Consider the following 144,179-nt stretch of genomic DNA (forward strand, 5'->3'; position numbering starts at 1 on the left):
AACCGATGTTCGTAACGTTTTAAAACCGAAAAAAACCGACGCTTCTCGCGTTTTAAAACCGACTAAAATAAACGCTTCTTACGTTTTAAAACCGACGAAAAACCGGCGCTCCTTACGTTTTAAAACCGACGAAAACCAACGCTTCTTACGATTTAAAAACGACAAAAACCGACGTTCCTTACGTTTTAAAACCGACGAAAACCGACGTTTGTCACGTTTTAAAACCGACGAAAATCAACGCTTCTTACGTTTTAAAACCGACGAAAACCGACGCTTCTTACGTTTTAAAGCCGACTAAAATCAAAGCTTCTTACGTTTAAAAACCCACGAAAAACCGATACTCCTTACGTCTTAAAACCGAAGAAAACCAACGCTTCTCAAATTTGAAAACTAACGCAAACCGACCCTTCTTACGTTTTGAAACCCACGAAAACCGACGCTTTTTACGTTTTCAAAGCGACGAAAACCGACAAAAGGCGATGCTTCATATGTTTTAGAAACGACAAAAACCGACGCTCCTTACGTTTTAAAACTGACAAAAACCAACTCTTCTTACGTTTTAAAGCAACGGAAACCGACGCTTCTTACGATTTAAAAACAACGAAAACCCTCGCTCCTTACGTTTTAAAACCAACGAAAACCGATGCTCCTTAAGTTTTAAAACGGACGAAAACCGACGTTTGTAACGTTTTAAAACCGACGAAAACCGACGTTCGTCAGATTTTAAAAACCGACGAAAATCAACGCTTTCAGCGTTTTAAAACCGACAAAAACCGACGCTTCTTACTATGTAAAACCGACTAAAATCAAAGTTTCTTACGTTTTAAAACCGACGAAAAACATACACTCCTTACGTTTAAAAACCGACAAAAACCAACGCTTCTTAGGATTTAAAAACGACAAAAACCGACGCTCCTTTCGTTTTAAAACTGCGAAAACCGACGTTTGTCACGTTTTAAAACCGACGAAAATCAACGCTTCATGCGTTTTAAAACCGAAGAGAACCGACGCTTCTTACGTTTCAAAACCGACTATAATCAACGCTTCTTACTTTTAAAAACCCACGAAAAATGGACACTCCTTACTTTTTAAAACCGACGAAAACCAACGCTTCTCAGATTTGATAACTGACGAAAACCGACCCTTCTTACGTTTTAAAGCGACGGAAACCGATGCTTCTTACGATTTAAAAACAACGAAAACCGTCGCTCCTTACGTTTCAAAACCGACGAAAACCGACGTTCGTAACGTTTTAAAACCGACGAATACCGACGCTTCTTACGATTTAAAACCGACGGAAACCGACGCTTCGTACGTTTTGAGACCCACGAACACCGACGCTTTTTACGTTTTCAAAGCGACAAACCCGACGAAAGGCGATGCTTCTCATGTTTTAAAACCGACAAAAACCGACGCTCCTTACATCTTAAAACCGACGAAAACCGACGTTCCTCACGTTTTAAAACCGACGAAAACCAACTCTTCTTACGTTTTAAAGCGAGGAAAACCGACGCTTCTCACGATTGAAAACTGTCGAAAACCGACCCTTCTTACGTTATGAAACCCACGAAAACCGACGCTTTTTACGTTTTCAAAGCGAAGAAAACCAACAAAAGGCGATGCTTCGTATGTTTTAAAACTGACAAAAACCGACGTTCCTCACGTTTTAAAACCGACGAAAACCAACTCTTCTTACGTTTTCAAGCGACGGAAACCGATGCTTCTTACGATTTAAATACAACGAAAACCGTCGCACCTTACGTTTTAAAACCAACGAAAACCGATGCTCCTTACGTTTTAAAACCGACCAAAACCGACGTTCGTCACGTTTCAAAACGGACTAAAACCGATGTTCGTAACGTTTTAAAACCGAAAAAAACCGACGTTTCTCGCGTTTTAAAACCGACTAAAATAAACGCTCCTTACGTTTTAAAACCGACGAAAACCAACGCTTCTTACGATTTAAAAACGACAAAAACCGACGTTCCTTACGTTTTAAAACCGACGAAAACCGACGTTTGTCACGTTTTAAAACCGACGAAAATCAACGCTTCTTACGTTTTAAAACCGACGAAAACCGACGCTTCTTACGTTTTAAAGCCGACTAAAATCAAAGCTTCTTACGTTTAAAAACCCACGAAAAACCGATACTCCTTACGTCTTAAAACCGAAGAAAACCAACGCTTCTCAAATTTGAAAACTAACGCAAACCGACCCTTCTTACGTTTTGAAACCCACGAAAACCGACGCTTTTTACGTTTTCAAAGCGACGAAAACCGACAAAAGGCGATGCTTCATATGTTTTAGAAACGACAAAAACCGACGCTCCTTACGTTTTAAAACTGACAAAAACCAACTCTTCTTACGTTTTAAAGCAACGGAAACCGACGCTTCTTACGATTTAAAAACAACGAAAACCCTCGCTCCTTACGTTTTAAAACCAACGAAAACCGATGCTCCTTAAGTTTTAAAACGGACGAAAACCGACGTTTGTAACGTTTTAAAACCGACGAAAACCGACGTTCGTCAGATTTTAAAAACCGACGAAAATCAACGCTTTCAGCGTTTTAAAACCGACAAAAACCGACGCTTCTTACTATGTAAAACCGACTAAAATCAACGTTTCTTACGTTTTAAAACCGACGAAAAACCGACGCTCCTTACGTTTTAAAACCGACAAAAACCAACGCTTCTTACGATTTAAAAACGACGAAAACTACGCTCCTTACGTTTTCAAACCGACGAAAACCGACGTTTGTCACGTTTTAAAACCGACGAAAATCAACGCTTCTTACGTTTTAAAACCGACGAAAACCGAAGTTTCTAACGTTTTAAAACGGACTAAAAATGGCGCTTCTTACATTTTGAGACCCACGAAAAACCGACAATCCTTATGTTTTAAAACTGACGAAAGCCAATGCTTCTCACGTTTGAAAACTGACAAAACCGACCCTTATTACGTTTTGAAACCCACGCAAACCGACGCTTTTTACGTTTTCAAAGCGACAAAAACCGACACAAGGCGATGCTTCTTATGTTTTAAAACCCACAAAAACCGACGCTCCTTACGATTTAAAACCGACGAAAACCGACGTTCCTCACGTTTCAAAACCGACGAAAACCGACGTTCGTCACATTTTAAAACCGACGAAAATCAACGCTTTCTACGTTTTAAAACCGACAAAAACCGACGCTTCATACTATGTAAAACCGACTAAAATCAACGTTTCTTACGTTTTAAAACCGACGAAAAACCGACGCTCCTTACGTTTTAAAACCGACAAAAACCAACGCTTCTTACGATTTAAAAAAAATGAAAACTACGCTCCTTACGTTTTAAAACCGACGAAAACCGACGTTTGTCACGTTTTAAAACCGACGAAAATCAACGCTTCTTATGATTTGAAACCGACGAAAACCGAAGTTTCTAACGTTTTAAGACGGACTAAAATTGACGCTTCTTACATTTTAAGACCCACGAAAAACCGACAATCCTTATGTTTTAAAACTGACGAAAGCCAATGCTTCTCATGTTTGAAAACTGACAAAAACCGACCCTTATTACGTTTTGAAACCCACGAAAACCGACGCTTTTTACGTTTTCAAAGCGACGAAAACCGACACAAGGCGATGCTTCTTATGTTTTAAAACCCACAAAAACTGACGCTCCTTACGATTTAAAACCGACGAAAACCGACGTTCCTCACGTTTTAAAACCGACGAAAACCGACGTTCGTCACATTTTAAAACTGACGAAAATCAACGCTCTCTACGTTTTAAAACCGACAAAAACCAACGATTCTTACTATGTAAAACCGACAAAAATCAACGTTTCTTACGTTTTAAAACCGACGAAAAACCGACGCTCCTTACGTTTTAAAACCGACAAAAACCAACGCTTCTTACGATTTAAAAACGACGAAAACTACGCTCCTTACGTTTTAAAACCGACAAAAACCGACGTTTGTCACGTTTTAAAACCGACGAAAATCAACGCTTCTTACGTTTTAAAACCGACGAAAAACGACGTTTCTAACGTTTTAAGACGGACTAAAATTGACGCTTCTTACATTTTAAGACCTTAGAAAAACCGACAATCCTTATGTTTTAAAACTTACGAAAGCCAATGCTTCTCACGTTTGAAAACTGACAAAAACCGACCCTTATTACGTTTTGAAACCCACGGAAACCGACGCTTTTTACGTTTTCGAAGCGACGAAAACCGACACAAGGCGATGCTTCTTATGTTTTAAAACCCACAAAAACCGACGCTCCTTACGATTTAAAACCGACGAAAACCGACGTTCCTCACGTTCTAAATCCGACGAAAACCATTGCTTCTTACTTTTTAAAACGACGGAAACCGACGCTTCTCACGTTTGAAAACTGTCCAAAGCCAACGTTCCTTACGTTTTCAAACCGACGAAAACCAACGCTTCTTACATTTTAAAACTGACGGAAACCGACGCTTCGTACGTTTTGAAACCCTCGAAAACCGACGCTTTTTACGTTTTCAAGGCGACAAAAACCGACGAAAGGCGATGCTTCTCATGTTTTAAAACCGACAAAAACCGATGCTCCTGAGGATTTAGAACCGACAAAAACCGGCGTTCCTCACATTTTAAAACCGACGAAAACCAACACTTCTTACGTTTCAAAGCGACAGAAACCGACTCTTCTCACGTTTGAAAACTGTCGAAAACCCACGTTCCTTGCGTTTTAAAACCGACGAAAATCAGCGCTTCTTAAATTTTAAAGCTGGTGGAAACCGACGCTTCTCACTGTTGAAAATCGAGATTTTTTACGCTTTAAAACCGACGAAAACCGAAGATTCTTCGATTTAAAAACGACGAAAAACGTCGCTCCTTACGTTTTAAAATCGACGAAAACCGACGCTTTTGACGTTTTAAAACCGACGGAAACCGACGCTTCTCACGTTTTAAAACCGACGAAAACCGACGCTTTTTACTTTTCAAACCGACGAAAACTGACGAAAGGCGATGCTTCTTATGTTCTAAAGCCAGCAAAAACCGACGCTTCTCACGTTTTAAAACTGTCGAAAACCAACGTTCCTTACGTCTCAAAACAGATGAAAATCAACGCTTCTTACATTTTGAAGCCGACGGAACCCGACGCTTCTCACGTTTGCAAATTGACGAAAACCGAATCTTCTTACGATTTAAAAACGAAGAAAACCGTCACTCCTTACGTTTTAAAACCGACGATATCCGAAGCTCCTTACGTTTTAAAACCGATGAAAACCGACGTTCGTCACGTTTTAAAACCGACGAAAACCAACGCTTTTTACGTTTTAAAACGACGAAAACCGACGCTTCTCACGTTTGAAAACTGTCCAAAGCCAACGCTCCTTACGTTTTCAAAACGGACGAAAACCAACGCTTCCTACGTTTTAAAACCGACGGAAACCGACGCTTTTTACGTTTTCAAAGCGACAAAAACCGACGAAAAGCGATGCTTCTTATGTTTTAAAAACGACGAAAACCGTCGCTCCTTACGTTTTAAAACCGACTATATCCGAAGCTCCTTACGTTTTAAAACCGATGAAAACCGACGTTCGTCACGTTTTAAAACCGACGAAAACCAACGCTTCTTACGTTTTAAAACGACGAAAACCGACGCTTCTCACGTTTGAAAACTGTCCAAAGCCAACGCTCCTTACGTTTTGAAACCGACGAAAACCAACGCTTCTTACGTTTTAAAACCGACGGAAACCGACGCTTTTTACGTTTTCAAAGCGACAAAAACCGACGAAAGGCGATGCTTCTTATGTTTTAAAATCGACAAAAACCGACGCTCCTCACGTTTTAAAACCGACGAAAACCAACTCTTCTACCGTTTTAAAACCAACGGAAACCAACGCTTCTCACGTTTGCAAATTGACGAAAACCGAGGTTTCTTACGTTTTAAAAGTGACGAAAACCGACTCTTCTTACGATTTAAAAACGACGAAAACCGTCGCTCCATACGTTTTAAAACCGACGATATCCGAAGCTCCTTACGTTTTAAAACCGACGAAAACCAAAGCATCTTACGTTTTAAAACGACCAAAACGGACGCTTCTCATGTTTGAAAACTGTCCAAAGCCAACGCTCCTTACGTTTTGAAACCGATGAAAAACAACGCTTCTTACATTTTAAAGCCGACGGAAACCGACGCGTCTCACGTTTGCAAATTGACGAAAACCGAGGTTTCTTACGTTTTAAAACCGACGAAAACCAACTCTTCTTAAGTTTTAAAACCGACGGAAACCGACGCTTCTCACGTTTGCAAATTGACAAAAACCGAGGTTTCTTACGTTTTAAAAACGGCGAAAACCGTCGCTCCATACGTTTTAAAACCGACGATATCCTAAGCTACTTACGTTTTAAAACCGACGAAAACCAAAGCTTCTTACGTTTTAAAACCGACGATATCCGAAGCTCCTTACGTTTTAAAAAAGATGAAAACCGACATTCGTCACGCTTTAAAACCGACGAAAACCAACGCTTCTTACGTTTTAAAACGGTGAAAACCGACGCTTCTCACGTTTGAAAACTGTCCAAAGCCACCGCTCCTTACGTTTTGAAACCGACGAAAACCAACGCTTCTTAAGTTTTAAAACCGACGGAACAGACACTACTCACGTTTTAAAACCGACGAAAACCAACTCTTCTTACGTTTTAAAACTTACGGAAACCGACGCTTCTCACGTTTGCAAACTGACGAAAGTGGAGGTTTCATACGTTTTAAAACCGACGAAAACCAACTCTTCTTACGTTTTAAAACCGACGGAAACCGACGCTTCTCACGTTTGCAATTTTACGAAAACCGAGGTTTCTTACATTTTAAAACCGACGATATCCGAAGCTCCTTACGCTTTAAAACCGATGAAAACCGACGTTCGTCACGTTATAAAACCGACGAAAGCCAACGCTTCTTACGTTTTAAAACGACGAAAACCGACGCTTCTCACGTTTGAAAACTGTCCAAAGCCAACGCCCCTTACGTTTCGAAAACGACGAAAACCAACGCTTCTTACGTTTTAAAACCGACGGAAACCGACGCTTTTTACGTTTTCAAAGCGACAAAAACCGATGAAAGGCGATGCTTCTTATGTTTTAAAATCGCAAAAACCGACGTTCCTCACGTTTTAAAGCCGACGAAAACCAACTCTTCTTACGTTTTAAAACCGACGGAAACCGACGCTTCTCACGTTTGCAAATTGACGAGAACCGAGGTTTCTTACGTTTTAAAACCGACGAAAACCGACTCTTCTTACGATTTAGAACGACGAAAACTGTCGCTCCATACGTTTTAAAACCGACGATATCCGAAGCTCCTTATGTTTTAAAACCGACGAAAACCAAAGCTTCTTACGTTTTAAAACCGACGATATCCGAAGCTCCTTACGTTTCAAAACCGATGAAAACCGACGTTTGTCACGCTTTAAAACCGACGAAAACCAACGCTTCTTACGTTTTAAAACGATGAAAACCGACGCTTCTCACGTTTGAAATCTGTCCAAAGCCAACGCTCCTTACGTTTTGAAACCGACGAAAACCAACGCTTCTTACGTTTTAAAACCGACGGAAACCGACGCTTTTTACGTTTTAAAATCGACGAAAACCGACGTTCGTCACGATTTAAAACAGACGAAAACCAACGCTTCTTACGTTTTAAAAGCGACGAAAACCAACGCTTCTGACGTTTTAAGACCGACGGAAACCGACGCTTCTCACGTTTTAAAACCGACGAAAACCGACCCTTTTTACTTTTCAAACCGACGAAAACCGACGAAAGGCGATGCTTCTTATTTTCTAAAGCCAACAAAATCCGACGCTTCTCACGTTAGAAAACTGTCGAACACCAACGTTCCTTACGTTTCAAAACCGACGAAAATCAACGCTTCTTACATTTTAAAGCCTAACAGAAACCGACGCTTCTCACGTTTGCAAATTGACGAAAACCGAGGTTTCTTACGTTTTAAAACCGACGAAAACCGACTCTTCTTACGATTTAAAAAGGACGAAAACCGTCGCTCCTTACGTTTTAAAACCGACGATATCCGAAGCTCCTCACGTTTTAAAACCGATGAAAACCGACGTTCGTCACGCTTTAAAACCGACGAAAACCAACGCTTCTTACGTTTTAAAACGATGAAAACCGACGCTTTTCACGTTTGAAAACTGTCCAAAGCCAACGATCCTTACGTTTTGAAACCGACGAAAACCAACTCCTCTTACGTTTTAAAACCGACGGAAACCGACGCTTCTCACGTTTGCAAATTGACGAAAACGGAGGTTTCTTACGTTTTAAAACCGACGAAAACCATCTATTCTTACGTTTTGAAACCGACGGAAACCGACGCTTCTCACGTTTGCAAATTGACGAAAACCGAGGTTTCTTACGTTTTAAAAGCGACGAAAACCGACTCTTCTTACGATTTAAAAACGACGAAAACCGTCGCTCCATACGTTTTAAAACCGACGATATCCGAAGCTCCTTATGTTTTAAAACCGACGAAAACCAAAGCTTCTTACGTTTTAAAACCGACGATATCCGAAGCTCCTTACGTTTTAAAACCGATGAAAACAGACGTTTGTCACGCTTTAAAACCGACGAAAACCAACGCTTCTTACGTTTTAAAACGATGAAAACCGACGCTTCTCACGTTTGAAAACTGTCCAAAGCCAGCGCTCCTTACGTTTTGAAACCGACGAAAACCAACGCTTCTTACGTTTTAAAACCGACGGAACCGACACTCCTCACGTTTTAAAACCGACGAAAACCAACTCTTCTTACATTTTAAAACCGACGGAAACCGACGCTTCTCACGTTTGCAAATTGACGAAAACGGAGCTTTCTTACGTTTTAAAACCGACGAAAACCAACTCTTCTTACGTTTTAAAACCGACGGAAACCGACGCTTCTCACGTTTGCAATTTGACGAAAACCGAGGTTTCGTACATTTTAAAACCAACGATATCCGAAGCTCCTTACGCTTTAAAACCGATGAAAACCGACGTTCGTCACGTTATAAAACCGACGAAAACCAACGATTCCTACGTTTTAAAACGACGAAAACCGACGCTTCTCACGTTTGAAAACTGTCCAAAGCCAACGCTTCTTACGTTTCGAAAACGACGAAAACCAACGCTTCTTACGTTTTAAAACCAACGGAAACCGACGCTTTTTACGTTTTCAAAGCGACAAAAACCGAGGTTTCTTACGTTTTAAAACCGACGAAAACCGACTCTTCTTACGATTTAAAAACGACGAAAACCGTCGCTCCTTACGTTTTAATACAGACGATATCCGAAGCTCCTTACGTTTTAAAACCGATGAAAACCGACGTTCGTCACGTTTTAAAACCGACGAAAACCAACTCTTCTTACGTTTTAAAACCGACGGAAACCGACGCTTCTCACCTTTGCAAATTGACGAAAACCGAGATTTCTTACGTTTTAAAACCGACGGAAACCGTCGCTCCTTACGTTTTAAAACAGACGATATCCGAAGCTCCTTACGTTTTAAAACCGATGAAAACCGACGTTCGTCACGTTTTAAAACCGACGAAAACCAACGCTTCTTACGTTTTAAAACGACGAAAACCGACGCTTCTCACGTTTTAAGACCGACGGAAACCGACGCTTCTCACGTTTTAAAACCGACGAAAACCGACGCTTTTTATTTTTCAAACCGACGAAAATCGACCAAAGGCGATGCTTCTTATGTTCTAAAGCCAACAAAATCCGACGCTTCTCACTTTAGAAAACTTTCGAACACCAACGTTCCTTACGTTTCAAAACCGACGAAAATCAACGCTTCTTACATTTTAAAGCCTAACGGAAACCGACGCTTCTCACGTTTGAAAATTGACGAAAATCGAGGTTTCTTACGTTTTAAAACCGACGAAAACCGAATATTCTTACGATTTAAAAAGGACAAAAACCGTCGCTCCTTACGTTTTAAAACCGACGATATCCGAAGTTCTTTACGTTTTAAAACCGATGAAAACCGACGTTCGACACGTTTTAAAACCGACGAAAACCAACGCTTCTTACGTTTTAAAACGACGAAAACCGACGCTTCTCACGTTTGAAAACTGTCCAAAGCCAACGCTCGTTACGTTTTCAAACCGACGAAAACCAACGCTTCTTACGTTTTCAAACGACGAAAACCGACGCTTCTCACGTTTGTAAACTGCCCAAAGCCAACGCTCCTTACGTTTTGAAACCGACGAAAAGCAACGCTTCTTAAGTTTTAAAACCGACGGAAACCGACGCTTTTTACGTTTTCAAAGCGACAAAAACCGACGAAAGGCGATGCTTCTTATGTTTTAAAATCGACAAAAACCGACGTTCGTCACGTTTTAAAACCGACGAAAACCAACTCTTCTTACGTTTTAAAACCGACGGAAACCGACGCTTCTCACCTTTGCAAATTGACGAAAATCGAGATTTCTTACGTTTTAAAACCGACGGAAACCGTCGCTCCTTACGTTTTAAAACAGACGATATCCGAAGCTCCTTACGTTTTAAAACCGATGAAAACCGACGTTCGTCACGTTTTAAAACCGACGAAAACCAACGCTTCTTACGTTTTAAAACGACGAAAACCGACGCTTCTCACGTTTTAAGACCGACGGAAACCGACGCTTCTCACGTTTTAAAACCGACGAAAACCGACGCTTTTTATTTTTCAAACCGACGAAAATCGACCAAAGGCGATGCTTCTTATGTTCTAAAGCCAACAAAATCCGACGCTTCTCACTTTAGAAAACTTTCGAACACCAACGTTCCTTACGTTTCAAAACCGACGAAAATCAACGCTTCTTACATTTTAAAGCCTAACGGAAACCGACGCTTCTCACGTTTGAAAATTGACGAAAATCGAGGTTTATTACGTTTTAAAACCGACGAAAACCGAATATTCTTACGATTTAAAAAGGACAAAAACCGTCGCTCCTTACGTTTTAAAACCGACGATATCCGAAGTTCTTTACGTTTTAAAACCGATGAAAACCGACGTTCGACACGTTTTAAAACCGACGAAAACCAACGCTTCTTACGTTTTAAAACGACGAAAACCGACGCTTCTCACGTTTGAAAACTGTCCAAAGCCAACGCTCCTTACGTTTTCAAACCGACGAAAACCAACGCTTCTTACGTTTTAAAACGACGAAAACCGACGCTTCTCACGTTTGTAAACTGCCCAAAGCCAACGCTCCTTACGTTTTGAAACCGACGAAAAGCAACGCTTCTTAAGTTTTAAAACCGACGCTTTTTACGTTTTCAAAGCGACAAAAACCGACGAAAGGCGATTCTTCTTATGTTTTAAAATCGACAAAAAACCGACGCTCCTCACGTTTTAAAACCGACGAAAACCAACTCTGCTTATGTTTCAAAGCGACGGAAACCGACGCTTTTCTTGTTTGAAAACTGCCCAAAACCAACGTTCCTTACGTTTTAAAACCGATGAAAGTCAACGCTTCTCAAATTTTAAAGCTGGTAGAAACCGACGCTTCTCACGGTTGACAACTGTCGAAAACCAACGTTCCTTAAGTTTTAAAACCGAAGAAAATCAACGCTTGTTGCATTTAAAAATCGACGAAAACCAACTCTTCTTATGTTTTAAAGCGACAGAAACCGACGCTTCTCACATTTGAAAACTGTCGAAAACCAACGTTCCTTACGCTCAAAACCGACGAAAATCAACGCTTCTTACCTTTTACAGCCGACGGAAACCGACGCTTCTCACGTTTGAAAACTGACAAAAACCGAGTTTTCCTACGTTTTAAAACCGACGAAAATCGACTCTTCTTCCCATTTAAAAACGACGAAAACCATCGCTCCTTAGGTTTTAAAACCGACGAAATCCGACGCTCTTTACGTTTGAAAACCGATGAAAACTGACGTTCGTCACGTTTTAAAACCGACGAAAACCAACGCATCTTATTTTTTAAAACGACGGAAAGCGACGCTTCTCACGTTTGAGAACTGTCCAAAGCCAGAGCTCCTTACAATTTCAAATCGACGAAAACCAACGCTTCTTACGTTTTAAAACCGACGGAAACCGACGCTTCGTACGTTTTGAAACCCACGAAAACCGACGCTTTTTACGTTTTCAAAGCGACAAAAAACGACGAAAAGCGATGTTTCTGATGTTTTAAAACCGACAAAAATCGACGTTCTTCACGTTTTACAACCGACGAAAACCAACTCTTCTAATGTTTCAAAGCGACGGGAACCGACGCTTCTCACGTTTGAAAACCGTCGAAAACCAACGTTCCTTGCGTTTTAAAACCGACGAAAATCAACGCTTCTTAAATTTTGAAAGCTGGAGGAAACCGAAGCTTCTCACGGTTGAAAACTGATGAAACTCGAGATTTCTTACGTTTTAAAACCGACGAAAACCGAAGATTCTTACGAATTAAAAACGACGAAAACCTTCGCTCCTTACGTTATAAAACCGACGAAAACCGACGCTGCTTACGTTTCAAAACCGACGAAAACAGACGTTAGTCACTATTTAAAACAGACGAAAACCAACGCTTCTTACGTTTTAAAACGACGGAAACCGACGCTTCTTACGTTTTAAAGCCGATGGAAACCGACGCTCCTTACGTTTTAAAAGCGACAAAAACCGACGTTCGTCACGTTTTACTACCGACGAAAACCAACGCTTCTTACGTTTTAAAACGACGGAAACCGACACTTCTCACGTTTGAGAACTGTCCAAAGCCAGAGCTCCTTACAATTTCAAATCGACGAAAACCAACGCTTCTTACGTTTTAAAACCGACGGAAACCGACGCTTCGTACGTTTTGAAACCCACGAAAACCGACGCTTTTTACGTTTTCAAAGCGACAAAAAACGACGAAAAGCGATGTTTCTGATGTTTTAAAACCGACAAAAATCGACGTTCTTCACGTTTTACAACCGACGAAAACCAACTCTTCTAATGTTTCAAAGCGACGGGAACCGACGCTTCTCACGTTTGAAAACCGTCGAAAACCAACGTTCCTTGCGTTTTAAAACCGACGAAAATCAACGCTTCTTAAATTTTGAAAGCTGGAGGAAACCGAAGCTTCTCACGGTTGAAAACTGATGAAACTCGAGATTTCTTACGTATTAAAACCGACGAAAACCGAAGATTCTTACGAATTAAAAACGACGAAAACCTTCGCTCCTTACGTTATAAAACCGACGAAAACCGACGCTGCTTACGTTTCAAAACCGACGAAAACAGACGTTAGTCACTATTTAAAACAGACGAAAACCAACGCTTCTTACGTTTTAAAACGACGGAAACCGACGCTTCTTACGTTTTAAAGCCGATGGAAACCGACGCTCCTTACGTTTTAAAAGCGACAAAAACCGACGTTCGTCACGTTTTACTACCGACGAAAACCAACGCTTCTTACGTTTTAAAACGACGGAAACCGACACTTCTCACGTTTGAAAACTGTCGAAAGCCAACGCTCCATACGTTTTAAAACCGACGAAAACCAACCTTTTTTAAGTTTAAAAACGTCGGAAACCGACGCTTCTCACGTTTCAAAACTGTCGAAAACCAACGTTCCTTACGTTTTAAAACCGAAGAAAATCAACGCTTCTTTTATTTTAAAACCAACGAAAACCGACGCTGCTCACGTTTGAAAGCCGACGAAAATCGGTGATCTTATGTTTGAAATCATTGACAACCGATCAAAGCGACCAAAAAAAACATAAGGGATTTGATCGCTTTTGCTAAGCTGAACCGACAAAAAGCGACGATTTCTTACGTTTGAATTCGACGAAGCTCTCAACACGGGAAAATGAATCTTCTCCGTTTGTGCGCCACCCTACCTTGTGAATCCCGGTTGGATAATGCATGTCTTTACTTTGTGTTTCATTTTAAGGTCAAGCAGAGATACAAGAAAGTGTTAATAGCTCAATAGCTAACACTTTATTCCTCAAAAAAAGGCCAATGTGTTCGATGAACATCATTAATGATTAACGAACAATTGATTTTTAACAAAAAACTTGCATAGTAAATCAAAAGAAAAAAACTACGGACCCAGGGAATTTGGCAAATGTAATGTAAGCGGTCATTAGTCTTGAAAAATTTGAAATTGCCCTGCAAAGTTTGCACTGAAAGCGTTGAAAAAGACAAATTCAACGAACTCTCAGCGAAATTAGATAAAATTGATGGGGGAATTTTTCTGAGTTTCGACAGTTGGATACATCTGATCTTGAACAACAATGGAATTTCTAAGCGTTCATGCAACATGGTTTTGGCGATTCTAAGCATGAATGTTCCAGTAAGTAATTGTTTTCGAGATAGGATTTAGAACAAATTTTGAGTTACGAAGATTAGATCTTACGTTAAACATGCATATTTTTAGTGTAGATTTGCATAGTTTTATTGTTTCACTGCGCTTTTATTGTATAGTCTCAACACTTAGATCTGTCTGAGAGGCTTGAACTGCCGACGACCTCGTTTATTGTCGCCTATTCGACCACAGCTTAAAAATACCTTTGTTTTCTAAATAGGGTTTCCCCTCTAAAATGACATCTTACGTAATGGAGAATGCGCTGAGAATGCGACTCTATTGAAATGCTTTGATTTTTTGACAAAAAACTGGTTGAGATATATTTGTTCCATTTCAGTCCACAAAGCCATCACGCCGCCAATTTCACCATGATTAAAGCCACCGTTTTTCCTAAGAATATTTGTTGGCATACAAGTAGCATATTCTTATGAGACACTATGTCAAAGAAAACTGAGTAATTCAAAAATCAAAGCAAAAATTAACGTTAGATATATAAGAAGAAGGCCAGGAAACGCATAAGAATGCAGTATCATTGCGAAGTCAAAACAAACAAATTGAAATCTACAAGAAGGTTTAAGATAAATGTTGAAAACAGTCTTTCAGTATAGAACCCGAGCTCAAACAGCCTTTATGTCAGTTTCAGCTGTTCAAAAAATGAAATTTTCATTTTATACGAGAATGTGGCCAGTTCTTTTACTTCTGTCAACAAAACCTCATATGTGAAAATACAGTGCTCAAAAAACACGGAAAACATTCACATTTTTGGTGTCCAATAACATCAGCAAAATAATTTTCTATCAAGAACTTAGACCGACTCATTAAAATCTGCAATTGCAGTCGAATTTAACTAAAATTTTTAACTTACGCGGAATTTATGTAAAACAGTGCAAAGCCTATCGCAAATTTCCTCGAAAATCAATAAGTATTTGCCCCACCCCCCAATTGAAATGGAAAACTTTTGAAAAAATTGTTTGCTTTTTGTTGGACAAAATCAGCAGATGAGCAATTTTTTAACAACGAAACTAAAACAATATCGTTTGCTGGATGATATAAATAATAAACTAGCAGAAGTTTACGCCCTTTTCTCTTGGCTTTTAACAGTTCTCAGAAATCAAAGAAAAATACTTAAAATTTGTAATCTGCGTAGTAGCCAAGACATCAATGAAACAAGTTTTAAAAATCTATATTTTTCCATAGACAAACTAGTCCATAAAATAGTCTATGCTTGCTTTATGCGCATTGAGGAACATTTAGTTAGAACTCTCTGGCCTCCATAAAAAATTTACGGTCCGTTACATAAAACATGGTCGTGCAAAGTATAGGTTAAACTGTACTACAAAAACAAAAGCAGAAAACCAATTCCTTTCAGACGTTTTAAGCATTCAAAATCCAATTGTTTCGAATCTTTTTCCAATGTTCTGGTAAAATTTGGCATCTTGCTCATAACTCATAACGTGGCGCACATTTTTGTCAAAAAAAACCTCAAATTTGTGAAATGTTCTGTAAAAAACAGCAGGTTTTTCCTGAACAAAACAAGCTTAGGGATAAGAGACTGCAACTGATTTTGTGACCCAAAAATTGAAGATCAACAAACTGAAGACAAAAAAAAATTCAGCAACAGATTAAACGCAAAATTATGCGAGACAAACGTTAAAAGTTAAGAAATTCATTATTGTAAGAGCTTCAAAAATTTAAACAATAAAAAACATAAAACTAAATCTAAAAACTAAGCGTTGAAATTATAGGAGATTGTAACTCAAAAAGTCACAAATTTCTATGATGTAATACTATGAAAGCCAGAAATATGTAAAATGAACACTCAGACACAAAAAGTTTTTGTGAGATCTCTGCGTTAAAACACAGAATTAAGATTAAATCTACGCTTAGAAAATTTTTTTTTTAATTCTATCTCTGGAGCCGAAAAAATTTGCCAGATCTACTCTTTTAAACGCTAATTTTTGTTAGATCACCAATCAAAAACGATAATATTTTGCTATCAAAGTATTTAACGCAGATCCTCACAACAATAAAGTTCACCTTAAAACTTATCACTCTTACAAACTACTCGGCTACGGATTAGCTGAGTAAAAGGAACGTAAACGATCTGGCAAAATACAAAAAACTGACCTCCAGTTGGAATTGTCTCATTACCAGGAATGATAAAGGAAATGATTTAGGAGATATTTATTAGGAGAGATGTTGCAGGAATTGTGTTGACCATCGCAAAAAATATATTTTTTTCAGCGTATTTAGCGCCTAAAACTAAACTTTCAACAAATTCAATATTCGTTATCTTTTTTTTTCAGCACATTCAGCGCATTTCTTACTAAATTTTCCGCTGAATCTTGTTCACATCTCGACTGGGGTACCGAGACGTGATGTACTGGGTAAACTAACCGGCTATATCATAACGCTTCCGGGTGGTTAGTAGCCCTTCAGCAGCTAAATTTGACGACATTTGGTTCCCCTCGGAGGGAAAACAGAATTGCGTTATAACCTCGAATGCTCCGTAAGAGAATTGAGCTGTTTCGGTACGATTAGTGAAACGCAAACTAAGATCATAAACCTCTGCGCCGTACAATAGTTCTTCACTGTTTCCTTTTTTCCCATCTTCTCAGTGATCAATAGGATCGTTTGCGGCTGATTTTTTTTTCTGAGATTTTCGTTCCACCTCTGTTTTGGTTTACTGTGGAAAACTCCAATTCTTTTCTTTTCAACAATCCTTTTTTGGGAATTTTTGAATTCTACTTTGAATTTTTGAATATTTGAAGTTTTGAATTCTACCTGGTGTTTTACGGGCTCACCACACGTGATGAAGACTGACACTATTGGAACTACTCAACAATGATGCGCAGATATGTTCAAGTTTTACATACCAGTCTTCGGCTGTTACTGTATATGGGAATTGAACAGTTGTTGGACAGATTGAGTTCAATTTTGGATATTTTATGCATATCAGAATTTTTATAGACCTGTGTTTTGTTGCTGCTCAGTGTCTGTCTACTTCGTAGTCAGTTAGTATAATTTTTGATGGATGTACTGGTTTTTGTTTTGTTGTCGATGTGTTCCAAATCATGTCCTTTTTTGTTATGTATCTTCTCCTCATTATTGACCCCGCTTGTCAGATTTTTTTAGCCAACCCCATTGCTAATTGGTTCTCTTTTCTTGCGATTGATTTCAAATATGCAGAACCTTGCAGGTTCCTCGTCCCCACCTGCATTTCGTCGGACCAAGGGTTAGTGCTCATCTTTTTTAATTGCATCAAGTCATAAAAAGTTTCAAAAATTCATTGATAAGAGATTTTTTGGTGCAAAATTTTGAAACATTTCTATCTGCTCTACCTTTCGTGCCTGGGTTGCGGTAGAGTCAAAGTTAATTCATCGGTGTCCATCAGTTTCTGAGGTTCATTGAACTTTTTTGCCGGGAATGTGATTATCCATAAAAAATAAATATTTTCTTAAGATTTTTGTTTCGAAAGATGGCATTTTGACAATTTTGTTAACTTTGTTGAGTTTGCCGAGTTGCTCGATCGTTTCTCGGCAGTTGTATTTTACCCGATTGTTGTTTATGTAGACGTAAATAATGCTTTAAAGGCTAATAATGCCCATAACTTTCGAAGTAATTCAATACTGAAATTTAGAAACATCCTAGTACGGTTTCAGAGTCTGTTTATGTCCCATTTTGTACTTGTATTCTCTGATTCAGGCTCTGATTGGGACTCTGAATCATAGTCTGAAATGTACTCTGCTATTTTTTCCGAATCAGACTCTTAAACAGAGTGTGGTTCTCGTCTGAGTAAGCTTAGAGTCATAACTATAAACGTGAGCCAAGCTAGGGTTTACTATAAACGTCATAACTATAAACGTGAGCACTTGTTTCCGCTCTCAAGTCTTTTATAATTACAATGTCATACAATACCAAAAAGAGTAAGCTAGAGTTTTTCTGGGTGTAATCTGATTCCAAAATTTTTTCCTAGCCATGACAAACCTTCATGAAGAGGGCAGGGTGTAGTTTCCCTTCTTGCATTTAATTTTGTGTCGGTTTGTGTCTTTAGAAAGAAAACGATATCAACGCAATTTTGATGAAGTCACAAAACAAAGAAAAACGTTAAGTAACTTCTCACGACTAATATAGATAGCTCAAGGGAGATCAATCGAAGAAAGCAGTATCAATCTGTTTCACTTCAGCAAAAATTATAATAAAAATATGATTCCATTCCTTGTTTTTGTCTAGAGTCATAGGTATTTTGCTCCAATATCTAATCAAAACTGTTAAATAACCGTTGGAAAATTTTCCTTTGTACTTTTCTGCAGTTTTGAGAAAGGTTTCTGATTTTTTGTTTTCAGAGCGAAATCAGAAGAGCATCTTGAATTTTCCTCTGATTCAGATATATTCAGAGAATAATGATTCTGATTTTTGCTCTGGCTCAGAAAAGTTTCAGTATTGATCCACAATGGGCTTGCTATCCACAATGGGCTTTCGATCCAGAGAGCAGTCAATTCAAATTAGCCGGAGAGGGCCACTACAGCATATTCAAAACCCGATAGTTCCCCGCAGAATATGACATATATCTGAAATTTAACCATCAAAAAGATTAAGATTAGCCCATTGTGGATTAGCTACAAATTTGGGACCTATTGACCAGCAAAAATCTCAGATTCGAGTGTTCAAAACCGAATGAAAACCGATGAGTTCTCAGGGCCAAAGTAAAATAATACCTATTTTGATCAATTCGCTCTTCCCAACAACTCAGTCAAAATAAATTTTGGCAAGGCTTCCTCACAGTTGATGCCGGACTAGTCTAAGGAAAGCATTCTCAAGAGCTTTGGCTCTTTATTTTTCTGGCCCATCAAAAACTTCGAAGTTGATGTGATGTGATCAACTTTATTCATAACAGCTATAGCCCGTACCATAAAATAGTGGTCACTAGAGACACCAAGATGGGTCATGTTTAACTGATTTGTGCGCGTGAAGTTAATACGCAATTTCAATACTTTAGTTCTTTGTAAGACACTGTGTTCTCTGAATTGGCTTGGATTGAATCATTTTGAGGGATTAAGTCAGTCTTTTCCAAAAACGCGTTTTGGGGAAAACACTGACGGATTGGTCTAAGCGTTTTTCAAACACAAATTTATGAAACTTTGACAATTTGATTAATTAGATCTCGTGATCTGAGTGAGCGAAATCCCCGAAATGCGTAATTAGATTCCATTACCTGTGTAGCTGGATTCCAAAATTTGCATCGTTAACTTCGACATTTTACATAGTTAGATTCCAAAGATACAACTTGCGCTTGATGTGTTTTTCAACATGCCCAGCTGTCAGGATAAAGGGAGATTAAAGGAAGGTCAGTGGATCTAGCTATAACAAATGACAGAAACAACAAAACTACAAAAAAGATGAAATTGTCATGAATAGCTATGGATTAGTCTGCAGGCTCAATTTTCGATACATGATTTGCTTTCAAATTGATACAACTAACAAAATCGGGAACTGATACATCAAAATGACTTGTGCTTTTGTGGATAGAATACTTTTAGATTTAATGTAAAGAATAATTAAATTTTTTGTCTTGCTTTTTTTCGCAAAAAAACCCTTAAACATACTCTCTAGATTATAACAAATAACAAGGTGTTTGTACATTCAAAACTAGGTGCTTACTTTTTCACAAATATGTCTTCTAGGCATCCCTGCTGGAATTTAACATAGGGAGACTACTTGATATAATTTGTTTTTTGCCCCAAAATCCCCTCTTTGTACAAAAAGCCTATACAGAAACTACCTAATAAAGTTAGTTTCTGTTTTGCAGAAGAATCCCCTCATTGTGTGGCGGGTACCGAACATTAAGTTCATAACAGCATTTTTATACCACGCTTTCGTCAACAACTTTGAATCTCTGGAAGAAAAGTGGTGGGCATCTCAAACCCTCACTCTGGAGACCTGGGTTTGGTTCACCGGCAGAGCACAATTTTTGAAAGTAAAATGTCAGAATGCGCCCCAGAGTGACCATTAAGAAAATGTGATGATCGCATGTCTGACAATTCAAAAAGTGGCATGAATCAGTCTATGATTCAGTTTTGACAAGGATTTCCATTTAATATAGTCCCTTGAAACTGGGAATACCCTTGAAACTGAAACGCACTCAAAATATAGGTGGCCAAAATTTGCTTCTAATCCATAAAGCGCTATGTTTGGGCCATATCAATTAGGATTTTGAAATATTTTTTTTCGAAATCGCAATCAATCGCCCTTGACTACATAAATTAACCTCAATTATGGGAGATGGGATGTTTGTGCATTTAACCATCAAACATTGGTTAAAACCTGAACGTGTATTACACACAATTTTGATCACAAAAGCACTTAGGAATAAAGAAGGTAGAATCTCTTTTTCATGCTCTGTTAAACAATATCTGTCAATTTAGGCCATTTTTTCAAATCGTGAGTCTGGTCCAAGAAACCCTTTTAAAAGTGCTCTGTGGACAACGGTGACGGAATAGTGCAAGTGTAACTCAAGTTCCGTTAGTTATTTCCAGAGGCCTAAAATAAGGGAGAATTTGAACTAAATTAAGGGTTTGTTTTGATCAGTGATGTAAAATTTATAGCGAAACCCTGAACTTTGAACTTGATAAACTTGAAGACCTTCAAGAATCTTTTTTTCCTTTTTTTATTTTAGACTTGCTAAACGTCGTTTTTTTATGATAGCATTCCAATTTTATGGTGTGTTATCTAGCTAGTAATAGACAAGATTATTTTAACAGCTAAGGCAAGTACCATATTTTTTTAGCGTTTCCATAAACTTGAAATTTATATGGCTTAAGGGTATCTAAGAATCCCTGTATTATTAAAGGAGTTCCGAATTATCCTTAAGTTTTTTAATTCGGAGTTTATGATACCACTGCAAAGATTGCGATAACTGATCTAGCCGGCAATAATAATCTAGTCGACAGCCATGTGAATCACCCGATCTAGAATAGTCCTGGCGTCATCTTGGATGAATCTCGGCTAGAACTTGTTTTTATATTGGTTTACTTATTAATTTTGACTCATTTGTTTACTTATTAATCAATAAGTGATGTGGGTTTGAATCAAGAAATTGGGTAAGTTGGAACAAAACAGCCAGACTCACTGGTTCAGCTCTAGCTGTTATTGATACAGGTCAGCGAACTCAAACCTTGATACACGAGGGAGCATCATTTTGGAGTTCCGTACTTTCAAATTCAGAATTGCAATTTTAGCCGCTATGCAAAGCTTCACACGAACCTTAATTGTCTTTACTCAGTCACCGATTGCTGTATCGGCCTACAGAGTATAGCTGACAACACCACAAACAGAATTAAAGGAGAATTTACTGCATATAAGAAACTAGACTCAGACATGCCAACGAGCTTTGATTGGTCAATATCTCCTTTTTTTCTTTGTCTTATCCCACCTTCTTGACCACTCTCTTATCGTGTGTCTTAACACATCCTCTTTGTCCAATCCTAATTTAGACATTCAGCAGTCAAAGTTTCCAGTTATTTTCGAATCTCAGCTTAATCTTAATACATAAGAATAATTTAACAAAAACAAATAAGTTAGAATTTACGGTAGCTGTACGCACTCGGGTGAAATATAAAAGTAAAGAGTCTATATTTTGCAAAATTGATGATTTGAAAATGATTTATGGCGTCGCTTTGTGCCTGAGTTTAAACTAATAGCTTCCTAACTTTTCTTCTGATTCAGTGGTACTGATAATATACCGCGAGATCCTGCAAGATTCCTGCCACATCTGAGGATTCCTACAAGATTCCTGCGCATTCTGCTAGAGAATTGTTCACATTGATTGAGTTCTCCAATATAAGCAACCATTGTCGGTAGATCATGTAAATCTGTTGTAGGGTTATCGTCGGAGCTCCAAAAAACGATGCACGTAGAAGCTGATACGAGAATTATCGTCTTTTATTTCAGATATTGGCGTATTTCACATTGTTTCCGATTGCAAGCTTTGATTTAATCTTACTTATCAATTAGTTCCCGGACTTCACTTAATCATTTTTTATCGCTGAATCTTGATAACTTTTTTTCTGAATTCTGGACTGCCAAGTATCATGATCATGTCAAAAATTACGATGATCAGAGTAAAAATTCAAGACGACATAGTTTTTCTGAAATTGTTCTGAACTATATGGCAAAATCGGAGTGTGGCATTACTGCACAGAAGAAAAAATCAGCCTGAAAAAAACCTCAGAAGAAACTCAGCCTGTAAATACTCTAAATTTACTCTGAGATTAATAAAGAACAGTAAAAAAAATATTCACTTCAATAAAAAATGTTCAGTCCAATTGCAGTTCTCACCTCTGGTAGTGGCATTGGTGAAAGATTATCCTGTTGAGGGTCACACTGGTGCCACGGGCCCAAAAATGTTTGTGCTCAATTTGGTTAATTAGCTATTGGAAACTACAGGTAACATCTAAATTTGACGTTTGAACAACATTTCAGCGAAAAAAAATCAAAAAAACAGTAAATTTCAAGATTTTTTGTTTGGGCCCGTTTTTTGGTGCCATACCGAAAAACGGGCCCATGGTAAAAATAAGTGTTATAGGAGTTGCGATATTGCTAAAATATTTTTTTCGAACGAGGATATTCTTTTTATGACGAATTGCACCAAAAAAATCAGCAAAATCACTATTTTCGAAGTTTTTGGTCTTGGGCCCGTTTTTTCGTCCAATACCAAAAAACGGGCCCAAAAAAGACAACCGACTTTTATTTCTCATTCCAGAGTAGTACAACGTCAGAATTATATTTTTTGAGCTTGGATAAAAACAACCTTGGACCAAAAAAAAACAACAATATCTTTTTTTCGAGGTTTTTTGTTCTTGGGCCCGTTTTTTCATCTAACAACAAAAAACGGGCCCAAAAAATACAACATGCTTTTATTTTTCTTTCGAAAGTTTTTAATCGTAATAATTATGTTTTTTGGCGTCGGATATTGTTTTTAGGTTGAACTGGATCAAAAAATTAGGAATTATCACAGGATTTAAGGTTTTCTGCTTTGGGCCCGTTTTTTGAGCCAACTTCAAAAAACGGGCCCAAAAATTGACAAATGCTTTAATGAGTTTCCTTTTTGTTTTAAACTGCCAAAAATACTTTGTGTTAGCCAGAATAGGCTCCTCAGACTATATTAAAACCAGCAATAGCGGTTTATAACTCTTTATTCAGTTTTTTAATTTTTGGGCCCGTTTTTAGCAGCCCACTTTAAAAAACGGGCCCAAAAATTGACAAATGCTTTAATGAGTGTCCTTATTGTTTTAAACTGCCAAAAATACTTTCTGTTAGCCAAAATAGGCTCCTCAGACCAAATTAAAACCAGGAATAGCGGTTTATAACTCTTCATTCAGTTTTTCGAATCTTGGGCCCGTTTTTTGAGCCCACTTTAAAAAACGGGCCCAAAAATTGGTAACTGGTTTTGAAGAAAGTTTTATTAATTGTTTTTGCTGTTCTGAACTCTTTTTAGCAGCATAACAATGTTTTTAATAACAATTAACACCAGAAAACAATAAAATTGAAAAATACAGCCAATTCGGTTAGTGGGCCCAAAAACGGGCCCAAGAAAATTAAAGATGTTACCAAAACTTGCACAAAGCATTAAATTTCGTATTTATTTTTTTTCTTGACAAAGATCATCACTAATTAGGCAGAGGAATGATAAAAAAGCAAAAATTATAAAGTTATGCTGCGATCCCAACTTCTTCACTTCTAAATAAAAAACATTTCCCCAATAGAGGTGGGTTATCCGCGAGTATCTTTTTATTCAATTAAGAAGTGTTTTTGTTGTTTTGAACTTTTTTAGCAGCATAACAATGTTTTTAATAACAATTAACACAAGAAAACAGTAAAATTGAAGAAATACAGCCAATTCGGTTAGTGGGCCCAAAAATGGGCCCAAGAAAATTAAAGATGTTACCGAAACTTGCACAAAGCATTAAATTTCGTATTTACAATGTTTCTAGACAAAGATCATCACTAATTAGGCAGAGGAATGATAAAAAGTCAAAAATTATAAAGTTATGCTGCGATCCCAACTTCTTCACTTGTACATAAAAACCGTTTCCCCAATGGAGGTGGGTTATTCGCGAGTATCCATTAATTGAATTAAGAATTGTTTTTGTTGTTCTGAACTCTTTTTAGCAGCATAGCAAGGTTTTTAATAAAAATTAACACAAGAAAACTTTAAAATTGAAGAAATACAGCCAATTCGGTTAGTGGGCCCAAAAACGGGCCCAAGAAGATTAAAGATGTTACCAAAAGTTGCACAAAGCATTAAATTTCGTATTTATATTTTTTCTGGACAACGTTGATCACTAATTAGGCAGAGGAATGATAAAAAAAACAAAAATTACAAAGTTATAATGCGATCCCAACTTCTTCACTTGTACATAAAAACCGTTTCCCCAATAGAGGTGGGTTATCCGCGAGTATCCTTTTATTCAATTAAGAAGTGTTTTTATTGCTCTGAACTTTTTTTAGCAGCACAAAAATGTTTTTAATAACAATTAACACAAGAAAACAATAAAATTGAAGAAATACAGCCAATTCGGTTAGTGGGCCCAAAAACGGGCCCAAGAAAATTAAAGATGTTACCAAAACTTGCACAAAGCATTAAATTTCGTATTTACAATTTTTCTGGACAAAGATCATCACTAATTAGGCAGAGGAATGATAAAAAAACAAAAATTATAAAGTTATAATGCGATCCCAACTTCTTCACTTGTACATAAAAACCATTTCCCCAATAGAGGTGAGTTATCCGCGAGTATTTTTTATTCAATTAAGAAGTGTTTTTGTTGTTTTGAACTTTTTTTAGCAGCATAACAATGTTTTTAATAACAATTAACACAAGAAAACAATAAAATTGAAGAAATACAGCCAATTCGGTTAGTGGGCCCAAAAACGGGCCCAAGAAAATTAAAGATGTTACCGAAACTTGCACAAAGCATTAAATTTCGTATTTACAATGTTTCTAGACAAAGATCATCACTAATTAGGCAGAGGAATGATAAAAAGTCAAAAATTATAAAGTTATGCTGCGATCCCAACTTCTTCACTTGTACATAAAAACCGTTTCCCCAATGGAGGTGGGTTATTCGCGAGTATCCATTAATTGAATTAAGAATTGTTTTTGTTGTTCTGAACTCTTTTTAGCAGCATAGCAAGGTTTTTAATAAAAATTAACACAAGAAAACTTTAAAATTGAAGAAATACAGCCAATTCGGTTAGTGGGCCCAAAAACGGGCCCAAGAAGATTAAAGATGTTACCAAAAGTTGCACAAAGCATTAAATTTCGTATTTATATTTTTTCTGGACAACGTTGATCACTAATTAGGCAGAGGAATGATAAAAAAAAACAAAAATTACAAAGTTATAATGCGATCCCAACTTCTTCACTTCTACATAAAAACCATTTCCCCAATAGAGGTGGGTTATCCGCGAGTATCCTTTTATTCAATTAAGAAGTGTTTTTGATGTTTTGAACTTTTTTTAGCAGCATAACAATGTTTTTAATAACAATTAACACAAGAAAACAATAAAATTGAAGAAATACAGCCAGTTCGGTTAGTGGGCCCAAAAACGGGCCCAAGAAAATTAAAGATGTTACCAAAACTTGCACAAAGCATTAAATTTCGTATTTACAATTTTTCTGGACAAAGTTCATCACTATTGAGGCAGAGGAATGATAAAAAACAAAAATTATAAAGTTATGCTGCGATCCCAACTTCTTCACTTGTACATAAAAACCATTTCCCAAATAGTGCTGGGTTATCCGCGAAAATACTTTTATTCAATTAAGAATTGTTTTTTGTTGTTCTGAACTCTTTTTAGCAGCATAACAATGTTTTTAATAACAATTAACACAAGAAAACAATAAAATTGAAGAAGTACAGCCAATTCGGTGAGTGGGCCCAAAAACGGGCCCAAAAACGGGCCCAAGAAAATCAAAGATGTTACCAAAACTTGCACAAAGCATTAAATTTCGTATTTACAATTTTTCTGGACAAAGATCATCACTAATTAGGCAGAGGAATGATAAAAAACAAAAATTATAAAGTTATGCTGCAATCCCAACTTCTTCACTTCTACATGAAAACCATTTCCCCAATAGAGGTGGGTTATCCGCGAGTACCCTTTTATTCAATTAAGAAGTGTTTTTGATGTTTTGAACTTTTTTTTAGCAGCATAACAATGTTTTTAATAACAATTAACACAAGAAAACAATAAAATTGAAGAAGTACAGCCAATTCGGTGAGTGGGCCCAAAAACGGGCCCAAAAACGGGCCCAAGAAAATTAAATATGTTACCAAAACTTGCACAAAGCATTAAATTTTGTATTTACAATTTTTCTGGACGAAGATCATCACTAATTAGGCAGAGGAATGATAAAAAAACAAAAATTATAAAGTTATGCTGCGATCCCAACTTCTTCACTTCTACATGAAAACCATTTCCCCAATAGAGGTGGGTTATCCGCGAGTATCCTTTTATTCAATTAAGAAGTGTTTTTGATGTTTTGAACTTTTTTTAGCAGCATAACAATGTTTTCAATAACATTTAACACAAGAAAACAATAAAATTGAAGAAATACAGCCAGTTCGGTTAGTGGGGCCAAAAACGGGCCCAAGAAAAATAAAGATGAAACCAAAACTTGCACAAAGCATTAAATTTCGTATTTACAATTTTTCTGGACAAAGTTCATCACAAATGAGGCAGAGGAATGATAAAAAAACAAAAATAATAAAGTTATGCTGCGATCCCAACTTCTTCACTTCTACATAAAAACCATTTCCCCAATAGAGGTGGGTTATCCGCGAGTATCCTTTTATTCAATTAAGAAGTGTTTCTGATGTTTTGAACTTTTTTTAGCAGCATAACAATGTTTTTAATAACAATTAACACAAGAAAACAATAAAATTGAAGAAATACAGCCAGTTCGGTTAGTGGGCCCAAAAACGGGCCCAAGAAAATTAAAGATGTTACCAAAACTTGCACAAAGCATTAAATTTCGTATTTATAATTTTTCTGGACAAAGTTCATCACTAATTAGGCAGACGAATGATAAAAAAAAACAAAAATTATAAAGTTATGCTGCGATCCCAACTTCTTCACTTGTACATAAAAACCATTTCCCCAATAGAGGTGGGTTATCCGCGAGTATCCTTTTATTCAATTCAGAAGTGTTTTTGTTGTTTTGAACTTTTTTTAGCAGCATAACAATGTTTTTAATAACAATTAACACAAGAAAACAATAAAATTGAAGAAATACAGCCAATTCGGTTAGTGGGCCCGAAAACGGGCCCAAGAAAATTAAAGATGTTACCAGAACTTGGACAAAGCATTAAATTTCGTATTTACAATTTTTCTGGACAAAGATCATCACTAATTAGGCAGAGGAATGATAAAAAAAACAAAAATTATAAAGTTATGCTGCGATACCAACTTTTTCACTTCTACATAAAAACCATTTCCCCAATAGAGGTGGGTTATCCGCGAGTATCCTTTTATTCAATTCAGAAGTGTTTTTGTTGTTTTGAACTTTTTTTGGCAGCATAACAATGTTTTTAATAACAATTAACACAAGAAAACAATAAAATTGAAGAAATACAGCCAATTCGGTGAGTGGGCCCAAAAACGGGCCCAAGAAAATTAAAGATGTTACCAAAACTTGCACAAAGCATTAAATTTCGTATTTATAATTTTTCTGGACAAAGTTCATCACTAATTAGGCAGAGGAATGATAAAAAACAAAAATTATAAAGTTATGCAGCGATCCCAACTTCTTCACTTGTACATAAAAAACGTTTCCCCAATAGAGGTGGGTTATCCGCGAGTATCCTTTTATTCAATTAAGAATTGTTTTTGTTGTTCTGAACTCTTTTTAGCAGCATAACAATGTTTTTAATAACAATTAACACAAGAAAACAATAAAATTGAAGAAGTACAGCCAATTCGGTGAGTGGGCCCAAAAACGGGCCCAAGAAAATTAAAGATGTTACCAAAACTTGCACAAAGCATTAAATTTCGTATTTATAGTTTTTCTGGACAAAGTTCTTCACTAATTAGGCAGAGGAATGATAAAAAAACAAAAATTATAAAGTTATGCTGCGATACCAACTTCTTCACTTCTACATAAAAACCATGTCCCCAATAGAAGTGGGTTAACCGCGAGTATCCTTTTATTCAATTAAGAAGTGTTTTTGATGTTTTGAACTTTTTTAACAGCATAACAATGTTTTTAATAACAATTAACACAAGAAAACAATAAAATTGAAGAAATACAGCCAGTTCGGTTAGTGGGCCCAAAAACGGGCCCAAGAAAATTAAAGATGTTACCAAAACTTGCACAAAGCATTAAATTTTGTATTTATAATTTTTCTGGACAAAGTTCATCACTAATTAGGCAGAGGAATGATAAAAAAACAAAAATTATAAAGTTATGCTGCGATCCCAACTTCTTCACTTGTACATAAAAACCATTTCCCCAATAGAGGTGGGTTATCCGCGGGTATCCTTTTATTCAATTAAGAATTGTTTTTGTTGTTTTGAACTTTTTTTAGCAGCATAACAATGTTTTTAATAACAATTAACACAAGAAAACAATAAAATTGAAGAAATACAGCCAATTCGGTTAGTGGGCCCAAAAACGAGCCCAAGAAAATTAAAGATGTTACCAGAACTTGGACAAAGCATTAAATTTCGTATTTACAATTTTTCTGGACAAAGATCATCACTAATTAGGCAGAGGAATGATAAAAAAACAAAAATTATAAAGTTATGCTGCGATACCAACTTCTTCACTTCTACATAAAAACCATTTCCCCAATAGAGGTTGGTTATCCGCGAGTATCCTTTTATTCAATTAAGAAGTGTTTTTGATGTTTTGAACTTTTTTTAGCAGCATAACAATGTTTTTAATAACAATTAACACAAGAAAACAATAAAATTGAAGAAATACAGCCAGTTCGGTTAGTGGGCCCAAAAACGGGCCCAAGAAAATTAAAGATGTTACCAAAACTTGCACAAAGCATTAAATTTCGTATTTATAATTTTTCTGGACAAAGTTCATCACTAATTAGGCAGAGTAATGATAAAAAACAAAAATTATAAAGTTATGCTGCGATCCCAACTTCTTCACTTGTACATAAAAACCATTTCCCCAATAGAGGTGGGTTATCCGCGAGTATCCTTTTATTCAATTAAGAATTGTTTTTGTTGTTCTGAACTCTTTTTAGCAGCATAACAATGTTTTTAATAACAATTAACACAAGAAAACAATAAAATTGAAGAAATACAGCCAATTCGGTTAGTGGGCCCAAAAACGAGCCCAAGAAAATTAAAGATGTTACCAGAACTTGGACAAAGCATTAAATTTCGTATTTACAATTTTTCTGGACAAAGATCATCACTAATTAGGCAGAGGAATGATAAAAAAACAAAAATTATAAAGTTATGCTGCGATAACAACTTCTTCACTTCTACATAAAAACCATTTCCCCAATAGAGGTTGGTTATCCGCGAGTATCCTTTTATTCAATTAAGAAGTGTTTTTGATGTTTTGAACTTTATTTAGCAGCATAACAATGTTTTTAATAACAATTAACACAAGAAAACAATAAAATTGAAGAAATACAGCCAGTTCGGTTAGTGGGCCCAAAAACGGGCCCAAGAAAATTAAAGATGTTACCAAAACTTGCACAAAGCATTAAATTTTGTATTTATAATTTTTCTGGACAAAGTTCATCACTAATTAGGCAGAGTAATGATAAAAAACAAAAATTATAAAGTTATGCTGCGATCCCAACTTCTTCACTTGTACATAAAAACCATTTCCCCAATAGAGGTGGGTTATCCGCGAGTTTCCTTTTATTCAATTAAGAATTGTTTTTGTTGTTCTGAACTCTTTTTAGCAGCATAACAATGTTTTTAATAACAATTAACACAAGAAAACAATAAAATTGAAGAAGTACAGCCAATTCGGTGAGTGGGCCCAAAAACGAGCCCAAGAAAATTAAAGATGTTACCAAAACTTGCACAAAGCATTAAATTTCGTATTTATAGTTTTTCTGGACAAAGTTCATCACTAATTAGGCAGAGTAATGATAAAAAACAAAAATTATAAAGTTATGCTGCGATCCCAACTTCTTCACTTGTACATAAAAACCATTTCCCCAATAGAGGTGGGTTATCCGCGAGTATCCTTTTATTCAATTAAGAAGTGTTTTTGATGTTTTGAACTTTTTTTAGCAGCATAACAATGTTTTTAATAACAATTAACACAAGAAAACAATAAAATTGAAGAAATACAGCCAGTTCGGTTAGTGGGCCCAAAAACGGGCCCAAGAAAACTAAAGATGTTACCAAAACTTGCACAAAGCATTAAATTTCGTATTTATAATTTTTCTGGACAAAGTTCATCACTAATTAGGCAGAGGAATGATAAAAAAACAAAAATTATAAAGTTATGCTGCGATCCCAACTTCTTCACTTATACATAAAAACCATTTCCCCAATAGAGGTGGGTTATCCGCGGGTATCCTTTTCTTCAATTAAGAATTGTTTTTTTCTGTTCTGAACTTTTTTTAGCAGCATAACAATGTTATTAATAACAATTAACACAAGAAAACAATAAAATTGAAGAAGTACAGCCAATTCCGTGAGTGGGCCCAAAAACGGGTCCAAGAAAATTAAAGATGTTACCAAAACTTGCACAAAGCATTAAATTTCGTATTTACAATTTTTCTGGACAAAGATCATCACTAATTAGGCACAGGAATGATAAAGAAACAAGGATAATAAAGTTATGCTGCGATCCCAACTTCTTCACTTGTACATAAAAACCATTTCCCCAATAGAGGTGGGTTATCCGCGAGTATCCTTTTATTCAATTAAGAAGTTTTTTTGTTGTTTTGAACATTTTTTAGCTGCATAACAATGTTTTTAATAACAATTAACACAAGAAAACAATGAAACTGAAGAAATACAGCCAATTCGGTTAGTGGGCCCAAAAACGGGCCCAAGAAAATTAAAGATGTTACCAAAACTTGCGCAAAGCATTAAATTTCGTATTTACAATTTTTCTGGACAAAGATCATCACTAATTAGGCAGAGGAATGATAAAAAAACAAAAATTACAAAGTTATGCTGCGATCCCAACTTCTTCACTTCTACATAAAAACCATTTCCCCAAAAGAGGTGGGTTATCCGCGAGTATCCTTTTATTCAATTAAGAAGTGTTTTTGATGTTTTGAACTTTTTTTAGCAGCATAACAAGGTTTTTAATAACAATTAACACAAGAAAACAGTAAAATTGAAGAAATACAGCCAGTTCGGTTAGTGGGCCCAAAAACGGGCCCAAGAAAATTAAAGATGTTACCAAAACTTGCACAAAGCATTAAATTTCGTATTTACAATTTTTCTGGACAAAGTTCATCTCTAATGAGGCAGAGGAATGATAAAAAAAAACAAATAAAATAAAGTTATGCTGCGATCCCAACTTCTTCACTTGTACAAAAAAACCATTTCCCCAATAGTGGTGGGTTATCCGCGAGTATACTTTTTTTCAATTAAGAATTGTTTTTGTTGTTCTGAACTCTTTTCAGCAGCATAACAATGTTTTTAATAACAATTAACACAAGAAAACAATAAAATTGAAGAAGTACAGCCAATTCGGTGAGTGGGCCCAAAAACGGGCCCAAGAAAGTTAAAGATGTTACCAAAACTTGCACAAAGCATTAACTTTCGTATTAACAATTTTTCTGGACAAAGATCATCACTAATTAGGCAGAGGAATGATAAAAAAACAAAAATTATAAAGTTATGCTGCGATCCCAACTTCTTCACTTGTACATAAAAACCATTTCCACAATAGTGGTGGGTTATCCGCGAGTATAATTTTATTCAATTAAGAATTGTTTTTGTTGTTTTAAACTCTTTTTAGCAGCATAACAATGTTTTTAATAACAAATAAAACAAGAAAACAATAAAATTGAAGAAATACAGCCAGTTCGGTTAGTGGGCCCAAAAACGGGCCCAAGAAAATTAAAGATGGTACCAAAATTTGCAAAAAGCATTAAATTTCGTATTTATAATTTTTCTGGACAAAGTTCATCACTAATGAGGCAGAGGAATGATAAAAAATCAAAAATTGTAAAGTTATGCTGCGATCCCAACTTCTTCAATTGTACATAAAAACCATTTCCCCAATAGTGGTGGGTTATCCGCGAGTATACTTTTGTTCAATTAAGAATTGTTTTTGTTTTTCTGAACTCTTTTTAGCAGCATAACAATGTTTTTAATAACAGTTAACACAAAAAAACAATAAAATTGAAGAAGTACAGCCAATTCGGTGAGTTGGCCCAAAAACGGGCCCAAGAAAATTAAAGATGTTACCAAAACTTGCACAAAGCATTAAATTTCGTATTTACAAATTTTCTGGACAAAGATCATCACTAATTAGGCAGAGGAATGATAAAAAAACAAAAATTATAAAGTTATGCTGCGATCCCAACTTCTTCAATTGTACATAAAAACCATTTCCCCAATAGTGGTGGGTTATCCGCGAGTATACTTTTATTCAATTAAGAATTGTTTTTGTTTTTCTGAACTCTTTTTAGCAGCATAACAATGTTTTTAATAACAATTAACACAAGAAAACAATAAAATTGAAGAAGTACAGCCAATTCGGTGAGTGGGCCCAAAAACGGGCCCAAGAAAATTAAAGATGTTACCAAAACTTGCACAAAGCATTAAATTTCGTATTTACAAATTTTCTGGACAAAGATCATCACTAATTAGGCAGAGGAATGATAAAAAAAACAAAAATTATAAAGTCATGCTGCGATCTCTACTTCTTCACTTCTACATAAAAACCATTTCCCCAATAGAGGTGGGTTATCCGCGAGTATCCTTTTTATTCAATTAAGAAGTGTTTTTGATGTTTTGAACTTTTTTTTAGCAGCATAACAATGTTTTTAATAACAATTAACACAAGAAAACAATAAAATTGAAGAAATACAGCCAGTTTGGTTAGTGGGCCCAAAAACGGGCCCAAGAAAATTAAAGATGTTACCAAAACTTGCACAAAGCATTAAATTTCGTATTTATAATTTTTCTGGACAAAGTTCATCACTATCTAGGCTGAGGAACAATAAAAAAGTCAAAAATTATAAAGTAATGCTGCGATCCCAACCACTTCACTTGCGCATAAAAACCATTTCCCCAATGGGGGTGGGTTATCCGTGAGTATCCATTAATTCAATTAGGAAGTGTTTTTGTTGTTCTGACCTATTTTTGGCTGTATAAAAACGTTTTTAAAAACAGTTAACAGAAGAAAACAGTAAAATAGAAGAAAAACTGCCACTTTCGTGGGTGGGCCCAAAAACGGGCCCAAGAAATTTGCAGATGTTACCAAAACTTGCTCAAAGTGTTCATTTTTGTATTTATGATTTTTCTGGGCAAAGTCCATCACTGTCTAGGCTGAGGAACAATAAAAAGTCAAAAAATATAAAGTTATGCTGCGATCGCAACTTCTTCACTTGTGCAAAAAAACCATTTCCCCAAAAGAGGTGGGTTATCCGTGAGTATCCATTGATTCAATTCTGAAGTGTTTTTGTTGTTCTGATCTGTTTTTGGCTGCATATCAATGTTTTTAAAAACATTTAACAAAAAAAAACAGTAAAATAGAAGAAATACGGCCATTTTGGTAGGTGGGCCCAAAAACGGGCCCAAGAAAACTACGGATGTTACAAAAACTTGCTCAAAGTGTTAATTTTCGTATTTATGATATTTCTGGGCAAATTCCATCACTATCTAGGCTGAGGAACAATAAAAAGTCAAAAATTATAAAGTTATGCTGCGATCGCAACTTCTTCACTTGTGCAAAAAAACCATTTCCCCAATAGAGGTGGGTTATCCGTGAGTATCCATTAATTCAATTCAGAAGTGTTTTTGTTGTTCTGAACTGTTTTTGTCTGCATAACAATGATTTTAAAAACATTTAACAGAAGAAAACAGTAAAATAGAAGAAATACGGCCACTTTGGTAGCTGGGCCCAAAAACGGGCCCAAGAAAATTACGGATGTTACAAAAACTTGCTCAAAGTGTTAGTTTTCGTATTTATGATATTTCTGGACAAAGTCCATCACTATCTAGGCTGAGGAACAATAAAAAGTCAAAAGTTATAAAGTTATGCTGCGATCGCAACTTCTTCACTTGTGCAAAAAAAACCATTTCCCCAATAGAGGTGGGTTATCCGTGAGTATCCATTAAATCAATTCGGAAGTGTTTTTGTTGTTCTGAACTGTTTTTGGCTGCATAACAATGTTTTTAAAAACATTTAACAGAAGAAAACAGTAAAATAGAAGAAATACGACCACTTTGGTAGGTGGGCCCAAAAACGGGCCCAAGAAAATTACGGATGTTACAAAAACTTGCTCAAAGTGTTAATTTTTGTATTTATGATAAATCTGGGCAAAGTCCATCACTATCTAGGCTGAGGCAAAATAAAAGGTCAAAAATTATAAAGTTATGCTGCGATCGCAACTTCTTCACTTGTACAAAAAACCATTTCCCCAAAAGTGGTGGGGTATCCGTGAGTATCCATTAATTCAATTGAGAAGTGTTTTTTGTTGTTCTGAAGTATTTTTGGCAGCATTACAATGTTCTTAAAAACAATTAACAGAAGAAAACGCTAAAATGGAAGAAATACGGCTACTTTGGTAGGTGGGCCCAAAAACGGGCCCAAGAAAATTAAAGATGGTACCAAAATTTGCAAAAAGCATTAAATTTCGTATTTATAATTTTTCTGGACAAAGTTCATCACTAATGAGGCAGAGGAATGATAAAAAATCAAAAATTGTAAAGTTATGCTGCGATCCCAACTTCTTCAATTGTACATAAAAACCATTTCCCCAATAGTGGTGGGTTATCCGCGAGTATACTTTTGTTCAATTAAGAATTGTTTTTGTTTTTCTGAACTCTTTTTAGCAGCATAACAATGTTTTTAATAACAGTTAACACAAAAAAACAATAAAATTGAAGAAGTACAGCCAATTCGGTGAGTTGGCCCAAAAACGGGCCCAAGAAAATTAAAGATGTTACCAAAACTTGCACAAAGCATTAAATTTCGTATTTACAAATTTTCTGGACAAAGATCATCACTAATTAGGCAGAGGAATGATAAAAAAACAAAAATTATAAAGTTATGCTGCGATCCCAACTTCTTCAATTGTACATAAAAACCATTTCCCCAATAGTGGTGGGTTATCCGCGAGTATACTTTTATTCAATTAAGAATTGTTTTTGTTTTTCTGAACTCTTTTTAGCAGCATAACAATGTTTTTAATAACAATTAACACAAGAAAACAATAAAATTGAAGAAGTACAGCCAATTCGGTGAGTGGGCCCAAAAACGGGCCCAAGAAAATTAAAGATGTTACCAAAACTTGCACAAAGCATTAAATTTCGTATTTACAAATTTTCTGGACAAAGATCATCACTAATTAGGCAGAGGAATGATAAAAAAAACAAAAATTATAAAGTCATGCTGCGATCTCTACTTCTTCACTTCTACATAAAAACCATTTCCCCAATAGAGGTGGGTTATCCGCGAGTATCCTTTTTATTCAATTAAGAAGTGTTTTTGATGTTTTGAACTTTTTTTTAGCAGCATAACAATGTTTTTAATAACAATTAACACAAGAAAACAATAAAATTGAAGAAATACAGCCAGTTTGGTTAGTGGGCCCAAAAACGGGCCCAAGAAAATTAAAGATGTTACCAAAACTTGCACAAAGCATTAAATTTCGTATTTATAATTTTTCTGGACAAAGTTCATCACTATCTAGGCTGAGGAACAATAAAAAAGTCAAAAATTATAAAGTAATGCTGCGATCCCAACCACTTCACTTGCGCATAAAAACCATTTCCCCAATGGGGGTGGGTTATCCGTGAGTATCCATTAATTCAATTAGGAAGTGTTTTTGTTGTTCTGACCTATTTTTGGCTGTATAAAAACGTTTTTAAAAACAGTTAACAGAAGAAAACAGTAAAATAGAAGAAAAACTGCCACTTTCGTGGGTGGGCCCAAAAACGGGCCCAAGAAATTTGCAGATGTTACCAAAACTTGCTCAAAGTGTTCATTTTTGTATTTATGATTTTTCTGGGCAAAGTCCATCACTGTCTAGGCTGAGGAACAATAAAAAGTCAAAAAATATAAAGTTATGCTGCGATCGCAACTTCTTCACTTGTGCAAAAAAACCATTTCCCCAAAAGAGGTGGGTTATCCGTGAGTATCCATTGATTCAATTCTGAAGTGTTTTTGTTGTTCTGATCTGTTTTTGGCTGCATATCAATGTTTTTAAAAACATTTAACAAAAAAAAACAGTAAAATAGAAGAAATACGGCCATTTTGGTAGGTGGGCCCAAAAACGGGCCCAAGAAAACTACGGATGTTACAAAAACTTGCTCAAAGTGTTAATTTTCGTATTTATGATATTTCTGGGCAAATTCCATCACTATCTAGGCTGAGGAACAATAAAAAGTCAAAAATTATAAAGTTATGCTGCGATCGCAACTTCTTCACTTGTGCAAAAAAACCATTTCCCCAATAGAGGTGGGTTATCCGTGAGTATCCATTAATTCAATTCAGAAGTGTTTTTGTTGTTCTGAACTGTTTTTGTCTGCATAACAATGATTTTAAAAACATTTAACAGAAGAAAACAGTAAAATAGAAGAAATACGGCCACTTTGGTAGCTGGGCCCAAAAACGGGCCCAAGAAAATTACGGATGTTACAAAAACTTGCTCAAAGTGTTAGTTTTCGTATTTATGATATTTCTGGACAAAGTCCATCACTATCTAGGCTGAGGAACAATAAAAAGTCAAAAGTTATAAAGTTATGCTGCGATCGCAACTTCTTCACTTGTGCAAAAAAAACCATTTCCCCAATAGAGGTGGGTTATCCGTGAGTATCCATTAAATCAATTCGGAAGTGTTTTTGTTGTTCTGAACTGTTTTTGGCTGCATAACAATGTTTTTAAAAACATTTAACAGAAGAAAACAGTAAAATAGAAGAAATACGACCACTTTGGTAGGTGGGCCCAAAAACGGGCCCAAGAAAATTACGGATGTTACAAAAACTTGCTCAAAGTGTTAATTTTTGTATTTATGATAAATCTGGGCAAAGTCCATCACTATCTAGGCTGAGGCAAAATAAAAGGTCAAAAATTATAAAGTTATGCTGCGATCGCAACTTCTTCACTTGTACAAAAAACCATTTCCCCAAAAGTGGTGGGGTATCCGTGAGTATCCATTAATTCAATTGAGAAGTGTTTTTTGTTGTTCTGAAGTATTTTTGGCAGCATTACAATGTTCTTAAAAACAATTAACAGAAGAAAACGCTAAAATGGAAGAAATACGGCTACTTTGGTAGGTGGGCCCAAAAACGGGCCCAAGAAATTTACAGATGGTACCATAATTTGCTCAAAGTGTTAATTTTTGTATTTATAATTTTTCTGGGCGAAGTCCATCACTATCTAGGCTGAGGAACAATAAAAAGTCAAAAATTATAAAGTTATGCTGCGATCGCAACTTCTTCACTTGTACAAAAAAACCATTTCCCCAATAGAGGTGGATCATCCGTGAGTATCCATTAATTCAATTAAGAAGTTTTCTTGTTGTTCTGAAATATTTTTGGGAGCACAAAAATGTTCCTAAAAACAATTAACAGAAGAAAACAATAAAATAGTAGAAAAAAAGGCCATTTTGGTAGGTGGGCCAAAAACGGGCCCAAGAAATTTACAGATGGTACCATAATTTGCTCAAAGTGTTAATTTTTGTATTTATGATTTTTCTGGGCAAAGTCCATCGCTATCTAGGCCGAGGAACAATAAAAAGGCAAAAATTATGAAGTTAGGCTGCGATCGCAACTTCTTCACTTGTGCAAAAAACCATTTCCCCAATAGAGGTGGGTTATCCGTGAGTATTCATTAATTCAATTAGGAAGTGTTTTTGTTGTTCTGAACTGTTTTTGGCTGCATAACAATATTTTTAAGAACATTTAACAGAAGAAAACTGTAAAATAGAACAAATACGGCCACTTTGGTAGGTGGGCTCAAAAACGGGCCCAAGAAAATTACGGATGTTACAAAAACTTGCTCAAAGTGTTAATTTTTGTGTTTATGTTTTTTCTGGGCAAAGTCCATCACTATCTAGGCTGAGGAACAATAAAGAGTCAAAAAAAAAGTTATGCTGCGATCGCAACTTCTTCACTTGTGCAAAAAAACCATTTCCCTAATAGAGGTGGGTTATCCGTGAGTATCCATTAATTCAATTAGGAAGTGTTTTTGTTGTTCGGAACTGTTTTTGGCTACATAACAATGTTTTTAAGAACATTTAACAGAAGAAAACAGTAAAATAGAAGAAATACGGCAACTTTGGTAGGTGGGCCCAAAAACGGGCCCACGAAAATTACAGATGTTACCAAAACTTGTTCAAAGTGTTAATTTTTGTTTTTATGATTTTTCTGGGCAAAGTCCATCGCTATCTAGGCTGAGGAACAATAAAAAGTCTAAAATTATGAAGTTATGCTGCGATCGCAACTTCTTCACTTGTACAAAAAAACCATTCCCCAATAGAGGTGGGTTATCCGTGAGTATCCATTAATTCAATTAGGAAGTGTTTTTGTTGTTCTGAACTGTTTTTGGCTCTATAACAATGTTTTTAAGAACATTTAACAGAAGAAAACAGTAAAATAGAACAAATACGGCCACTTTGGTATGCGGGCCCAAAAACGGGCCCAAAAACGGGCCCAAGGAAATTACAGATGTTACCAAAACTTGTTCAAAGTGTTAATTTTTGTTTTTATGATTTTTCTGGGCAAAGTCCATCGCTATCTAGGCTGAGGAACAATAAAAAGTCTAAAATTATGAAGTTATGCTGCGATCGCAACTTCTTCACTTGTACAAAAAAACAATTTCCCCAATAGAGGTGGGCATCCGTGAGTATCCATTAATTCAAGTAAGAAGTGTTTTCGTTTTTCTGAAAAATTTTTGGCAGCATAGCAAAGTTCTTAAAAACAATTAACAGAAGAAAACACTAAATTAGAAGAAATACGGCCACTTTGGTAGGTGGGCCCAAAAACGGGCCCAAGAAAATTACAGATGTTACCAAAACTTGCTCAAAGTGTTAATTTTGGAATTTATGATTTTTCTGGGCAAAGTCCATCACTATCTAGGCTGAGGAACAATAAAAAGTCAAAAATTAGAAAGTTATGCTGCGCTCGCAACTTCTTCACTTGTGCAAAAAACCATTTCCCCAATAGAGGTGGGTTATCCGTGAGTATCCCTTAATTCAATTAAGAAGTGTTTTTGTTGTTCTGAAATATTTTTGGCAGCATAACAATGTTCCTAAAAACAACTAACAGAAGAAAATACTAAAGTAGAAGAAAAACGGCCACTTTGTAGGAGGGCCCAAAGCCGGGCCCATGAAAATTACAGATGTTACCAAAACTTACTCAAAGTGTTAATTTTGCTATTTATGATTTTTCTGGGCGAAGTCCATCACTATCTAGGCTGAGGAACAATAAAAAGTCAAAAATTATCAAGTTATGCTGCGATCGCAACTTCGTCACTTGTGCAAAAAAACCATTTCGCCAACAGAGGTGGGTTATCCGCGAGTATCCATTAATTCAATTAGGAAGTGTTTTTGTTGTTCTGAAATATTTTTGGCAGCATAACAAAGTTCTTAAAAACAATTAACAGAAAAAAACACTAAATTAGAAGAAATACGGCCACTTTGGTAGGTGGGCCCAACACGGGCCCAAGAAAATTACAGATGTTACCAAAACTTGCTCAAAGTGTAAATTTTTGTATTTATGATTTTTCTGATCAAAGTCCATCACTATCTAGGCTGAGGAACAAAAAAAGTCAAAAATTATACAGCTATGCTGCGATCGCAACTTCTTCAATTGTGCAAAAAAACCATTTCCCCAATAGAGGTGGGTTATCCGTGACTATCCATTCATGCAATTAAGAAGTGTTTTTCTTGTTCTGATCTTTTTATGGCAGCATAAATAAGTTTTTAAGAACATTTATCATGAGAAAACCACTAAAACCAACTAAGTACAGCCAATTTGGCAAGTGGGCCCGAAAACGGGCCAAACAATTATGTTACCGAAATGCACACAAAATGTTACCTATAATTGTATAATTTTTCTGGGCAAAATTCATCAGAAATCAGGCCCAAAGTTATGCTGCAATCCCAGAACAAAACAGTTTTCATATTTTTAAAAAAAAAAAAATTTGCAGAATTTGCTGGCTTGAAAAACCCCTCCTCCTTTCTCGTTCTGGACTGGGGACCAGACAATGGCGGAGTTAATTTTTTTTTGTTTTTTTTTTTAATTGAGAACAACAGCGCAAACAGAGTAAGCAGGACGGCTGAAACGAAGGAAGATCTGCGTACGGTAAACCGATACGCTATCGCTCCCAATAGTGATCTCGCCTAAACGTTTGCAATGTTCGCTTCACTGAGAGAACACAAATAAGAAAAGAGCACAAAACACTGATAGGACATAAAATGTTTGATTAATTTTGCCTCAATTTTCAGGAAGACACCTAAAGTTTTTCCAATCCATTTGGGCAACTTTTTTTGTTTTTTTTTTAAGAAATTTTTTTATTTTTTTTTTGGTTTTTTGTGACAAAAACAACGCAAACGTAGTTGGCGGGACGGTTGAAAGGATAGAAGATCTGCGTACGGTAAACCGATACGCCTTCGCTCCCAACAGTGTCTCACCTAAACATTTGCAATGTTTACTTCACTGACAGAACACAAATAAGAATAGAGCACAAGACACTGATAGGACATAAAGTGTTTGATTAATTTTGCCTCAAATTTTATGAAGACACCCTAAAGTTTTTCCAATCCATTTGAGCGACTTTTTTTGTATTTTCAGGAAGTTTTTATATTTCTTTTTGTTTTTTAGTGAGAAAAACAACGCAAGCATATTTGTCAGGACGGCTGAAATGATGGAAGATCTGCGTACGGTAAACCGATACGCCTTCGCTCCCAACCGTGATCTCGTCTTAACATTTGCAATGTTTACTTCACTGAGAGAACAGAAGTAAGAAAAGAGCACAAGACACTGATAGGACATAAAGTGTTTAATTAATTTTGCCTCAATTTTCAGGAAAACAACCTAAACTTTTTCCAATCCATTTGAGCAACTTTTTTGTATTTTCAGGAAATTTTTATATTTTTTTTTGTTTTTTAGTGAGAAAAGCAACGCAAACATAGTTGGCGGGACGGCTGAAAGGATAGAAGATCTGCGTAGTGTAGACCGACACGCCTTCGCTCCCAACAGTGATCTCGTCTAAACATTTGCAATGTTTACTTCACTGACAGAACACAAATAAGAATAGAGCACAAGACACTGATAGGACATAAAGTGTTTGATTAATTTTGCCTCAAATTTCAGGAAAACACCCTAAACTTTTTCCAATCCATTTGAGCAACTTTTTTTCGTATTTTCAGTAAATTTTATTTTTTTTTGTTTTTTAGTGAGAAAAACAACGCAAACATAGTTGGCGGGACGGCTGAAAGGATAGAAGATCTGCGTACGGTAAACCGATACGCCTTCGCTCCCAACAGTGATCTCGTCTAAACATTTGCAATGTTTACTACACTGAGAGGAAATAATTAAGAAAAGAGCACATGAAATTGACAAGAGAAGTTTTACTTCTGGCTGGCCTAGTGCTGCCTCAAATTGAAGGAAGACACCCTAAAGTTTTTCCAATTCATTTGAGCAACTTTTTTCGCTCCAAGAAAAAACGATTTAGAAAAGAAAGCATGACGTTAACTTTACACAAAGCAATAAACGAAAAAGCAAAAAACGTGTAGGCGGATGAGATCAAATAAGCGAATCAGAAGGGACCAAGACATTAATGTGACACGACATTTTTTGCATATCTTTGCGCCAAATTGCATTAATTCATTTGAGAGGAACCTTAAAGAGGAACCTAAAAGTGCAACAAGTCATTATAGGCAAAGAGTAACTCTTCGCCCTTCTCAATTTTTCGAACAGCATAAAAAACGGCAATTTCTATGTACCAACCCTCATATTCTACCCAGAATGGCTTCACGTTGAGATTAGGAGCAGGTTTGTTAGATTTTTGTTTTTCTGATGCATGATTTATATATCTACCCTTAATGGTTTTGCACTGTGGCAGCTGGCATCCACCTTTGGCATCAATTGCAAACAAGCGATTTTCAATTTTTTTGCTTCCTGATACTAATTTTTTTCCGGTCTTTAACATCGATGCTTAAGGCACAACCTGGGGAGTGCTCCGTAAAAGAATTGAGCTGTTTTGGTACGATTAGTGAAACGCAAACTAAGATCAGTAGCCTCTGCTTCGTACAATAGTTTTTCGCTGTTTTCATTGTTCCCATCTTCTCAGTGGTCAATAGGAATGCTTGTGGCTGAAATTTTTTTTCTGAGATTTTTGTTCCACCTTTTGGTTATTGATTTACTTGATCCTGTTTTCAGTATTTCTTGCCATAGTTCATTTTTGCTTCTAAAGGATTGATAGTACCTGTCTATAATTATTATTTAAACTGAATGATGTTGGTTTTGGTTTACTGTGGAAAACTCCAATTCTTTTCTTTTCAACAATCCTTTTTTGGGAATTTTTGAATTCTACTTTGAATTTTTGAATTTTGAATATTTGAATTTTTGAATATTAGAATTTTTGAAATCTACCTGGTGTTTTACGGGCTCACCACACGTGATGAAGACTGACATTATTGGTAACTACTGAACAATGATGCGCAGATATGTTCAATTTTTCCATAGCAGTCTTCGGCTGTTACTGTATATGGGAATTGAACAGTTATTGGACAGTTTGAGTTCGATGTTCGATATGTTAAGCATATCAGAATTTTTACAGACCTGTGTTTTGTTGCTGCTCAGTGTCTGTCTTCTTCGTAGTCATTTAGTATATCTTTTGATGGATGTACTGGTTTTTGTTTTGTTTTCGATGTGTTCCAAATCATGTCCTTTTTTGTTATGTATCTTCTCCTCAGTATTGACCCCGCTTGTCAGATTTTTTTAGCCAATCCCATTGCTAATTGGTGCTCCTTTCTTGCGACTGATTGCAAATGTGCAGAACCTTGCAGGTTCCTCGTCCCCACCTGCAATTCTTCGGACCAAGGGTTAGTGCTCATCGTTTTTAAATGCATCAAGTCATGAAAAATTTCCAAAATTCATCGATAGGAGATTTTTTGGAGCAAAATTTTGAAACACTTCTATCTGCTCTACATTTCGTGCCTGAGTTGCGGTAGAGTCAAAGTTAATTCATTGGTGTCCATCAGTTTCTGACGTTTGTTGGACTTTTTTGCCGGGAATGTGATTATCCTTAAAAAGCGAATATTTTCTTAAGGTTTTTGTTTAGAAATTTGGCATTTTGAAAATTTTGTTAACTTTGTTGAGTTTGCCGAGTTGCTCGATCGTTTCTCGGCAGTTGTAGTTTACCCGATTGTTGTTTATGTAGACGTAAATAATGCTTTACATGCTGCTAATGCCCATAACTTTCGAAGTAATTCAATACTGGTATTCAAAGTTTTTTAGAAACATCTTAGTACGGATTCAGAGTCTCTAAATGACCTTGTATTCTGTGATTCAGGCTCTGATTGAGACTCTGAAACAGAGTCTGAAACGGACTCTGACATTTTTTTCCGATTCAGACTCTGAAACAGACTGTGGTTTTCGTTTGAGTACGCTTAGATTCATAATTCTAAACTTGAGCCAAGCTAGGGTTTAATTTGTTTCCGCTCTCAAGTCTCTTATAATTACAATGTCATACAATACCAAAAAGAGTAAGCTAGAGTGTTTCTGGATGTAATTTGATTCCACAATTGTTTCCTAACCATGACACACCTTCATGAAGAGGGCAGGGTGTAGTTTCCCTTCTTGCCATTAACTTGGTGTCGGTTTTTGTGTTTAGAAAGAAAACGATATCAATCCAATTTTGATGAAGTCGCAAAACAAATAAAAACGTTAAGTAACTTCTCACGACTAGCAGGGATAGCTCAAAAGAGATTAATCGAAGAAAGCAGTATTAATATGTTTCACTTAAGCAAAGCATATAATGAAAAATATGATTCAGTTCCTATTTTTTGTCTAGAGTCATAGGTATTTTGCTCCAATATCTAATCAAAACGGTTAAATAACCGTTGGAAAATTTTCCTTTGTAACTTCTCTGCAGTTATGAGAAAGGTTTCTGATTTTTCGTTTTCAGAGCGAAATCAGAAGAGCATCTTGAATTTTCCTCTGATTCAGAGATATTCAGAGAATAATGATTCTGAATTTCGCTCTGGCTCAGAAAGGTTTCAGTATCGATCCACAACGGACTTGCTATCCACAAGGGACTTTCGATTTAGAGAGCAGTCAAATCAAATTAGACGGAGAGGGCACTACAGCATTTTCAAAACCCGATAGTTCCCCGCAGAATAAGACTTATATCTGACATTCACCCATAAAAAAGATTAAGATCAGCCCATTGTGGATTAGCTACAAATCTGGGACCTATTGAAAAGCAAAAACCTCAGATCCGAGTGTTCAAAACCGATGAAAACCCGATGAGTTCTCAGGGCCAAAGTAAACTAATACCTATAGTGATCAGTTCCCTCTTCCCAACAACTCAGTCAAAATAAATTTTGGCTAGGCTTCCTCACAGTTGATGCCGGACTAGTCTAAGGAAAGCATTCTCAAGAGCTTTGGCACTTTCTTTTTCTGGCCCACCAGAAACTTCGAAGTTGATGTGATGTGATCAACTTTATTTATAACAGCTAGAGCCCGTACCATAGAATAGTGGTCAGTGGAGACACCCAGATGGGGCATGTTTAACTGATTTGTAAGAGTGAAGTTCACACGCAATTTTATCACTTAATTCTGTGTAAGACACTGTGTTCTCTGAATTGGCTTGGATTGAATCATTTTGAGGGACTGAGTCAGTCTTCTCGAACAACGCGTTTTGGGGAAAACACTGACTGGTTAGTCTAAGTGTTTTTCAAAGACAAATTAATGAAAATTTGACAATTTGAGTAATAAGATCTCGTGATCTGAGTAAGCGAAATCCCCGAATTGTGCTTCTAGATTCCATAAACTGTGCAATTAGATTCCACAATTTGCATAAGTAGGCTCGACATTTTACATAGTCAGATTCCAAAGATACAACTTGCGCTTGATTTGTGTTTCAGCATGCCCAGCTGTGACGATTAAAGGAGATTAAAGGGAGGTCAGAGGATCTAGCTACAACAAATGACAAACACAACAAAACTACAAAAAAAGATGAAATTGTCATGGAAAGCTATGGATTAGTCCGCCGGCTCGGTTTTCGATACATGATTTGCTTTCAAATTGATACAACCAACAAAATCGGGAACTGATGCAACAAAAAGACTTGTGCTTTTGTGGATAGAATACTTTCAGATTTAATTTATAGACTAATTTAATTTTTTGTCTTGCTTTTTTCACAAATAACCCCTTAAACATCCTCTCTAGATTATAACATATAACAAGGCGTTTGTACATTCAAAAGTAGGTGTTTACTTTTTCACAAATATATTTCACTTCTAGGCATCCCTTCTAGATTTTAACATACGGAGGCTACCTGATATAAATTGTTTATTGCCCAAAAATCCCCTCTTCGTACAAAAAGCCTATACAGAAACTACTTAATCAAATTAGTTTCTGTTTTGCAGAGAAATCCCCCCATTGTGTGGCGGGTACCAAAAATTAAGTTTATAACAGCATTTTTTACCACACTTTCGTCAACAACTTTGAATCTCTGGAAGAAAAGTGGTGAGCATCTCAGACCCTCAATCTGGAGACCTGGGTTTAGTTCACCGAAAGAGCGCAATTTTTGACAGTAAAATGTCAGAATGCGCCCCAGAGTGACCATTAAGAAATTGTGAGGGTTGCATGTCTGACAATTCAAAAAGTGGCATGAATCAGTCTATGATTCAGTTTTGACAAGGACTTGCATTTAATATAGTTCAGTATTGGAATGCCTTTGAAACTGAAACGCACTCAAGATATAGGTGGCCAAAATTTGCTTCTAATCCAAAAAGTGCTATATTTGGGTCCATATCAATTAAGATTTTTAACTATTTTTTTTCGAAGTCGCAATTAATTGCCTTTGACTACATAACTTAACCTCAATTATGGGAGAGGAGATGTTTGTGCATTTAACCATCAAACATTGGTTTAAACCTGAAAGTGTATTACACACTATTTTGCTCACAAAAGCACTCTGAAATAAAGAAGGTAGAATCCCTTTTTCATGCTCTGTTAAACTCACTGACAATATCCGTCAGTTTAAGGCATTTTTTTGAATTGTGGTCTAGTCCAAGAAACCCTTCAAAAGCGCTTTGTGGACAGCAGTGACGGAATAGTGTAAGTGTAACTCAAGTTCCGTTAGTTATTTCCCCAGGCCTAAAATAAGGGAGAAATTGAACTGAAGTAAGGGTCTGTTTTGGCCAGTAATAAAAAACATATAGCAAAACCCTGAATTTTGAACTTGATAAACTTAAAGACGTTCAAGAATCTTTTTTTTCCGTTTTATATTTTAGACTTCCTAAACGTCGTTTTTTATGATACCGTTGCAATTTTTATGATGTGTAATCTAGCTAGTAATAATAGACAAGATAATTTTAACATCTAAGGCAAGTACCATATTTTGTTCAGGGTTTTCATAAACTTGAAATTTATATGGCTTAAGGGTATCTAAGAACCCCTGTAATATTAAAGGAGTTCCGAATTATCCTTAAGTTTTTAAATTTGGAGTTTATGATACCACTGCAAAGATTGCGATAACTGATCTAGCCGGCTATAATAACCTCTGACCATATTGAATCATCATTGAGTGTGCTCGACAGCCATGTGAATCATCCAATCTAGATTAGTCCTGGCGTCATCTGGGATGAATTGGGGCCAGAATTCGGTTTTGAATTGGTTTACTTATTAATTTTGACTTATTAGTTCACTTATTAATCAATAAGTGATGTGGAATTAAATCAGGAAATTGGTTAATTTGGAACAAAACAGCCAGACTTACTGGTTCAGCTCTAGCTGTTATTGATATAGGTCTGCGAACACAAACCATGATACAGGAGGGAGCATCATTTTGGAGTTCTGTACTTTCAAATTCAGAATTGCAATTTCAGCCGCTATGCAAAGCTTCACACAGACCTTAATTGTCTTTACTCAGTCACCGGTTGCTGATTTGGCCGACACCCGGGTCGAGGAATTCGTCAAAATTTATGTAAGAAATGCGCTGACAACCGCTGAAAAAAAAATATTTTTCAGCGGATAAATCTTACATATTAATCCGCTTAATCTGCTAAATTTTCAGCACCTTTCTTACATCATTTCAGCACTTTTCAGCGCATTGAGCGAATAATTATGTGAGATTTAACTGCTGAAAAAAATAAATTTTCAGCGGCTGTCAGCGCATTTCTTACAAAGCTTTCATTACTTATCTTACACAATATCAGCACTTATTGTATCCATTTTCAACGGTTTCCTTGCACAAGTTGAAACTTTTTGAGTTCTTTTGGATTCTGATATGATGAAAGTGTGACGCTTTTCAGTTGGTATGTTTTTCAAAACAAAGGAATTTTCATTTAAAGAAAAGCCACGCAGATCTTTTATTGATTCGTGGCTCATCAGAAGTGCAAAAGGTGAAGGATCCTACATGCTGACTACGTTATAAGCAATAGTGAGCAAAAAATTGCACGTAAAACTATGCAAGAAAAACGCTGAATCTGCTGAATTTTAAATTTCCACAAGTGCTAAAAATATGTAAGCAAAGTGCTGAGAAGCCGCTGAAATTTTGTAAGAAGAGTGTTGAAATTATGTAGGAAAGGTGCTGAATCCGCTTGATTTGGAAATTTCACAAATATTGAAAATATGTAAGAAAGGCGCTTAATCATATGCCGATTTTATGTAAGAAATGCGCTGAAAGTTGCTGAAATATTTTTTTTCAGCGGATTTACTACCATTTTGCTGCTGACCCCTCTACCTGGGCAGCGTTTAGCCGACAACGCTACAAAGAGAGTAAATCATAATTTACTTATAATAAGAAATTAGACGCAGTCATGCCAACATGAGCTGTGATTGGCCAATATCTCCTTTTTTTCTTTGTCCTATCCCACCTTCTTGACCACTCCCTTGTCGTAGGTCTTAACACATCCTCTTTGACCGGTACTAAATTAGACTTTCAGCAATCAAATTTTCCAGTTATTTTCGAATCTTAGCTTAATCCTAATACGTAAGAATAACTTTACGGTAGCTGTTCGCAATGGGGTGAAATATAGTAAAAATTGAATATCTTAAAACGAATCATGGCGTCGCTTTGGGCCTGAGTTTAAACTAATAGCTTCCTAACTTTTCTTCTGATTCAGTGCTACTGATAATATACCGCGAGATCCTGCAAGACTCCTACACATCTGAAGATTCCTACAAGATTCCTGCACATTCTGCTAAAGAATTGTTCACATTGATTGAGTTCTCCAATATATGCACTCATTGTCGGAAGATCTTGTAAATTTCTGGGAAGGTTATCGTCGGAGCTTCAAAAATGGTTGCACTTAGAAGCTGATACGAGAATTGTCATCTTTTATTTCAGATGTTGGCATATTTCACATTGTTTCCAATTGTAAGATTTGACTTAATTTCACTTATCAATTAGTTCCCGGACTGACCTAATTATTTTTTATCGCTGAATCTTGATAACTTCTTTTCTGAATTTTGGACTGCCAAGTATGATGATCATGTCAAAAATTACGATGATCAGAGTAAAAATTCAAGACAACCTAGTTTCTCTGAATTTGTTCTAAACTATATGACAAAATCGGAGTGTGGCTTTACTGCACAGAAGAAAAAATCAGCCTGAAAAAAAACCTGAGAAAAAACTCAGCATTTAAATACTCTAAGTTTACTCTGAGAATAAAAAAATATTCACTTCAATAAAAAATATTCAGTCCAATTGCAGTTCTCATCTCTGGTACTGGCATTGGTAAAAGAATATCGTGTTGAGGGTCACTCTGGTGCCACGGGCCCAAAAAAGTATAGGCGCAATTTGGTTAATTAGCTATTGGAAATTACAGGTAACATCTAAATTAGACGTTTGAACAACATTTCAGCAAAAAAGTAGAAAAAAAAACACTAAATTAAAAGATTTTTTGGTTGTGCCCGTTTTTTGGTCAAAAAAACAGTGTTATAGGAGTTGCAATACTTCTAATTTATTTTGTTTGAGTGAGGATATTCTTTTTATGACAAGTTGGACAAAAAATCAACAAAAATCACAATTTTCGAAGTTTTTGGTCTTGGGCCCGTTTTTTCGTCCAATACAAAAAACGGCCCAAAAATGACAACCGACTTTTTTTCCTCATTCCAGAGTTGTACAACGTCGGAATTAATATGTTTGAGCTGCGATATTGTTTTTAGGGTGAACTGGCACAAAAAAATTAACAAGATTTCTTTTTTTGAGGTTTTTGGTCTTGGGCCCTTTTTTTCATCCAATACCAAAAAACGGGCCCAAAAAATACAACATGCTTTTAATTGTCTTTCGAAAGTTTTTAATCGTCAGAATTATCTTTTTTGGAGTCGGATATTCTTTTAGGTTGAACCGGACCAAAAAATTAGGAATTTTCACAGGATTTAAGGTTTTCTGTTTTGGGCCCGTTTTTTGAGAACATTTTTTAAAAAACGGGCCCAAAAAATGAAAAAAGCTTCAAAGAGTGTCCTTATTGTTTCACATTGCCAAAAACACCTTCTGTTAGCCAGAATAGGCTCTCCAGACTATATTAAAACCAGGAATAGCGGTTTATAACTCTTTATTCAGTTTTTTTTGGGCCCGTTTTTTGAGCCCACTTTAAAAGACGGGCCCTAAAATTGGTAATTGATTTAAAGACAGTATTATTAATGGTAAATTCCCAGAAATAGTTTATACGTGCCCGAATGGTCTCTATAGACAAGTTTACAACGAAATAAAACAGAACTGCAGATACTTTGGCAATTGGTCCCGAAAACGGGCCCAAGAAAATTACCGATGTTATGAAAACGTGCACAAAGGTTTGAATTTTTCTTTATGAAATTTCTGTTCAAAGTTCATCACTAACTATGAACAGGAAAGATAAGAAGCTAGATTTTTTAACTTTATGTTGCGATCCCAATTTCTACACTTTTAAACCATTTCCGCAATAGGGGTGGGTTATCCGTGACTATCCATTATTTCAATTAGGAAGTGGTTTTAATGTTCTGAACTAATTTTCGCAGCATAACAATGTTTTTGAAAACATTTAACATAAGAAAACACTAATATAAAAAAACTACGGCCACTTTGGTAGGCGGGCCCAAAAAAGGGCCCAAGAAAGTTGCAGATGTTACCAAAACTTGAACAAAGATTTAATTTTCGTATTTATGATTTTTCTGGGCAAAATCTATCACTAACTAGGCATAGAAATGATAAAAAGTCAAATATATGAAGTCATGTTGCAATTGCAACTTCCTTATCTGTGCATAAAAACCATCTCCCCAATAGATGTGGGTTAGCGTTAGTATCCATTATTTCAATTAAGAAGTGTTTTTGTTGTTCTGAATTTTTTTTGGAAGCATAACAATGTTTTTAATAACAATTAACACAAGAAAGCAGATAATTTATCGAAGAACAGCCAATTTGGTACGTGGGCCCAAAAACGGGCCCAAGAAAATTACAGATGTTACCAATACTTGCACAAAGTTTTAATTTTAGTATTTCTGATTTTTCTGGCCAAAATCTATCACTAACTAGGCGTAGTAAAGATAAAAAGTCAAATATATGAAGTCATTCTGCAATAGCAACTTCCCTACTTGTGCATAAAAACCATCTCCCCAATAGATGTGGGTTACCGTGAGTATCCATTAATTCAATTAAGAAGTTTTTTTGTTGTTCAGAATTTTTTTTGGAAGCATAACAATGTTTTTAAAAACATTTAACATAAGAAAACACTAAAATAAAAAAAACTACAGCCACTGTGTTAGGCGGGCCCAAAAACGGGCCATAAACGGGCCCAAGAAAGTTACAGATGTTACCAAAACTTGCACAAAGTTTTAACTTTCGTATTTAAGATTTTTCTGGGCAAAATCTATCACTAACTAGGCATAAGAATGATAAAAAGTCAAATATATAAAGTCATGCTGCCATCGCAACTTCCTTACTTGTGCATAAAAACCATCTCCCCAATAGATGTGGGTTACCGTGAGTATCCATTCTTTCAATTAAGAAGTGTTTTTGTTGTTTTGAATTTTTTTTGCAAGCATAACAATTTTTTTAATAACATTTAACACAAGAAAACACTTAATTTAACGAAATACAGCCACTTTGGTAAGTGGACCCAGAATTGGGACCAGAAAAGTTAAATATTTTATCAAAACGTGCACAAAGGTTTGAATTTCTTCTTTATGAAATTTCTGTTCAAAGTTCATCACTAACTAGGAACAGGAATGATAAGAAGTCAGAGTTTTTAACTTTATGTTGCGATCCCAATTTCTAAACTTGTAAATAAAAACTATTTCCACAATAGGGGTGGGTTATCCGTGACTATCCAATATTTCAATTAGGAAGTGGTTTTATTGTTCTGAACTAATCTTGGCAGCATAACAATGTTTTTGAAAACATTTAACATAAAAAACACCAAAGAAAAATTAGGGCCACTTTGGTAGGCGGGCCCAAAAACGGGCCCAAGAAAGCTACAGATGTTACCAAATTTTGCACAAAGTTTTAATTTTTTGTATTTATGATTTTTCTGGGCAAAATCTATCATTAACTAGGCATTGGAATGATAAGAAGTCAAATATATAAAGTCATGGTGCAATCGAAACTTCCTTAATTGTGCATAAAAACCATCTCCACATTATATGTGGGCTACCGTGAGTATCCATTAATTCAATTAAGAAGTGTTTTTGTTGGTCTGAATTTTTTTGGAAGCATAACAGTGTTTTTAATAACATTTAACACAAGAAAACACTTAATTTATAGAAATACAGCCACTTTGGTAAGTGGGCCCAAAAACGGGCGCAAGAAAGTTACAGATGTTACCAAAACTTGTACCAAGTGTTAATTTTCGTATTTATGATTTTTCTGGGTAAAATCTATCACTAATTAGGCATAGGAATGATAAAACGTCAAATATATAAAGTCATGCGGCAATCGCATCTTCCTTATTTGTAAATAAAAACCATCTCCCCAATAGATGTGGGTTACCATGAGTATCCAATAATTCAATTAAGAAGTGTTTTTGTTGTTCTGATTTTTTTTGGAAGCATTACAATGTTTTTAATAACATTTAACACAAGAAAACACTTAATTTAAAGAAATGGAGCCACTTTGGTAAGTGAACCCAAAAAAGGGCCCAGGAAAATTACAGACGTTATGAAAACGTGCACATATTTTTGAATTTCTTCTTTATGAATTTTTGTTCAAAGTTCATCACTAACTAGGCACAGGAATGATAAGAAGTCAGAGTTTCTATCTTTATGTTGCGATCCCAATTTCTACAATTGTAAATAAAAACTATTTCCCCACCCAATTGGTGTGGGTTATCCGTGACTATCCATGAATTCAATTAGAAAGTGGTTTTTTTGCTCTGAACTATTTTTGGCAGCATAACAATGTTTTTGAAAACATTTAACATAAGAAAACACTAATATAAAAAAAACTACGGCCACTTTGGTAGGCGGGCCCAAAAACGGGCCAAGAAAGTTTCAGATGTTACCAAAACTTGCACAAAGTTTTAATTTCGTATTTATGAATTTTCGGGGCAAAATCTATCACTAATTAGGCATAGGAATGATAAAACTTCAAATATATAAAGTCATGCGGCAATCGCATCTTCCTTACTTGTAAATAAAAACCATCTCCCCAATATATGTGGGTTACCGTGAGTATCCAGTAATTCAATTAAGAAGTGTTTTTGTTGTTCTGAATTATTTTTGAAAGCATAGCAATGTTTTTAATAACATTTAACACAAGAAAACAATTAATTTAATGAAATCGAGCCACTTTGGTAAGTGAACCTAAAAAAGGGCCCAGGAAATTTACAGATGTTATTGAAACGTGCACAAAGATTTGAATTTCTTCTTTATGAATATTTGTTCAAAGTTCATCACTAACTAGGCACAGGATTGATAGGAAGTCAGAGTTTTTAAATTTATGTTGCGATCCCAATTTCTACAATTGTAAATAAAAATTTTTTCCCCACCCAATAGGTGTGGGTTATCCGTGACTATCCATGAATTCAATTAGGAAGTGGTTTTATTGTTCTGAACTAATTTTGGCAGCATAACATTGTTTTTGAAAACGTTTAACATAAGAAAACACTAATATAAAAAAAACTACGGCCACTTTGGTAGACGGGCCCAAAAACGGGGCCCAGAAAGTTTCAGATGTTACCAAAACTTGCACAAAGTTTTATTTTCGTATTTATGATTTTTCTGGGCAAAACCTATCCTTAACTAGGCATAGGAATGAGAAAAATGCAAATATATAAAGTCATACTGCAATCGCAACTTCCTTACTTGTACATAAAAAACCATCTCCCCATTAGATGTGGGTTACCGTGAGTATCCATTAATTCAATTAAGAAGTGTTTCTCTTGTTCTGATTTTTTTGGGAAGCATAACAATGTTTTTAATAACATTTAATACAAGAAAACAATTAATTCATAGAAATACAGCCACTTTGGTAAGTGGGCCCAAAAACGGGCCCAAGAAAATTACAGATATTACCAAAATTTGTACAAAGTGTTAATTTTCGTATTTATGGTTTTTCTGGGCAAAATCTATCACTAACCAGGCATAGGAATGATAAAACGTCAAATATATAAAGTAATGTTGCAATCGCAACTTACTTACTTGTACATAAAAACCATCTCCCCATCAGATGTGGGTTACCGTGAGTATCCATTAATTCAATTAGGAAGTGTTTTTGTTGTTCTGAATTATATTGGAAGCATAACAGTGTTTTTATTAACATTCAACACGAGAAAAAAAATTTAATTTAAAGAAATACAGCCACTTTGGTAACTGGACCCGAAAACGGGCCCAGAAAAATTACAGATGTTACCAAAAACTTGCACAAAGTGTTAACTTTCTTTTTTATGATTTTTCTGGGCAAAGTGTATGACTAACTAGGCAGAGGAAGGATAAAAACTCAAATATATGAAGTCATGCTGCAATTGCAACTTCCTTACCTGTGCATAAAAACCATCTCCCCAATAGATGTGGGTTAGCGTGAGTATCCATTATTTCAATTAGGAAGTGTTTTTGTTGTTCTGAATTTTTTTGGAAGCATAACAATAACATTTAACACAAGAAAGCAGATAATTTATCGAAAAACAGCCAATTTGGTACGTGGGCCCAAAAACGGGCCCAAGAAAATTACAGATGTTACCAATACTTGCACAAAGATTTAATTTTTGTATTTATTATTTTTCTGGGCAAAATCTATCACTAACTAGGCAGAGGAATGATAAAACGTCAAAAATATAAAGTTATGCTGCAATCGCAACTTCTTCACTTGTACATAAAAACCATCTCCCCAATATAGGTGGGATATTCGTGAGTAGCCATAATTTCAATTACGAAGTGTTTTTGATGTTCTGAACATTTCTTTAGCAGCATAGCAATATTTTTAAGAACATTTAACACAAGAAAACACTTAATTTAAAGAATTTTAGCCACTTTGGTGAGTGGGCCCAAAAACGGGCCCAAGAAAATTACAGATGTTACAAATTTGCAAACAGTGCTAATTGTTGTATTTATTTTTTTTCTGGGCAAAGTCTATCACTAACTAGGCAGACGAATGATAAAAAGTCAAAAACATAAAGTTTTGCTGCGATCTCAACTTCCTTACTTGTACTAAAAAAACGTTTCCCCCAATAAATGTTGGTTATTCGTGAGTATCCATTAATTCAATTAAAAAGTGTTTTTGTTGTTCCGATTTATTCTTGGCAGCATAACAATGTTTTTAATAACTTTTAACACAAGAAAACATTTAATTTAAAGAACTACAGCCACTTTGGTAAGTGGGCCCAAAAACGGGCCCAAGAAAATTACAGTTGTTACCAAAACTTGCACAAAGTGCTATTTTTTGTATTTATTATTTTTCTGGGCAAAGTCTGTCAATAACTAGGCAGAGGAATGATAAAAATCAAAAACATAAAGTTATGCTGCGATCTCAACTTCCTTACTTGTACAAAAAAACATTTCCCCCAATAGATGTGGGTTATTCGTGAGTATCCATTAATTCAATTAAGAAGTGTTTTTGTTGTTCCGAATTATTTTTGGCAGCATAGCAATGTTTTTAATAACATTTAACACAAGAAAACAATTAATTTAATGAAATGGAGCCACTTTGGTAAGTGAACCTAAAAAAGGGCCCAGGAAATTTACAGATGTTATTGAAACGTGCACAAAGATTTGAATTTCTTCTTTATGAATATTTGTTCAAAGTTCATCACTAACTAGGCACAGGATTGATAGGAAGTCAGAGTTTTTAAATTTATGTTGCGATCCCAATTTCTACAATTGTAAATAAAAATTTTTTCCCCACCCAATAGGTGTGGGTTATCCGTGACTATCCATGAATTCAATTAGGAAGTGGTTTTATTGTTCTGAACTAATTTTGGCAGCATAACATTGTTTTTGAAAACATTTAACATAAGAAAACACTAATATAAAAAAAACTACGGCCACTTTGGTAGACGGGCCCAAAAACGGGCCCCAGAAAGTTTCAGATGTTACCAAAACTTGCACAAAGTTTTATTTTCGTATTTATGATTTTTCTGGGCAAAACCTATCCTTAACTAGGCATAGGAATGAGAAAAATGCAAATATATAAAGTCATACTGCAATCGCAACTTCCTTACTTGTACATAAAAAACCATCTCCCCATTAGATGTGGGTTACCGTGAGTATCCATTAATTCAATTAAGAAGTGTTTCTCTTGTTCTGAATTTTTTGGGAAGCATAACAATGTTTTTAATAACATTTAATACAAGAAAACAATTAATTCATAGAAATACAGCCACTTTGGTAAGTGGGCCCAAAAACGGGCCCAAGAAAATTACAGATATTACCAAAATTTGTACAAAGTGTTAATTTTCGTATTTATGGTTTTTCTGGGCAAAATCTATCACTAACCAGGCATAGGAATGATAAAACGTCAAATATATAAAGTAATGATTTTTCTGGGCAAAGTGTATGACTAACTAGGCAGAGGAAGGATAAAAACTCAAATATATGAAGTCATGCTGCAATTGCAACTTCCTTACCTGTGCATAAAAACCATCTCCCCAATAGATGTGGGTTAGCGTGAGTATCCATTATTTCAATTAGGAAGTGTTTTTGTTGTTCTGAATTTTTTTTGGAAGCATAACAATAACATTTAACACAAGAAAGCAGATAATTTATCGAAAAACAGCCAATTTGGTACGTGGGCCCAAAAACGGGCCCAAGAAAATTACAGATGTTACCAATACTTGCACAAAGTTTTAATTTTTGTATTTATTATTTTTCTGGGCAAAATCTATCACTAACTAGGCAGAGGAATGATAAAACGTCAAAAATATAAAGTTATGCTGCAATCGCAACTTCTTCACTTGTACATAAAAACCATCTCCCCAATATAGGTGGGATATTCGTGAGTAGCCATAATTTCAATTACGAAGTGTTTTTGATGTTCTGAACATTTCTTTAGCAGCATAGCAATATTTTTAAGAACATTTAACACAAGAAAACACTTAATTTAAAGAATTTTAGCCACTTTGGTGAGTGGGCCCAAAAACGGGCCCAAGAAAATTACAGATGTTACAAATTTGCAAACAGTGCTAATTGTTGTATTTATTTTTTTTCTGGGCAAAGTCTATCACTAACTAGGCAGACGAATGATAAAAAGTCAAAAACATAAAGTTTTGCTGCGATCTCAACTTCCTTACTTGTACTAAAAAAACGTTTCCCCCAATAAATGTTGGTTATTCGTGAGTATCCATTAATTCAATTAAAAAGTGTTTTTGTTGTTCCGATTTATTCTTGGCAGCATGACAATGTTTTTAATAACTTTTAACACAAGAAAACATTTAATTTAAAGAACTACAGCCACTTTGGTAAGTGGGCCCAAAAACGGGCCCAAGAAAATTACAGTTGTTACCAAAACTTGCACAAAGTGCTATTTTTTGTATTTATTATTTTTCTGGGCAAAGTCTATCACTAACTAGGCAGAGGAATGATAAAAATCAAAAACATAAAGTTATGCTGCGATCTCAACTTCCTTACTTGTACAAAAAAACATTTCCCCCAATAGATGTGGGTTATTCGTGAGTATCCATTAATTCAATTAAGAAGTGTTTTTGTTGTTCCGAATTATTTTTGGCAGCATAACAATGTTTTTAATAACTTTTAACACAAAAAAACACTTAATTTAAAGAACTACAGCCACTTTGGTAAGTAGGCCCAAAAACGGGCCCAAGAATATTAGAGATGGTACCAAAACTTGCACAAAGTGTTAATTATCGTCTTTATAATTTTTCTGGGCAAAGTATATCACTAACTAGGCAGAGGAATGATAAAACGTCAAAAATATAAAGTTATGCTGCGATCGCAATCTCTTCACTTGTACATAAAAACCATTTCCCCAATAGAGGTGGTTTATCCGTGAGAATCCATAAATTCAATAATGAAGTGTTTTTGTTTTTCTGTACTTTTTTAGCAGCATAGCATTATTTTTAACAACCTTTAACACAAGAAAACACTTAATTTGAAGAACTACAGCCACTTTGGTGAGTGGGCCAAAAAACGGGCCCAAGAAATTTACAGTTGTTACCAAAATTGCACAAAGTGCTAATTTTCGTATTTATTATTTTTCTGGGCAAAATCTATCACTAACTAGGCAGAGGAATGATAAAACGTCAAAAATAAAAAGTTAAGCTGCGATCGCAACTTCTTCACTTGTACATAAAAACCATTTCCCCAATAGAGGTGGTTTATCCGTGAGAATCCATAAATTCAATTACGAAGTTTTTTGTTGTTCTGAACTTTTTTAGCAGCATAGCAATATTTCTTTAATAACATTTAACACAAGAAAACACTTATTTTAAAGTAGTACAGCCACTTTGGTAGGTGGGCCCAAAAACGGACCCAAGAATATTACAGATGCTAACAAAACTTGCACAAAATGTTAACTTTCTTTTTTATGATTTTTCTGGGCAAAGTGTATGACTAACTAGGCAGAGGAAGGATAAAGCGTCAAAAATATAAAGTTATGCTGCGATCGCAACTTCTTCACTTGTACATAAAAACCATTTCCCCAATATAGGTGGGTTATTCGTGAGTAGCCATAAATTCAATTACGAAGTGTTTTTGTTGTTCTGAACTTTTTAGCAGCATAGCAATATTTTTAATAACATTTAACACAAGAAAACACTTAATTTAAAGAATTACAGCCACTTTGGTGAGTGGGCCCAAAAACGGGCCCAAGAAAATTACAGTTCTTACCAAAACTTGCACAAATGGCTATTTTTTGTATTTATTTTTTTTCTGGGCAAAATCTATCACTAACTATGCAGAGGAATAATAAAGCGTCAAAAATAAAAAGTTATGCTGCGATCGCAACTTCTTCACTTGTACATAAAAACCATTTCCCCAATAGAGGTTGTTTATCCGTGAGTATCCATAAATTCAATAACGAAGTGTTTTTGTTGTTCTGAACTTTTTTTAGCAGCATAGCAAAATTTTTTTAATAACATTTAACACAAGAAAACACTTATTTTAAAGTAGTACAGCCACTTTGGTAGGTGGGCCCAAAAACGGGCCCAAGAATATTACAGATGCTAACAAAACTTGCACAAAGTGTTAACTTTCTTTTTTATGATTTTTCTGGGCAAAGTGTATGACTAACTAGGCAGAGGAAGGATAAAACGTCAAAAAAATAAAGTTATGCTGCGATCGCAACTTCTTCACTTGTACATAAAAACCATTTCCCCAATATAGGCGGGTTATTCGTGAGTAGCCATAAATTCAATTATGAAGTGTTTTTGTTGTTCTGAACTTTTTTTAGCAGCATAGCAATATTTTAAATAAAATTTAACACAAGAAAACACTTAATTTAAAGAATTACAGCCACTTTGGTGAGTGGGCCCAAAAAGGGGCCCAAGAAAATTACAGTTCTTACCAAAACTTGCACAAAAGGCTAATTTTCGTATTTATTATTTTTCTGGGCAAAATCTATCACTAACTATGCAGAGGAATAATAAAGCGTCAAATATAAAAAGTTATGCTGCGATCGCAACTTCTTCACTCGTACATAAAAACCATTTCCCCAATAGAGGTTGTTTATCCGTGAGTATCCATAAATTCAATAACGAAGTGTTTTTGTTGTTCTGAACTTTTTTTAGCAGCATAGCAAATTTTTTTTAATAACATTTAACACATGAAAACACTTATTTTAAAGTAGTACAGCCACTTTGGTAGGTGGGCCCAAAAACGAGCCCAAGAATATTACAGATGCTAACAAAACTTGCACAAAGTGATAACTTTCTTTTTTATGATTTTTCTGGGCAAAGTGTATGACTAACTAGGCAGAGGAAGGATAAAACGTCAAAAATATAAAGTTATGCTGCGATCGCAACTGCTTCACTTGTACATAAAAACCATTTCCCCAATATAGGTGGGTTATTCGTGAGTAGCCATAAATTCAATTATGAAGTGTTTTTGTTGTTCTGAACTTTTTTTAGCAGCATAGCAATATTTTAAATAAAATTTAACACAAGAAAACACTTAATTTAAAGAATTACAGCCACTTTGGTGAGTGGGCCCAAAAACGGGCCCAAGAAAATTACAGTTCTTACCAAAACTTGCACAAAAGGCTAATTTTCGTATTTATTATTTTTCTGGGCAAAATCTATCACTAACTATTCAGTAGAATAATAAAGCGTCAAAAATAAAAAGTTATGCTGCGATCGCAACTTCTTCACTCGTACATAAAAACCATTTCCCCAATAGAGGTGGTTTATCCGTGAGTATCCATAAATTCAATTACGAAAAGTTTTTGTTGTTCTGGACTTTTTTTAGCAGCATAGCAATATTTTTAATAACATTTAACACAAGAAAACACTTAATTTAAAGAACTACAGCCACTTTGGTACGTGGGCCCAAAAACGGGCCCAAGAATAATACAGATGCTAACAAAACTTTCACAAAGTGTTAACCTCCTTTTTTATGATTTTTTCTGGGCAAAGTGTATGACTAACTAGGCAGAGGAAGGATAAAACGTCAAAAATATAAAGTTATGCTGCGATCGCAACTTCTTCACTTGTACATAAAAACCATTTCCCCAATATAGGTGGGTTATTCGTGAGTAGCCATAAATTCAATTACGAAGTTTTTTTGTTGTTCTGAACTTTTTTTAGCAGCATAGCAATATTTTTAATAACATTTAACACAAGAAAACACTTAATTTAAAGAATTACAGCCACTTTGGTGAGTGGGCCCAAAAACGGGCCCAAGAAAATTACAGTTCTTACCAAAACTCGCACAAAAGGCTAATTTTCGTATTTATTATTTTTCTGGGCAAAATCTATCACTAACTATGCAGAGGAATTATAAAGAGTCAAAAATAAAAAGTTATGCTGCGATCGCAACTTCTTCACTCGTACATAAAAACCATTTCCCCAATAGAGGTGGTTTATCCGTGAGTATCCATAAATTCAATTACGAAATGTTTTTGTTGTTCTGGACTTTTTTAGCAGCATAGCAATATTTTTAATAACATTTAACACAAGAAAACACTTAATTTAAAGAACTACAGCCACTTTGGTGAGTGGGCCCAAAAACGGGCCCAAGAAAATTACAGTTCTTACCAAAACTTGCACAAAAGGCTAATTTTCGTATTTATTATTTTTCTGGGCAAAGTCTATCACTAACTAGGCAGAGGAATGATAAAAATTCAAAAACATAAAGTTATGCTGCGATCTCAACTTCCTTACTTCTACAAAAAAAACATTTATGTAGGTTATTCGTGAGTAGGATTTTTCGTGAGTATCCATTAGATGTAGGTTATTCATGAGTATCCATTAATTCAATTAAGAAGCGTTTTTGTTGTTCCAAATTATTTTTGGCAGCATAACAATGTTTTTAATAACTTTTAACACAAGAAACCACTCAATTTAAGGAACTACAGCCACTTTGGTAAGTGGGCCCAAAAACGGGCCCAAGAATATTACAGATGGTACCAAAAAGTGCACAAAGTGTAAATTATTGTCTTTATGATTTTCTGGGCAAAGTATATCTCTAACTAGGCAGAGGAATGATAAAACGTCAAAAACATAAAATTATGCTGCGATCGCAATTTCTTCACTTGTACATAAAAACCACTTCCCCAATAGAGGTGGTTCATCCGTGAGTATCCATAAATTCAATTACGAAGTGTTTTTGTTGTTCTGAACTTTTTTTTGGCAGCATAGCAATATTTTAATAACATTTAACACAAGAAAACACTTAATTTAAAGAACTACAGCCACTTTGGTGATTGGGCCCAAAAACGGGCCCACGAAAATTACAGATGTTACCAAAACTTGCACAAAGTGTTAATTATCGTATTAATCATTTTTCTGGGCAAATTAAATCACCAACTAGGCAGAGGAATGATAAAACGTCAAAAATATAAAGTAAAGCTGCGATCGCAATTTCTTCATTTGTACATAAAAACCATTTTCCCATTAGAGGTGGGTTATCCGTGAGTATCCATAAATTCAATTACGAAATGTTTTTGTTGTTCTGGACTTTTTTAGCAGCATAGCAATATTTTTAATAACATTTAACACAAGAAAACACTTAATTTAAAGAACTACAGCCACTTTGGTGAGTGGGCCCAAAAACGGGCCCACGAAAATTACAGATGTTACCAAAACTTGCACAAAGTGTTAATTATCGTATTAATCATTTTTCTGGGCAAATTAAATCACCAGCTAGGCAGAGGAATGATAAAACGTCAAAAATAAAAAGTTATGCTGCGATCGCAACTTCTTCACTCGTACATAAAAACCATTTCCCCAATAGAGGTGGTTTATCCGTGAGTATCCATAAATTCAATTACGAAATGTTTTTGTTGTTCTGGACTTTTTTAGCAGCATAGCAATATTTTTAATAACATTTAACACAAGAAAACACTTAATTTAAAGAACTACAGCCACTTTGGTGAGTGGGCCCAAAAACGGGCCCAAGAAAATTACAGTTCTTACCAAAACTTGCACAAAAGGCTAATTTTCGTATTTATTATTTTTCTGGGCAAAGTCTATCACTAACTAGGCAGAGGAATGATAAAAATTCAAAAACATAAAGTTATGCTGCGATCTCAACTTCCTTACTTCTACAAAAAAAAACATTTATGTAGGTTATTCGTGAGTAGGATTTTTCGTGAGTATCCATTAGATGTAGGTTATTCATGAGTATCCATTAATTCAATTAAGAAGCGTTTTTGTTGTTCCGAATTATTTTTGGCAGCATAACAATGTTTTTAATAACTTTTAACACAAGCAGCATAACAATGTTTTTAATAACTTTTAACACAGTGTTAATTATCGTATTAATCATTTTTCTGGGCAAATTAAATCACCAACTAGGCAGAGGAATGATAAAACGTCAAAAATATAAAGTAAAGCTGCGATCGCAATTTCTTCATTTGTACATAAAAACCATTTTCCCATTAGAGGTGGGTTATCCGTGAGTATCCATAAATTCAACTACGAAGTGTTTTTGTTGTTGTGAACTTTTTTTAACAGCATAGCAATATTTTTAATAACATTTAACACAAGAAAACACTTAATGTAAAGAACTACAGCCACTTTGGTGAGTGGGCCCAAAAACGGGCCGAAGAAAAATACAGATGTTACCAAAACTTGCACAAATTGCTAATTTTCGTATTTATGATTTTTCTGGGCAAAGTCTATCACTAACTAGGCAGAGGAATGATAAAAAGTCAAAAACATAAAGTTGTGCTGCGATTTCAACTTCCTTACTTGTACATAAAAAACATTTCCCCAATAGATGTGGGTTATCCGTGAGTATCCATTAATTCAATTAAGTAGTGTTTTTGTTGATCAGAATTATTTTTGGCAGCATAACAATGTTTTTAACTAGTTTTAACACAAGAAAACACCTACTTTAAAGAACTACAGCCACTTTGGCGAGTGGGCCCAAAAACGGGCCCAAGAAAATTACAGATGCTACCAAAACTTGCACAAAGTGTCAATTTTCGTCTTTATGATTTTTCTGGGCAAAGTATATCACTAACTAGGCAGAGGACTGATAAAAAGTCAAAAACATAAAGTTATGCTGCGATCTCAGCTTTCTTACTTGTACATAAAAAACATTTCCCCAATAGATGTGGGTTATCCGTGAGTGTCCATTAATTCAATTAAGAAATGTTTTTGTTGATCCGAATCATTTTTGGCAGCATAACAATGTTTTTAATAAGTTTTAACACAAGAAAACACCTACTTTAAAGAACTACAGCCACTTTGGCGAGTGGGCCCAAAAACGGGCCCAAGAAAATTACAGATGCTACCAAAACTTTCACAAAGTGTCAATTTTCGTCTTTATGATTTTTCTGGGCAAAGTATATCACTAACTAGGCAGAGGACTGATAAAAAGTCAAAAACATAAATTTATGCTGCGATCTCAGCTTTCTTACTTGTACATAAAAAACATTTCCTCAATAGATGTGGGTTATCCGTGAGTATCAATTAATTCAATTAAGTAGTGTTTTTGTTGATCAGAATTATTTTTGGCAGCATAACAATGTTTTTAACTAGTTTTAACACAAGAAAACACCTACTTTAAAGAACTACAGCCACTTTGGCGAGTGGGCCCAAAAACGGGCCCAAGAAAATTACAGATGCTACCAAAACTTGCACAAAGTGTCAATTTTCGTCTTTATGATTTTTCTGGGCAAAGTATATCACTAACTAGGCAGAGGACTGATAAAAAGTCAAAAACATAAAGTTATGCTGCGATCTCAGCTTTCTTACTTGTACATAAAAAACATTTCCCCAATAGATGTGGGTTATCCGTGAGTATCCATTAATTCAATTAAGAAATGTTTTTGTTGATCCGAATCATTTTTGGCAGCATAACAATGTTTTTAATAAGTTTTAACTCAAGAAAACACCTACTTTAAAGAACTACAGCCACTTTGGTGAGTGGGCCTAAAAACGGGCCCAAGAAAATTACAGATGTTTTCAAAACTTGCACAAAGTGTTTACTTTCGTATTTATAGTTTTTCTGAGCAAAATCCATTACTAACTAGGCAGAGAAACAATAAAAAGTTAAAAATTTTAAAGGTATGCTGCGATCGTAACTTCCTCACTTCTACATAAAAACCATTTCCCCAATAGTGGTGGGTTATCAGTGAGTATCCATTAATTCAATTAGGAAGTTATTTTGTTGTTCTGAACTAATTTTGGCAGCATAAAAATGTTCTTGAAACATTTAACATAAGAACACACTAAAATAAAAGAACTACAGCAACTTTGGAAGGTGGGCCCAAAAAGGGGACAAAGACAGTTACAGATTTTACCAAAACTTGCACAAAATTTTAGTTTTATGATTTTTCTGGGCAAAGTCTATCACTAACTAGGCACAGGAATGATAAGAAGTCAGAGTTTAAAACTTTATGTTGCGATCCCAATTTCTACAATTGTATATAAAAACCATTTCCCCAATAGGGGTGCGTTATCCGAGATTATCCATAAGTTCAATTAGGAAGTTGTTTTATTGTTGTGAACTATTTTTTGGCAGCGTAACAATGTTTTTAAAAAGATTTAACCTGAGAAAACACTAAAATAAAAAAAATTAGCAGTATAGCAATATTTTTAATAACATTTAACGAAAGAAAAAACTTAATTTAAAGAACTACAGCCAATTTGGTGAGTGCGCCCAAAAACGGGCCCAAGAAAATTACAGATGTTACCAAAACTTCCACGAAGTGTTCATTTTCGTATTTATGATTTTTCTGGACCAAGTCTATCACTAGTTGGCAATGGAAAGATGAAAAGTGAGAAACATAAAGTTATGCTGCGATCTCAACTTCCTTACTTGTACAAAAAAAACCATTTCCCCAATAGATGGGGGTTATTCGTGAGTATCCATTAATTCGATTAAGAAGTGTATTTGTTGTTCCGAATTATTTTCGGTGCAGCATAACAATGTTTTTAATAACTTTTAACACAAGAAAACACTTAATTTAAAGAACTACAGCCACTTTGGTAAGTTGGCCCAAGAATATTACAGATGTTATCAAAACTTGCACAAATTGTAAGTGTTCGCATTTATGAGTTTTCTGGGCAAAATCCTTCACTAACTAGGCAGAGAAACACTAAAAATTTAAAAATTATAAAGTTATGGTGCGATCCCAACTTGTTCACTTGTACATAAAAACCATTTCCCCAATGGAGGTGGGTTATCCGCGAGTATCCTTTAATTCAATTAAGAAGTATTTTTGTTGTTCCGAATTTTTTTGTGGCAGCATAACATAACTTTTAACACAAGAAAACGCTTAATTTAAAGAACTACAGCCACTTTGGTAAGTGGGCCCAAGAATATTACAGATGTTATCAAAACTCGCACAAATTGTAAGTGTTCGCACTAATGAGTTTTTTGGGCAAAATCCATCACTAACTAGGCAGAGAAACACTAAAAATTTAAAAATTATAAAGTTATGGTGCGATCCCAACTTGTTCACTTGTACATAAAAACCATTTCCCCAATGGAGGTGGGTTATCCGCGAGTATCCTTTAATTCAATTAAGAAGTATTTTTGTTGTTCCGAATTTTTTTGTGGCAGCATAACATAACTTTTAACACAAGAAAACACTTAATTTAAAGAACTACAGCCACTTTGGTAAGTTGGCCCAAGAATATTACAGATGTTATCAAAACTTGCACAAATTGTAAGTGTTCGCATTTATGAGTTTTCTGGGCAAAATCCTTCACTAACTAGGCAGAGAAACACTAAAAATTTAAAAATTATAAAGTTATGGTGCGATCCCAACTTGTTCACTTGTACATAAAAACCATTTCCCCAATGGAGGTGGGTTATCCGCGAGTATCCTTTAATTCAATTAAGAAGTATTTTTGTTGTTCCGAATTTTTTTGTGGCAGCATAACATAACTTTTAACACAAGAAAACGCTTAATTTAAAGAACTACAGCCACTTTGGTAAGTGGGCCCAAGAATATTACAGATGTTATCAAAACTCGCACAAATTGTAAGTGTTCGCACTAATGAGTTTTTTGGGCAAAATCCATCACTAACTAGGCAGAGAAACACTAAAAATTTAAAAATTATAAAGTTATGGTGCGATCCCAACTTGTTCACTTGTACATAAAAACCATTTCCCCAATGGAGGTGGGTTATCCGCGAGTATCCTTTAATTCAATTAAGAAGTATTTTTGTTGTTCCGAATTTTTTTGTGGCAGCATAACATAACTTTTAACACAAGAAAACACTTAATTTAAAGAACTACAGCCACTTTGGTAAGTTGGCCCAAGAATATTACAGATGTTATCAAAACTTGCACAAATTGTAAGTGTTCGCATTTATGAGTTTTCTGGGCAAAATCCTTCACTAACTAGGCAGAGAAACACTAAAAATTTAAAAATTATAAAGTTATGGTGCGATCCCAACTTGTTCACTTGTACATAAAAACCATTTCCCCAATGGAGGTGGGTTATCCGCGAGTATCCTTTAATTCAATTAAGAAGTATTTTTGTTGTTCCGAATTTTTTTGTGGCAGCATAACATAACTTTTAACACAAGAAAACGCTTAATTTAAAGAACTACAGCCACTTTGGTAAGTGGGCCCAAGAATATTACAGATGTTATCAAAACTCGCACAAATTGTAAGTGTTCGCACTAATGAGTTTTTTGGGCAAAATCCATCACTAACTAGGCAGAAGAACAATAAAAAGTTAAAAATTATAAAGTTATGCTGCGATCCCATCTTGTTCACTTGTACATAAAAGCCATTTCCCCAATAGAAGTGGGTTATCCGCGAGTATCCTTTAATTCAATTAGGAAGTGTTTTTGTTGTTCTGACCTTTTTTAGCAGCATAACAGTGTTTTTAATAACATATAACACGAGAAAACACATAATTTAAAGAATAACAGCCACTTTGATAAGTGGACCCAAAAACGGGCCCAAGAAATTTGCAGATGTCACCTAAACTGGCACAAAATGTTAATTTTCGTTTTTATGATTTTTTCGGGGGAAATCCATCACTAACTAGACAGAGCAACGATAAAAAGTCAAAACTAAAAAGTTATGCTGCGATCGCAACGTCTTCACTTGCACATAAAAACCATATCCTCAAAAGAGGTGGGTTATCCGTGAGTATCCATTATTTCAATTACGAAGTGTTTTTGTTGTTCGGAGCTATTTCTGTCAGCATAACAAGGTTTTTAAAAACAACTAACATAAGAAAACGCTAAAATAAAAAACTACGGCCAATTTCGTTGGCGGGCCCAAAAACGGGCCCAATGAAAATTACAGATGTTACCAAAACCTGCATAAAATGTTAATTTTCTTATATGATTTTTTTGGGCGAAATCTATCACTAACTAGGCAGAGGAACGATAAAAAGTCAAGAATTATAAAGTTATGTTGCGATCGCATCTTCTTCACTTGAACATAAAAGCCATTTCCCCAATAGATGTGGGTTATCCGTGAGTTTTTCTTGATTCAATTAAGATGTGATTTTGTGGTTCTGAAATATTTTTGGCAGCATAACAATGTTTTTAAAAACATTTAACACTAGAAAACACTTATATTAAAGAACTATAGCCACTTTGGTAAGTGGGCCCAAAAACGGGACCACGAAAAATATAGATGTTACCAAAATTTGCATAAATTGTTAATTTTCTTATTTATGGTTTTTCTGGACAAAGTCCATCACTGACAAGGCGGAGGAACGATAAAAAGCTAAAAATTATAAAGTTATGCTGCGATCGTAACTTCCTCACTTGTACATAAACCCATTTCCCCAATAGAGGTGGGTTATCCGTGAGTATCCATTAATTCAATTAGGAAGTGGTTTTGTTGTTCTGAACTAATTTTGGCAGCATAACAACGTTTTTTTAAACATTTAAGATAAGAAAACACTAAAATAAGAGAACTACGGACACTTTGGTAGGCGGGTCAAAAACGGGCCCAAGAAGTTTACAGATGTTACCAATATCAGCGCCAAGTTCTAATTTTCGTTTTAAAGATTTTTCTGGGCACACACTATCAACAACTTGGCAGAAGAATGGAAATAAGGCAAAAATTTTAAACTTATGCTGCGATCCCAACTTTTTCGCGTGTACATAAAAACCATTTCCCCTATAGAGATGGGTTATCCGTGAGTATCCATTAATTCCATTACGAAGTCTTTTTTGTTGTTCTGAAATATTTTTGGCAGCATAACAATGTTTTTAAAAACATTTAACTGAAGAAAACACTAAATTAAAAAAATACGGCCACTTAGGTAGATGGGCCCAAAAACGGGCCCAAGAAATTTAGATGTTACCAAAGCTTACACAAAACATTAATTTTCGTTTTTAAGTTCTTTTTTGGACAAACTCCGTCACTAACTAGGCAGAGGAACAATAAAAGATCAAAAAGTATGAAGTTATGCTGCGATCTCAACTTCCTTACTTGTACATAAAAACCATTTCCCCATGTGGGTTATCCGTGAGTATCCATTATTTCAATTAAGAAGTGTTTTTGTGGTTCTGATTTTTTTTGGCAGCATAACAATTTTTTTAATAACATTTAACACAAGAAAACACTTAATTTAACGAACTACAGTCACTTTGGTAAGTGCGCCAAAAACGGGCCCAATAAAATCAAATACGTTACCAAAACGTGCCCAAATTGTTATTTTTCGTACTTATTATTTTTCAGGGCAAAGTCCATCACTAAATAGGCAGAGGAACGATAAAAAATCATAAACTATAAAGTTATGCTGCGATCGCAAATTCTTCACTTGTACATAAAACCCATTTCCCGATAGAGGTGGGCTATCTGCGAGTATCCTTTAATTCAATTAGGAAGTGTTTTCGTTGTTCTAATTTTTTAGCAGCATAACAATGTTTTAATAACATTTAACACAAGAAAACACTGAATTTAAAGAACTAGAGCCACTTTGGTAAGTGAGCCCCAAAAACGGGCCAAGAAAATCAAATACGTTACCAAAACGTGCACAAAGTGTTTTTTTTCGTACTTATTATTTTTCAGGGCAAAGTCCATCACTAACTAGGCAGAGGAACGATAAAAATTCATAAATTATAAAGTTATGCTGCGATCGCAACTTCTTCACTTGTACATAAAACCCATTTCCCCAATAGAGGTGGGCTATCTGCGAGTATCCTTTAATTCAATTAAGTTGTGTTTTCGTTGTTCTGATTTTTTTTTGCAGCATAGCATTGTTTTTAATAACATTTAGCACAAGAAAACACTGAATTTAAAGAACTACAGCCACTTTGGTAAGTGAGCCCCAAAAACGGGCCCAAGAAAATCAAATACGTTTCCAAAACGTGCACAAAGTGTTATTTTTCGTACTTATTATTTTTCAGGGCAAAGTTCATCACTGGCTAGGCAGAGGAACGATAAAAATTCATAAATTATAAAGTTATGCTGCGATCGCAACTTCTTCACTTGTACATAAAAACCATTTCCCCAATAGAGGTGGGCTATCTGCGAGTATCCTTTAATTCAATTAAGAAGTGTTTTCGTTGTTCTAATTTTTTTTAGCAGCATAGAATGTTTTTAATAACATTTAGCACAAGAAAACACTGAATTTAGAGAACTAGAGCCACTTTGGTAAGTGAGCCCCAAAAACGGGCCAAGAAAATCAAATACGTTACCAAAACGTGCAAAAAGTGTTTTTTTCGTACTTATTATTTTTCAGGGCAAAGTCCATCACTAACTAGGCAGAGGAACGATAAAAAGTCATAAATTATAAAGTTATGCTGCGATCGCAACTTCTTCACTTGTACATAAAACCCATTTCCCCAATAGAGGTGGGCTATCTGCGAGTATCCTTTAATTCAATTAAGTTGTGTTTTCGTTGTTCTGATTTTTTTTTGCAGCATAGCATTGTTTTTAATAACATTTAGCACAAGAAAACACTGAATTTAAAGAACTACAGCCACTTTGGTAAGTGAGCCCCAAAAACGGGCCCAAGAAAATCAAATACGTTTCCAAAACGTGCACAAAGTGTTATTTTTCGTACTTATTATTTTTCAGGGCAAAGTTCATCACTGGCTAGGCAGAGGAACGATAAAAATTCATAAATTATAAAGTTATGCTGCGATCGCAACTTCTTCACTTGTACATAAAAACCATTTCCCCAATAGAGGTGGGCTATCTGTGAGTATCCTTTAATTCAATTAAGAAGTGTTTTCGTTGTTCTAATTTTTTTTAGCAGCATAGAATGTTTTTAATAACATTTAGCACAAGAAAACACTGAATTTAGAGAACTAGAGCCACTTTGGTAAGTGAGCCCCAAAAACGGGCCAAGAAAATCAAATACGTTACCAAAACGTGCAAAAAGTGTTTTTTTTCGTACTTATTATATTTCAGGGCAAAGTCCATCACTAACTAGGCAGAGGAACGATAAAAAGTCATAAATTATAATTTTATGCTGCGATCGCAACTTCTTCACTTGTACATAAAACCCATTTCCCCAATAGAGGTGGGCTATCTGCGAGTATCCTTTAATTCAATTAAGTTGTGTTTTCGTTGTTCTGATTTTTTTTTTGCAGCATAGCATTGTTTTTAATAACATTTAGCACAAGAAAACACTGAATTTAAAGAACTACAGCCACTTGGGTAAGTGAGCCCCAAAAACGGGCCCAAGAAAATCAAATACGTTTCCAAAACGTGCACAAAGTGTTATTTTTCGTACTTATTATTTTTCAGGGCAAAGTTCATCACTGACTAGGCAGAGGAACGATAAAAAGTCATAAATTATAAAGTTATGCTGCGATCGCAACTTATTCATTTGAACATAAAAACCATTTCCCCAATAGAGGTGGGCTATCTGCGAGTATCCTTTAATTCAATTAAGAAGTGTTTTCGTTGTTCTAATTTTTTTAGCAGCATAGAATGTTTTTAATAACATTTAACACAAGAAAACACTGAATTTAAAGAACTACAGCCACTTTGGTAAGTGAGCCCCAAAAGGGGGCCCAAGAAAATCAAATACGTTACAAAAACGTGCACAAAGTGTTATTTTTCGTACTTATTATTTTTCAGGTCAAAGTCCATCACCAACTAGGCAGAGGAACGATAAAAAGTCAAAAATTAAAAAGTTGCGCTGTGCTCGCAACGTCTTCACTTGTACATAAAAACCATTTCCCATTAGAGGTGGGTTATCCGTGAGTATCCATTAATTCAATTAGGAACTGTTCCTGTTGTTCTGAACTAATTTTGCTAGCAAAACCAATTTTTGAAAAACATTTAACAGACGAAAACACTAAAAAAAGAACTTCGGCCGCTTTGGTAGCTGGGCCCAAAAACGGGCCCAAGAATATTAAAGATGATACCAAAACTTGCACAAAGTTTTAAATTTTGTGTTTACGACTTTTCTGGTCAAAGTCAGTCACTAACTAGGCAGAGGAATGATAAAAGTCAAAAATAAAAACTTATGCTGCGATCAAAACTTCTTCACTTGTACATAAAAACCCCTGAACGATTTTGGCAGTATAACAATGTTTTCAATAACATTTAACACAAGAAAACACTTAAATTAAAGAACTACAGCCCCTTTGCTAAGTGGGCTCAAAAACGGGCCGAAGAACATTAAAGATGTTACCAAAACTTGCACAAAGTGTTAATGTTTGTATTTATGACTTTTCTGGGCAAAGTCCATCACCAACTAGGCAGAGGAACGATAAAAAGTCAAAAATTAAAAAGTTGCGCTGTGCTCGCAACGTCTTCACTTGTACATAAAAACCATTTCCCATTAGAGGTGGGTTATCCGTGAGTATCCATTAATTCAATTAGGAACTGTTCCTGTAGTTCTGAACTAATTTTGCTAGCAAAACCAATTTTTGAAAAACATTTAACAGACGAAAACACTAAAAAAAGAACTTCGGCCGCTTTGGTAGCTGGGCCCAAAAACGGGCCCAAGAATATTAAAGATGATACCAAAACTTGCACAAAGTTTTAAATTTTGTGTTTACGACTTTTCTGGTCAAAGTCAGTCACTAACTAGGCAGAGGAATGATAAAAGTCAAAAATAAAAACTTATGCTGCGATCAAAACTTCTTCACTTGTACATAAAAACCCCTGAACGATTTTGGCAGTATAACAATGTTTTCAATAACATTTAACACAAGAAAACACTTAAATTAAAGAACTACAGCCCCTTTGCTAAGTGGGCTCAAAAACGGGCCGAAGAACATTAAAGATGTTACCAAAACTTGCACAAAGTGTTAATGTTTGTATTTATGACTTTTCTGGGCAAAGTCCATCACAAACTAGGCAGAGGAATGTTAAAAAGTCAAAAATTAAAAAGTTGCGCTGTGCTCGCAACGTCTTCACTTGTACATAAAAACCATTTCCCCATTAGAGGTGGGTTATCCGTGAGTATCCATTAATTCAATTAGGAAGTGTTTCTATTGTTTTGAACTATTTTTGGCAGCATATCAATGTTTTTAATAACATTTAACACAAGAAAACACTTAATTTAACGAACTACAGTCAATTTGGTAAGTGCGCCCAAAAACGGGCCCAAGAAAATCAAATACGTTACCAAAACGTGCAAAAAGTGTTATTTTTCGTGTTTATAATTTTTCTGGGCAAAGTCCAACACTAACTAGGCAGAGGAGAGATAAAAATTAAAAAATATATAGCTATGCTGCCAAAGAAACTTCGTCACTTATATATAAAAACCAATTCCCCAATGGAGGTGGGTTGTCAGTGAGCATCCGATAATTCAATTAAGAAGTTTTCTTGTTGTTCTGAACTTTTTTGGCAGCATAACGATGATTCTAATAACATTTAATAACATTTTAATAACAAATTTTATTGAAGATTTTCTAAAATCACATCTTCAAAATTTAGTTAAAGACATAGGGATAACATTGCAACGTTGAAAAATTACAAGCATTCAAATTATCTGAAAGCTTTTTTCAAAATTTATAGTTCTCAAAATTATTTTTGCTTTTTCACGAATAACTCTTTTTTCTGTTACAGATATGAAAAATTTAGTGGGGACTGAAAAAGTAGAGCGCGTTCTTTTACACAATATGAGATACTTACCCGGTGAGACGAATCCCAAAATTCTTGACAAGTTCCTGTTTTGTTCCCGGCAAGACTAGAAGAAATCTTACCAGGATCCTATTAGGAAATTTATCAGGAAATGTAGGTGGTGGTAAGTATGTGCAAGTTCTCATTTTTCCCACTAGGAAAATTGAGAAATGTCAGATTCCTAATAAGAAATATGGGCGAAAACAAGATCTCAGTAGGAAAGTTCAAAAATTAACTGGGTTCTTAGCAGGAATGAGCAGATTCCTAATAGGAAAAACAGGAATCTCTGTAAGAAAAACAGGAAGTTTATAGGTTTCGTAGCAAGACAAACGGGATTCTCTGTAGGAAAAATAGGAAATTAGCAGCCGTTGTAGCATCGAAAAAGCGGTTGGGCAGGGACCCAGATGGACTGATAGCAGCTGCTGGCTATCGAGACACCAAAATCAGCCAAGAACATGCATCCCAGAAAAACAGGGGTGGGTCCCAGTTAAGTCGGGACCAAATTAAAAAGAAAGAGCACATGTGAGCAGAGAAAGAAGAGGTTGTTGTGGGTCCCAGTTAAGCCGGGACAAAAACAAAAATAAAGAGAGCACATGAGAGCAGAGAAAGAAGGGGGTGGGTGAGTCCCAGTTAAGCCCGGACCCAAACAATACAAACAAGGGACACATGAGATGCAATAGATTGGTGATTTCGATGCAACGATCGCAGCTGCTGGCTATCAGGACACCGAAATCACTCAAGAGCATGCATTTCAGAAAAAGAGGGGTGAGTCCCAGCTAAGCGGGGACCAAAAAAACAAGAGAGAAAGAGAGCACATGAGAGCAGAGAAAGAATAGGGTGGGGTGGGTCCCAGTTAAGCCGGGACCAAAACAAAAAGAAAGAGCACATTTGAGCAGAGAAAGAAGAGGGTGGGCTGGGTCCCAGTTAAGCCGGGACCAAAACAAAAATAAAGAGAGCACATGAGAGCAGAGAAAGAAGGGGGTGGGTGAGTCCCAGTTAAGCCGGGACCCAAACATTAGAAACAAGGGACACATGAAATGCAATAGATTGGTGATTTCGATGCAACGATAGCAGCTGCTGGCTATCGGGACACCGAAATCACCCAAGAACATGCATCCCAGAAGAACAGGGGTGGGTCCCAGTTAAGCCGGGACCAAAACAACAAGAGAGAGAACACATGAGAGCAGAGAAAGAATAGGGTGGGGTGGGTCCCAGTTAAACCGGGACCAAAACAAAAAGAAAGAGCACATGTGAGCAGAGAAAGAAGAGGGTGTTGTGGGTCCCAGTTAAGCGGGACCAAAACAAAAAAAAAGTAAGCACCTGAGAGCAGAGAAAGAAGGGGGTTGGTGAGTCCCAGTTAAGCCGGGACTCAAACATTACAAACAAGGAACACATGAGATGCAATAAATGGGTGAATTCGATGAAACGATAGCAGCTGCTGGCTATCGGGACACCAAAATCAGCCAAGAACATGCATCCCAGAAAAACAGGGGTGGGTCCCAGTTAAGCCGGGACCAAAACAAGAGAGAGAGAACACATGAGAGCAGAGAAAGAATAGAGTGGGGTGGGTCCCAGTTAAGCCGGGACCGAAACAAAAAGAAAGAGCACATGTGAGCAGAGAAAGAAGAGGGTGTTGTGGGTCCCAGTTAAGCCGGGACCAAAACAAAAAGAAAGAGAGCACATGAGAGCAGAGAAAGAAGGGGGTGGGTGAATCCCAGTTAAGCCGGCACTCAAACATTACAAACAAGGAACAAATGAGATGCAATAAATGGGTGAATTCGATGCAACGATAGCAGCTGCTGGCTATCGTGACACCAAAATCAGCCAAGAACATGCATCCCAGAAAAACAGGGGTGGGTCCCAGTTAAGCCGGGACCAAAAAAAGAGAGAGAGAACACATGAGAGCAGAGAAAGAATAGGGTGGGGTGGGTCCCAGTTAAGCCGGGACCAAAACAAAAAGAAAGAGCACATGTGAGCAGAGAAAGAAGGGGATGGGTGAGTCCCACTTAAGCAGGGACCAAAACAAAAAGAAATAGAGCACATGAGAGCAGAGAAAGAAGGGGATGGGTGAGTCCCAGTTGAGCCGGGACTCAAACATTACAAACAAGGAACACATGAGATGCAATAAATGGGTGAATTTGATGCAACGATAGCAGCTGCTGGCTATCGGGACACCGAAATCACCCAAGAACATGCATCCCAGAAAAACAGGGGTGGCTCCCAGTTAAGCCGGGACCAAAACAACAAGAGAGAGAACACATGAGCAGAGAAAGAATAGGGTGGGGTGGGTCCCAGTTAAGCCGGGACCAAAATAAAAAGAAAGAGCACATGCGAGCAGAGAAAGAAGAGGGTGTTGTGGGTCCCAGTTACGCCGGGACCAAAACAAAAAGAAAGAGAGCACATGAGAGCAGAGAAAGAAGGGGGTGGGTGAGACCCAGTTAAGCCGGGACTCAAACATTACAAACAAGGAACACATGAGATGCAATAAGTGTTGTCCTGGTTTTAAAAACTTTATAACGAAAGCTACCCAAGGGCAGCAAAATGAAAGGAGGGGTGTATGACGTAGCTTTTCGAAAAATAAAGATTGTTAAATCTTGATCTCAGAAAGTCATATCTCAAGATCAAAGTGTGAAATTGGCGTTGATTGAACTCACTTGCTAGCAAAACTGCCTAACTTGTCTTGGTGCTATGATTTCGCCCATTCTCAAGCGATGAGAACAGAGGTTTCTTTTCAAAACTACAATGAAAAAGAGAAAAAGAAGATTTTTAGGTCCATTTCACCCAAAACCTATTGTTTGAACAAGTCATAGCTATCAAAAGTGGTCGAAACACCAGCCTGAACACGCAAGTGTTGTCCTGGATTCAATAACTTTATAACGAAAGCTACCCAAGGGCAGCAAAATGAAAGGAGGAGTGTATGACCTAGCTTTTCGAAATATAAAGATTGTTAAATCTTGATCTCAGAAAGTCAAATCTCAAGATCAAAGTGTGAAATTGGCGCTGATTGAACTCACTAGCTAGCAAAATTGCCTAACTTGTCTAGGTGCTATGATTTCGCCCTTTATCAAGCGATGAGAACAGAGGTTTCTTTTCAAAACCACAATGAAAAAGAGAAAGAAGATTTTTAGGTCCACTTCACCCCAAAACCTATTGTTTGAACAAGTCATAGCTATCAAAAGTGGTTCAAATACAAGCCTGAACACGCAAGTGTTGTCCTGGTTTCAGTAACTTTATAACGAAAGCTACCCAAGTGCAGCAAAATGAAAGGAGGGGTGTATGACGTAGCTTTCCGAAAAATAAAGATTGTTAAATCTTGATCTCAGAAAGTGAAATCTCAAGATCAAAGTGTGAAATTGGCGCTGATTGAACTCACTTGCTAGCAAAAATGCCTAACTTGTCTAGGTGCTATGATTTCGCCCATTCTCAAGCGATGAGAGCAGAGGTTTCTTTTCAAAACTACAATGAAAAAGAGAAAGAAGATTTTTGGGTCCATGTCACCCCAAAACCTATTGTTTGAACAAGTCGAAGCTATCAAAAAGGGTTCAAATACAAGCCTGAACACTCAAGTTTTGTCTTGGTTTCAATAACTTTAAAACGAAAGCTACCCAAGGGCAGCAAAATGAAAGGAGGGGTGTATGACGTAGCTTTTCGAAAAATAAAGATTGTTAAATCTTGCTCTCAGAAAGTCAAATCTCAAGATCAAAGTGTGAAATTGGCGCTGATTGAACTCACTTGCTAGCAAAATTGCCTAACTTGTCTAGGTGCTATGATTTCGCTATGATTTCACACTTGCTATGGTTTCACACTTGGTGGCGTCCCCTGATACCCGGGGATGGGTGGTCCCATCTTTACCGATGGTACGGATTAAGCGCAACAAGCGATTCACAATGTAGATACACCAAAATTCTGGTTCTTTTTACTATTGGAGACATCTACCAGTGCTAACTTATTAATCCTGATTGTCAGAAGTCCAAACAAAATTAACTCAAAGAGATATTTTGAAAAAGAAAGAACGTATATTTTGGAAAAAAAGTAGACCAAGTAGTAGATAGTATTTTGAGCGCGAAATCTGACAACGTGCTAAGTACTTCTATCTCAGAAAACCTAGAACGATAATCCCTTGGTCTTTAGAACCTATTTGGACTTTCCCACTCCTACTTAGGCCCTCAATTGATTTGAATAAGTCCTTCGCTATATTGAAAAACACTTTTTGTTAAACTGTATAAAGATAGTATTTTGAGAGCGAAATCTGACAACGTGTTAAGTTCTTCTATCTCAGACCATCTAGAACGATAATTCCTTCTGCTTTAGAACCTATTTGGAGTTTCCCACTCCTACTTAGGCGCTCAATTGATTTGAATAAGTCCTTCGCTATATTGAAAAACACTTTGTTAAACTGTATAAAGATATTATTTTGAGCGCGAAATCTGGCAACGTGCTAAGTACTTCTATCTCAGACAACCCAGAACGATAATTCTTTCGACTTTAGAACCTATTTGGACTTTCCCACTCCTACTTAGGCCCACAATTGATTTGAATAATTCCTTCGCTATATTGAAAAACACTTTTTGTTAAACTGTATAAAGATAGTACTTTGAGTGCGAAATCTAACAACGAGCTAAGTACTTCTATCTCAGACAACCTAGAACGATAATCCCTTGGGCTTTAGAACCTATTTGGACTTTCCCACTCCTACTTAGGCCCTCAATTGATTTGAATAAGTCCTTCGCTATATTGAAAAACACTTTTTGTTAAACTGTACAAAGATAGTATTTTGAGAGCGAAATCTGACAACGTGTTAAGTTCTCCTATCTCAGACCATCTAGAACAATAATTCCTTCTGCTTTAGAACCTATTTGGAGTTTCCCACTCCAACTTAGGCGCTCAATTGATTTGAATAAGTCCTTCGCTATATTGAAAAACACTTTTTGTTAAACTGTATAAAGATAGTATTTTGAGCGCGAAATCTGACAACGTGCCAAGTACTTCTATCTCAGACAACCCAGAACGATAATTCTTTCGACTTTCGAACCTATTTGGACTTTCCCACTCCTACTTAGGCCCTCAATTGATTTGAATAAGTCCTTCGCTATATTGAAAAACACTTTTTGTTAAACTGTATAAAGATCGTATTTTGAGAGCGAAATCTGACAACGTGTTAAGTTCTTCTATCTCAGACAACCTAGAACGATAATTCTTTCGGCTTTAGAACATATTTGGAGTTTCCCACTCCTACTTAGGCGCTCAATTGATTTGAATAAGTCCTTCACTATATTGAAAAGCACTTTTTGTTACACTGTATTAAGATAGTATTTTGAGCGCGAAATCTGACAACGTGTTAAGTACTTCTGTCTCAGACAACCCAGAACGAAAATTCTTTCGACTTTAGAACCTATTTGGACTTTCCCACTCCTACTTAGGCCCTCAATTCATTTGAATAAGTCCTTCGCTATATTGAAAAACACTTTTTGTTAAACTGTATAAAGATAGTATTTTGAGTGCGAAATCTAACAACGTGCTAAGTACTTCTATCTCAGACAACCTAGAACGATAATCCTTTGGGCTTTAGAACCTATTTGGACTTTCCCACTCCTACTTAGGCCCTCAATTGATTTGAATAAGTCCTTCACTATATTGAAAAACACTTTTTGTTAAACTGTATAAAGATCGTATTTTGAGAGCGAAATCTGACAACGTGTTAAGTTCTTCTATCTCAGACAACCTAGAACGATAATTCTTCCGGCTTTAGAACCTATTTGGAGTTTCCCACACCTACTTAGGCGCTCAATTGATTTGAATAAGTCCTTCACTATATTGAAAAGCACTTTTTGTTACACTGTATTAAGATAGTATTTTGAGCGCGAAATCTAACAACGTGCTAAGTACTTCTATCTCAGATAACCTAGAACGATAATCCCTTGGGCTTTAGAACCTATTTGGACTTTCCCACTCCTACTTAGGCCCTCAATTGATTTCAATAAGTCCTTCGCTATGTTGAAAAGCACTTTTTGTTAAACTGTTAAAGATAGTATTTTGAGTGCGAAATCTAACAACGTGCTAAGTACTTCTATCTCAGACAACCTAGAACGATAATCCCTTGGGCTTTAGAACCTATTTGGACTTTCCCACTCCTACTTAGGCCCTCAATTGATTTGAATAAGTCCTTCACTATATTGTAAAACACTTTTTGTCAAACTGTATAAAGATCGTATTTTGAGAGCGAAATCTGACAACGTGTTAAGTTCTTCTATCTCAGACAATCTAGAACGATAATTCTTTCGGCTTTAGAACCTATTTGGAGTTTCTCACTCCTACTTAGGCGCTCAATTGATTTGAATAAGTCCATCACTATATTGAAAAGCACTTTTTGTTACACTGTATAAAGATCGTATTTTGAGCGCGAAATCTGACAACGTGTTAAGTACTTCTATCTCAGACAACCCAGAACGATAATTCTTTTGACTTTAGAACTTATTTGGACTTTCCCACTCCTACTTAGGCCCTCAATTGATTTGAATAAGTCCTTCACTATAATGAAAAGCACTTTTTGTTAAACTGTATAAAGATAGTATTTTGAGTGCGAAATCTAACAACGTGCTAAGTACTTCTATCTCAGACAACCTAGAACGACAATCCCTTGGGCTTTAGAACCTATTTGGACTTTCCCACTCCTACTTAGGCCCTCAATTGATTTGAATAAGTCCTTCACTATATTGAAAAACACTTTTTGTTAAACTGTATAAAGATCGTATTTTGAGAGCGAAATCTGACAACGTGTTAAGTTCTTCTATCTCAGACAACCTAGAACGATAGTTCTTTCGGCTTTAGAACCTATTTGGAGTTTCCCACTCCTACTTAGGCGCTCAATTGATTTGAATAAGTCCTTCACTATATTGAAAAGCACTTTTTGTTACACTGTATAAAGATCGTATTTTGAGCGCGAAATCTGACAACGTGTTAAGTACTTCTATCTCAGACAACCTAGAACGATAATACCTTGGGCTTTAGAACCTATTTGGACTTTCCCACTCCTACTTATGCCCTCAATTGATTTGAATAAGTCCTTCACTATATTGAAAAACACTTTTTGTTAAACTGTATAAAGATCGTATTTTGAGAGCGAAATCTGACACCGTGTTAAGTTCTTCTATCTCAGACAACCTAGAACGATAATGCTTTCGGCTTTAGAACCTATTTGGAGTTTCCCACTCCTACTTAGGCGCTCAATTGATTTGAATAAGTCCTTCACTATATTGAAAAGCACTTTTTGTTACACTGTATAAAGATCGTATTTTGAGCGCGAAATCTGACAACGTGTTAAGTACTTCTATCTCAGACAACCCAGAACGATAATTCTTTTGACTTTAGAACTTATTTGGACTTTCCCACTCCTACTTAGGCCCTCAATTGATTTGAATAAGTCCTTCACTATATTGAAAAGCACTTTTTGTTAAACTGTATAAAGATAGTATTTTGAGTGCGAAATCTAACAACGTGCTAAGTACTTCTATCTCAGACAACCTAGAACGATAATCCCTTGGGCTTTAGAACCTATTTGGACTTTGCCACTCCTAATTAGGCCCTCAATTGATTTGAATAAGTCCTTCACTATATTGAAAAACACTTTTTGTTAAACTGTATAAAGATCGTATTTTGAGAGCGAAATCTGACAACGTGTTAAGTTCTTCTACCTCAGACAACCTAGAACGATAATTCTTTCGGCTTTAGAACTTATTTGGATTTTCCCACTCCTACTTAGGCGCTCAATTGATTTGAATAAGTCCTTCACTATATTGAAAAGCACTTTTTTTTACACTGTATAAAGATCGTATTTTGAGCGCGAAATCTGACAACGTGTTAAGTACTTCTGTCTCAGACAACCTAGAACGATAATCCCTTGGGCTTTAGAACCTATTTGGACTTTCCCACTCCTACTTAGGCCCTCAATTGATTTGAATAAGTCCTTCACTATATTGAAAAACACTTTTTGTTAAACTGTATAAAGATCGTATTTTGAGAGCGAAATCTGACAACGTGTTAAGTACTTCTATCCCAGACAACCTAGAACGATAATTCTTTCGGCTTTAGAACCTATTTGGATTTTCCCACTCCTACTTAGGCGCTCAATTGATTTGAATAAGTCCTTCACTATATTGAAAAGCACTTTTTTTTACACTGTATAAAGATCGTATTTTGAGCGCGAAATCTGACAACGTGTTAAGTACTTCTGTCTCAGACAACCTAGAACGATAATCCCTTGGGCTTTAGAACCTATTTGGACTTTCCCACTCCTACTTAGGCCCTCAATTGATTTGAATAAGTCCTTCACTATATTGAAAAACACTTTTTGTTAAACTGTATAAAGATCGTATTTTGAGAGCGAAATCTGACAACGTGTTAAGTACTTCTATCTCAAACAACCCAGAACGATAATTCTTTTGACTTTAGAACTTATTTGGACTTTCCCACTCCTACTTAGGCCCTCAATTGATTTGAATAAGTCCTTCACTATATTGAAAAGCACTTTTTGTTAAACTGTATAAAGATAGTATTTTGAGTGCGAAATCTAACAACGTGCTAAGTACTTCTATCTCAGACAACCTAGAACGATAATCCCTTGGGCTTTAGAACCTATTTGGACTTTGCCACTCCTAATTAGGCCCTCAATTGATTTGAATAAGTCCTTCACTATATTGAAAAACACTTTTTGTTAAACTGTATAAAGATCGTATTTTGAGAGCGAAATCTGACAACTTGTTAAGTACTTCTATCTCAGACAACCCAGAACGATAATTCTTTTGACTTTAGAACTTATTTGGATTTTCCCACTCCTACTTAGGCGCTCAATTGATTTGAATAAGTCCTTCACTATATTGAAAAGCACTTTTTTTTACACTGTATAAAGATCGTATTTTGAGCGCGAAATCTGACAACGTGTTAAGTACTTCTGTCTCAGACAACCTAGAACGATAATCCCTTGGGCTTTAGAACCTATTTGGACTTTCCCACTCCTACTTAGGCCCTCAATTGATTTGAATAAGTCCTTCACTATATTGAAAAACACTTTTTGTTAAACTGTATAAAGATCGTATTTTGAGAGCGAAATCTGACAACGTGTTAAGTACTTCTATCTCAGACAACCCAGAACGATAATTCTTTTGACTTTAGAACTTATTTGGACTTTCCCACTCCTACTTAGGCCCCTCAATTGATTTGAATAAGTCCTTCACTATATTGAAAAACACTTTTTGTTAAACTGTATAAAGATCGTATTTTGAGAGCGAAATCTGACAACGTGTTAAGTACTTCTATCCCAGACAACCTAGAACGATAATTCTTTCAGCTTTAGAACCTATTTGGACTTTCCCACTCCTACTTAGGCCCCTCAATTGATTTGAATAAGTCCTTCACTATATTGAAAAGCACTTTTTGTTACACTGTATTAAGATAGTATTTTGAGCGCGAAATCTGACAACGTGCTAAGTACTTCTATCTCAGACAACCTAGAACGATAATCCCTTGGGCTTTGGAACCTATTTGGACTTTACCACTCCTACTTAGGCCCTCAATTGATTTGAATAAGTCCTTCGCTATATTGAAAAGCACTTTTTGTTAAACTGTATAAAGATAGTATTTTGAGTGCGAAATCTAACAACTTGCTAAGTACTTCTATCTCAGACAACCTAGAACGATAATCCCTTGGGCTTTAGAACCTATTTGGACTTTCCCACTCCTACTTATGCCCTCAATTGATTTGAATAAGTCCTTCACTATATTGAAAAACACTTTTTGTTAAACTGTATAAAGATCGTATTTTGAGAGCGAAATCTGACAACGTGTTAAGTTCTTCTATCTCAGACAACCTAGAACGATAATTCTTTCGGCTTTAGAACCTATTTGGACTCTCCCACTCCTACTTAGGCCCTCAATTGATTTGAATAAGTCCTTCACTATATTGAAAAACACTTTTTGTTAAACTGTATAAAGATCGTATTTTGAGAGCGAAATCTGACACCGTGTTAAGTACTTCTATCTCAGACAACCCAGAACGATAATTCTTTTGACTTTAGAACTTATTTGGACTTTCCCACTCCTACTTAGGCCCTCAATTGATTTGAATAAGTCCTTCGTTATATTGAAAAGCACTTTTTGTTAAACTGTATAAAGATAGTATTTTGAGTGCGAAATCTGACAACGTGCTAAGTACTTCTATCTCAGACAACCTAGAACGATAATCCCTTGGGCTTTAGAACCTATTTGGACTTTCCCACTCCTACTTAGGCCCTCAATTGATTTGAATAAGTCCTTCACTATATTGAAAAACACTTTTTGTTAAACTGTATAAAGATCGTATTTTGAGAGCGAAATCTGACAACGTGTTAAGTACTTCTATCTCAGACAACCCAGAACGATAATTCTTTTGACTTTAGAACTTATTTGGACTTTCCCACTCCTACTTAGGCCCCTCAATTGATTTGAATAAGTCCTTCACTATATTGAAAAACACTTTTTGTTAAACTGTATAAAGATCGTATTTTGAGAGCGAAATCTGACAACGTGTTAAGTACTTCTATCCCAGACAACCTAGAACGATAATTCTTTCGGCTTTAGAACCTATTTGGACTTTCCCACTCCTACTTAGGCCCCTCAATTGATTTGAATAAGTCCTTCACTATATTGAAAAGCACTTTTTGTTACACTGTATTAAGATAGTATTTTGAGCGCGAAATCTGACAACGTGCTAAGTACTTCTATCTCAGACAACCTAGAACGATAATCCCTTGGGCTTTGGAACCTATTTGGACTTTACCACTCCTACTTAGGCCCTCAATTGATTTGAATAAGTCCTTCGCTATATTGAAAAGCACTTTTTGTTAAACTGTATAAAGATAGTATTTTGAGTGCGAAATCTAACAACTTGCTAAGTACTTCTATCTCAGACAACCTAGAACGATAATCCCTTGGGCTTTAGAACCTATTTGGACTTTCCCACTCCTACTTATGCCCTCAATTGATTTGAATAAGTCCTTCACTATATTGAAAAACACTTTTTGTTAAACTGTATAAAGATCGTATTTTGAGAGCGAAATCTGACAACGTGTTAAGTTCTTCTATCTCAGACAACCTAGAACGATAATTCTTTCGGCTTTAGAACCTATTTGGACTTTCCCACTCCTACTTAGGCCCTCAATTGATTTGAATAAGTCCTTCACTATATTGAAAAACACTTTTTGTTAAACTGTATAAAGATCGTATTTTGAGAGCGAAATCTGACAACGTGTTAAGTACTTCTATCTCAGACAACCCAGAACGATAATTCTTTTGACTTTAGAACTTATTTGGACTTTCCCACTCCTACTTAGGCCCTCAATTGATTTGAATAAGTCCTTCGTTATATTGAAAAGCACTTTTTGTTAAACTGTATAAAGATAGTATTTTGAGTGCGAAATCTGACAACTTGCTAAGTACTTCTATCTCAGACAACCTAGAACGATAATCCCTTGGGCTTTGGAACCTATTTGGACTTTACCACTCCTACTTAGGCCCTCAATTGATTTGAATAAGTCCTTCGCTATATTGAAAAGCACTTTTTGTTAAACTGTATAAAGATCGTATTTTGAGTGCGAAATCTAACAACTTGCTAAGTACTTCTATCTCAGACAACCTAGAACGATAATCCCTTGGGCTTTAGAACCTATTTGGACTTTCCCACTCCTACTTAGGCCCTCAATTGATTTGAATAAGTCCTTCACTATTTTGAAAAACACTTTTTGTTAAACTGTATAAAGATCGTATTTTGAGAGCGAAATCTGACAACGTGTTAAGTTCTTCTATCTCAGACAACCTAGAACGATAATTCTTTCGGCTTTAGAACCTATTTGGACTTTCCCACTCCTACTTAGGCCCTCAATTGATTTGAATAAGTCCTTCACTATATTGAAGAACACTTTTTGTTAAACTGTATAAAGATCGTATTTTGAGAGCGAAATCTGACAACGTGTTAAGTACTTCTATCTCAGACAACCCAGAACGATAATTCTTTTGACTTTAGAACTTATTTGGACTTTCCCACTCCTACTTAGGCCCCTCAATTGATTTGAATAAGTCCTTCACTATATTGAAAAACACTTTTTGTTAAACTGTATAAAGATCGTATTTTGAGAGCGAAATCTGACAACGTGTTAAGTACTTCTATCCCAGACAACCTAGAACGATAATTCTTTCGGCTTTAGAACCTATTTGGACTTTCCCACTCCTACTTAGGCCCCTCAATTGATTTGAATAAGTCCTTCACTATATTGAAAAGCACTTTTTGTTACACTGTATTAAGATAGTATTTTGAGCGCGAAATCTGACAACGCGTTAAGTACTTCTATCTCAGACAACCTAGAACGATAATTTTTTCGGCTTTAGAACCTATTTGGACTTTCCCACTCCTACTTAGGCCCTCAATTGATTTGAATAAGTCCTTCACTATATTGAAAAACACTTTTTGTTAAACTGTATAAAGATCGTATTTTGAGAGCGAAATCTGACAACGTGTTAAGTTCTTCTATCTCAGACAACCTAGAACGATAATTCTTTCGGCTTTAGAACCTATTTGGAGTTTCCCACTCCTACTTAGGCGCTCAATTGATTTGAATAAGTCCTTCACTATATTGAAAAGCACTTTTTGTTACACTGTATAAAGATCGTATTTTGAGCGCGAAATCTGACAACGTGTTAAGTACTTCTATCTCAGACAACCCAGAACGATAATTCTTTTGACTTTAGAACTTATTTGGACTTTCCCACTCCTACTTAGGCCCTCAATTGATTTGAATAAGTCCTTCACTATATTGAAAAGCACTTTTTGTTACACTGTATTAAGATAGTATTTTGAGCGCGAAATCTGACAACGTGTTAAGTACTTCTATCTCAGACAACCCAGAACGATAATTCTTTCGACTTTAGAACTTATTTGGACTTTCCCACTCCTACTTAGGCCCTCAATTGATTTGAATAAGTCCTTCACTATATTGAAAAACACTTTTTGTTAAACTGTATAAAGATCGTATTTTGAGTGCGAAATCTAACAATGTGCTAAGTACTTCTATCTCAGACAACCTAGAACGATAATCTCTTGGGCTTTAGAACCTATTTGGACTTTCCCACTCCTACTTAGGCCCTCAATTGATTTGAATATGTCCTTCAATATATTGAAAAACACTTTTTGTTAAACTGTATAAAGATCGTATTTTGAGAGCGAAATCTGACAACGTGTTAAGTACTTCTATCTCAGACAACCCAGAACGATAATTCTTCTGACTTTAGAACTTATTTGGACTTTCCCACTCCTACTTAGGCCCTCAATTGATTTGAATAAGTCCTTCACTATATTGAAAAACACTTTTTGTTAAACTGTATAAAGATCGTATTTTGAGAGCGAAATCTGACAACGTGTTAAGTTCTTCTATCTCAGACAACCTAGAACAATAATTCTTTCGGCTTTAGAACCTATTTGGAGTTTCCCACTCCTACTTAGGCGCTCAATTGATTTGAATAAGTCCTTCACTATATTGAAAAGCACTTTTTGTTACACTGTATTAAGATAGTATTTTGAGTGCGAAATCTAACAACGTGCTAAGTACTTCTATCTCAGGCAACCTAGAACGATAATCCCTTGGGCTTTAGAACCTATTTGGAGTTTCCCACTCCTACTTAGGCCCTCAATTGATTTGAATAAGTCCTTCACTATATTGAAAAACACTTTTTGTTAAACTGTATAAAGATCGTATTTTGAGAGCGAAATCTGACAACGTGTTAAGTACTTCTATCTCAGACAACCTAGAACGATAATTCCTTCGGCTTTAGAACCTATTTGGAGTTTCCCACTCCTACTTAGGCGCTCAATTGATTTGAATAAGTCCTTCACTATATTGAAAAGCACTTTTTGTTACACTGTATTAAGATAGTATTTTGAGTGCGAAATCTAACAACGTGCTAAGTACTTCTATCTCAGACAACCTAGAACGATAATCCCTTAGGCTTTAGAACCTATTTGGACTTTCCCATTCCTACTTAGGCCCTCAATTGATTTGAATAAGTCCTTCAATATATTGAAAAACACTTTTTGTTAAACTGTATATAGATCGTATTTTGAGAGCGAAATCTGACAACGTGTTAAGTACTTCTATCTCAGACAACCCAGAACGATAATTCTTTTGACTTTAGAACTTATTTGGACTTTCCCACTCCTACTTAGGCCCTCAATTGATTTGAATAAGTCCTTCACTATATTGAAAAACACTTTTTGTTAAACTGTATAAAGATCGTATTTTGAGAGCGAAATCTGACAACGTGTTAAGTTCTTCTATCTCAGACAACCTAGAACGATAATTCTTTCGGCTTTAGAACCTATTTGGAGTTTCCCACTCCTACTTAGGCGCTCAATTGATTTGAATAAGTCCTTCACTATATTGAAAAGCACTTTTTGTTACACTGTATTAAGATAGTATTTTGAGTGCGAAATCTAACAACGTGCTAAGTACTTCTATCTCAGACAACCTAGAACGATAATCCCTTAGGCTTTAGAACCTATTTGGACTTTCCCACTCCTACTTAGGCCCTCAATTGATTTGACTAAGTCCTTCACGATATTGAAAAACACTTTTTGTTAAACTGTATAAAGATCGTATTTTGAGAGCGAAATCTGACAACGTGTTAAGTTCTTCTATCTCAGACAACCTAGAACGATAATTCTTTCGGCTTTAGAACCTATTTGGACTTTCCCACTCCTACTTAGGCCCTCAATTGATTTGACTAAGTCCTTCACGATATTGAAAAACACTTTTTGTTAAACTGTATAAAGATCGTATTTTGAGAGCGAAATCTGACAACGTGTTAAGTTCTTCTATCTCAGACAACCTAGAACGATAATTCTTTCGGCTTTAGAACCTATTTGGAGTTTTCCACTCCTACTTAGGCGCTCAATTGATTTGAATAAGTCCTTCACTATATTGAAAAGCACTTTTTCTTAAACTGTATAAAGATCGTATTTTGAGAGCGAAATCTGACAACGTATTAAGTACTTCTATCTCAGACAACCCAGAACGATAATTCTCTTGACTTTAGAACTTATTTGGACTTTCCCACTCCTACTTAGGCCCTCAATTGATTTGAATAAGTCCTTCACTATATTGAAAAACAGTTTTTGTTAAACTGTATAAAGATCGTATTTTGAGAGCGAAATCTGACAACGTGTTAAGTTCTTCTATCCCAGACAACCTAGAACGATAATTCTTTCGGCTTTAGAACCTATTTGGAGTTTCCCACTCCTACTGAGGCGCTCAATTGATTTGAATAAGTCCTTCACTATATTGAAAAGCACTTTTTGTTACACTGTATTAAGATAGTATTTTGAGCGCGAAATCTGACAACGTGCTAAGTACTTCTATCTCAGACAACCTAGAACGATAATCCCTTGGGCTTTGGAACCTATTTGGAGTTTTCCACTCCTACTTAGGCGCTCAATTGATTTGAATAAGTCCTTCACTATATTGAAAAGCACTTTTTGTTACACTGTATAAAGATCGTATTTTGAGAGCGAAATCTGACAACGTGTTAAGTTCTTCTATCTCAGACAACCTAGAACGATAATTCTTTCGGCTTTAGAACCTATTTGGAGTTTTCCACTCCTACTTAGGCGCTCAATTGATTTGAATAAGTCCTTCACTATATTGAAAAACACTTTTTGTTAAACTGTATAAAGATCGTATTTTGAGAGCGAAATCTGACAACGTGTTAAGTTCTTCTATCTCAGACAACCTAGAACGATAATTCTTTCGGCTTTAGAACCTATTTGGAGTTTTCCACTCCTACTTAGGCGCTCAATTGATTTGAATAAGTCCTTCACTATATTGAAAAGCACTTTTTCTTAAACTGTATAAAGATCGTATTTTGAGAGCGAAATCTGACAACGTATTAAGTACTTCTATCTCAGACAACCCAGAACGATAATTCTTTTGACTTTAGAACTTATTTGGACTTTCCCACTCCTACTTAGGCCCTCAATTGATTTGAATAAGTCCTTCACTATATTGAAAAACAGTTTTTGTTAAACTGTATAAAGATCGTATTTTGAGAGCGAAATCTGACAACGTGTTAAGTTCTTCTATCCCAGACAACCTAGAACGATAATTCTTTCGGCTTTAGAACCTATTTGGAGTTTCCCACTCCTACTGAGGCGCTCAATTGATTTGAATAAGTCCTTCACTATATTGAAAAGCACTTTTTGTTACACTGTATTAAGATAGTATTTTGAGCGCGAAATCTGACAACGTGCTAAGTACTTCTATCTCAGACAACCTAGAACGATAATCCCTTGGGCTTTGGAACCTATTTGGAGTTTTCCACTCCTACTTAGGCGCTCAATTGATTTGAATAAGTCCTTCACTATATTGAAAAGCACTTTTTGTTACACTGTATAAAGATCGTATTTTGAGCGCGAAATCTGACAACGTGTTAAGTACTTCTATCTCAGACAACCTAGAACGAAAATCCCTTGGGCTTTAGAACCTATTTGGACTTTCCCACTCCTACTTAGGCCCTCAATTGATTTGAATTAGTCCTTCACTATATTGAAAAACACTTTTTGTTAAACTGTATAAAGATCGTATTTTGAGAGCGAAATCTGACAACGTGTTAAGTTCTTCTATCTCAGACAACCTAGAACGATAATTCTTTCGGCTTTAGAACCTATTTGGACTTTCCCACTCCTACTTAGGCCCTCAATTGATTTGACTAAGTCCTTCACGATATTGAAAAACACTTTTTGTTAAACTGTATAAAGATCGTATTTTGAGAGCGAAATCTGACAACGTGTTAAGTTCTTCTATCTCAGACAACCTAGAACGATAATTCTTTCGGCTTTAGAACCTATTTGGAGTTTTCCACTCCTACTTAGGCGCTCAATTGATTTGAATAAGTCCTTCACTATATTGAAAAGCACTTTTTCTTAAACTGTATAAAGATCGTATTTTGAGAGCGAAATCTGACAACGTATTAAGTACTTCTATCTCAGACAACCCAGAACGATAATTCTTTTGACTTTAGAACTTATTTGGACTTTCCCACTCCTACTTAGGCCCTCAATTGATTTGAATAAGTCCTTCACTATATTGAAAAACAGTTTTTGTTAAACTGTATAAAGATCGTATTTTGAGAGCGAAATCTGACAACGTGTTAAGTTCTTCTATCCCAGACAACCTAGAACGATAATTCTTTCGGCTTTAGAACCTATTTGGAGTTTCCCACTCCTACTGAGGCGCTCAATTGATTTGAATAAGTCCTTCACTATATTGAAAAGCACTTTTTGTTACACTGTATTAAGATAGTATTTTGAGCGCGAAATCTGACAACGTGCTAAGTACTTCTATCTCAGACAACCTAGAACGATAATCCCTTGGGCTTTGGAACCTATTTGGAGTTTTCCACTCCTACTTAGGCGCTCAATTGATTTGAATAAGTCCTTCACTATATTGAAAAGCACTTTTTGTTACACTGTATAAAGATCGTATTTTGAGAGCGAAATCTGACAACGTGTTAAGTTCTTCTATCTCAGACAACCTAGAACGATAATTCTTTCGGCTTTAGAACCTATTTGGAGTTTTCCACTCCTACTTAGGCGCTCAATTGATTTGAATAAGTCCTTCACTATATTGAAAAACACTTTTTGTTAAACTGTATAAAGATCGTATTTTGAGAGCGAAATCTGACAACGTGTTAAGTTCTTCTATCTCAGACAACCTAGAACGATAATTCTTTCGGCTTTAGAACCTATTTGGAGTTTTCCACTCCTACTTAGGCGCTCAATTGATTTGAATAAGTCCTTCACTATATTGAAAAGCACTTTTTCTTAAACTGTATAAAGATCGTATTTTGAGAGCGAAATCTGACAACGTATTAAGTACTTCTATCTCAGACAACCCAGAACGATAATTCTTTTGACTTTAGAACTTATTTGGACTTTCCCACTCCTACTTAGGCCCTCAATTGATTTGAATAAGTCCTTCACTATATTGAAAAACAGTTTTTGTTAAACTGTATAAAGATCGTATTTTGAGAGCGAAATCTGACAACGTGTTAAGTTCTTCTATCCCAGACAACCTAGAACGATAATTCTTTCGGCTTTAGAACCTATTTGGAGTTTCCCACTCCTACTGAGGCGCTCAATTGATTTGAATAAGTCCTTCACTATATTGAAAAGCACTTTTTGTTACACTGTATTAAGATAGTATTTTGAGCGCGAAATCTGACAACGTGCTAAGTACTTCTATCTCAGACAACCTAGAACGATAATCCCTTGGGCTTTGGAACCTATTTGGAGTTTTCCACTCCTACTTAGGCGCTCAATTGATTTGAATAAGTCCTTCACTATATTGAAAAGCACTTTTTGTTACACTGTATAAAGATCGTATTTTGAGCGCGAAATCTGACAACGTGTTAAGTACTTCTATCTCAGACAACCTAGAACGAAAATCCCTTGGGCTTTAGAACCTATTTGGACTTTCCCACTCCTACTTAGGCCCTCAATTGATTTGAATTAGTCCTTCACTATATTGAAAAACACTTTTTGTTAAACTGTATAAAGATCGTATTTTGAGAGCGAAATCTGACAACGTGTTAAGTACTTCTATCTCAGACAACCCAGAACGATAATTCTTTTGACTTAAGAACTTATTTGGACTTTCCCACTCCTACTTAGGCCCTCAATTGATTTGAATAAGTCCTTCACTATATTGAAAAACAGTTTTTGTTAAACTGTATAAAGATCGTATTTTGAGAGCGAAATCTGACAACGTGTTAAGTTCTTCTATCCCAGACAACCTAGAACGATAATTCTTTCGGCTTTAGAACCTATTTGGAGTTTCCCACTCCTACTGAGGCGCTCAATTGATTTGAATAAGTCCTTCACTATATTGAAAAGCACTTTTTGTTACGCTGTATTAAGATAGTATTTTGAGCGCGAAATCTGACAACGTGCTAAGTAGTTCTATCTCAGACAACCTAGAACGATAATCCCTTGGGCTTTGGAACCTATTTGGACTTTACCACTCCTACTTAGGCCATCAATTGATTTGAATAAGTCCTTCGCTATATTGAAAAGCACTTTTTGTTAAACTGTATAAAGATAGTATTTTGAGTGCGAAATCTAACAACGTGCTAAGTACTTCTATCTCAGACAACCTAGAACGATAATCCCTTGGGCTTTAGAACCTATTTGGACTTTCCCACTCCTACTTAGGCCCTCAATTGATTTGAATAAGTCCTTCACTATATTGAAAAACACTTTTTGTTAAACTGTATAAAGATCGTATTTTGAGAGCGAAATCTGACAACGTGTTAAGTTCTTCTATCTCAGACAACCTAGAACGATAATTCTTTCGGCTTTAGAACCTATTTGGAGTTTCCCACTCCTACTTAGGCGCTCAATTGATTTGAACAAGTCCTTCACTATATTGAAAAGCACTTTTTGTTACACTGTATAAAGATCGTATTTTGAGCGCGAAATCTGACAACGTGTTAAGTACTTCTATCTCAGACAACCCAGAACGATAATTCTTTTGACTTTAGAACCTATTTGGACTTTCCCACTCCTACTTAGGCCCTCAATTGATTTGAATAAGTCCTTCACTATATTGAAAAACACTTTTTGTTAAATTGTATAAAGATCGTATTTTGAGTGCGAAATCTAACAATGTGCTAAGTACTTCTATCTCAGACAACCTAGAAGGATAATCCCTTGGGCTTTAGAACCTATTTGGACTTTCCCACTCCTACTTAGGCCCTCAATTGATTTGAATAAGTCCTTCACTATATTGAATAACACTTTTTGTTAAACTGTATAAAGATCGTATTTTGAGAGCGAAATCTGACAACGTGTTAAGTTCTTCTATCTCAGACAACCTAGAACGATAATTCTTTCGGCTTTAGAACCTATTTGGAGTTTCCCACTCCTACTTAGGCGCTCAATTGATTTGAACAAGTCCTTCACTATATTGAAAAGCACTTTTTGTTACACTGTATAAAGATCGTATTTTGAGCGCGAAATCTGACAACGTGTTAAGTACTTCTATCTCAGACAACCCAGAACGATAATTCTTTGGACTTTAGAACCTATTTGGACTTTCCCACTCCTACTTAGGCCCTCAATTGATTTGAATAAGTCCTTCACTATATTGAAAAACACTTTTTGTTAAACTGTATAAAGATCGTATTTTGAGTGCGAAATCTAACAATGTGCTAAGTACTTCTATCTCAGACAACCTAGAAGGATAATCCCTTGGGCTTTAGAACCTATTTGGACTTTCCCACTCCTACTTAGGCCCTCAATTGATTTGAATAAGTCCTTCACTATATTGAATAACACTTTTTGTTAAACTGTATAAAGATCGTATTTTGAGAGCGAAATCTGACAACGTGTTAAGTACTTCTATCTCAGACAACCCAGAACGATAATTCTTTTGACTTTAGAACTTATTTGGACTTTCCCAATCCTACTTAGGCCCTCAATTGATTTGAATAAGTCCTTCACTATATTGAAAAGCACTTTTTGTTACACTGTATTAAGATAGTATTTTGAGCGCGAAATCTGACAACGTGCTAAGTACTTCTATCTCAGACAACCTAGAACGATAATCCCTTGGGCTTTAGAACCTATTTGGACTTTCCCACTCCTACTTAGGCCCTCAATTGATTTGAATAAGTCCTTCACTATATTGAATAACACTTTTTGTTAAACTGTATAAAGATCGTATTTTGAGAGCGAAATCTGACAACGTGTTAAGTACTTCTATCTCAGACAACCCAGAACGATAATTCTTTTGACTTTAGAACTTATTTGGACTTTCCCACTCCTACTTAGGCCCTCAATTGATTTGAATAAGTCCTTCACTATATTGAAAAGCACTTTTTGTTACACTGTATTAAGATAGTATTTTGAGCGCGAAATCTGACAACGTGCTAAGTACTTCTATCTCAGACAACCTAGAACGATAATCCCTTGGGCTTTGGAATCTATTTGGAGTTTCCCACTCCTACTTAGGCGCTCAATTGATTTGAATAAGTCCTTCACTATATTGAAAAGCACTTTTTGTTACACTGTATAAAGATCGTATTTTGAGCGCGAAATCTGACAACGTGTTAAGTACTTCTATCTCAGACAACCCAGAACGATAATTTTTTCGGCTTTAGAATCTAATTGGAGTTTCCCACTCCTACTTAGGTGCTCAATTGATTTGAATAAGTCCTTCACTATATTGAAAAGCACTTTTTGTTACACTGTATTAAGATAGTATTTTGAGCGCGAAATCTGACAACGTGCTAAGTACTTCTATCTCAGACAACCCAGAACGATAATTCTTTTGACTTTAGAACTTATTTGGACTTTCCCACTCCTACTTAGGCCCTCAATTGATTTGAATAAGTCCTTCACTATATTGAAAAGCACTTTTTGTTACACTGTATTAAGATAGTATTTTGAGCGCGAAATCTGACAACGTGCTAAGTACTTCTATCTCAGACAACCTAGAACGATAATCCCTTGGGCTTTGGAACCTATTTGGAGTTTCCCACTCCTACTTAGGCGCTCAATTGATTTGAATAAGTCCTTCACTATATTGAAAAGCACTTTTTGTTACACTGTATAAAGATCGTATTTTGAGCGCGAAATCTGACAACGTGTTAAGTACTTCTATCTCAGACAACCAGAACGATAATTCTTTTGACTTTAGAACTTATTTGGACTTTCCCACTCCTACTTAGGCCCTCAATTGATTTGAATAAGTCCTTCACTATATTGAAAAGCACTTTTTGTTACACTGTATTAAGATAGTATTTTGAGCGCGAAATCTGACAACGTGCTAAGTACTTCTATCTCAGACAACCTAGAACGATAATCCCCTGGGCTTTGGAACCTATTTGGAGTTTCCCACTCCTACTTAGGCGCTCAATTGATTTGAATAAGTCCTTCACTATATTGAAAAGCACTTTTTGTTACACTGTATAAAGATCGTATTTTGAGCGCGAAATCTGACAACGTGTTAAGTACTTCTATCTCAGGCAACCCAGAACGATAATTCTTTCGGCTTTAGAATCTAATTGGAGTTTCCCACTCCTACTTAGGTGCTCAATTGATTTGAATAAGTCCTTCACTATATTGAAAAGCACTTTTTGTTACACTGTATTAAGATAGTATTTTGAGCGCGAAATCTGACAACGTGCTAAGTACTTCTATCTCAGACAACCCAGAACGATAATTCTTTTGACTTTAGAACTTATTTGGACTTTCCCACTTCTACTTAGGCCCTCAATTGATTTGAATAAGTCCTTCACTATATTGAAAAGCACTTTTTGTTACACTGTATTAAGATAGTATTTTGAGCGCGAAATCTGACAACGTGCTAAGTACTTCTATCTCAGACAACCTAGAACGATAATCCCTTGGGCTTTGGAACCTATTTGGAGTTTCCCACTCCTACTTAGGCGCTCAATTGATTTGAATAAGTCCTTCACTATATTGAAAAGCACTTTTTGTTACACTGTATAAAGATCGTATTTTGAGAGCGAAATCTGACAACGTGTTAAGTACTTCTATCTCAGACAACCCAGAACGATAATTCTTTTGACTTTAGAATTTATTTGGACTTTCCCACTCCTACTTAGGCCCTCAATTGATTTGAATAAGTCCTTCACTATATTGAAAAACACTTTTTGTTAAACTGTATAAAGATCGTATTTTGAGAGCGAAATCTGACAACGTGTTAAGTTCTTCTATCTCAGACAACCTAGAACGATAATTCTTTCGGCTTTAGAACTTATTTGGACTTTCCCACTCCTACTTAGGCCCTCAATTGATTTGAATAAGTCCTTCACTATATTGAAAAGCACTTTTTGTTACACTGTATTAAGATAGTATTTTGAGCGCGAAATCTGACAACGTGCTAAGTACTCCTATCTCAGACAACCTAGAACGATAATCCCTTAGGCTTTGGAACCTATTTGGACTTTCCCACTCCTACTTAGGCCCTCAATTGATTTGAATAAGTCCTTCACTATATTGAAAAACACTTTTTGTTAAACTGTATTAAGATAGTATTTTGAGCGCGAAATCTGACAACGTGTTAAGTACTTCTATCTCAGACAATCCAGAACGATAATTCTTTCGACTTTAGAACCTATTTGGACTTTCCCACTCCTACTTAGGCCCTCAATTGATTTGAATAAGTCCTTCGCTATATTGAAAAACACTTTTTGTTAAACTGTATAAAGATAGTATTTTGAGTGCGAAATCTAACAACGTGCTAAGTACTTCTATCTCAGACAACCTAGAACGATAATTCTTTCGGCCTTAGAACCTATTTGGAATTTCCCACTCCTACTTAGGCCCTCAATTGATTTGAATAAGTCCTTCACTATATTGAAAAACACTTTTTGTTAAACTGTATAAAGATCGTATTTTGAGAGCGAAATCTGACAACGTGTTAAGTTCTTCTATCTCAGACAATCTAGAACGATAATTCTTTCGGCTTTAGATACTATTTGGAGTTTCCCACTCCTACTTAGGCGCTCAATTGATTTGAATAAGTCCTTCACTATATTGAAAAGCACTTTTTGTTACACTGTATTAAGATAGTATTTTGAGCGCGAAATCTGACAACGTGTTAAGTACTTCTATCTCAGACAACCCAGAACGATAATTCTTTCGACTTTAGAACTTATTTGGACTTTCCCACTCCTACTTAGGCCCTCAATTGATTTGAATAAGTCCTTCACTATATTGAAAAACACTTTTTGTTAAACTGTATAAAGATCGTATTTTGAGAGCGAAATCTGACAACGTGTTAAGTTCTTCTATCTCAGACAACCTAGAACGATAATTCTTTCCGCTTTAGAACCTATTTGGACTTTCCCACTCCTACTTAGGCCCTCAATTGATTTGAATAAGTCCTTCACTATATTGTAAAACACTTTTTGTCAAACTGTATAAAGATCGTATTTTGAGAGCGAAATCTGACAACGTGTTAAGTTCTTCTATCTCAGACAATCTAGAACGATAATTCTTTCGGCTTTAGAACCTATTTGGAGTTTCCCACTCCTACTTAGGCGCTCAATTGATTTGAATAAGTCCATCACTATATTGAAAAGCACTTTTTGTTACACTGTATAAAGATCGTATTTTGAGCGCGAAATCTGACAACGTGTTAAGTACTTCTATCTCAGACAACCCAGAACGATAATTCTTTTGACTTTAGAACTTATTTGGACTTTCCCACTCCTACTTAGGCCCTCAATTGATTTGAATAAGTCCTTCACTATATTGAAAAGCACTTTTTGTTACACTGTATTAAGATAGTATTTTGAGCGCGAAATCTGACGACGTGTTAAGTACTTCTATCTCAGACAACCCAGAACGATAATTCTTTCGACTTTAGAACTTATTTGGACTTTCCCACTCCTACTTAGGCCCTCAATTGATTTGAATAAGTCCTTCACTATATTGAAAAACACTTTTTGTTAAACTGTATAAAGATCGTATTTTGAGAGCGAAATCTGACAACGTGTTAAGTTCTTCTATCTCAGACAACCTAGAACGATAATTCTTTCCGCTTTAGAACCTATTTGGACTTTCCCACTCCTACTTAGGCCCTCAATTGATTTGAATAAGTCCTTCGCTATATTGAAAATCACTTTCTGTTAAACTGTATAAAGATAGTATTTTGAGTGCGAAATCTAACAACGTGCTAAGTACTTCTATCTCAGACAACCTAGAACGATAATTCTTTCGGCCTTAGAACCTATTTGGAATTTCCCACTCCTACTTAGGCCCTCAATTGATTTGAATAAGTCCTTCACTATATTGAAAAACACTTTTTGTTAAACTGTATAAAGATCGTATTTTGAGAGCGAAATCTGACAACGTGTTAAGTTCTTCTATCTCAGACAACCTAGAACGATAATTCTTTTGACTTTAGAACTTATTTGGACTTTCCCACTCCTACTTAGGCCCTCAATTGATTTGAATAAGTCCTTCACTATATTGAAAAGCACTTTTTGTTACACTGTATTAAGATAGTATTTTGAGCGCGAAATCTGACAACGTGTTAAGTACTTCTATCTCAGACAACCCAGAACGATAATTCTTTCGACTTTAGAACTTATTTGGACTTTCCCACTCCTACTTAGGCCCTCAATTGATTTGAATAAGTCCTTCACTATATTGAAAAACACTTTTTGTTAAACTGTATAAAGATCGTATTTTGAGAGCGAAATCTGACAACGTGTTAAGTTCTTCTATCTCAGACAACCTAGAACGATAATTCTTTCCGCTTTAGAACCTATTTGGACTTTCCCACTCCTACTTAGGCCCTCAATTGATTTGAATTAGTCCTTCACTATATTGAAAAAAACTTTTTGTTAAACTGTATTAAGATAGTATTTTGAGCGCGAAATCTGACAACGTGTTAAGTACTTCTATCTCAGACAACCCAGAACGATAATTCTTTCGAATTTAGAACCTATTTGGACTTTCCCACTCCTACTTAGGCCCTCAATTGATTTGAATAAGTCCTTCGCTATATTGAAAATCACTTTCTGTTAAACTGTATAAAGATAGTATTTTGAGTGCGAATTCTAACAACGTGCTAAGTACTTCTATCTCAGACAACCTAGAACGATAATTCTTTCGGCCTTAGAACCTATTTGGAATTTCCCACTCCTACTTAGGCCCTCAATTGATTTGAATAAGTCCTTCACTATATTGAAAAACACTTTTTGTTAAACTGTATAAAGATCGTATTTTGAGAGCGAAATCTGACAACGTGTTAAGTTCTTCTATCTCAGACAACCTAGAACGATAATTTTTTCGGCTTTAGATACTATTTGGAGTTTCCCACTCCTACTTAGGCGCTCAATTGATTTGAATAAGTCCTTCACTATATTGAAAAGCACTTTTTGTTACACTGTATTAAGATAGTATTTTGAGCGCGAAATCTGACAACGTGTTAAGTACTTCTATCTCAGACAACCCAGAACGATAATTCTTTCGACTTTAGAACTTATTTGGATTTTCCCACTCCTACTTAGGCCCTCAATTGATTTGAATAAGTCCTTCACTATATTGAAAAAAACTTTTTGTTAAACTGTATTAAGATAGTATTTTGAGCGCGAAATCTGACAACGTGTTAAGTACTTCTATCTCAGACAACCCAGAACGATAATTCTTTCGAATTTAGAACCTATTTGGACTTTACCACTCCTACTTAGGCCCTCAATTGATTTGAATAAGTCCTTCGCTATATTGAAAATCACTTTCTGTTAAACTGTATAAAGATAGTATTTTGAGTGCGAAATCTAACAACGTGCTAAGTACTTCTATCTCAGACAACCTAGAACGATAATTCTTTCGGCCTTAGAACCTATTTGGAATTTCCCACTCCTACTTAGGCCCTCAATTGATTTGAATAAGTCCTTCACTATATTGAAAAACACTTTTTGTTAAACTGTATAAAGATCGTATTTTGAGAGCGAAATCTGACAACGTGTTAAGTTCTTCTATCTCAGACAACCTAGAACGATAATTTTTTCGGCTTTAGATACTATTTGGAGTTTCCCACTCCTACTTAGGCGCTCAATTGATTTGAATAAGTCCTTCACTATATTGAAAAGCACTTTTTGTTACACTGTATTAAGATAGTATTTTGAGCGCGAAATCTGACAACGTGTTAAGTACTTCTATCTCAGACAACCCAGAACGATAATTCTTTCGACTTTAGAACTTATTTGGACTTTCCCACTCCTACTTAGGCCCTCAATTGATTTGAATAAGTCCTTCACTATATTGAAAAACACTTTTTGTTAAACTGTATAAAGATCGTATTTTGAGAGCGAAATCTGACAACGTGTTAAGTTCTTCTATCTCAGACAACCTAGAACGATAATTCTTTCGGCTTTAGAACCTATTTGGAACTTCCCACTCCTACTTAGGCGCTCAATTGATTTGAATGAGTCCTTCACTATATTGAAAAGCACTTTTTGTTACACTGTATTAAGATAGTAATTTGAGCGCGAAATGTGACAACGTGCTGAGTACTTCTATCTCAGACAACCTAGAACAATGATCCCTTAAGCTTTAGAACCTATTTGGACTTTCCCACTCCTACTTAGGCCCTCAATTGATTTGAATAAGTCCTTCACTATATTGAAAAACACTTTTTGTTAAACTGTATAAAGATCGTATTTTGAGAGCGAAATCTGACAACGTGTTAAGTTCTTCTATCTCAGACAACCTAGAACGATAATTCTTTCGGCTTTAGAACCTGTTTGGAGTTTCCCACTCCTACTTAGGCCCTCAATTGATTTGAATAAGTCCTTCACTATATTGAAAAGCACTTTTTGTTACACTGTATTAAGATAGTATTTTGAGCGCGAAATCTGACAACGTGTTAAGTACTTCTATCTCAGACAACCCAGAACGATAAATTTTTCGACTTTAGAACCTTTTTGGACTTTCTCACTCCTACTTAGGCCCTCAATTGATTTGAATAAGTCCTTCGCTATATTGAAAAACACTTTTTGTTAAACTGTATAAAGATAGTATTTTGAGTGCGAAATCTAACAACGTGCTAAGTACTTCTATCTCAGACAACCTAGAACGATAATCCCTTGGGCTTTAGAACCTATTTGGACTTTCCCACTCCTACTTAGGCCCTCAATTGATTTGAATAAGTCCTTCACTATATTGAAAAACACTTTTTGTTAAACTGTATAAAGATCGTATTTTGAGAGCGAAATCTGACAACGTGTTAAGTTCTTCTATCTCAGACAACCTAGAACGATAATTCTTTCGGCTTTAGAACCTATTTGGAGTTTCCCACTCCTACTTAGGTGCTCAATTGATTTGAATAAGTCCTTCACTATATTGAAAAGCACTTTTTGTTACACTGTATTAAGATAGTATTTTGAGCGCGAAATCTGACAACGTGTTAAGTACTTCTATCTCAGACAACCCAGAAGGATAATTCTTTCGACTTTAGAACTTATTTGGACTTTCCCACTCCTACTTAGGCCCTCAATTGATTGGAATAAGTCCTTCACTATATTGAAAAACACTTTTTGTTAAACTGTATAAAGATCGTATTTTGAGAGCGAAATCTGACAACGTGTTAAGTTCTTCTATCTCAGACAACCTAGAACGATAATTCTTTCGACTTTAGAACCTTTTGGAGTTTCCCACTCCTACTTAGGCGCTCAATTGATTTGAATAAGTCCTTCACTATAGTGAAAAGCACTTTTGTTACACTGTATTAAGATAGTATTTTTGAGCGCGAAATCTGACAACGTGCTAAGTACTTCTATCTCAGACAACCTAGAACGATAATCCCTTGGGCTTTAGAATTTATTTGGACTTTCCCACTCCTACTTAGGCCCTCAATTGATTTGAATAAGTCCTTAACTATATTGAAAAACATTTTTTGTTAAACTGTATAAAGATCGTATTTTGAGAGCGAAATCTGACAACGTGTTAAGTTCTTCTATCTCAGACAACCTAGAACGATAATTCTTTCGACTTTAGAACCTTTTTGGAGTTTCCCACTCCTACTTAGGCGCTCAATTGATTTGAATAAGTCCTTCACTATAGTGAAAAGCACTTTTTGTTAAACTGTATTAAGATAGTATTTTTGAGCGCGAAATCTGACAACGTGCTAAGTACTTCTATCTCAGACAACCTAGAACGATAATCCCTTGGGCTCTAGAACCTATTTGGACTTTCCCACTCCTACTTAGGCCCTCAATTGATTTGAATAAGTCCTTCACTATATTGAAAAACATTTTTTGTTAAACTGTATAAAGATCGTATTTTGAGAGCGAAATCTGACAACGTGTTAAGTTCTTCTATCTCAGACAACCTAGAACGATAATTCTTTCGGCTTTAGAATCTAATTGGAGTTTCCCACTCCTACTTAGGTGCTCAATTGATTTGAATAAGTCCTTCACTATATTGAAAAGCACTTTTTGTTACACTGTATTAAGATAGTATTTTGAGCGCGAAATCTGACAACGTGCTAAGTACTTCTATCTCAGACAACCTAGAACGATAATCCCTTGGGCTTTAAAACCTATTTGGACTTTCCCACTCCTACTTAGGCCCTCAATTGATTTGAATAAGTCCTTCACTATATTGAAAAACACTTTTTGTTAAACTGTATAAAGATCGTATTTTGAGAGCGAAATCTGACAACGTGTTAAGTTCTTCTATCTCAGACAACCTAGAACGATCATTCTTTCGGTTTTAGAACCTATTTGGAGTTTCACACTCCTACTTAGGCGCTCAATTGATTTGAATAAGTCCTTCACTATATTGAAAAGCACTTTTTCTTACACTGTATTAAGATAGCATTTTGAGCGCGAAATCTGACAACGTGCTAAGTACTACTATCTCAGACAACCTAGAACGATAATCCCTTGGGCTTTAGAACCTATTTGGACTTTCCCACTCCTACTTAGGCGCTCAATTGATTTGAATAAGTCCTTCAATATATTGAAAAGCACTTTTTGTTACACTGTATTAAGATAGTATTTTGAGAGCGAAATCTGACAACGTGTTAAGTTCTTCTATCTCAGACAACCTAGAACGATAATTCTTTCGGCGTTAGAACCTATTTGGAGTTTCCCACTCCTACTTAGGCGCTCAATTGATTTGAATAAGTTCTTCACTATAATGAAAAGCACTTTTTGTTACACTGTATTAAGAGAGTATTTTGATTGCGAAATCTGACAACGTGCTAAGTAATTCTATCTCAGACAACCTAGAACGATAATCCCTTGGGCTTTAGAACCTATTTGGACTTTCCCACTCCTACTTAGGCCCTCAATTGATTTGAATAAGTCCTTCACTATATTGAAAAACACTTTTTGTTAAACTATATAAAGATCGTATTTTGAGAGCGAAATCTGACAACGTGTTAAGTTCTTCTATCTCAGACAACCTAGAACGATAATTCTTTCGACTTAAGAACTTATTTGGACTTTCCCACTCCTACTTAGGCGCTCAATTGATTTGAATAAGTCCTTCACTATATTGAAAAGCACTTTTTGTTACACTGTATTAAGATAGTATTTTGATTGCGAAATCTGACAACGTGCTAAGTAATTCTATCTCAGACAACCTAGAACGATAATCCCTTGGGCTTTAGAACCTATTTGGACTTTCCCACTCCTACTTAGGCCCTCAATTGATTTGAATAAGTCCTTCACTATATTGAAAAACACTATTTTTTAAACTGTATAAAGATCGTATTTTGAGAGCGAAATCTGACAACGTGTTAAGTTCTTCTATCTCAGACAACCTAGAACGATAATTCTTTCGGTTTTAGAACCTATTTGGAGTTTCACACTCCTACTTAGGCGCTCAATTGATTTGAATAGGTCCTTCACTATATTGAAAAGCACTTTTTGTTACACTGTATTAAGATAGCATTTTGAGCGCGAAATCTGACAACGTGCTAAGTACTACTATCTCAGACAACCTAGAACGATAATCCCTTGAGCTTTAGAACCTATTTGGACTTTCCCACTCCTACTTAGGCGCTCAATTGATTTGAATAAGTCCTTCAATATATTGAAAAGCACTTTTTGTTACACTGTATTAAGATAGTATTTTGAGAGCGAAATCTGACAACGTGTTAAGTTCTTCTATCTCAGACAACCTAGAACGATAATTCTTTCGACTTTAGAACTTATTTGGAGTTTCCCACTCCTACTTAGGCGCTCAATTGATTTGAATAAGTTCTTCACTATAATGAAAAGCACTTTTTGTTACACTGTATTAAGATAGTATTTTGATTGCGAAATCTGACAACGTGCTAAGTAATTCTATCTCAGACAACCTAGAACGATAATCCCTTGGGCTTTAGAACATATTTGGCCTTTCCCACTCCTACTTAGGCCCTCAATTGATTTGAATAAGTCCTTCACTATATTGAAAAACACTTTTTGTTAAACTGTATAAAGATCGTATTTTGAGAGCGAAATCTGACAACGTGTTAAGTTCTTCTATCTCAGACAACCTAGAACGATAATTCTTTCGACTTTAGAACTTATTTGGAGTTTCCCACTCCTACTTAGGCGCTCAATTGACTTGAATAAGTCCTTCACTATATTGAAAAGCACTTTTTGTTACACTGTTTTAAGATAGTATTTTGAGCGCGAAATCTGACAACGTGCTAAGTACTTCTATCTCAGACAACCTAGAACGATAATCCCTTGGCTTTAGAACCTATTTGGACTTTCCCACTCCTACTTAGGCCCTCAATTGATTTGAATAAGTCCTTCACTATATTGAAAAACACTTTGTTAAACTGTATAAAGATCGTATTTTGAGAGCGAAATCTGACAACGTGTTAAGTTCTTCTATCTCAGACAACCTAGAACGATAACTCTTTCGGCTTTAGAACCTATTTGAAGTTTCCCACTCCTACTTAGGCGCTCAATTGATTTGAATAAGTCCTTCACTATATTGAAAAGCACTTTTTGTTACACTGTATTAAGATAGTATTTTGAGCGCGAAATCTGACAACGTGCTAAGTACTTCTATCTCAGACAACCTAGAACGATAATCCCTTGGGCTTTAGAACCTATTTGGACTTTCCCACTCCTACTTAGGCCCTCAATTGATTTGAATAAGTCCTTCGCTATATTGAAAAACACTTTTTGTTAAAATGTATAAAGATAGTATTTTGAGCGCGAAATCTGACAACGTGCTAAGTACTTCTATCTCAGACAACCTAGAACGATAATCCCTTGGGCTTTAGAACCTATTTGGACTTTTCCACTCCTACTTAGGCCCTCAATTGATTTGAATAAGTCCTTCACTATATTGAAGAACACTTTTTGTTAAACTGTATAAAGATCGTATTTTGAGAGCGAAATCTGACAACGTGTTAAGTTCTTCTATCTCAGACAACCTAGAACGATAATTCTGTCGGCTTTAGAACCTATTTGGAGTTTCCCACTCCTACTTAGGCGCTCAATTGATTTGAATAAGTCCTTCACTATATTGAAAAGCACTTTTTGTTACACTGTATTAAGATAGTATTTTGAGCGCGAAATCTGGCAACGTGTTAAGTACTTCTATCTCAGACAACCCAGAACGATAATTCTTTCGACTTTAGAACTTATTTGGATTTTTCCACTCCTACTTAGGCCCTCAATTGATTTGAATAAGTCCTTCACTATATTGAAAAGCACTTTTTGTTACACTGTATTAAGATAGTATTTTGAGCGCGAAATCTGACAACGTGTTAAGTACTTCTATCTCAGACCACCCAGAACGATAATTCTTTCGACTTTAGAACCTATTTGGAGTTTCCCACTCCTACTTAGGCCCTCAATTGATTTGAATAAGTCCTTCGCTATATTGAAAAACACTTTTTGTTAAACTGTATAAAGATAGTATTTTGAGTGCGAAATCTAACAACGTGCTAAGTACTTCTATCTCAGACAACCTAGAACGATAATCCCTTGGGCTTTAGAACTTATTTGGACTTTCCCACTCCTACTTAGGCCCTCAATTGATTTGAATAAGTCCTTCACTATATTGAAAAACACTTTTTGTTACACTGTATTAAGATAGTATTTTGAGCGCGAAATCTGACAACGTGTTAAGTACTTCTATCTCAGACAACCCAGAACGATAATTCTTTCGACTTTAGAACTTATTTGGAGTTTCCCACTCCTACTTAGGCGCTCAATTGATTTGAATAAGTCCTTCACTATATTGAAAAGCACTTTTTGTTACACTGTATTAAGATAGTATTTTGAGCGCGAAATCTGACAACGTGTTAAGTACTTCTATCTCAGACAACCCAGAACGATAATTCTTTCGACTTTAGAACTTATTTTGACATTCCCACTCCTACTTAGGCCCTCAATTGATTTGAATAAGTCCTTCACTATATTGAAAAGCACTTTTTGTTACACTGTATTAAGATAGTATTTTGAGCGCGAAATCTGACAACGTGTTAAGTACTTCTATCTCAGACCACCCAGAACGATAATTCTTTCGACTTTAGAACCTATTTGGAGTTTCCCACTCCTACTTAGGCCCTCAATTGATTTGAATAAGTCCTTCACTATATTGAAAAACACTTTTTGTTACACTGTATTAAGATAGTATTTTGAGCGCGAAATCTGACAACGTGTTAAGTACTTCTATCTCAGACAACCCAGAACGATAATTCTTTCGACTTTAGAACTTATTTGGAGTTTCCCACTCCTACTTAGGCGCTCAATTGATTTGAATAAGTCCTTCACTATATTGAAAAGCACTTTTTGTTACACTGTATTAAGATAGTATTTTGAGCGCGAAATCTGACAACGTGTTAAGTACTTCTATCTCAGACAACCCAGAACGATAATTCTTTCGACTTTAGAACTTATATTGACATTCCCACTCCTACTTAGGCCCTCAATTGATTTGAATAAGTCCTTCACTATATTGAAAAGCACTTTTTGTTACACTGTATTAAGATAGTATTTTGAGCGCGAAATCTGAAAACGTGTTAAGTACTTCTATCTCAGACAACCCAGAACGATAATTCTTTCGACTTTAGAACCTATTTGGACTTTCCCACTCCTACTTAGGCCCTCAATTGATTTGAATAAGTCCTTCGCTATATTGAAAACACTTTTTGTTAAACTGTATAAAGATAGTATTTTGAGTGCGAAATCTAACAACGTGCTAAGTACTTCTATCTCAGGCAACCCAGAACGATAATTCTTTCGACTTTAGAACTTATTTGGAGTTTCCCACTCCTACTTAGGCGCTCAATTGATTTGAATAAGTCCTTCACTATATTGAAAAGCACTTTTTGTTACACTGTATTAAGATAGTATTTTGAGCGCGAAATCTGACAACGTGTTAAGTACTTCTATCTCAGACAACCCAGAACGATAATTCTTTCAACTTTAGAACTTATTTGGACTTTCCCACTCCTACTTAGGCCCTCAATTGATTTGAATAAGTCCTTCACTATATTGAAAAGCACTTTTTGTTACACTGTATTAAGATAGTATTTTGAGCGCGAAATCTGACAACGTGTTAAGTACTTCTATCTCAGACAACCCAGAACGATAATTCTTTCGACTTTAGAACCTATTTGGACTTTCCCACTCCTACTTAGGCGCTCAATTGATTTGAATAAGTCCTTCACTATATTGAAAAGCACATTTTGTTACACTGTATTAAGATAGTATTTTGAGCGCGAAATCTGACAACGTGTTAAGTACTTCTATCTCAGACAACCCAGAACGATAATTCTTTCAACTTTAGAACTTATTTGGACTTTCCCACTCCTACTTAGGCCCTCAATTGATTTGAATAAGTCCTTCACTATATTGAAAAGCACTTTTTGTTACACTGTATTAAGATAGTATTTTGAGCGCGAAATCTGACAACGTGTTAAGTACTTCTATCTCAGACAACCCAGAACGATAATTCTTTCGACTTTAGAACCTATTTGGACTTTCCCACTCCTACTTAGGCCCTCAATTGATTTGAATAAGTCCTTCGCTATATTGAAAAACACTTTTTGTTACACTGTATTAAGATAGTATTTTGAGCGCGAAATCTGACAACGTGTTAAGTACTTCTATCTCTGACAACCCAGAACGATAATTCTTTCGACTTTGGAACCTATTTGGACTTTCCCACTCCTACTTAGGCCCTCAATTGATTTGAATAAGTCCTTCACTATATTGAAAAGCACTTTTTGTTACACTGTATTAAGATATTATTTTGAGCGCGAAATCTGATAACGTGTTAAGTACTTCTATCTCAGACAACCCAGAACGATAATTCTTTCGACTTTAGAACCTATTTGGACTTTCCCACTCCTACTTAGGCCCTCAATTGATTTGAATAAGTCCTTCGCTATATTGAAAAACACTTTTTGTTAAACTGTATAAAGATCGTATTTTGAGAGCGAAATCTGACAACGTGTTAAGTTCTTCTATCTCAGACAACCCAGAACGATAATTCTTTCGGCTTTAGAACCTATTTGGAGTTTCCCACTCCTACTTAGGCGCTCAATTGATTTGAATAAAACCTTCACTATATTGAAAAGCACTTTTTGTTACACTGTATTAAGATAGTATTTTGAGCGCGAAATCTGACAACGTGCTAAGTACTTCTATCTCAGACAACCCAGAACGATAATTGTTTCGACTTTAGAACTTATTTGGACTTTCCCACTCCTAATTAGGCCCTCAATTGATTTGAATAAGTCCTTCACTATATTGAAAAGCACTTTTTGTTACACTGTATTAAGATAGTATTTTGAGCGCGAAATCTGACAACGTGTTAAGTACTTCTATCTCAGACAACCCAGAACGATAATTCTTTCGACTTTAGAACCTATTTGGACTTTCCCACTCCTACTTAGGCCCTCAATTGATTTTAATAAGTCCTTCACTATATTGAAAAACAATTTTTGTTAAACTGTATAAAGATCGTATTTTGTGTGCGAAATCTGACAACGTGTTAAGTACTTCTATCTCAGACAACCTAGAACGATAATCCCTTGGGCTTTAGAATCTATTCGGACTTTCCCACTCCTACTCAGGCCCTCAATTGATTTGAAGAATCCTTCCCTATATTGAAAAACACTTTTTTTTAAACTATATAAAGATAGTATTTTGAGAGCGAAATCTGACAACGTGCTAAGTACTTCTATCTCAGACAACCTGGAACGATAATCCCTTGGGCTTTAGAACCTATTTGGACTTTCCCACTCCTACTTAGGCCCTCAATTGATTTGAATAAGTCCTTCACTATATTGAAAAACACTTTTTGTTAAACTATATAAAGATAGTATTTTGAGAGCGAAATCTGACAACGTGTTAAGTACTTCTATCTCAGACAACCTAGAACGATAATTTTTCGGCTTTAGAACCCATTTGGACTTTCCCACTCTTATTTAGGCCCTCAATTGATTTGAATAAGTCCTTCACTATATTGAAAAACAATTTTTGTTAAACTGTATAAAGATCGTATTTTGTGTGCAAAATCTGACAACGTGTTAAGTTCTTCTATCTCAGACAACCCAGAACGATAATTCTTTCGGCTTTAGAACCTATTTGGAGTTTCACACTCCTACTTAGGCGCTCAATTGATTTGAATAAGTCCTTCACTATATTGAAAAACACTTTTTGTTAAACTGTATAAAGATAGTATTTTGAGCGCGAAATCTGACAACGTGTTAAGTACTTCTATCTCAGACAACCCAGAACGATAATTCTTTCGACTTTAGAACCTATTTGGACTTTCCCACTCCTACTTAGGCCCTCAATTGATTTTAATAAGTCCTTCACTATATTGAAAAACAATTTTTGTTAAACTGTATAAAGATCGTATTTTGTGTGCGAAATCTGACAACGTGTTAAGTACTTCTATCTCAGACAACCTAGAACGATAATCCCTTGGGCTTTAGAACCTATTCGGACTTTCCCACTCCTACTCAGGCCCTCAATTGATTTGAAGAATCCTTCCCTATATTGAAAAACACTTTTTGTTAAACTATATAAAGATAGTATTTTGAGAGCGAAATCTGACAACGTGCTAAGTACTTCTATCTCAGACAACCTGGAACGATAATCCCTTGGGCTTTAGAACCTATTTGGACTTTCCCACTCCTACTTAGGCCCTCAATTGATTTGAATAAGTCCTTCACTATATTGAAAAACACTTTTTGTTAAACTATATAAAGATAGTATTTTGAGAGCGAAATCTGACAACGTGTTAAGTACTTCTATCTCAGACAACCTAGAACGATAATTTTTTCGGCTTTAGAACCCATATGGACTTTCCCACTCTTATTTAGGCCCTCAATTGATTTGAATAAGTCCTTCACTATATTGAAAAACAATTTTTGTTAAACTGTATAAAGATCGTATTTTGTGTGCGAAATCTGACAACGTGTTAAGTTCTTCTATCTCAGACAACCCAGAACGATCATTCTTTCGGCTTTAGAACCTATTTGGAGTTTCCCACTCCTACTTAGGCGCTCAATTGATTTGAATAAAACCTTCACTATATTGAAAAGCACTTTTTGTTACACTGTATTAAGATAGTATTTTGAGCGCGAAATCTGACAACGTGCTAAGTACTTCTATCTCAGACAACCCAGAACGATAATTCTTTCGACTTTAGAACTTATTTGGACTTTCCCACTCCTAATTAGGCCCTCAATTGATTTGAATAAGTCCTTCACTATATTAAAAAGCACTTTTTGTTACACTGTATTAAGATAGTAATTTGAGCGCGAAATCTGACAACGTGTTAAGTACTTCTATCTCAGACAACCCAGAACGATAATTCTTTCGACTTTAGAACCTATTTGGACTTTCCCACTCCTACTTAGGCCCTCAATTGATTTTAATAAGTCCTTCACTATATTGAAAAACAATTTTTGTTAAACTGTATAAAGATCGTATTTTGTGTGCGAAATCTGACAACGTGTTAAGTACTTCTATCTCAGACAACCCAGAACGATAATCCCTTGGGCTTTAGAACCTATTTGGACTTTCCCACTCCTACTCAGGCCCTCAATTGATTTGAAGAAGTCCTTCCCTATATTGAAAAACACTTTTTGTTAAATAATATAAAGATAGTATTTTGAGAGCGAAATCTGACAACGCGTTAAGTACTTCTATCTCAGACAACCTAGAACGATAATTTTTTCGGCTTTAGAACCTATTTGGACTTTCCCACTCTTATTTAGGCCCTCAATTGATTTGAATAAGTCCTTCACTATATTGAAAAACAATTTTTGTTAAACTGTATAAAGATCGTATTTTGTGTGCGAAATCTGACAACGTTTTAAGTACTTCTATCTCAGACAACCTAGAAAGATAATCCCTTGGGCTTTAGAACCTATTTGGACTTTCCCACTCCTACTTAGGCCCTCAATTGATTTGAATAAGTCCTTCACTATATTGAAAAACACTTTTTGTTAAACTGTATAAAGATCGTATTTTGAGAGCGAAATCTGACAACGTGTTAAGTTCTTCTATCTCAGACAACCTAGAACGATAATTCTTTCGGCTTTAGAACCTATTTGGACTTTCCCACTCCCGCATAGGCCCTCAATTGATTTGAATAAGTCCTTCCCTATATTGAAAAACACTTTTTGTTAAACTGTATAAAGATAGTATTTTGAGAGCGAAATCTGACAACGTGTTAATTACGTTTTTTGTAGACCACCTAGATCGAAAATTAGCTATGTACAACGCAGACACAACCCGCTCAGTGGGTGCATACTGGACTCAAATAATTGCTTTGCCTCACCACAGGAGGCTGAAGAGCACTCGGTGAGTGCTGACACACACGACCTAAATAATTGCCGGGCTTGGTCACAGGCGGTCTTGAGCAAAAGAAAAAACAGAGACACGCATTGCTCAAGCCGTCACTGTGTTGCCCAAGAAAGAGCGCTGCACCGCAGCACTGCTACAAAAAACAAGGCACTCGATGAGTGCTCACAGGACTCAAACAATTGCAGCGCTTCATCACAGGAGGCTCAGAGCAAGCACAAAAAAGAAGCTCAGGCCATCACTGTGAGCGCTGAAAAGCAAAGAGGGCACAACGTGCAAACTCACCGTTTGAGGGTTGAAGACAGCTGTTGTTGCACGAAACAAACAAACAAATGCTCTAAAAAAGAGCATTATTCTTACATGAAAAGAAACATAAACACAGAGAAACACACCGAAACGCAACGAAACGCAACGAAAGACGCCCGCAAAATTTGCCCGCACCGCACGTACGTCCCCATCATGAGGTGCACCAAAGCCCAGAAGGGGGGAGCCGACTAACCGGCGTCTCAACGGGACAGGGGGGGGGGAGGTGCACCCCATGGGGCGAGACGCCCTCACCTTAGAATAATAGTATACATAAGTAATAAGAGGAGAGAAGATGAACCCCTCAACCAATATGAGTGAAAATTGGAGTAGAGTTTACCCACAACACATGGGGACTACAGTGCTTATACTGAGACCCCAAAAACAACAATTTTCCTACTTTCCCAAGGAAATTTCATGATTTTGGGCATATGTTCATGGGGGTTGGGGGGGGGGGGGGGGGGGTCACCTGCAGAGTGAAAATTGACCCCCTAGGTCTTGGAAAACCCTATACAAAATATATATGGGGAGATTCCCCATTACAAATGGAGTTCATCGAGCCTATTCCTGCAGTCAAAGTCATTAATTTCAATGTTTCACATGTAGAAACGTGAAACGTACCAGTCACTAAAAGGGCAAAATGACCGTACGTGTCGAGGCCAATTTCTCGAAAACGGCTGAAAGAAACGAAACGCAATTTACAGGGATTCAAGTACTGCTCAAGCTGAGTTCAAATCAAAAATCAGATCAAAAATCGGTTCACTCTACGAGGAGATATTCCAACATCAAGGTACCGTACCAAATGACCAAAATGACCCATTTCGTGTCCTGTTTCTCTACTATAACCAATAACCACTCGTTATAACCACCTGTAAAATATATATGGGGACAATCCCCATTATCGGAGCAATCTAACGAACTAACTATGGAGTCTAAAACAACGAGTTTTGATGGTGTAACATGTAGATACACCAAAGGTACCGGACACCAATTTGTCAAAATAGGGGTATGTGTCCTGGCCAATTTCTCAAAAACGGCCGAACAAAAAAAAAACGCCCTTAGTACAGTTTGTAGCACGGCTTGAGATACGCATCATATTAAAAAATGAGCCCAATCGGTGTATTCTTCAAGGAGTTATAGCAAAAATAAGGTACCGTACCAAATCACCATAGAGGAGAGGTACCTCCCCTTCAGAGCTAAAATTGAACACCTAAACCTCTGAAAACGCTATATAAAATATAGATATTCGTAATCTACGTTAGACGGGCTATTCAGAACACTAATTTTGTTACCTGAAGTAACAAAATTCAAAGCTTCAAAACTGGTGCCAGGTGGTGTCAACCGCTTCTGGGGCTGAAACGGAGGGCAAGTTTACTGGCCAATTTCTCTAAAACGGCGGAACAAAAACGAACGCCCTTAGTACAGCTTGTAGCACTTCTTAAGATACGCATCATATCAAAAAATGAGCACAATCGGTCCACTCTAGAAGAAATTATAGCAAAAAGTAGGTACCCTGCCAAATGGCCCAAAAAGCGAGGTGAAGTGACTTCAGAGCCAAATTTGACTATCACAATTCCGTAAAACGCTATGGAAAATATATATGGGGATACTCCCCGTTAACTGGGGATTCTAAAACACTAACATTTATTCCGCAAATCAGCTGTTATGTTGTACCGAAATTTGGGTCACCCAGAATAGCCCAAAAATTCGTTTTTTTTTCAACTTTAAACATTAATAACTCTCTGATGAGACCGATTTGAGAAACCAACCAAATAATGCAAGCAAGAAGGGTTCATTGCCGACAAAAAGCGACCACTCCCGTTTAATTTGGTCCAGTACTTTAGCAGATATTAACAAAATACTGTCTTGTACCCCATTTTTTGGGCTAAAACCGAAGCCCAAAATCTCCGGAACTGACGTAAAACAACGTGAAACAGAGTTGCCGGCGTATTTCTGGGTGTGATTCTGGTCCACTTCGACGTTCTGGGTATGGGAAAACCTTCATGAGGAGGTGGGAAAAAATTTCCCACCTCACCATGAAGGTTATGATGTTTTGTGTGTTTTGACATAAAACAACATCCACAGAAGTTTGATGAAATCGTGAAAAAAGAAAAATTGTCGAGTTAACCCCATTAATTGCTACAAATAGCTTCAAGAACCTAAGTACTGCCGAGAAAACACAAAAAGCACGCCAAAAACTTGTTCAATTGCAAGAAAACACCACTTGACTCATTCATTTGGTCGAATGAACTATTTTGATTACCAAATTTCAAGTTTCGCTGAAATAAACCATCAAAACTTGTGACAAAGTAGTACAGTATGTATTTAGGGATACTCCTCATCTAATGAGCAATCCAAAACACTATAATACTTAATCTTGACACAAAAAATTGCAGCTATGTCATCGCCGAAATAGCCGAAAATGGCCGATAATCGAGGTTCGGCGCTTACAGAGCAGAAATTGGCCCACTCAACTCCATAAAACAAATTGAAAAATATATATGGGGATACTCACCACTGTCAGAGGAATCCAAGGAACTGATATATGTAGGGATATTAAGGTCTTTTGGAGTATCCAATTTCGGGGACTCCAATATCACCTAAAATGGTGATTTGTTTCAAATTTACCACTCCATAACTTTTTTACCAAGCCGAATTTGGGTTAAAAAATTCTCGGAGGAGCCCGACGATTACAATACCAACACAATGAGCCCATGTTGGTAGAATTCTGCAATGCACTTGCCTACTTATCAACAAAACAACCAATTTTACCTCAATCAATCTGAATCTGAAAGACTTTAAAAAATGGAAGCAACATGAGGACCCTATGTCGTTACTGCTTCTTTATTAGTGTAATTCAGTTTCCCAGAGATCTATTTTATGCAGAAAGTATACTTTTTGATTTAATACACAAGGAAGAAGGATTGCAATCAAGTTGATCCACTTTAAAACCACTGCGTTTCCTGTTGTTATCTTTTGAAGAAATTAAAGTCCTTTAAACCGTTTTTTCTGAAACTTCAGTATTGATATTCACTTCAGAAACTCCCAACGACTCCTAAATTACTTGTTTGATCCAGAATTATCAGTAGGGCTAAAGTGTGGGAAATGTTTATATTAAACTTAACCGAAACTTTGCGAAACTTAATAAACGGCAGGAAAGAGTTCCATAAATGTTTGTTTTGTCTACTATAATTTGTAGAGTGCCCTGTTTCAGAAACATGTACCTAAAATAACAAACAGATTCTAGTTTTTGAAGGACCGGGGTTTTGAAGCAGTGTTCATGTAGAAAATGGTATTTGTTCGAATTAAAAAGAAAATCAATCTGATTCTGAAAGACTTTAAAGAAATGGAAGCTGAATGAGGACCATATGTCGTTACCGTTTCTATACTTGTGTAATCCTGTTTTCCAGAGGTCTATTTTATTCGGGGAAACTATCTTTTGATGTAATATATAAGGAAGAGAGATTGGATTCAAGTTGATCCACTTTAAAACCACTGCATTTCCTGTTGTTATAATTTTAATAAATTAGATTTTTTTAATCCGTTTGTTTGAAACCTCAGTATTGAAATTAACTTCCCAAACCCCTAATGGTTCTCAATTTACTTGTTCAATCTAGAAACATCAGTAGGCGTGAAGAGTGGGAGACCTTTATATTAAACTGAACCGTTACTTTGCGAAGCTTAATTAATGGCAGGAAATCGTTTAAAGAAATGGAAGCTAAATGAAGACCATATGTCGTTACCGTTTCTAAATTTGTAAAATTCAGTTTTCCAGAGATCTATTTTCTGCAAGAAAATTAATTTTTGATTTACTATATAAGGAAGAGAGATTGGATTCAAGTTGATCCACTTTAAAACCAATGCGTTTTCTGTTAGTATGATTTTAAAAAAATTAAGTTTATTTAATCTGTCTGCTTGAAACGTCAGTATTGATATTCACTTCAGAATCCCCTAATGGTTCCCAAATTACCTGTTTAATCTGAGAACATCAGTAGGGCTGAAGAGTGGCAGACCTTTATATTAAAATTAACCGTTACTTTGCGAAACTTAATAAACGCAGGAAATAGTTTAATAAATATTTGTTTTGTCCTTTAAAATTTGTAGAGAACTATTTTTCGGAAACATGTACCTAAAATTAGAAGACTAACATCACTTCGACGGACAGGGTTTTGAAGCAGTGCTAAGGTTGGAAAATGGAGATAGTTCGAATTAAAAGGAATATCAATCTGATTCTAAAAGACTTTAAAGAAATGAAAGCTAAATGAGGACCATATGTCGTTACCGTTTCTATATTTGTGTCATCCAGTTCTACAGACATCTCTTTCATGCAGGAATACTAACTTTGATTAAATATATAAGGAACAGAGGTTCGATTCAAATTGATCCACATTAAAACCACTGCGTTTCCTGTTAGTATGATTTTGAAAAATTTAAATTTTTTTAAACCGTTTGTTTGAAACATCAGTATTGATATTCACTTCAGAATCCCCTAATCGTTCCCAAATGACGTGTTCAATCTAGCATAATGAGTAAAGCTGAAGAGTGGGAGAATTTATATTAAAATTAACCGTTACTTTGCGAAACTTAATCTACGGCAGGAAATCCTTTTAAGAAATGGAAGCTAAATGAGGAACATATGTCGTTAACGTTTCTATGTCTGTGTAATACAGTTCTACAGAGATGTATTTTCTGCAAGAAATGTAGTTTTTGATTTACTATATCAGGAAGAGAGATTGGATTCAAGTTGATCCACTTTAAAACCACTGCGTTTCCGGTTGTTATGATTTTAAAAAACTAAAGTTTCTTCAAACTGTTTTTTTGGAAACCTCATTATTGATGTTCACTATAAACATCCCAAATGGTTCCTTATTTACTTGTTTGATGAAGAAACATAAGTAGGGCTGAAGAGTGGGACATTTTTATATTAAACTTAACCGTAACTTTGCGAAGCGCAGGAAATAGTTTCATAAATGTTTGTTTTGTCCTCTTAAAATTGTAGAGAGCGCAGTTTCGGAAACATGTATCTAAAATTTTCAACTTACTCACCTAAAAGTGCGATTTACAGAGTTTTGACGCAGTGCTTATAATGGAAAATGGAATTAGTTCGACTTAAAAAGAATATCAATCTGATCCTTAAAGTCTTTAGAGAAATGGAAGCTAAATGAGGAACATATGTCGTTACCGTTTATAAAGTTTGTATTTGTACTGCGTTTCAGTTTACTGCTATTTTTTGTCGTTTCACTGCTGAATACGAAAAAGGTGGTAACCACATCTGAACTTGTTCAGGTGAAAATTTACCTGAAATACAGTTCAGGTGTATTTCAGGTGCTTTTACACCTGAACTTCACCTGAACTTCTAGTTACCTGAACTTTTTTAGTGTTTACAAGTTTTATCTTGGTTGGGGTAAAATTCCGACTCGGAAAAATCCCATATCCTTTGAGAAAACGAAGTGAAACAAGCGAGAAAACTTTCCTAGCAGGAAATTCAGGAAAAAAAGAAATTGTAAGATTTCCTGCTAGGATTTGCGAGAAAAGCAGGCGAAAGTTTTTTTCCGAGCAAGAAATTGCGGAAAAGCGGTTAAAAGTTTTCTCCGAGCAGGAAAATACGGAAAAGCGGGTGAAAATTTTTTTTTCGAGCAGGAAATTACGGAAAAGCGGGTTTTAGTAAGATAATCAGGAATCCTAGTGAGATTAGTAGGAATCGTTGCACAGGGTATCAGTAATTTTATCAGCAGTCTTCCATTTGTATGGTGATAAGTTAAAGACAAAAAAATTTGACTGACAGAGATTGTGTTCTCTGAGACTCGGAAATTTTGCTCCCATCAAATATCTGTTTTTGAGGTATTTCACAGAATTTTCCAACTTTTTCGTTTTCATCTTTTTTGTATTTTTTCCAGAAATTGTCAATTTTTTTGAACAATTTGTTCAAAAATGTTTCAAAAATTGACAAAGACACCACTTCTCAATAAAATTGAGGCCTAATTTGTCGACAATATTGTGATCTATAAAACTACCTTTTTAAGTGTTTCTCCGTTTGCAAATATTGTCATTTTTGACAGGTCTTCGAAAAAAAATTATTTCAACGTGGCTTCAGAAACTAAAACATTTCTAATCATATTAAATATTGAGTTTGTTTACATTTCTGCTTTACCCATCAAAACAAATTAATCAAGGAAATCGACTCAACAAATGGACTTCAATACAATTTTTTATTATTCCCACAAGCAACTTTTCACAACATCAAATTGAGAGTTTAAGTTTCGCTTTTTCAGAATTTCTTTCTGAAGAAGTTTTCACAGGGTCTAATTGACCTTCATTTTCTTTTGATTGACTTCGGGAAAGATTGAGTTTTGACGTCTCAGATTTGTCCGATGTTGTTGTTGCTGCTACCAAGCTTCAACAAGGCTCTGTTCTTCAGCTTTCATATTCTGCTGTTGTTTCATTTATCTTTTCAAAAATTGTTGTTGAAGTTGTTGAACACGAGTGGGACGGTGTTCTGAAGTTGGTCGCAGACAAATTCAGCATCCATTGACTTGCAGCTGTTATTCAGCCAAAAATCCATGCAAGTTTCTTCTCTGTAACTGGGAAAACTGGAGACGATGAGCCCTCTCGAGTCACAGTGGCACTATGATCAGAAATTGGCGTTGAAGCACATCCTGGTGTTGATGGTGATGAGTCGCGTGAATGTGGAAGGCCCCATTAATCGGCTAGGTCATCACAAGCCCAAACTACTCCCAGCTGACTTTCGAAAAAAGGCACACAGTCACAGTCGTATTTTGCTAAGAATGGTTCGAGTTTTTTTGGCAGCGGCGCAATGCCATACGGGTAAAGAGGATGTAATAGGAACAAACATGGAACGAACCCGCCTGAAGTGATAGATCTTCCATTGCAATCTTTACATCTTCACTCTCCTCTTTGTTCAACAAGGTGACAATGAAGTTAACGAAATTTTTGGGTATCATGAAGTGTTCAAGTGCTGTCCAATTCTCCTCTTTCTCATTCGTTGTAATTGTTGGGTAAAAAGTACAAGGTTTTCTTAAAGTTTTGTACAGGATTGTTCGCTCCCAGTCATTGTTTTGATCACTCAGAAGATGAAAAGACATTGCTTCTTTGTGTATGAGGAGATAAGGAGCAAAAACTTTTCTGAAATAATTCTGGAAAGCTTTGCGCGTTTTGGAGCAAATTGTTTTTCTTTTTCAAAATTTTTGACAATTGAACAAAAAAAGAATTGAGCAAAAGAAGTTATTTAATGTTGAAGCGAGATGATTTTTTTTGGTGAATTCTGTGTTCGCAAAATTTAACTTCTGCTCAGACAGTGAATTTTCGACAAAATTAAAGAGATGCTGTTTCAAAACTGAAGGGAAATAAAATGTTGCGGGGATAGAGATTGTACCCCATGTAGTGTATGTGAGTTAACAATGGTTCCAGTGACCTGTCCGTCTCTCCCTTATCTGCTACCGGCACACCCAAAGGCCGTATATTTTTGCCATGAAATTTGATTGAAAACATATTTGCTTTAATGCTTTGTCTATAATAGACAAAAGGTGTTTTTCCTCATTTTGCAATAAAATTCAGGTCAGATAAGTAGACCACACACGTGTAACCCACGCATGCCGCGCGCCCAAGGTGGGGAGCAGGTTGCTTGTAATTGAAACCACACTTGACTCGTTGTTATGACGCAATTACATCACAGCCACACGTAACACTTATTCCCCTTCTTGTCAGCCAGTTTCTTTAAAACCCATGGTGTTAGGGACTATTACCAGTGTGTGCTTGTGTGCGTTTGTGTTTGTGTGTGCGTGTGTGTGTGTGTGTGTGTGTGGTTTAGCAAGGCTATGTTGACCCACAAAGCCTTTGTTATTGTTGTTCTTAAAATAACTCCGCGATAAGTAAGTTATCAGGAAATTACACAGACTCTGCAAACCTTGATAATTGTGAATTTCTTGAAAAATCCTAATCAGTACCGTTTTGGAATGAATACTGTTCTTTTAAATGAGTTAACTTTTACCTAAAAGTTGACTACGTTCAACAACCAAAATTTTCAACCTATTTTTGATGCAAATGATGGTATTTCAATATATCTAAAACAGAAGAGAGGTTGATAAGTGCTACTCCTAAATTCTATAAAAACACCAGGACTTATGTCTTTTTAGAAGTTTTTTTTTCAAAAAAAAGACAATGAATATAAATTTCAACAGAGAATATCTCTTACAACAGAGGAATTTGGCAAACTTAGGAAAAATGTGGCAAGATGCGAAATTCGGTGCCAGAGTCAAACGGGAAAACAGACTTCTGTTACTAAAAAACCGGTCGTTGAAAAATCTAAACTAGCGGAAAACGAATCTTGAGACGAATAAGCGTCGTCACCCTCAGTTGCGTCCGCAGAATAGTCAAAATCTTTGAAGCAATGTTCGAACGATAGCCGGGTTACTTCAAACAATTTTTGAAGGGGTTCGAATTTTTAGTTTGTGATGGTTTTTAGTTTGTGACGTGTGTGCTTGTCTTGAAAATCTTTTTTGCACCTTGAAAACTGACCATTACCATGATTTGGTGGATGCATCAGACGTGACAAAGTCTACAGACAAATCAAAGTTTTAAAAATTTATACAGTGCATTGTCTCTACACGACTTGCAAGATTTTGTTTGCCAATTCAAATACCCTAGAGCTGAAATGAAAAGAGCATATAGTCCCAATCAATTCAAAAACTGTCGCTAAACTTCTCTAACGTAGCTGCTAATCAAAAGGTCAACAACAAAAGCTGTAGCAGCAACGTGACTTTGGATGCAGACAGTCAACGACGATGGCAGCAAGGAAGCAGCTCAGAGTTTCAACTTCATCAAAGGTCATTGCAAAACTGTATTAAGAAGTCCAATAACCCACAAACTCAAACTGAAAGCTTTGCAAGTGGATCTCTAAAGAAATTTCAAAATGTCTTGTCTGGGCAATACTCAGGTGTCTTATGCAAAATAATGGGTATAATTTTGAGAGGATATGGTAATTTGAGTGTTGATTCTTATGTTTTGTCTGTACGCAAAGTTCTTGAAGAGAAAATAAAACTTTGAAAAAAACTTTTTCAACTAAGCAGAGTTTTAGTACAGAGGTAGAGCATCACGTGAAGCGCAAATTGAATGAAATCAACAGCAGTCATTTTTGTAATTTCTGGATTTTTAAAACTGTCATTTGCAACATCAATACAAAATTATGCACACAAAAATTAGTTTTGTGTTTGTATTGATTGATTTCTAAGCAGTTCATACACGATTTGAATATCAGGTGAAGCAGAGGCTAGTCTGTTGTAGAAACATTTGTATGATGTTAGTTTGTGTTCAAACGGAACAGCAAAATTGTAATTGCCATTCTTCCTACCCAACGTGTTCTCCAATAGAACCAGAGCTGTATAAATTCACAATATGAATCTGTTCTGTGATAATTTCAAAAAAACCATCAGCTGCAAAGACATCACAAAATTTGTACTTTAGACCTTTACATACCTGAAACAGACTGTCAATTTCGTCCTCATCCATCATTTTGTCAGAATGTGATATTTCAAAACTTTCCTAGCATAATCGATCAAAATACTGCTCGCTTTCTTACAAATAATGAAAATTTCTCTATTACTTGACAAGACAGCTGAAAACTTTTTTGCAATTGAAATTGAATAATTGGTGAGTTCAGGGTGAAAAAAATCATGCCACGCCTGATGAGTGCTATTGCGATCATACACCATAAAAAAATGGCTCGTGTTCTCAGACAAATTAATTCCATGACCATTGTCAAAATAAGCTAATCCTGACATTGTCTTGAAATATAAGCGTTTTTCGTCAGTTGTATTTATTGGATTGTCAGGAACAGGAATTCGTTTTTGATAAATACAAATCTGCTCCAGATTGACCGTACGAAAGTGGAAGGTACTGAGTTGTTTGCTTCATAAAAACGCTGCATTTGTGTTAAGGCATATAGTAGGACGTCGAATGGGCTGCCTGCTGAAAACATCCCCCTGTTTCAAGCTTAGCAAGCCAGTGGTAGCAAGACACGGTTTACTTATGGTCTCCAAGTACGGATAGGACGCTGGAATTGAACGTAAAAAAATTTCAATTGCAGAAAACACGTCATTTTTATCGTCATTTTTCTCGCAGGAAAATTAACTTCTAAAGTTTTTTCTTTGTGGTATTTTGAAGCATTGTCGGAAAATGTGACACAATCATCTAGAGATTGTCGCAAAGCAATTTGCAGCGTCATACCACTCCAAAAGTTGCCAATCGTAAGTAAGGAAAAATAAGCATCTAGTTTTCCATAAGAAATACCTTCGGCAGATTGTCTAACCGAAGCTTTTTGTCTCTTAACTTCACATGCCGGAATTGCCCAGGTTAATCTTGTTATGAATAATTCTGTCAAGCCGACCATTTTTCATTTGAATCTTTGTTATGAGATCATTCAGTTTCAATGCAATTTTTATTAGCATTATTTCCATTTGTATTTGAAAGCTTTAATCAGCTGGCAGGTACTGTGCAGTCAGAAAAAGTGCGAATGTGGAAGGTTATCGCAGAAGTTATTGCAGTTGTTTTTATTGGATTTTCAGGAACAGAAAATTGTTTTCGATAAAAACAAATTTCCTTCAGGTAACTTTACGAAAGTGGAAAGAACTGAGTTTTCGCTTCCTAAAAACGCTGCATTTGTGTCAAGGCATATAGCATGACGTCGGATTGGCTGCCTGCTGAAAATAACCTCCTCTTTCAAGATTTGAAAGCCAATGTAACCAGAAATTTTTTAGTTGTGGTCTCCAAGTACGAATAGGACGCAGGAATTGAAATTAAGTTTTTTCAATTGCTGAAACCACGTCATCATTCGATGTCATTTTTCTCGCAGAAAAAATAGCTTCTATAGTTTTTACTTTGTGTAATTTTGCAGCATTGTCGGATATTGTGACACAATCATCTAGAGAATGTCGCGAAGCAATCTGTAGCGTCATACCACTCAAAAGATGCCATTCACAAGTAACAAAATAATATGCAGCTATTTTCCATAAAATATACATTGGGCAGATTGTCTAACCGAAGCTTTTTGTGTCTTAACTTCACATGCCGGAATTGCCCAGGTCGACCTTCGTATGAATAAATTTGTCATTGCGACCAAGTTTCTTTTGAATCCTTGTTATGAGATTCTTAAGTTTCACTGCAATTTTTATTAGCAAAATCTCCATTCGTATTTGAAAGCTTTAATCCGTTGGCAAGTACTGTACGGTCAGAAAAGAGCGAATGTAACATGTTATCGCAGAAGTTATTGCAATTTTACTTATTGGATTTTGAGGAACAGGAATTCGTTTTCGATAAATACAAATTTGCTCCAGGTTGACTTTACGAAATTGGAAAGAACTGAGTTGTTTGCTTCCTAAAAACGCGGCACTTGTGTTAGGGCATATAGCTGGACGTCGAATTGGTTGCCTGCTGAAAATATCCTCCTCTTTAAAGCTTTGCAAGCCAATGGTAGCAAGAAATGTTTTAGTTGTGGTCTTCTAGTACGGATAGGACGCTGGAATTGAAAATAAAGCTTTTCAATTGCAGAAACCACGTCATCGTTCAACGTCATTTTTCTCGCAGAAAAATCAGCTTCTATAGTTTTTATTATTCCCACAAGCAACTTTTCACAACATCAAATTGAGAGTTTAAGTTTCTCTTTTTCAGAATTTCTATCTGAAGAAGTTTTCACAGGGTCTAATTGACCTTCATTTTATTTTGATTGACTTCGGGAGAGATTGAGTTTTGACGTCTCGGATTTGGCCGATGTTGTTGTTGCTGCTACCAAGCTTCAACAAGGCTCTGTTCTTCAGCTTTCATATTCTGCTGTTGTTTCATGCATCTTCTCAAAAATTGTTGTTGAAGTTGTTGAACACGAGTGGGACGGTGTTCTGAATTTGGTCGCAGACAAATTCAGAATCCATTGACTTGCAGCTGTTATTGGGCCAAAAAGCCATGCAAGTTTCTCCTCTTTAACTGGGAAAACTGAGACGATGAGCCCTCGCGAGTCACAGTGGCACTATGATCAGAAGTTGGCGTTGAAACACATCCTGGTGTTGATGGTGATGAGTCGCGTGAATGCGGAAGGCCCAATTAATCGGCTAGGTCATCACAGGCCCGAACTACTCCCAGCTGACTTTCGAAAAAAGGCACACAGTCTGAGTCTTATTTTGCTGAGAATGGTTCGAGTTTTTTTGGCAGCGGCGCAATGCCATACGGGTAAAGAGGATGTAATAGGAACAAACGTGGAACGAACCCGCCTGAAGTGATAAACCTTCCATTGCAATCTTCACATCTTCACTCTCCTCTTTGTTCAACAAGGTGACAATGAAGTTAACGAAATTTTTGGATATCATGAAGTGTTCAAGTGCTGTCCAATTCTCCTCTTTCTCATTCGTTGTAATTGTTGGGTAAAAAGTACAAGGTTTTCTTAAAAAGTTTTGTACACGATCGTTTGCTCCCAGTCATTGTTTTGATCACTCACAAGATGAAAAGACATTGCTTCTCTGTGTATGAGGAGATAAGGAGCAAAAACTTTTCTGAAATAATTCTGGTAAGCTTTGCGCGTTTTGGAGCAAATTGTTTTTCTTTTTCAAAATTTTTGACAATTGAACAAAAAAAAGAATTGAACAAAAGAAATTATTTAATGTTGAAGCGAGATGATTTTTTTGGTGAATTCTGTGTTCGCAAAATTATACTTCTGCTCAGACAGTGAATTTTCAACAAAATTAAAGAGTTGCTGTTTCGAAACTGAAGGGAAATAAAATGTTGCGGGGATAGAGATTGTACCCCATGTAGTGTATGTGAGTTAACAATGGTTCCATTGACCTGTCCGTCTCTCCCTTATCCCAAGGTGGGGAGCAGGTTGCTTGTAATTGAAACCACACTTGACTCCTTGTAATGACGCAATTACATCACAGCCACACGTAACACTTATTCCCCTTCTTGTCAGTCAGTTTCTTTAAAACTCATGGTGTTAGGGACTACTACCAGTGTGTGCTTGTGTGCGTTTGTGTGTGTGTGCGTGTGTGTGTGTGTCTGTGTGGGTTAGCAAGGCTATGTTGACCCACAAAGCCTTTGTTATTGTTGTTCTTAAAATAACTCCGCGATAAGTAAGTTATCAGGAAATTACACAGACTCTGCAAATCTTGATATTTGTGAATTTCTTGAAACATCCTAATCAGTACCGTTTTGGAATGAATACTGTTCTTTTAAATGAGTTAACTTTTACCTAAAAGTTGACTACGTTCTACAACCAAAATTTTCAACCTATTTTTGATGCAAATGATGGTATTTCAATATATCTAAAACAGAAGAGAGGTTGATAAGTGCTACTCCTAAATTCTATAAAAACACCAGGACTTATGTCTTTTTAGAAGTTTTTTTTCAAAAAAAAGACAATGAATATAAATTTGAACAGAGAATATCTCTTAAAACAGAGAAATTTGGCAAACTTAGGAAAAATGTGGCAAGATGCGAAATTCGGTGCCAGAGTCAGACGGGAAAAAGAGACTTCTGTTACTAAAAAACCGGTCGTTAAAAAAATCTAAACTAGCGGAAAACGAATCTTGAGACGAATAAGCGTCGTCACCATAAGTTGCGTCCGCAGAATAATCAAAATCTTTGAAGCAATGTTCGAACGATCGCCGGGTTATTTCAAACAATTTTTGAAGGGGTTCGAATTTTTAGTTTGTGATGGTTTTTAGTTTGTGACGTGTGTGCTTGTCTTGAAAACCTTTTTTGCACCTTGAAAACTGACCATTACCATGATTTGATGGATGCATCAGACGTGACAAAGTCTACAGACAAATCAAAGTTTTAAAAATTTATACAGTGCATTGTCTCTACACGACTTGCAAGATTTTGTTTGTCAATTCAAATACCCTAGAGCTGAAATGAGAAATTTTTCGAAACTTTTTCTGGCAGTTAAATACAACAAAAAGAGCATATAGTCCCAATCAATTCAAAAACTGTCGCTAAACTTCTCTAACGTAGCTGCTAATCAAAACGTCAACAACAACAGCTGTAGCAGCAACGTGACTTTGGATGCAGAGAGTCAACGTCGATGGCAGCAAGGAAGCAGCTCAGAGTTTCAACTTCATCAAAAGTCATTGCAAAACTGTATTAAGAAGTTCAATGACCCACAAACTCAAACTGAAAGCTTTGCAAGTGGATCTCTAAAGAAATTTCAAAATGTCTTGTCTGGGCAATACTCAGGTGTCCTATGCAAAATAATGGGTATAATTTTGAGAGGATATGGTAATTTGAGTGTTGATTCTTATGTTTTGTCTGTACGCAAAGTTCTTGAAGAGAAAATAAAACTTTGAAAAAAACTTTTTCAACTAAGCAGAGTTTTAGTACAGAGGTAGAGCATCACGTGAAGCGCAAATCGAATGAAATCAACAGCAGTCATTTCTGGATTTTTAAAACTGTAATTTGCAACATCAATACAAATTTAGCCACACAAAAATTAGTTTTGTGTTTGTATTGATTGATTTCTAAGCAGTTCATACACGATTTGAATATCAGGTGAAGCAGAGGCTAGTCTGTTGTAGAAACATTTGTATGATGTTAGTTTGTGTTCAAGCGGAACAGTGAAAATGTAATTGCCATTTTTCCTACCCAACGTGTTCACCAATAGAACCAGAGCTGTATACATTCACAATATGAATCTGTTCTGTGATAATTTCAAAAAAAAACCATCAGCTGCAAAGACATTACAAAATTTGTACTTTGGACCTTTACATACCTGAAACAGACTGTTTATTCCGTCCTCGTCCATCATTTTGTCAGAATGTGATATTTCAAAACTTTCCTAGCATAATCGATCAAAATACTGCTCGCTTTCTTACAAATAATGAAAATTTCTCTATTACTTGACAAGACAGCTGAAAACTTTTTTTCAATTGAAATTGAATAATTGGTGAGTTCAGGGTGACAAAAATCATGCCACGCCTGATGAGTGCTATTGCGATCATACACCATAAAGAAATGGCTCGTGTTCTCAGACAATTTAATTCCATGACCATTGTCAAAATAAGCTAATCCTGACATTATCTTGAAATATAACCGTTTTTCGTCAGTTGTATTTATTGGATTGTCAGGAACAAGAATTCGTTTTTGATAAATACAAATCTGCTCCAGATTGACCGTACAAAAGTGGAAAGTACTGAGTTGTTTGCTTCATAAAAACGCTGCATTTGTATTAAGGCATATAGTAGGACGTCGAATGGGCTGCCTGCTGAAAACATCCTCCTGTTTCAAGCTTAGCAAGCCAGTGGTAGCAAGAAACGGTTTAGTTATGGTCTCCAAGTACGGATAGGACGCTGGAATTGAGCGTAAAAAATTTTCAATTGCAGAAAACACGTCATTTTTATCGTCATTTTTCTCGCAGGAAAATTAAATTCTATAGTTTTTACTTTGTGGTATTTTGCAGCATTGTCGGAAAATGTGACACAATCATCTAGAGATTGTCGCAAAGCAATTTGCAGCGTCATACCACTCCAAAAGTTGCCATTCGTAAGTAAGGAAAAATAAGCATCTACTTTTCCATAAGAAATACCTTCGGCAGATTGTCTAACCGAAGCTTTTTGTCTCTTAACTTCACATGCCGGAATTGCCCAGTTTAATCTTGTTATTATTAATTTTGTCAAGCCGACCATTTTTCTTTTGAATCTTTGTTATGAGATCATTCAGTTTCAATGCAATTTTTATTAGCATAATTTCCATTTGTATTTGAAAGCTTTAATCCGCTGGCAGGTACTGTGCAGTCAGAAAAAGTGCGAATGTGAAAGGTTATCGCAGAAGTTATTGCAGTCGTTTTTATTGGATTTTCAGGAACAGGAAATTGTTTTCAATAAAAACAAATTTCCTCCAGGTAACCTTACGAAAGTGGAAAGAACTGAGTTGTTCGCTTCCTAAAAACGCTGCATTTGTGTCAAGGCATATAGCATGACGTCGGATTGGCTGCCTGCTGAAAATATCCTCCTTTCAAAATTAGAAAGCCAATGTAACCAGAAATTTTTTAGTTGTGGTCTCCGAGCACGAATAAGACGCAGGAATTGAAATTAAGTTTTTTCAATTGCAGAAACCACGTCATCATTCGATGTCATTTTTCTCGCAGAAAAAATAGCTTCTATAGTTTTTACTTTGTGGAATTTTGCAGCATTGTCGGATATTGTGACACAATCATCTAGAGAATGTCGCGAAGCATTCTGTAACGTCATACCACTCAAAAGATGCCATTTGCAAATAACAAAATAATATGCAGCTATTTTCCATAAAATATACATTGGGCAGATTGTCTAACCGAAGCTTTTTGTGTCTTAACTTCACATGCCGGAATTGCCCAGGTCGACCTTCGTATGAATAAATTTGTCATGGCGACCAAGTTTCTTTGAATCCTTGTTTTGATATTCTTCAGTTTCACTGCTATTTTCATTAGCAAAATCTCCATTCGTATTTGAAAGCTTTAATCCGTTGGCAGGTACTGTGCGGTCAGAAAAAAGCGAATGTAACATGTTATCGCAGAAGTTATTGCAGTTGTACTCATTGGGTTTTGAGGAACAGGAATTCGTTTTCGATAAATACAAATTTGCTCCAGGTTGACTTTACGAAAGTGGAAAGAACTGAGTTGTTTGCTTCCTAAAAATGCGGCACTTGTGTTAAGGCATTTAGCTGGACGTCGAATTGGTTGCCTGCTGAAAATATCCTCCTCTTTAAAGCTTTGCAAGCCAATGGTAGCAAGAAATGTTTTAGTTGTGGTCTTCTAGTACGGATAGGACGCTGGAATTGAAAAAAAGCTTTTCAATTGCAGAAACCACGTCATCGTTCAATGTCATTTTTCTCGCAGAAAAATCAGATTATATAGTTTTTACTTTGTGGGATTTTGCAGCATTGTCCGAAATTGTAACGCAATCATCTAAAGATTGTCGCAAAGCATTTCGCAGCGTCATACCACTCAAAAGATGCCAATCGCAAGTAAGAAAAAAATATGCAGCTACTTTTCCATAAAATATACATTGGGCAGATTGTCTAACCGAAGCCTTTTGTCTCTTAACTTCACATGCCGGAATTGCCCAATTTAACATTCGTATGAATAAATTCGTGATGCCGACCAAGTTTCTTTTGAATACTAGTTATGAGATCTTTCAGTTTCTCTTCAATTTTTATTAGCATAATCTCCATTTCTATTTGAAATCTATAACCCGTTGGCAGGTACTGTGCAGTCAGAAAAGAGCGAATGTAACAGGTTATCGCAGAAGTTATTGCAGTTGTATTTATTGGATATTCAGGAACAGGAATTCGTTTTTGATAAATACAAATTTGCTCCAGGTTGACTTTTCCATAAGAAATACCTTCGGCAGATTGTCTAACCGAAGCTTTTTGTCTCTTAACTTCACATGCCGGAATCGCCCAGGTTAATCTTTTTATGAATAATTTTGTCAAGCCGATCATTTTTCTTTTGAATCTTTGTTATGAGATCATTCAGTTTCAATGCAATTTTTATTAGCATAATTTCCATTTGTATTTGAAAGCTTTAATCCGCTGGCAGGTACTGTGCAGTCAGAAAAAGTGCGAATGTGAAAGGTTATCGCAGAAGTTATTGGAGTTGTTTTATTGGATTTTCAGGAACAGGAATTTGTTTTCGATAAAAACAAATTTCCTCCAGGTAACTTTACGAAAGTGGAAAGAACTGAGTTGTTCGCTTCCTAAAAACGCTGCATTTGTGTTAAGGCATGTAGCATGACGTCGGATTGGCTGCCTGCAGAAAATATCCTCCTCTTTCAAGATTTGAAAGCCAATGTAGCCAGAAATTTTTTAGTTGTGGTCTCCAACTACGAATAGGACGCTGGAATTGAAATTAAGTTTTTTCAATTGCAGAAACCAAGTCATCATTCGATGTCATTTTTCTCGCAGAAAAATTAGCTTCCATAGTTTTTACTTTGTGGAATTTTGCGGCATTGTCGGAAATTGTGACACAATCATCTAGAGATTGTCGCGAAGCAATTTGTAGCGTCATACCACTCAAAAGATGCCATTCGCAAGTAACAAAATAATATGCAGCTATTTTCCATAAAATATACATTGGGCAGATTGTCTAACCGAAGCTTTTTGTGTCTTAACTTCACATGCCGGAATTGCCCAGGTCGACCTTCGTATGAATAAATTCGTCATTGCGACCAAGTTTCTTTTGAATCCTTGTTATGAGATTCTTCAGTTTCACTGCAATTTTTGTTAGCATAATCTCTATTCGTATTTGAAAGCTTCAATCCGTTGGCAGGTACTGTGCGGTCAGAAAAGAGCGAATGTAACATGTTATCGCAGAAGTTATTGCAGTTGTACTCATTGGGTTTTGAGGAACAAGAATTCGTTTTCGATAAATACAAATTTGCTCCAGGTTGACTTTACGAAAGTGGAAAAAACTGAGTTGTTTGCTTCCTAAAAACGGGGCATTTGTGTTAAGGCATTTAGCTGGACATCGAATTGGTTGCCTGCTGAAAATATCCTCCTCTTTAAAGCTTTGCAAGCCAATAGTAGCAAGAAATGTTTTAGTTGTGGTCTTCTAGTACGGATAGGACGCTGGAATTGAAAATAAAGTTTTTCAATTGCAGAAACCACGTCATCGTTCAACGTCATTTTTCTCGCAGAAAAATTAGCTTCTATAGTTTTTACTTTGTGGAATTTTGCAGCATTGTCGGAAATTGTGACACAATCATCTAGAGATTGTCGCGAAGCAATTTGTAGCGTCATACCACTCAAAAGATGCCATTCGCAAGTAACAAAATAATATGCAGCTATTTTCCATAAAATATACATTGGGCAGATTGTCTAACCGAAGCTTTTTGTGTCTTAACTTCACATGCCGGAATTGCCCAGGTCGACCTTCGTATGAATAAATTTGTCATTGCGACCAAGTTTCTTTTGAATCCTTGTTATGAGATTCTTCAGTTTCACTGCAATTTTTGTTAGCATAATCTATATTCGTATTTGAAAGCTTTAATCCGTTGACAGGTACTGTGCGGTCAGAAAAGAGCGAATGTAACATGTTATCGCAGAAGTTATTGCAGTTGTACTCATTGGATTTTGAGGAACAGGAACTCGTTTTTGATAAATACAAATTTGCTCCAGGTTGACTTTACGAAAGTGGAAAGAACTGAGTTGTTTGCTTCCTAAAAATGGGGAATTTGTGTTAAGGCATTTAGCTGGACGTCGAATTGGTTGCCTGCTGAAAATATCCTCCTCTTTAAAGCTTTGCAAGCCAATGGTAGCAAGAAATGTTTTAGTTGTGGTCTTCTAGTACGGATAGGACGCTGGAATTGAAAATAAAGTTTTTCAATTGCAGAAACCACGTAATCGTTCAAGGTCATTTTTCTCGCAGAAAAATTAGTTTCTATAGTTTTTACTTTGTGGGATTTTGCAGCATTGTCCGAAATTGTAACGCAATCATCTAGGGATTGTCGCAAAGCATTTCGCAGCGTCATACCACTCAAAAGATGCCAATCGTAAGTAAGAAAAAAATATGAAGCTACTTTTCCATAAAATATACATTGGGCAGATTGTCTAACCGAAGCCTTTTGTCTCTTAACTTTACATGCCGTAGTTGCCCAATTTAACATTCGCATGAATAAATTTGTGATGCCAACCAAGTTTCTTTTGAATACTTGTTATGAGATCTTTCAGTTTCTCTCCAATTTTTATTAGCATAATCTCCATTTGTATTTGAAATCTATAACCCGTTGGCAAGTACTGTGCAGTCAGAAAAGAGCGAATGTAACAGGTTATCGCAGAATTTATTGCAGTTGTATTTATTGGATATTCAGAAAAGGAATTCGTTTTCGATAAATACAAATTTGCTCCAGGTTGACTTTTCCATAAGAAATACCTTCGGCAGATTGTCTAACCGAAGCTTTTTGTCTCTTAAATTCACATGCCGGAATTGCCCAGGTTAATCTTTTTATGAATAATTTTGTCAAGCCGACCATTTTTCTTTTAAATCTTTGTTATGGGATCATTCAGTTTCAATGCAATTTTTATTAGCATAATTTCCAATTGTATTTGAAAGCTTTGATCCGCTGGCAGGTACTGTGCAGTCAGAAAAAGTGCGAATGTGAAAGGTTATCGCAGAAGTTATTGCAGTTGTTTTTATTGGATTTTCAGGAACAGGAATTTGTTTTCGATAAAAACATATTTCCTCCAGGTAACTTTACGAAAGTGGAAGGAACTGAGTTGTTCGCTTCCTAAAAACGCTGCATTTGTATTAAGGCATATAGCATGACGTCGGATTGGCTGTCTGCAGAAAATATACTCCTCTTTTAAGATTTGAAAGCCATTGTAGCCAGAAATTTTTTAGTTGTGGTCTCCAAGTACGAATAGGACGCTGAAATTGAAATTAAGTTTTTTTCAATTGCAGAAACCACGTCAACATTCGATGTCATTTTTCTCGCAGATAAATTAGCTTCTATAGTTTTTACTTTGTGGTATTTTGCAGCATTGTCGGAAACTGTGACACAATCATCTAGAGATTGTCGCGAAGCAATTTGTAGCGTCATACCACTCAAAAGATGCCATTCGCAAGTAACAAAATAGTATGCAGCTATTTTCCGTAAAATATACATTGGGCAGATTGTCTAACCGAAGCTTTTTGTGTCTCAACTTCACATGCCGGAATTGCCCAGGTCGACCTTCGTATGAATAAATTTTTCATGGCGACCAAGTTTCTGTTGAATCCTTGTTATGAGATTCTTCAGTCTCACTGCAATTTTTATTAGCATAATCTCCATTCGTATTTGAAAGCTTTAATCCGTTGACAGGTACTGTGCGGTCAGAAAAGAGCGAATGTAACATGTTATCGCAGAAGTTATTGCAGTTGTACTCATTGGATTTTGAGGAACAGGAACTCGTTTTCGATAAATACAAATTTGTTCCAGGTTGACTTTACGAAATTGGAAAGAACTGAGTTGTTTGCTTCCTAAAAACGCGGCACTTGTGTTAGGGCATATAGCTGGACGTCGAATTGGTTGCCTGCTGAAAATATCCTCCTCTTTAAAGCTTTGCAAGCCAATGGTAGCAAGAAATGTTTTAGTTGTGGTCTTCTAGTACGGATAGGACGCTGGAATTGAAAATAAAGTTTTTCAATTGCAGAAACCACGTCATCGTTCAACGTCATTTCTCTCGCAAAAAAAATTAGCTTCTATAGTTTTTACTTTGTGGGATTTTGCAGCATTGTCGGATATTGTGACACAATCATCTAGAGAATGTCGCGAAGCAATCTGTAGCGTCATACCACTCAAAAGATGCCATTCACAAGTAACAAAATAATATGCAGCTATTTTCCATAAAATATACATTGGGCAGATTGTCTAACCGAAGCTTTTTGTGTCTCAACTTCACATGCCGGAATTGCCCAGGTCGACCTTCGTATGAATAAATTTTTCATGGCGACCAAGTTTCTGTTGAATCCTTGTTATGAGATTCTTCAGTCTCACTGCAATTTTTATTAGCATAATCTCCATTCGTATTTGAAAGCTTTAATCCGTTGACAGGTACTGTGCGGTCAGAAAAGAGCGAATGTAACATGTTATCGCAGAAGTTATTGCAGTTGTACTCATTGGATTTTGAGGAACAGGAACTCGTTTTTGATAAATACAAATTTGCTCCAGGTTGACTTTACGAAAGTGGAAAGAACTGAGTTGTTTGCTTCCTAAAAATGGGGAATTTGTGTTAAGGCATTTAGCTGGACGTCGAATTGGTTGCCTGCTGAAAATATCCTCCTCTTTAAAGCTTTGCAAGCCAATGGTAGCAAGAAATGTTTTAGTTGTGGTCTTCTAGTACGGATAGGACGCTGGAATTGAAAATAAAGTTTTTCAATTGCAGAAACCACGTCATCGTTCAACGTCATTTCTCTCGCAAAAAAAATTAGCTTCTATAGTTTTTACTTTGTGGGATTTTGCAGCATTGTCCGAAATTGTAACGCAATCATCTAGAGATTGTCGCAAAGCATTTCGCAGCGTCATACCACTCAAAAGATGCCAATCGTAAGTAAGAAAAAAATATGCAGCTACTTTTCCATAAAATATACATTGGGCAGATTGTCTAACCGAAGCCTTTTGTCTCTTAACTTCACATGCCGGAATTGCCCAAATTAACATTCGTATGAATAAATTTGTGATGCCGACCAAGTTTCTTTTGAATACTAGTTATGAGATCTTTCAGTATCTCTTCAATTTTTATTAGCATAATCTCCATTTGTATTTGAAATCTATAACCCGTTGGCAAGTACTGTGCAGTCAGAAAAGAGCGAATGTAATAGGTTATCGCAGAAGTTATTGCCGTTGTATTTATTGGATTTTCAGGAACAGGAATTCGTTTTCGATAAATACAAATTTGCTCCAGGTTGACTTTACGAAAGTGGAAAGAACTGAGTTGTTTGCTTCCTAAAAACGCTGCGTTTGTGTTAAGACATATAGAGGGACGTCGAATTGGCTGCATGCTGTAAATATCCTCCGGTTTCAAGCTTTGCAAGCCAATGTCAGCAAGAAATGTTTTAGTTACGGTCTCCAAGTACGGATATGACGCTGGAATTGAAAGTAAAATTCTTCAATTGCAGAAACCACGGCATCGTTCAACGTCATTTTTCTTACTGAAAATTTAACTTCTATAGTTTTTTTACTTTGTGAGATTTTGCAGCCTTGTCGGAAATTCCGACACAATCATCTAGAGATCATCGCAAAGCAATTCGCAGCGTCATACTAATCAAAAGATGCCAATCGCAGGTAAGAAAAAACTATGGAGCCACTTTTCTATTAAATATACATTCGACAGATTGTCTAACCGAAGCTTTTTGTCTCTTAACTTCACATGCCGGAATTTCCCAGGTTAATCTTGTCATGCCGACCAAGTCAAGTTTCTTTTGAATCCTTGTTATGAGGTCATTCAGTTTTAATGCAATTTTTATTAGCATAATTTCCATTTGCATTTGAAAGCTTTAATCCTTTGGCAGGTACTGTGCAGTCAGAAAAGAGCGATTGTAAAAGAAAATAGCAGAAGTGAGGAGCGTCTGTTTTGGTTACGTACTATTTCAAGTCGGCTTCAGAAGCTTGAACTATCTTGCATCTGATTTTCAAGAACATTTTTTTTAGGTCAATAAAATTACTTCTGTCGCCAGCAACCTCAAACACAGCCGTTAGGGCTAAAATCTGGCCCTAATTTTTGACAAAAACTACCATCAGAAGTTACAAGAAGCGCTGGTTTTTCATATAAATCCAGGGAACTATGTGTTGCCTCTGTTGGTAACACTTTGCCGCTCATCTTTAACTCTTGCAAAGAAATCCAACCGACTTCTTTTTGGCTGTTTATATTTTGAATTGCACGCCTTTCTCATTTAAGTACTTTTCTAGTTTTTGAAACAGAACGCTGGACCGTCTCCAATTCGTCAGGTTTTGCCGCCTCATTTGCAGTGCTCAGGAGCCCCCTGTTTGCTTTTCGACCCTATTCGAAATAGTATTTGTTAAAGGCCGCTTTGCGGATTTTTTTTTGCTGACAATATCTACTAACTCTGAATACTTTGTGTAAGAAGTTCTTTTCCTTCACCGTTTCACTGCGGGTAAAATGAATTTTCGTGCTAGAGGTATGGCAATTAGACCTCTGCCACATGCTAAAGCTCCAAAGCAGCTTCATCATTGTCGATAGTTTCCAGAAAAATAATGCAATGAAGATGTTTGGTTGGTGCAGTATAATTCCATAGCTTTACTCACCAAAAACTTTTGAACTGAAACGTCAATACTACTTTACCAGTCCCTGAAAAGGGGACCAATTGACCTGTTTTGGTACATAGCTCCATGGAAAATAATTGAGTTGCATCTGAAAGTAGCTTTTTATAGTCCTAAAATGAAAAAAAACTATTCTATGTATCGTTTCAAGTAAAAACACGTTACCGTTTTTCCGAAATTATTGTGAATAAAAGACACGTAATAACGGAGCCTTAGCGTCAACAACATACTGATAATATATAATGTTTGGGTAAATGAAAACTAGGTGCTTTCCCGCGCACAGATGAGCTGGGAATTCTCCATAAAAGGCTTTTGTCGGATCGCTCTTCATTATATTATTTGATGTAGCTGTATTCATTTTGTCCCAAAATGCACACCGTTTCCATCTCGAGTTCCTGTTAAACCCACAATTCTGGGTGTTTCTTTACTAGAAAAGGTGATTCCATCAATTTTAACAAAATGTAAATCGTATTCTCCAGTACACTTGGTTTCGAGAAACGAAAAATTGAATTGTCCAAGAGTTTACTTGATAGTAAATAAAAGTTGAACAACACTATCAAAGTTTCCAGTCATGAGATGAATTTTTCTCCACTCTAGGGTCGAGAGATGACATTGGCATCAGATGAGATTCTTTGTGAGTCCTCGTAACCCTTAAAGCTATATGCTATCAAACGTCCATTCAAAACGTGCTGAATTTTGGTCGGAAAAAATTCACTAAGAGCTACTCTCCAGTCGCCAGATAGCTAAATTGCATCGATGAAAAACTTTCTGATCAAAGCTAGTGTGTTTTGATCAAACATCTCCATCGAAGCGCTAGAAATCAAAAGTACCGTAAACTTGTCTCCGAATCATTTACTCCCCCTTTTTAGAGGAGACTCTCGAACTAGTTAAAGTTTGGTTTCATAGAATTTACCCTGGATCACTAAGTGAACACGTGGGAGGATGCAATGTTGGGATGGATGCGATTTCAAAAACCTCGTCAGTGAACGACTGTTTGTAGCCCTTCCCGAAAGTCTCCTCTTTTTTGACTATGCGCACAAAATCATCAATAAAAAACTTGGGTGTTTGACAAACTGCTGTAGATGCAGTCAAGAGCACACGCCTTGGAACGCTCTTCTTTGTGACTTTATCGTCCGATTTGCCCTAGAAATGATTGTTTTAACAAACGCATCCATTTTGTCTGGGTATGATTAAGCCAATTTTTCTTCTAGGTATCTGTAGTTTTTTCTTCAAAGAGCGTATATTCCTTTTCGCAAAGGCAGACTTTTTCTCACCGAAGGTACTATATAAATGAATTCAGCGTTCAGTGCTTATGGCTTTGAAGTTACCTAGGAATTCTGTACCATCATCAACTCAAATATCTTCTGGTTGTTTATGCTTGATCTTTTTTTGAAACTCTGCGCTGTCTCTGTGGCATATTTCGTTTTCATTGGTTCAAACTTGAGATACCTTGATAAACAAACAACAGCCAAAAGCAGATATTTTACACCACGGTTGTGTTTTGCAATTTTATCAACATATGCTAGATCTACAGACATGATCTCGTTTATGTTGTTAACAGCCACTTTAAGCCTTGGAAACCTGAGGCGACGCGAACAGTATTTGGTGAAAGATGGTTCCGTTTCCAGATACGTTTTAACTTTCTTCATTGATAATTTACTCAAGTTTTGCAATCTTTTGCGCTTCCAAAGGACGCAAGACCGTTTAAACAGAATTTGTCAAGTTTCCATACATCGTCAATAGAAATCCCAGTTTTTTCTACGCTTTTTTCTCTTCCGCTTTTTTCTCTTTTATTTCATCGACTCTTGACTTTGCGTTTTTCTTGCTTTGTATTGTCTTGTTTCTTGCTGTTTTTTCTTTTTGCTCCGGCTGTTTTGATAAGGTTTCGTTTTCATCTTCACTACAAAACTTATCCAGAACTTTTTGCGTGGGTATTATAAACCAAGTCGGTGGATATATCAAGTTCACTCAAGATTTCGGAATAGTTTGACTGGTCAGTTTTTTGTAGATTGTAGTAAATTGTACAAAAAGCTTGTTATCTCTACTCCTTGAGGCTCATCGTCAACTTGGAGAATGTTAGTCTCTTCGCTTATAGAAATACTATTTGAATGGGAAACTTTGTTTAGAATAATTGAAGCTGTTTTGATTTCGTTTTCATCCACCAGTTTCAGTTCTAACATTATTGAATCAAAAGCCAAATCCTTCGGTTTTTTCAATATTGGTTCTATTTCACTGTTTAAAAAACAATTCTGTTTTCACCTCGTTTGCATCACTTGTTGCATCGCCGCTACTCATTTTTCTCTTGATCGATCAGTGTTAGGAATTGCAACTTGCACTTTTTTTTCATTTTTTGTTTCATATTTGGATTAGTCTTTTGTAGGATTGCTAACTGTGTTGCTTTTTGCCGGTAAATTGGATTATCAAAAATTTCCTTCTTGATCGGGTTTCTTGAAATGAAAATTTTTTTGGGGATCGAAATAAACTCCTCTGCATGCATTATTCGACCTTTAAGTAAACATAGCACGATAATGCCAACGCTCGAATGAGTTCTGGTTTTCTGTCTAAAACATTTCGCTTTTTCTTCAAACAAGCGTTTTCTTTGAGAAAAGTTGAAATGATTTCTCCTGACTTTTAAGTAACTGCTTGTTCACTGGAACATTGTCATTGATCACATCGGGCAAACGCTCACGAAGAAAGTTTTAAAAAATATTTGGTGCTTGTTTGAGAAACTTTCTGAAACTGCTCTCGGGCAGCTCGAGCATTTGCTTTAGCACTCAAAACTCTTTCTTTCTCATCTTTCAAAGTAGTGATAACCGTTTTGGAGGAAGGTAGATGAAAAATTTGGACCTGGTTGTACAATATTTGAACAATAACGCAAGTAGTCTGATGTTTTTGGATCTAAGACAATGATCAAGTGTACAAAAAGTTGTTTTATCGGAAGCTCAGTGCCTCATTTCAAAAAATTTTGTTTTTTTTTCAACTGTTTTCCAACATAGGTGATCTGATGTATGTCTCTAGGTGATTTGAATAAAATGATATGAGTTGTATAAAGATCAATCGTTGGCGATCGTTTACTCTGTTGAAACAAGTTATGCTTAATATAAATCATAAAAAACTTTTCTATGGCTTCCGGCAGTTTTGAAAGTTCTTTGTCAATGAATATTTCTTCAAACGAATCGTCAAATACTAGCAGACAGTTTTCCAGCTCAGAAGTGAACTCAAATCTGGAAAACTTAGTGACAAAATGCTCACTTTACGCTCTTTTGTGCTGAACTTTGGTTGCTCGTGTTGATAGAAGTAATACATAGAATTAAAGTTCGGATAGAAAGTGTTTCTCAATAGCATCTGAAAATTAAGTTCTGATTTTCCACAACACGACGGAACACAAACACCATAAAAAATCTATCGCTAGTGGATATTGTTTTATTCATGGCTTCGGATGTAGAAGAGCGTAGCTAATTGTGCACGAAAGGAATGGAAACCAAAATGTTGATTCTTTACAATAAATTTTGGAAAGCACACGCTTGGTTAAAGACACTACAATAAGAACAAGTATTATTAAAATTCGAGTAAAATAAACGACTTCTGAATGTGGTAGCCAAGAACTAAAAAAAACTTCCAAGAGCGCCTCTATTGATTATCCTCATCAAATACTAAAACATTGAAACCTCCTCCATTTGCAGAGTCAATCTGGTATTATATATCACCCATTTGAAAATGAGTGATTAACAAAATTGAATTAACACCCACTTCATTAGTTTAAACTGCCTTTTAATTAGTCTCTCTTTCTATCCAAAAGAATTCATAAGTAGTATAGCTAGAGTCTTTATCGTCTTTTTGTAGGTCACTTTATAGTTTGCCTTTGTCATAACCACTTCTATAGTAGACAACAGACTCTACCTTGCCTCCACTGACAAACAATTTATTTTCTTCAGGGAGATTGGCATGGTCCAGAGGTACTTGAACTAGCGCTTGCCTCTTGTGCGTAGTTAAAGTTGTTAGTTTCAGTTTCCTCGTTTTCTATTGTAACGACTTGGTACGTTTGAAAATTTTCAAGAAATGAACATTATTTCTTCAGAATCTTAATTTACTTACTGTTGCAGAGAATCTGTTGTTTTCGCACAATATTCTGTCCTCATAATTCTGCTTTCTTTTCTTTTATTAAACTCAATGTCAACAGTTTATCATTCGTTGTGCAACTGCATACTGTTAAACTTGGAGATAAATTCACTTAAAGAAGTGACGGAACTGCTTTCTCCACTCGATGGTTCATTAGATGGCAGTGAGAACCATATAAATACAACTGTGCTTTCGTTTTAGGACAATGTTTCCTCTCTTGCTTTTCTGGTAGGTAAAGAGTGAAGAGCGCAAGTATTATTTTCAATTGGCGATATAATATCTTCAATTTTCGTACATAATCTCTTTCCTTCTGGCAAAAAATTTCGCTAACAGAAACCTGTGCTTAATGGCGACAAAAATTTTTGATATGAAACAGTAGGTAGCGGTGCCACTGTTCCAAGACAGACCATGTAAAACTTTAGTAACCCACTTTTGGGATCTCCTGTCAGTAGCGGGAAGTGAGTTGTAGGAAACCGGCGGAAGAAAAAATTGGGTCCGCATAATTATTTGAACAAAGCGATAACTCTTTTATTATAAATCCAGTTTTTTGTATCGAAAACCTTCAAAGTCTAATTTCACTATTTCTTGTTTCACCATTCCAGCAAAGTGAACGAAATGTTTTCGAAAGTCTTCACAAAAAATTAATAAGGCAATTCATGATATGATCCAAATACTCGTTCCTAAATGGATAAGATAACACATAGGGGTATCCAGGGACTTTAGGACTGTACTCTGCTATAACACAAGATGCTTCATGGAGTATTGCATGAAGTCAAAGTTTTTTGCACGATTTGATGTAGTTGTCCAGTGACGATTTATCAATTGCAATCAGACCTCCATACGATCTCAGATTCAATGGTGTCTTCAAATCAATATGGGGATCAATGTAATGAAAAGCAGCTAGAAAATACAAAAATCTTTGACCGTAAATTGGATAGTTGCTTTTTATCTGCAGGTAGAATTCATGAATATATTTTAGATCAATGGTTGCAATCCTTTTGGCCATTTTTTACAACCAATATTAATCTGACAAAATGATTTCTAATCCTACCTCCTAAGATAACCTCCACAATTGATTTTTGAACAAACGTATATTCCAACTATCGACCAAACACGTGTAGCGAAAATACCACTCTTTTAACATGAAGGATCTCCCCTCTCTCAAAAACTACACAACCACAAATTATATATACCAACAATGAACCTGCCAGACGAAAACATGTAGCGCAATTAACACATTCTTAACCAAAAAGATCTCCCCTAAGGGATCAGGAATCCCCCTCTGAAAAAGGGATCTCGAATTATCCCCACTCCCCAGATCTTACTGTATATATACAATACAGCTGATGAGTTTTTGAAGCAGAAAACGAAATTCTAAACAAATAACTGGAGTGCTATACTCAGAGGCAATTTCTTTTTTAAAAAAGTCAAGAAAACCTCACCAAATTGTAAAAAAACCTCGAGACTCGGTTGATATTCTGTATCGACGAAGGATCAATCGTCAAAATTCGGTGAGAAAAAAAACACGCGTGGCAAGGACTATAGTATTTAACTACCCCTTTCTATGTGTAAGAGCTGCGTGACGAAGCCAAGAGTACTCACAAATTCAAAAGTACTCATGTTTGAGAAAAACATTTTTCATAAATTATTAATCTTTATTCAGAGTTTTTTCTGGAACGATAAATTTCTGATGCCATTCTAAACGTCTGAGTTCCGCAAAAGGTGTCCCGTACGTGAAGACCGAAACAATTAAGAAATATTCTTATAACATTATCAAAAACTTAGCCTGGAAAAGAAACCGCGAAAGACCTTTTTCAAATTGAAGAAATTTCTGCACTTGAGGGACTCGTAAAACTATGCTCAAAATAATCTTTTCAAAATTATCAAACAACCCAAAAATTTTGAAAAGCATTAATTTGCCTCACATTTTCTTAGTATTAGAGCTCTTTTAAAACTGGAAAAGCAAAAAAGGACCATAAAGACGAACGATTTTCAGTTGATTTTGAAGCATAACCCGAGGAAGAAAAACTCACATTTTTTGCTAATCCGTTATTTGATCAGTAAGTTTTTTCTTCCATCTAGATAATGATTGCTCTAGTACAAATGCTCAACCTCTAACGTCTAACTCCGACTTGAGTCATACATTCTTTCAGCGCTGAACCAGTAAATTTTTTTTATAGACGCTTGATTCTGTTCTGAAACATTGAATCTCCAGAATTGTTTAAATTCGTTCGTATGCAGTTTTTTGCCACTAAGATTATATTGAGGTCATAGAGATCGCTCAGGCTAAACTTATGCTGTAAAATCTGAAAAATATTTAAAACGCAGAAATAAGTTTGAGCAGATTAATGTCATAGTTTTGTAGCTTATAACTGGTAATTAGAAATTAATTTACTTTCTAATTTTATTTAAATTAGTTTGTAGACAATTATAACAAATCTCTTTAAGCTTAGTGGTTAAGATTTTCTTCGCAATTAATATGTTACAAGTGCCCACGCGAAAGTTGGAACCATATATAAAGCAAACCTTGTTGGCAGGGGTTAGGTTGAACTTATTATTTTTCATACAGTAAACTTTTTCTCAAAAATAATGCAAACTGTGACATTAACAGAGTACTAGCCATACCGATAAAGGGAATGTCATAAGATGGATTCAGCTCTGATTTGCTCTGTCACTAACACCGGGGAAACATTTTTTTTCTAAAATTTGATCAAGTTGAAACAACTGATTAAACCAAGCTGGACAAAAACAAACAGAAAGCTTGGAAAAAATTTTGGGAGAGTTTAAAAAATGTTAATATTCTGAAGATTCAAATCTCACATAAAAGGCATTATGGCTCACTGAGCAGTGGATATCTGGGTTGGGCTGCGAAAAAGATTCGTTGTACTGTGAACCTGCATCAGTGTTAAGTCAAAACAAAATTTTGTTTTACGATTTAAAAAGTTAAATTTTAACCAACATTTTCTTGCAATTAAATATACAACATTTTCTGTTCCGTCGTTTCGCTTAAACGATTAAAAGGCTCAAACACTTTGAAAACAATCAGGATAACCAGAAAACTTATCGATTGATGGTTATCGAATATTATAAAAAGACTCAGAAATCATTTTTGGCTGGGACGATTGCAATTTGTGAAACTGGATTCTCTACTTCTTAAAAGAAAAATCAGTAATATAAAAATCAGTTCCAATAGCTGCAACTTCGCAAACACAATTTTTAAATTCATATATTGGTTCAGTGCAGAGTGCAAACTCACTCTAAATAATATATAATTAAATTAACCTGAGCATTGTGCAGGTAAGGCCAAGTGTAGGTAAAAGGTACCTGCACAATTTTCTTCGGAATTGCTTACCTGCATATTGTTCAAGTAATTTACCTGCAATTTTTTGTAATTTTAATGTATCAATCTTAAGCAAAATTTCTACAGGAAAAATGAATTTGAAAATAAAATTCGTAGCTTGTCTTTTCAAACAGGAAAGACGATTCCATGAAGCTTCCCTATGACTTTTCTAAAGCAGGAAAGAAGTGAACAAAAAATTTAAAATGGTTATCATTAAAATACTTATTACATTTTCAAGATTTCGTAAATTGCTTGGGGACATTTTCTCGACCAAAAGTTACTATTGAAATTAAATGAAAAAGTTGGTGAACAATAAAAATCATTTTGTTGAATAAGCTGAAAAAAGTTTCCTCTTGCACTCTGCAAAAAACACCTAAATCTGGAACCGCAAACTCGGCTAATTCCAAATCTCCACTGCTCTGAAGAAAAGTTGGCGTCGGCAAATGGAAGACTGAGAATATAATACTTACCACCGAAAACTAATCTGCACACT

This window comes from Convolutriloba macropyga, chromosome 6 (assembly GCF_964194025.1).
Source record: "Convolutriloba macropyga chromosome 6, txConMacr16.3, whole genome shotgun sequence".
Classification (NCBI taxonomy): Eukaryota; Metazoa; Xenacoelomorpha; order Acoela; family Convolutidae; genus Convolutriloba; species Convolutriloba macropyga.